Source organism: Capricornis sumatraensis, chromosome 15 (assembly GCF_032405125.1).
Source record: "Capricornis sumatraensis isolate serow.1 chromosome 15, serow.2, whole genome shotgun sequence".
In the NCBI taxonomy this organism is placed as follows: Eukaryota; Metazoa; Chordata; class Mammalia; order Artiodactyla; family Bovidae; genus Capricornis; species Capricornis sumatraensis.
Genome location: NC_091083.1, coordinates 50,446,339 through 50,590,517, shown reverse-complemented (window position 1 = coordinate 50,590,517; position 144,179 = coordinate 50,446,339). Strand labels below are relative to the sequence as shown.

Here is a 144,179-nt window from a genome sequence, read left to right as displayed (position 1 = left end):
TGAAACGTATATTACTATATGTAAAATAGATAGCTAATGAAAAGTTGCTGTATAACACCGGGAGCTCAGCATGGTACTCTGTGACAGCCTGGAGGGGTGGGCTGGGAGGGAGGGGACAAATATTTACTTATTGCTGATTCACATTGCTGTATGGCAGAAACCAACACAACATTGTAAAGCAATTATCCTCCAATTAAAAAGAAAATTTTAAAAATTTGATGCCATGAATTTTAAATTTGCTGAGATTGATTTTTGTGGGGAGAGCAAATTAGCCAAGATGGACTATCCAGGCTCCCTCGTCCCACGTTTTGTAAATAATGACTACGTAACAGCTAAGATTTATAGCACTGCACATGCACGTCATGAGGTACTCGCTCAGTCACGGGTTGTATGCTGTAGGGATACGCGAGCACCACTGAGCTGTGCCACAGCTGTGTCCATTGGGTCAGCCAAGGGAGGAGAGAATAAAGCGTGTCTGCTGCTGCAGCTGCTGCGTCAGCCAGAAGGGAATAAACCTGTCTCTAGTTCCTATGGCTCCTGAGTCTCCTTCCAGTCCCTTAGCTTGCACCTTGCCTACTCTGGGTTCAGTGAACAGTGTGAACAGTGAGACAATTGGCATCACAAGCAGGATGAAGAGTGATACAATTTTTACATATGATGCTTTTGTGTAACTATCACCTGATAAGTTGTAAGATATTTCCAGCATTCTAGAAAGCTCTCACATTGCCACTTCCCAGGACTCTCCTTCTTTGCCCAAGGATAGTACTATTTTAATATCTATAACCATAGAGTATTACTACCTTTCTTAAATGTCAAAAAAATATAATTATACAGCATGTGTTATTTTATGTATAAATCTTTCATTCATCCATAGATCTCGAGAAGATTTTTTAAAAGGTATAATATAAACCAAAAACAAAAAAAATGAAGACAGCGGGAGAGGAAATGACAGTCACCATATTTTGAAAGCGGGGTCATAGTAGGATGTGCGGTAATTGAGTTGGTAGATGTGAGAAAGTAGAGTCCAAAATCAGCAGTGAGAAAACACAAAATGCCATCTGCTTTGCTCAACAGAAGCCCAAAAAATTTCAGGATTGAGGGTGATGCTGAAAACAGAATGAAATTAAGAGAGTAGTCATGAGCAAATAAACATCCAGATTCTCCTTCTTGGTACCATCCAAAGACAGAAAGACTGTTTTTCCTGGAGAGAAAATAGTACAGACACCAGGCACAGGTGAGGGCAGGAAGTGTTATATTGGAAACTGGAAAATGGGCAAAATCTGCCTATATACTGAGTATTGACACTCCAACCCTATTTCTCTTCTAGTTACCTGAATTCTGGCAGCCAAGGTTATACTGCTAGAACTGGGCAGAGAAGTTTTCTCCTTTAAAGTCTGACCCAGTCCAAAGGGGAAAGACCTAAAGATATGACACAGAATTTTTCTAACAAAATGGCCCAGCCAGGTCACTCTACAAGACCCACAGGTCAACAAGGGTCACTCATGAGTACAGAAATCCCCATCAATATTAGTGACCTGCAATTCAATGTGAGCAGACAAGCAGACACCTGAGGGAATCCAATGATAAAGACAAAAATAATAACTAGAAGGAAGTAACTTAGAGGGAAAAAATACACACATATATACCTGTTATATATGATATACCAATATATAAATTTATTAAAATATGTAATTTATATATTTAATATGTAATATACCTCCAGGTCATCTGTAACTCTGATGTACTCCTTTTAATTACCGAACAATATTTCATGTGTGTGTTAGTCACTCAGTCATGCCAACTCTTCACAACCCCATTGACTGTAGCCCACCAGGCTCCTCTGTCCGTGGGATTTCCCAGGCAAGAATACTGGAGTGGGTTGCCATTTCCTTATCCAGGGGATCTTCCCAACCCAGGGACTGAACCTGGGGGTCTCTGGCATTGCAGGCAGATTCTTCACTGTTTGAGCCATCAGGGAAGCCCAAGAATACTGGAGTAGGTAGCCTATCCCTTCTCCAGCAGATCTTCCTGACCCAGGAATCGAACCAGGATCTCCTGCATTGAAGGCATATCCTTTACCAACTGAGCTATGAGGGAAGCCCAATAATAACCAAGCAATATCCCTAAGAGAGACTAATTACCCCAGTCATTTTATTTTTGTATTTATTAATTACTTTACAATAACATGATGGGTTTTGTCATACATCAACACAAATTGGCCATAGGCACACATGTGTCTCTTCTCTCCTGAACCCCTCTCCTACCTCCCTCTCCACCCCATCCCTCTAGGCTGTCACAGAGCACCAGCTTTTGGTGCCCTGCTTCATGCACCAACCTCCCACTGGCTATCTGTTTTATATATGGTAATGTATATGTTTCAGTGCTATTCTCTCAAATCATCCCACCCTCTTCTTCTCCCATAAATTCCATAGCTCAGAGCTTCAAGCACTCCAACCACTGATTTCAGTTTGTTCCTCCTATCTAGCACTAGACACAGTGATGATAATGCCTGAAATCATATGGTTCTTCTTCATCTTCAGTACATACTTTCAAAGAACTTTTGCCACCAGCATCTGCTTTTTATGGAACCAATGTCTTCCTTGCTTCTATCATTCTATCCCTCATAAAGAAGGAGATGAGGGTCTCCTCAATATACTGATTGACTTTTCCTTGGCATGTGTAAGTTTCTTATATTATGTCAGGTAGTATCTCTATTATAAGCCTTTTGTCTCTACCTGGAGAACAAACAACTTCACTTGCTGTTAGAGGAATTTTATGTCAGCATTTTTGAGGATATTTTTTGGAGGAGAGGACTTAACAAAGGAGAAGAGAGAAGTTGAAATCTAGTGGCCACATACAGCCCAGAGGAGAAAAAGTCTGAGGTTGTCCCACTTGTATTAATGAAAAATAAGCCCAGAGTATGGGATGCACATACTCATAGGAAGACTCAAGAAAGAGGTATGCACATCTACCTGCCTGTAACTTCTGAAAGGAAAAATAACTTGAAACTATGAAATATGATAACAAACTTACCAAAGTGTATTGCATATACCTTTTGTAGGCATATAAATTGAGAAACATAAGTTACATTTCTCTTCTACAATAAAATAGAAATTATAAATCTTCCATCAAGGTAGAAAAGAAAATGTAAGATCACTTTGCCGTAACTCAGCCACCTGCACTGTTCAAATCATGCTGTCTCTACATCCATGCCATCCATGTACCAACCTACTTCTTCGTGTGCAGTTCTCTTCACTTCATGCGCAGTACATGTTGCTTAGTTCACACATTTCATCTTTTCCTCAGTCACTAGACATTTTAGGTATGTTTGGCTATGATTTCTTTCTAACACTGTCTAGTACAGTAGCCACTAGTCACATGTGGCTATGTAAACAACTAAATTAAGCAAAATTTAAAATTCAATTCCTTAATTACACAAGCCGCATCTCAAGTGCACACACAGTGGCGACTGTGTCAGACAGCACAGCTACAGAGCATGTTCTTCTCTACTGTACCGTGTTTAGAAAAACATGAAAGTCATATTAGAACAAGAGTCTTTCTCTTTCCTCCCTGACACCTCTCCTTTCTCCTCCTTTTCTACAACAATCTCTTCTTATATCTGGTTCAGAATTCCTACAAGAGAATTTTGATAAGATTCTCCAAGGTTTGTGGGTGACGACCTAGAGGTATGAGATGGGAGGAGTGGGAGGGCTCACGGGGGACAGGGTATATATATATATAGATAGATAGATAGTTGTGACTGATTCGCATTGTTGTATGGCAGAAACCAACACAACATTCTAAGCAATTATCCTCCAATTAAAAAGAAAGAAATTAAAAATAAATCCCTGAATTCTACAGCAATGACCCCAAACTTCTTATAAAGCACCCCAACAATAAAAATACTTGAGTTGCAATCAAAGGAAAATTTAAAAGGATGAACTGCATATGAAATGAATATTTAATAAATAGTTCTATAAATTCATTCATTAATAGTTTTTTATAACAAATAGTTCTGATTAAGATAGCATTAAAATAAAATTCATGTACACCTGTGGCTGATTCATGTCAATGTATGGCAAAACCAATACAGTATTGTAAAGCAAAATAAAGTAAAAATAAAAATTAAATAAATAAATAAATAAAATAAAATATGCCTATTGTTAGTATTTTGAATTAAAACTAATTCAATCTACTTTTTTAAATGTTGATTTAACATTTTGTGATAATACAGGTCTATTTCTTTCAACACTTGCTTTTGATTATTGTCATAGCTGAAAAAACTTCTCATGAATAGTAAATGTAGTACTAACATCATTGGATGGGCTCTCCCAAATTGTGATACTCATTTTTCCATTAGTGTAGTTTCCACTAATTATGTAAAAATTCTTGTTGACACTTGGCAATTAAATCACCATATTCCCTGATGCGCTTGCAGACTAGCCAGAGGGTGCTGTATTCTTTTGTATTTAGCAAAGCAATTCAGTACAAAACCTACCAAAACTTCACTTTGAAGCTTTTAAATGACTCAATGGTTCTGTTCCCGTTTCCCCACCCCATTTTTATTGTGGTTAAAAAAAAAACACAAATAAAACATCATCTTAACCATTTTAAAATGTACATACAGTTCACTACTGTTATGTATATTCACATTGTTGTGAGTGTATATTCAGAACTTTTCATCTTATACGTTGAAACTCTATATCCATTAAACAACTCCTCTTTCCGCCTCTATCTTGCCCCTCATAATCACCATTCTATTTTCTATTTCTATGATTTTAACTACTTTAGATACCGCATGTAAGATCCTCAAGGTTTATCCATGTTGTAACATGTGATGAAATTTTCTTCTTTTCTAAAGCTGAATGATATTCTGTTGTCTATACACACCACATTTTGTTTACCCTTTCAACTATTGATGGACATTTGGGTTGTCTCGGTCTTTAAGTTACTGTGAATAGTGCTGCTTTGAACAAGAGTGTGCAAATATCTCTTTGAGATTCTGATCTCAATTCTTTTGAATATATATACTCAGAAGTGGAATTGCTGGATCATATGATAATTCTATTTTTAATTTTTTTTATTTCATTTTTCCATAGCAATTGAACCAGTTGCACCCGACAGCATACTAGAGTTCTAATTTTTCCACATCCTTACCAGCAATCATTATTTTCTGTTGTTTTCGTTTGCTTGTTTTTAATAGTTGGCATCCTAATGAGCATGAGGTAATATCACATTGTGGTTTTGATCTACATTTCTCTGATGGTCAGTGAGCATTTCCAATATGCTTTCCAGCCATTACTATACTATCTTTAGAAAAATATCTATTCAAGTCCTTTGTTCATTTTTAATTCATTTGAATTTTTGTTGTTGAGTTGTGAGAGTTCTTTATCTATGCTGTATATTAACCCTTTATCAGCTACATGATTTACAGATATTTTCTCCCAATCCATAGATTACTTTTTCAGTTTGTTGATTGTGCCCTTTGATTTGCAAAGTTCTTTTTTTAAGTTTGATGTAGTTTCCTTTGTCTGTTTTTTCTTTTGCTGCCTCTGTTTTGGTATCATATCCAAGAAATCTGTACCAAGTCTAATGTCATGAGTTTTCCTCTATGTTTCTGTCTAGGAGTTTAATAGTTTTAGGTGTTAGGTTTAAATCTTCAAGGATTTTGAGTTAATTTTTGTATATGGTATAAGATAAGGGCCTACCTTCACTATTTTGCATATGAATATTCAATTTTCCCAACACCATTTGTTGAAAAGGCTTTTCTTTCCCTGAGGTCTTGACTCCTTTGTAAACATCCTATGACTATGAACACAAGGGTTTATTTCTGGGCTCTCTAGTCTATGCCATTATTCTGCTTGTCTGTCTTTATGCCAGCACCACACTTTTTTGATTACTGTAGCTTTGTAATGTGTTTTTAAAATTTTTTGTTGAACAATGATTGATGTCATGTCAATGTTGTGCTAATTTCTGCTACATGACAAAGTGATTCAGTTATACATATAAATACATTTTTTTCACATTCTTTTCTACTATGGTTTATCACATGATATTGAATGTAATTCCCAGTCTTATACAGTAGGAGCCTGCTATTAATCCCTTATTTTTTAAATTTTTATTTTGTATGGGAGCCTAGTTGATTAGCAATGTTGTGTTAGTTTTAAGTGTACTTAGGTGCACAGCAAAGAGATTCAGTTACGCATATACATGTATCTATTCTTTTTCAAATTCTTTTCCCATTTAGGTTACTGAAGAATATTGAAGGACTTCCCTGGCAATCCCGTGGTTAAGATTCCTCACTTTCAATGCAGGGGGTGCAGTTTTGATTCCTGGTTGTGAAACTAAGCTCCCACATGCCACCCAATTTCATTGCAATACTATTTATGATAGCCAGGACATGGAAGCAATATAGATGTCCATCAACAGATGAATGGATAAAAAGATGTGCTACATACACACAACAGAATATTACTCTGCCATAAAAGAGAACGAATTTAAGCAAGTTCTAGTGAGGTGGATAAACCTAGAGCCTGTTACACAAAGTGAAGTAAGTCAGAAAGAGAAAAGCAAATATAGTGTATCTATCTATATATATATGGAATCTAGGAAAGTGGTATTGATGAACCTATTTGCAGGGAAGGAGTGGAGACACAGTGTAGAGAATGGAGACAATGGGGAGCGAGGGAGGGGATGAATGGAGAAAGCAGCATCAACATACATAACACACTATCCTGTGTAAAATGGATAGGTGGTGAGAAGCTGCTATATAACACAAGGAGCCCAGTTTGGCACTCTGTGATGGCCTTGGAGGGGGAATGGGAGAAAGAGAGAGAGGCTCAAGAGGGAGAGAATATATGTATAATTATGGCTGATTCATGTTGTTATATGGCAGAAACCAACACAACATTGCAAAGCTTAGACAACAAAAAATAATAAAAGAAAATGAAATTTGAGAAGATCCCACATGCTATGTAGTGCAGCAAATGAAAAAAATAATATTGAGCATTGTTTCCTGGGCTATACAGTAGGTCCTTGTTGGTCGTCTATTTTAAATATAGTAGTGTGCATGTGTCAATCCCAAACTCCCAGTCTGTACCTCCCAATAACCTGTCCCCTCTGATAACCATAAATTCATTTTCAAAGCCTATTTATGTTTTGTAAATAAGTGAATTTGTATCATTTCTTAGATTCCACATATAAGAAATATATGATATTTGTCTTTCTGTCTGACTTACTTCGCTTAGTATGATAATCTCCAGGTGCATCCATGTTGCTGTAAATGCCATTATTTCATTTTTTTTAATGGTAGAGTATATGTACTACATCTTCTTTATCCATTCATCTGCGGATGGACATTTAGGTTGCTTCCATGTCTTACCTATGGTAAATCACACTGTAATGAATATTGGAATGCATGTATCTTTTCAAACTATGTTTTTCTCTAGATATATGCCCAGGAGTGTGGGCATATGGTAGCTCTATTTTTAGTTTCTTAAGAAACCTCCATACTTTTCTTCATACTGGCTGTACCAATTTACATTCCTACCAACAGTGAAGGAGGGCTCTATTTTCTCCACACCCTCTCCAGCATTTATTGTTAGTAGATTTTTTTGATGATGGAAATTCTGACTGGTGTGAGGTGATATCCCATTGTAGTTTTTATTTGCATTTCTCTAATAACTAGATATTTTGAGCATCTTTTAATGAGCCTCTTAGTCATCTGTATATCTTTGGAGAATTGTTTGTTCAGGTCTTCTGCCTATTTTCTCATTGGGTTGATTTTTTTCTTTTCTGTGGAGTCTCATGAGCTGTTTGTAAATTTTTTAGACTAGTCCCTATTGGTCACATCATTTTCAAATATTTTCTCCCATTCTGTAAGTTGTCCTTTTTATTTTGTTTATGGTTTCCTTTGCCATGAAGAAGTTTAGTTTAATGAGGTCCCATTTGTTTTTGTTTTTATTTCCGTTCCTCTAGGAGATGGCTTGGAAAAGATACTGCTGTGATTTATGTCCAAGACTGCTCACCTATGTTTTTCTCTTAGAATTTTATAGTATCTGGTCTTACATCTAGGTCTTTAATCCACTTAGAGTTTATTTTTGTTTATAGTGTTAAATAATGTTCTAAGTTCATTTTTTTCTTCTTTTATTTTTTTTTAATTTTTATTTTTACTTTATTTTACTTTACAGTACTATATTGGTTTTGCCATACATTGACATGAATCCACCACGGGTGTACATGCGATCCCAAACATTAACCCCCCTCCCACCTCCCTCCCCACAACATCCCTCTGGGTCATCCCCGTGCACCAGCCCCAAGCATGCTGTTTATTTTTGTTTATAGTGTTAAATAGTGTTCTAAGTTCATTTTTCTACATGTTGTTTTCCAATTGTTAAGTTGTATCTGACTCCTTGCAATCCCGTGGACTGCAGCATGCCAGTCTTCCATGTCTTTCATTATTTCCCAAAGTTTTCTCAAACTCACTCCATTGAGTCAGTGATGCCATCCAATCATCTCATTCTCTGTTGCCTGCTTCTCCTCCTGCTCTCAATCTTTCTCAGCAACAGGATCTTTTTGAATGAGTCTGCTCTTCGTATCAGATGGCCAAAATATTGGAGTTTCAGCTTCAGCATCAGTCCTTCCAATGAATAGTCAGTGTTGATTTCCTTTAGAATTGACAGGTTTGATCTTCTTGCAGGCCAAGGGACTCCAGCACCGCAGCTCAAAAGCGTTAATTCTTCAACACTCAGGTGATGGACAGGGAAGTCTGGCGTGCTGCAGTCCATGGGGTTGCAAAGAGTCAGACATGACTGAGCTACTGGATTGAACTGAACAGCCTTCTTTATGGTCCAACTCTCACATCCATACATGACTACTGAAAAAAATCACAGTTTTGCCTATATGGACCTTTCTCAGCAAAGTAATGTTTCTGCTTTTTAATATGCTGTCTAGGTTTGTCATCGGAGAAGGCATGGCACCCCACTCAGTACTCTTGCCTGGAAAATCCCATGGACAGGGGAGCCTGGTAGGTGGCAGACCATAGGGTTGCTATGAGTTGGACATGACTAAGCGACTTCACTTTCACTTTTCACTTTCATGCATTGGAGAGGAAATGGCAACCCACTCCATGTTCTTGCCTGGAGAATCCCAGGGACAGGGAAGCCTGGTGGGCTGCCGTCTCTGGGGTCGCACAGAGTCGGACACGACTGAAGCGACTTAGCAGCAGCAGCAGCAGCAGCAGCAGCAGGTTTGCCATAGCTTTTCTTCCAAGGAGCAAGAGTCTTTTAATTTCATGGCTGCAGTCACAGTCCACAGTGATTTTGGAGCCCAAGAAAATAAAATCTGCCACTATTTTCATTGTTTCCCCATTTATTTGCCATGAAGTGATAAGACCAGATGCCAAGATCTTAGTTTTTTGAATGCTAAATTTTAAGCCAACTTTCTCACTCTCCTCTTTCACCTTCATCAAGAAGATCTTTACTTTCTGCCATAAGGGTGGTGTCATCTGCATATCTGAGGTTACTAATATTTTTCCCAGCAATCTTGATTCCAACTTGTGATTCATCCAGTCTGGCATTTTGCATGATGTACTCTGCATAGAAGTTAAATAAGCAGGGTGACAATATTGAACCAAGCCCTTGTTCCATGTACAGTTCTGTTACTTCTTGACCTGTTTTCTAGAAGGGAGGTAAGATAGTCTGTTACACCCATCTCTTCAAGAATTTTTCAGTTTGTTGTGATCTACACAGTCAAAGGCTTTAGTGTAGTCAATGAAGCAGAAGTAGATGTTTTTCTGGATTCCCTTGCTTTTTCTATGATCCAGTGAATGTTGGCAATTTGATCTCTGGTTCCTCTGCCTTTTTGAAGTCCAGCTTGTACATCTGGAATTTCTCGGTTCACATACTGTTGAAGTTTAGCTTGAAGGATTTTGAGCATTACCTTGCTAAAGTGTGAAATGAGTGCAATTTTGATGACCTTTTTTGGGCATTGCCCTTCAGTAGGATTGGGCTTCCCTGATAGCTCAGTTGGCAAAGAATCCACCTGCAATGCAGGAGACCCCAGTTCGACTCCTGGGTCAGGGAGATCCCCTGGAGAAGGGATAGGATACCCACTCCAGTATTCTTGGGCTTCCCTTATGGCTCAGCTGGCAAAGAATCCACCTGCAATGAGGAACACCTGAGTTCAATCCCTGGGTTGGGAAGATCCCCTGGAGAAGGGAAAGGCTACCCACTCCAGTATTCTGGCCTGGAGAATTCCATGGACTGTATAGCCCATGGGGTTGCAAAGAGTTGGACACGACTGAGTGACTTTCACTTTCACTTCTCTGGGATTGGAATGAAAATTGACCTCTTCCAGTCATGTGGCCATTGCTGAATTTTCCAAATTTGCTGGTATATTGAGTGCAGCACTTTAAGAGCATCATCTTTTAGGATTTGAAATAGCTCATGTAGAATTCCATCACTTCCACTAGCTTTGTTTATAATAATACTCCTTAAAGCCCACTTCACATTCCAGCATGTCTGGCTCTAGGTGAGAGACCACTAGCACCACCTGAGAAGCCCTTTTTACATGTAGCTGTCCAGTTTTCTCACTATTATTTATTGAAGAAATGGTCTTGCCTTCTTTGTTACAGATTGTTGTTATTCAGCCACTAAGTTATGTCCAACTCTTTAGGATGCCTTGCAGTCCAAGGGACTCTCAAGAGTATTCTCTAGCACCACAGTTCAAAAGCATCAGTTTTTCTGTGCTCAGCCTTCTTTATGGTCCAACTCTCACATCCGTACATGACTACTGGAAAAATCATAGCGTTGACTATATGGACCTTTGTTGGAAAAGTGATGTCAGATCACTTTGTTGTTACAGATTAATTGGCCATTGGTGCATAGACTTATTTCTAGTTTTCTGGAAATAAATTTTTTCCTGTTCCTTTGATCTATATATCTGTTTTAGTGTCAGTACCATACTGTTTTGATAACTGAAGCTTTGTAGTATAGTGTGAAATCAGGAAGCCTAATTCCTTCAGCTCCATTTTTCTTCCTCAATATTGCTTTGACTATTAAGGGTCTTTTTGTTTCTCATATAAATTGTAAGATTTTTTTCTATTTCTGTGAAAAATGCCATTGTTAATTTGACAGGGATTGCATTGAATCTATAGATTGCCTTGTGCAGTGTAGTACTTTGACAATGTTGATCTTCCAATCCAAGAACATGGTATATCTTTTCATCTGTTGGTGTCATCATTGATTTTGCTCAGCAGCGTCTTATAGTTTTTGCAGTACAAGTCTTTTGCCTCCTTAGGTAGGCTTTTTCCCAGGTTTTTTGTTCTTTTTGATATGATGGTAAATGAGATTGTTTTTCTTTCTGATCTTTTATTGTTAATGTATAGAAATCTAACATTAATTTTGTATCCTACAAATTTACCAAATTCATTGATGAAGTCTAATAGTGTTTTGGTAGCATCTTTGAGATTTTCTTTGTGTCATATTAATATGAAACCGGTTCCGATGTGGTATAGCCATGCAGTGTAGGCTGTACCCAAGCTCACAGGTCTTGTGAGGAGAAAAATTCACCGAGCCAGGTAGATAAAAGAGATGACTGAGTCTTGCAGCGAGGAAATAGAGTTTATTGAACGGAAACAGAAAAGGCTTCTGACATAGACATCAGAAGAGGGTAAAGGAGAATACCCCCTTCCTTAACTTGAGCAGAGCTTTATATACCTTCTAGTGGGCTACTAACAATAGGTTAAAGAAACATTTCAAGGCTGTAAAAGTTTTTCCAAAGCTCTTTCCCAGCGTATACATCTTGAGATAACATCAGCACAAGATTGACTAAAAGGTACAAGTTCCTGTGAGGGAGGAAAAAACATGCCTTTGGGCAAGATATATTGTTGCCATTTAATCATCAGTCAAGAGCAGCAAAACATGCTTTTGAGCAAAATATACTGTTGCTATTTGATCACAATCCTTACATGACATACTGCTACTGCTAAGTCACTTCAGTCATGTCCGACTGTGCGACCCCATAGATGGCAGCCCACCAGGCTCCTCCGTCCATGGGATTTTCCAGGCAAGAGTACTGGAGTGGGGTGCCATTGCCTTCTCCTACATGACATAAGGCCTAAGGAAAAACATGTCTGCGAGAAAGATGTATTATTGTCATTTAGTAATAGATGTGTTTTTGTTACTTAGTAATTATCATGGAGCCTATGTGACTAAGGCAAAGAGCGTATACCTCCTCCCTAAGGGCGCCTTATCAACCTGCCTGAAGTTAACTATATCACTGTAATCGGCAAATAGTGGCAGTTTTACTTCTTTTTAAATTTGGGTTTCTTTTATTTCTTTTTCTTCCTTGATTGCCATGAGTAGGACTTCTAAAACCATGTTAAACAAAAGTGATGAGTGTAGACTTCCCTGCCTTGTTCCTGATCTCAGAGGAAATGCTTTCAGTTTTTCACCATTGGGTACTCTGTTAGCTGTAAGTTTGTCATATATGGCCTTTATTATGTTGAGATATGTTCCCTCTATGCCTACTTTCTAGTGAGTTTTTAATCAGAAGTGGATGCTGATTTTGTCATAAGCTCTTTCTACATCTATTGAGATGATCATATGATTTTTATTCTCTTATTTGTTGGTGTAGTGTATCACAGTGATTGATCTGGGGATACTAAAAAACCTTTTCCACCCCTGGGATAAATCCCACTTGATCGTGGTGTATGACCCTTTTAATGTATTGTTGGGTTCAGTTTGCTAGCATTTTGTGGAGGATTTTTGCATCTATGTTCATCAGAGATATTGGCCAGTAATTTTCTTTTCTGTGGTATCTTTGTCTGTTTTTGGTATCAGTGTGAAGGTAGCGTCATAGAATGAGTTTAGGAGTATTCCTTCCACTGTGATTTATTGGAATAGTTTCAGGATAGGTGTTAACTCTTCTCTAAATTTTTGATGGAATTCTCTTGTGAAGCCATCTTGTCCTGTACTTTTGTTTGTTATATGTTTTTTAGTGTACAGAGGATGGGGGAGCTGGATGGCATCACCAATGCAATGGACGTGAACTTGGGCAAACTCCAGGAGATGGTGAGGGACCGAGAGCTATGACCATGGGGTTGCGAAGAGTTGAATACAACTAGGCAACTGAACAACATGTATTTTAATCACAGTTTCGATTTCAGAACTTGTGATTTTCTGTTCTTATTTTCTATTTCTTCTTGGTTCCTTCCTGGGAAATTTTGCCTCTAAGAATTTGTCCATTTCTTTCAGGTTGTCCATTTTATTGGCATATAGTTGATCATAGTCTTATGATCCTTTGTATCTGTGGAGCCATTGTAACTTTTTCATTTCTAATTCTATTGATTTTGAGTTCTCTCCCTTTTTTCTTGATGAGTCTGGCTGAAGGTTTATCTTTTCAAAGAAGCAGTTTTTCCTTTCATTGATCTTTTCTATTTTTTTCTTTTTTATTTCATTTATTTCTGCTATGATCTTTATGATTTCTTTCCTTCTACTAGCTTTGGGTTTCAGTTGCTCTTCTTCTCTAGCTACTTTATGTGTAAGCTTAGGTTGTTTATTTGTGATTTTTCTTCTTTCCTGAGATAAGATTGTATTACTATATATCTTCCTCTTAGAACTGTTTTTGCTGTATCCCATAGGTTTTGTATTGTAGTGTTTTTGTTTTCATTTGTCTGGGTACTTTTGGATTTCCTCTTTGATTTCTTCAGTAATCTATTGGTTTCTTAGTAGCATATTGTTTAGCCTCTATGTGTTTGTGTTTTTTACAGGTTTTTTTTTTTTTCTTTTAGTTGACTTCTAATTCATAGCATTGTGGTCAGGAAGGATGTCTGAAATAATTTCAATTTTCTTAAATTTACTCCAGCTTGCTTTATAGGCCAGTATGTGATCAATTCTAGTGAATGTTAGATGTGACTTGAGAAGAATGTGTATTCTGCTGCTTTTGGATGGAATATTCTATAAATATCAACTAAGTCCATCTGGTCTAATGTTTCATTTAAGGCCTGTGTTTCCTTATTTATCTTCTGTCTGGATGATCAGACATTGATGAAAGTGGGGTGTCTTTTTATGTTAGTGGTGGAACAGGGAAGAGCTGCATCCTCCAGAGTGGTAAACCAACACCTCTTTTTGTTTGTTTGTTTTGCCTTAGTTCCACCACTCCAAACACACCCATCAAGGATTCTGAATCTGTCCACCCTGGGCAAAACAAGACCTTCCAGCTAGGTCCCCTGGATTTTGGCCAACTTTGCACCTCCAGACAATCTTAGCAAGATGTCTTATCTTACTTAAGCAATTACCTTATGCAGTCATTGCACTGAGTCTGACTGGCCACTCCTCAGAAACAGCAGTAGGAGAGGAAAACGTTCAGTCAGGCGCAGCTAGATTCACTGGAAGCACTGTTTGCTAAGACTCAATACCCACATATCTTCATGCAGGAGGAGTTGGTGCTGAAAATCAACTTGCCTAAGTCCAGGGTACAGGTATGGATTAAGAACTGAAGAACAATGTGCCACCAACAGCAGCAGCAATGACAGAATGGAGGTCTAAACAAAGTAACACCTGACATAGACATCTGCCCTGGAAGTGAGTTCAGACAGTGTAACAAGTGGCCTATTCACTCCCCACCTCTGGCACCTTGGTCCCAGCCGTTCCCAGCATCAGTGCTCCTGGGTCCATCTGGAGCCCAGCTTGCATATCTCCACTTTCAGATCCCTTGTCTACTTCCTCTTCTTGCATGCAGAGGTCCTATCCCATGACCTATACTCAGGCTTCAGGTTGTATAGTCAAGGATATGCTGGCTCAACTTCCTACTCTGAGAGCAAGGACTGTGGATTGACTCTCATGCATCACCAGCTTTCTGGACCAGCAACCACACTCAATCCCATGGATAACAATGCAGCCACCAGGCATCTCAATCGGTTCCCAGCTTCTCTTTCCACCCAAGGATATGGTGCTTCAAGCTTGGATTTTAACTCAACCACTGATTGCTTGGATTGTAAGTACTGTCTCCTAGAAGCTTAACTTCAGTGCTGACTGCTTAGATTATAAAGATCAGACATCTTCATGGAAATTCCAGGTTTGGTGAAGACCTATAAAACCTCCTCTATGGATGAATTTTAAATATACTGGGCTGGACATTCTAGTCTTAGCCAGGCATTGGTTAAAAGAGTTAAATGGTATGATACTCAGACTCATCTTCTGATTAATGTCTTGGGAGGCAGTGAAGGAAAATGAAAGGCCTTAAAGTGGCCTACCAACCAGTTACCTGAAATGGACAAACCAACCTACTTAATACTTAACATCATGTCCCAATTTTAGATCATCAGTTTTCCTGATTCACAAAGTGATTGAAAGCAATCTAGCCATGTGCAAACAAATACCACCAAAAATAAACAAAAATAAATTGTGAGGAGAAGGATATAGCCTTCTTAAGCAGAGGTATTCCAGTGTTTCAGCCAATCCTTGGTTGAATCTTATGAATGGACAGTGTCTCACACTCATTTACGTTTCATAACCGATCCATAGTTGGTACTGAAAAACTTCTCAGGGCTATGTGAATTGTGTCTTATTTAACTTATATGCAGAGTACATCATGAGAAACGCTGGACTGGAAGAAACACAAGCTGGAATCAAGATCGCCGGGAGAAATATCAATCACCTCAGATATGCAGATGACACCACCCTAATGGCAGAAAGAGAAGAGGAACTAAAAAGCCTCTTGATGAAAGTGAAAGAGGAGAGTGAAAAAGTTGGCTTAAAGCTCAACATTCAGAAAAAAAAGATCATGGCATCCGGTCCTATCACTTCTTGGGAAATAGATGGGGAAACAGTAGAAACAGTTGTCAGACTTTATTTTTTGGGGGGGCTCCAAAATCACTGCAGATGGTGACTGCAGCCATGAAGTTAAAACACGCTTACTCCTTGGAAGAAAAGTTATGACCAACCTAGATAGCATATTCAAAAGCAGAGACATTACTTTGCCGACTAAGGTCCATCTAGTCAAGGCTATGGTTTTTCCAGTGGTCATGTATGGATGTGAGAGTTGGACTGTGAAGAAGGCTGAGTGCCAAAGAATTGATGCTTTTGAGCTGTGGTGTTGGAGAAGACTCTTGAGAGTCCCTTGGACTTCAAGGAGATCCAACCAGTCCATTCTGAAGGAGATCAGCCCTGGGATTTCTTTGGAAGGAATGATGCTAAAGCTGAAACTCCAATACTTTGGCCACCTCATGCGAAGAGTTGACTCATTGGAAAAGACTTTGATGCTGGGAGGGATTGGGGGCAGGAGGAGAAGGGGAAGACTGAGGATGAGATGGCTGGATGGCATCACCAACTCGATGGACGTGAATCTGAGTGAACTCCGGGAGTTGGTGATGGACAGGGAGGCCTGGCATGCTGCGATTCATGGGGTCGCAGAGTCGGACGTGACTGAGCAACTGAACTGAACTGAACTATGGTTTTTAATATGGAAGAGCCTGGTAGGCTGCAGTCCATGGGGTCGCTAAGAGTAGGACACAACTGAGCAACTTCACTTTCACTTTTCACTTTCATGCATTGGAGAAGGAAATGGCAACCCACTCCAGTGTTCTTTCCTGGAGAATCCCAGGGATGGGAGAGCCTGGTGGGCTGCCATCTATGGTGTCACACAGAGTCGGACATGACTAAAGTGACTTAGCAGCAGCAGCAACAGCAGACTTCAAAACTGTGATCTTCCGTTATTTATGCAACCTTGAACTCCACCTCTGCAGAGGTTTTTCTGTGATTAAATAGGTTATAAGTAGAGTCAGAGGAACTGAGTGCTTATCTAAAAAGATTACCTTCAGTTGGAGGTGAGTTGAACTGAAACTTTACAATAAAATGTCTCTGGACAAGGAGAGTGAGAGAAGAGAAACAAAAGGACCCTATTTCATCTGTAATTTACTGTTGGTAAGCCTATCAATAAAGAGACATTTGTCGGTTTCTCTGACCCTGATGAATTTATAAGCTGAGATCATTGTTATTGATGCTTGCAGATGTTAACTGGAAAAGTTATATATGCATAAACCGTTCTTTCTGATTTGGCAGATATGTATAATTATATTAAAATGGATCTAGCACACACACAAAAAGAAAGTAGGGTGTTAAAGAACCCCCGTATTGTTGGGTTCCTGTAGATTTCTCCTTTTGTGGTTGTTAGTGTTTCCCTTATATATTGGGGTACACTTATATTGGATGCATGTATACTTACAATTGTTATATCTTCTTAGAATGATGACTTGATCATTATGCAGTGTCCATTATTTGTCTCTTATAGCAGTCTTTATTTTAAAGTGTATTTTATCAAATTTATTTAACTGCTTATTTAGCTTAATTGCAGAATACATCATGTGAAATGCTGGGCTGGATGAAGCACAAGCTGGAATCAAGATTGCCAAGAGAAATATCAATAACCTTGGATATACAGATGACACCACCCTAATGGCAGAAAGTGAAGAGGAACTAAAAAGCCCCTTGAAGAAAGTGAAAGAGGAGAGTGAAAAATCTTGCTTAGAGCTCAACATTCAAAAATTAAGATCATGGCATCCGGTCCCATCACTTCATGGCAAATAGATGGGGAAACAATGGAAACAGCGACAGACTTGATTTTCTTGGGCTCCCAAAGCACTGTAGATGGTGCCTGTAGCCATGAAATTAAAAGACGCTTGCTCCTTGGAAGAAAAGCTGTGACCAATATAGACAGCATATTAAAAAGCAGAGACATTACTTTGCTGACAAAGGTCCATCTAATCAAAGCTATAGTTTTTCCTGTGGTCATGTATGGATGTGAGAGTTGGACCATAAAGAAAGCTGAGTGCCAAAGAATTGATGCTTTTGAACTGGTGGTGTTGGAAAAGACTCTTGAGAGTCCCTGGGACTGCAAAGACATCCAACCAGTCCATCCTAAAGGAAATCAGTCCTGAATATTCATTGGAAGGACTGATGCTGAAGCTGAAGCTTCAATACTTTGGCCACCTGATGTGAAGAACTGACTCACTGGAAAAGACCATGATGCTGGGAAAGATTGAGGGCAGGAGGAGAAAGGGATGACAGGATGAGATGGTTGGATGGCATCACTGACTCAATGGACATGAGTCTGAGCAAGCTCCAGGAGTTGGTGACAGACAGGGAAGCCTGGCGTGCTGCAGTCTATGGGGTCACAAAGAGTTGGACATGACTGAGCAATTGAACTGATTTTGTCTAATATGAGTTTTGTTACTCCAGCTTTCTTTTGATTTCTATTTTCATGGAACACCTTTTCCCATCCCCTTTCTTTCAGTCTGTATGTGTCCCTAATCTGAAATGGGTCTCTTGTAGACAGCATATATGGTTTTTGTTTTTGTATCCATTCAACCAGTCTATGTCTTTTGACTGGAGCATTTAATCAATTAACATTTATGGTAATTATCAATATGCATGTTCCTGTTGCCATTTTCTTATTTGTTTTAGATTTGTTTTTGTAAGTCTTTTTTCTTCCCTTCCTATTTGTTTCTGTTCTTTTGTGATTTGATGACGAACTTTAGTGTTGTGTTTGGATTCTTTTTTCCTTTCTTGTGTGTATCCATTGTAGATTTTCAGTTTGTGATTACCATGAAGTTTTGATATAGCAAAAAAAATTGTTTTAAGTTGCTGGTCTTTTCATTTCAAATCCATTTATAATATGCATTTGTGCTCTCCTCTTCTCACAGTTATTGACTTTGATATCTTATTTGTGTGCTGGTAATTTCCTACCTTTTGTGTTTGCTTTTTGTGCTTGCTGTGGGCTCAGTTGTGTTCGACTCTTTGTAACCCCATGGGCTATAGCCCACCAGACCCTTCTGTCCATGGAGTTTCCCAGGCAAAAATACTGAGTGGGTTGCCATTTCCTCTTCCACAAGATCTTCCCAACCAGGGATCAAACTATGTTTCCTGTGTCTTCTGAATTGGCAGGTGGATTCTTTACCTCTGTGCCACTGGAGAAAGCTGTGCTTGCCTTTACCAGTGAGCTTTTCCATTTGCAATTTTCTTGTTTATAGTAGTGATCATTTCTTTTCCACTTAAAAAAGCTGTTAGCATTTGTTGCAAGGCAGGTCTGGTGTCACTGAGTTATCTTAACTTGCTTGTTTGCAAAGCTTTTGATTTCTCTGTTGAATCTGAATGAGAGCTTTTCTGGGTAGAAGATTCTTGGTTGTAGGTTCTTTTCTTCCATCACTTTAAATACATTATGCCATTCCCTTCTGGCCTGCAGAGTTTTTGCTGAAAAATCAGGTGATAATCTTAGGGGAGTTTCTTTGTATGTTATTTGTTGCTTTTTCCCTTGTTGCCTTTAATATTTTTTCTTTGCCTTTAATTTTTATCATTTTGTTTACTGTGGATCTCAGAATGTTCTTCCTTGGGTTTATCCTGCCTAGCACTTTGCACTACCTGGGTTTGGGTGACTGTTTCCTTTCCCATGTTAGAAAAGTTTTCATTTATTATGTTTTCAAATATTTTCTTAGGTCCATTCTCTTTCTCTTCTGTTTCTGGGACCCCTATAATGCAAAAGTTTCATGTATTTAATGTTGTCCCAGAGGTCTCTTAGACTGTCTTCTTTTCATGTTTTTTCCTTTATTCTTTTCCATGGCAATGATTTACATCATTTTGTCTTCCAGCTCACTTATGCATTCCTCTCTCTCAGTCACTCTGCTATTGATTTCTTCTAGTGTATTTTTCATTTCAATTATTGTGTAATTCATCTCTTCTTTTTTTTTGGTTCTTCTAGAACTTTGTTAAACATTTCTTGCATGTTCTCAATCTCTGCCTCCATTCTTTTCTTTTTCTGAGATATTGGGTCATCTTCACTATCATTTCTCTGAATTCTTTTTCTGGTAGATTGCCTATCTCTACCTTATTTACTTGTTCTGGGGTTTTATCTTGTTCCTTCATCTGCCACCTCATTCTGTCTGACTTTCTGCAATTGCGGTTTCCATTTCACAGGCTATAGCATTGTAGCTGTTCTTGCTTCTTCTGTCTGCCCTCTGGTGGATGAGGCTATCTAAGAGATTTGCAGGCTTCCTGGTGGGAAAGTCTGAATTCTGTTTCCTTGTGGGTGGAGCTGGGCTTTGGCCCTTTGGTGAACACGGCCTTGCTCAGGAAGAATTCAGGCTCCCTGTCTGCTGATGGGTGGGCCTGTGCTCCCACTTTGTTGGTGTTGTTTGACCTGAGGCATCACAGACAGCGTTGAAGTCTACAGGCTGTTCAGCGGGGCTAGGTCTTGGGGAGGAATGGCAGCCTCTCAGGGTGGAGCCCACAAGAAAGAGTACTCACGAGAGCTTTCACTGCTAGTGAATCTGTCACCACCGTGTGACAGTCACCCCTGCCTCCACAGGAGACCTTCCAATACGGGCATGTAGATCTGGCTCAGTCTCTTATAAGGTCACTATTTTTTTCACCAGGTCCTGGTATGCACAGGACCTTGTGTGTGCCTCCCAAGACTGGAGTTCCTACTTCCCCTAGCCTGTGGAATTCCTGCTATCAAACCCTGCTGGGCTTCAAAGCCAGATTCTCTGGGGGCTTCTCCCATTGCCAGACCCCCAAGCTGGGAACCTGATGTTGGGCTCAGGACTTTGACTCCTGTGGGACAACTTCTGTGGTATAATTATTTTCCAGTTTGTGGGTCCCCTACCTAGTAGGTATGGATTTTATTATGATTGCACCCCTCCTACATTGTGGCTTCTTTGTCTTTGGATGTAGGGTACTTTTTTGGTAGGTCCAACATTTTTTTTGCCAATGGTTGTTCAACAGTTAGTTGTCATTTTGACATTTTTGTAAAAAGGGGTAAGGTCACATTCTTTTTATTCTGCCATCTTGCTGGGCAATATTCAATTAGACTCCATTTTAGTCTAATTTAATTCAAATTAGACTCCAATCTAAATTTCAGGGTATTAGGCTGTCTATTAGCTTAACAAGGTAATGCTCAGTGCACCAAGATAGGCTTCAACAGTATGTGAACCGAGAGTTCCAGATGTATAAGCCGGATTTAGAAAAGGCAGAGGAAACAGAGATCAAACTCCAACATCCATTGGATCATAGAAAAAGCAAGAGAATTCCAGAAAAAAAAAAAAACTACTTCTATTTCATTGACTATGCTAAAGCCTTTGATTGTGGGGATCACAACAAACTGTGAAAAATTCTTAAAGAGATGGGAATGCCAGACCACCTTAACTCCATCCTGAGAAACCTGTATGCAGGTCTAACAAAGTAGACATGGAACAATAAACTGGTTCCAAAAGAACCAGGAAAAGAGTACGTTAAGGCTGTATATTGTCACCCTGCTTATTTAATTTCTATGCAGAGTACATCATGCAAAATACTGGGCTTGATGAAACACAAGATGGAATCAAGATTGCTGGGAGAAATATCAGTAACCTCAAGTATGCACATGACATCACCCTAATGGCAGAAGGTGAAGAGAAACTAAAGAGCCTCTTGATGAAAGAGGAGAGTGAAAAAGCTGGCTAAAAACTCAACATTCAAAACACTAAGATCATGGCATCTTAGTCATAGTCTTGGATCTTGGATCATAGTCATGATGTCATAGTTAGTCATAACTTAGTCATAGTTATGATCATGGCATCTTAGTCAGAGTCCCACCACTTTATGGCAAATAATAGATGGGGAAACAATGGAAACAGTGAGAGACTTTATTTTCTTGGGGTCCAAAATCACTGGCTATGGTCTTTTCAGCAGTCACATATGATTGTGAGAGCTGGACCATAAAGAAGGCAGAGCACTCTAGAATTGATGCTTTCAAACTGTGGTGTTAGAGAAGACTCTTGAGAGTCCCTTGGACAGCAAGACCAAACCAGTCAATGTTAAAGGAAATCAACCTTGAATACTCATTAGAAGGACTGATGCCGAACCTGAAACTCCAATACTTTGGCCACCTGATGTGAACAGCTGACTCATTTGAAAAGACCCTGATGCTGGGAAAGATTGAAGGTGAAAGGCGAAGAGGGTGACAGAGAATGAAGATGGTTGGATGGCATCACTGATGCAATGGACATGAACTTGGGCAAACTCCAGGAGACGGTGAGGAACAGGGAGGCCTAGCATGCTGCAGTCTATGGAGTCCCGAAGAGTCAAACACAATTGGCAACTGAACAACATTAGTGTCAATATTCATGGGAATAGGAGGAAAGACAATATTATTTTTCTTGATATATTTTTCTACTTACAAAAAGAATATGTAAAATACTGTAAGAACACACAAATAGCATATTTCCCCCAAAATAGGGAGGTTTTTTTTTTTTTTGGTCATTCAGTGATCAAGACTCCCCTCTTCCACTGCACAGGGCATGGGTTCCATTGCGGTGAGGGACTAAGATTCTACATCCTACATGGTATAGCAAAAAAATAAAATAAATAGAGTTTAAAAAATATATATGTATATATTTAAATAAACAAATGTATGATTTATAAATACATTACACAGTATAAATTGTATATTGCAAGCATGTGTCATGTGTGTGGAGTAATTTATAAGTGCATTTATAATTTATATCTGCCTATAAAATCGAACAAAATCAGGACACCTGAACAGTCTGCTGTGCAGTCTGCAATCTATTGTGAATATTTCCCCTGTAAGTCAATACTCTTAAGCAATCATATTGTCACACCTTGATCATATAGCTTGATCCCAGGGCTGGATGTTTAGGTGCATAGACTTGCAGTTACTTGAGTTTGGGGATTTCCCTCCCTTATCTTTGAGGCAAAGAGTTGGTCTGGGGTGGCTGAATGAAGATGAGGACCAAGAGGAAGGCAAAAATCTCTGTGGCTGTGCCTTCCTCCTCAAACCTTCTTCTCCCTCGAGCACTCACAGGGGCCCATGTTCTTGTGATTGTGGAAGATTATATCTCTCAAGTCTCCATGGAACATGAGGTTGCATGGGATTGTACCTTGTCTCTAGGCACACAATTCAGCATTTCCACAGTCTGTCTGTGCTGTGGGATTAATTAGAACATGGAGACTAATATTCGTATGCTATTCAAGGAAAATTATAAATGCAAGTTTATGCTCGAGGCTGATTGGCAGTTAGAGGCTATATGACAATTTTTTAAACAATAAGAGTGAGAGTCCTCATTCTTCCTCTTTTAGAAAAATTCCAGGAAGAAGGAACATCAGGTTTTTTGTACAATTTGCCTGTATCTCTGCTTGGCATCATTCATATGGCCAATATTTTGTGTGTCTTACCCCAGATGCTCTGAAGAATCAATAGCACTTTCTAGCTATGACTTTAAGACTTAGTACACCTGGAGCTCACTTTTGCTCATTGTGTCAGAGGAAAGTACATTTTTAAACTGCTTGCAGTTTGGGCAACAACTCAAATTCAGAAAACTAAGCAAACTGTGCAGGGTGAGATCTATTTTGTTTAACTAGGTGTCTTGATAGGTGAAGTTGGTAGAGAGGGTAAAGATCCCTGAGGGCACAACTTAAGTGAGAGAGGTGAGGATAAAGAACAGCTAAATCACTCTACATAATAATTTTAAGAGTTGCATACTGGGGTCTGAGGGAAAAAATGAATGGAGATTGTGAGAGGGTGGGGTCAGTACTGCAATCAATCCCAGAGAAAGAGGGACCTGTGGATGAAATTCATAAGGGACTCAGTTCCCCGGAGGTCACAGGCATAATGAGTGACTGACCAGGAGACAGGGAGCAGCATCTTAGGTGGGTCCTTCAGAACCTGATACTGAAACAAGAATCTGAGTGCAAGCAAATAAACTAGATTTACCACTGTGATAATTCTGTAATATATACAAATAGTTATTCTATGTTGTACTCCTAAAACTAATATGCCAATTACAATTCAATTTTTTTTATAAAAGAAAATCTTTGGGCATAAAGGCACAAGAACTTGCAGTAGAATACAGTCAGCATGTCTTGAGATGGTGAGTGCCAAGTAGGGCTGGTCACTGATGGTGTCTGCTACAAGCAGCTGAGCCTGGGACTCACCAAAGGAATTCAGTTATTAATTACCCTGATAAAATAGTCTCGCTGAAGACTGGTCACATGAAAACAAAAATGGAAAGAGAAAAAAAAATACATTAAGATTTAGGAGATTAGGATTTAAAAGCCCCAGATCATCCAGTTCAAAAACCAGGATTTCATAGGAAACCACAACCCAGAGGCTTTCATGACATCTTTTGTCCATATAGCCAGATTATTATGTATACAATAAGAGACTGGAAGGGAAAATCAAAATAGCTCACCTTCCATGCACCAGGAAATCCATAAGGGAAGTAATTTCAGTGACCATTTGGGATGATTGCTGATAAATTCATAGAATGAGCCCCACTGGGTTCCCATTCTTCATATTTAATCTGTAGTTTCAGGGCTCTTTTTATGGCCCAGGCACTGCTCTAGGTGATGAGGACACAACAGTGAGCAAAGCAGGCAAAACCCTTGCTCTCAGTAATCTTAGCTTCCACAGGGAGAGATGGACAATAAACTAAGAATTAAGTAAAATTTGTAGTGTGTTAGACAGTGACAAGAACTAAGGAAGAATTTAATCAGGTGCGCACACTGTTGGATGGGCAGCTTGATGAAACACTGTAAGCAGACATCTGAATAAAGACCGAAAGGAGGTGAGAGAGTGAGTCATGTGGATACAGGGGTAAGGGCAATCCAAGCAGAGGGAACAGCGAACGCAGACCTTGAGGTGGGATGTGCCCAGCATAGCATGCTATTCCAGGGGCCAGCGTAGTGGGCACACGGTGAATGAAGGGAATGTGAAAAGGAAATGCAGCCAGGTCACACAAGCATTATAAGGACTCTGGCACTTACTGAGTGAAAAGAGAGTCCCTGTAGAGCTCTGAGAAGAAGAGAGACAGGAACTGGGTCACTGTCAGCTATGTCAATAATAGAGTGAAGACCGGGACAGAGAAGGGACACCAGTTAGGAGAGTGGCTAATCTGGATATGAGACAAGAGGAGCATATTCCAAAGTAATACCAAGAGACAAGAAGAGATCAGATGAAAAATACAACATTTTTAAGAGAAAGTGCAAGTAAAGTGTGCATTTGTGCCAGAAGTGATATTTTAGACGTGTGAAAGTCTCTCAGTCATGCCTGACTCTTTGCGACCCCATGGACTGTAGCCCGCCAGGGTCCTCTGTCCACAGAATTCTCCAGGCCAGAATACTGGAGTGCATAGCCGTTCCCTTCTCCAGGGGATCTTCCCAACCCAGGGATGGAACCCATGTCTCTCACATTGCAGGCGGATTCTTTACTGTCTGAGCCACCAGGGAAGCTGGGTATTCTAGATATTCATACCATAATAACGTAATTGGCAAAAAGAGAGCCAGACATGGACACTGCCTGTGTGTGAGGGAGGAAAGGAACAGGCCGAGCTGACTCCATCTTGAAAAAGAAGGAAACTCGATCTTGCACTTTCAGTGACCTTTGACTATGCGCCTGGTAGCAACGGGCATAACATACCTACGGCCAAATTGGCCTGCTGGACTGATAAATACCAGATTCCATACCAAGATTTCCCATCGCCAAAAAGAATGTAATAATCCTCTATGTAGTCAGTCACCTTTGTAATCTTTATGGCACCCACTGGTGTAGGCTAAAATGTATAACCAGCTGACCCTTCTGATTATGAATCATGGCTGTAATCTGATTGTATCTCCCTTCAATAGTCTCCAGGCTAGGTTTAAGGAATCTGGGGATGTGGGCTTGAGCAATACACTTAAGATATACAGTTAGTTCAGTTCAGTCGCTCAGTCGTGTCCGACTCTTTGTGACCCCATGAATCGCAGCATGCCAGGCCTCCCTGTCCATCACCATCTCCCGGAGTTCACTCAAACTCACGTCCATCGAGTCGGTGATGCCATCCAGCCATCTCATCCTCTGTCGTCCCCTTCTCCTCCTGCCCCCAATCCCTCCCAGCATCAGAGTCTTTTCCAATGAGTCAACTCTTCGCATGAGGTGGCCAAAGTACTGGAGTTTCAGCTTTACCATCAGTCCTTCCAAAGAACACCCAGGACTGATCTCCTTTAGAATGGACTGGTTGGATCTCCTTGCAGTCAAAAGGACTCTCAAGAGTCTTCTCCAACACCACAGTTCAAAAGCATCAGTTCTTCGGCGCTCAGCCTTCTTCACAGTCCAACTCTCACATCCATACATGACCACAGGAGAAACCATAGCCTTGACTAGACGGACTTTTGTTGGCAAAGTAATGTCTCTGCTTTTCAATATGCTGTCTAGGTTTGGTCATAACTTTTCTTCCAAGGAGTAAGTGTCTTTTAGTTTCATGGCTACAATCACCATCTGCAGTGATTTTGGAGCCCCCCCAAATAGTCTGACACTGTTTCCACTGTTTCCCCATCTATTTCCCATGAAGTGATGGGACCAGATGCCATGATCTTCGTTTGCTGAATGTTGAGCTTTAAGCCAACTTTTTCACTCTCCTCTTTCACTTTCATCAAGAGGCTTTTGAGTTCCTCTTCACTTTCTGCCATAAGGGTGGTGTCATCTGCATATCTGGGGTTATTGATATTTCTCCCGGCAATCTTGATTCCAGCTCGTGCTTCTTCCAGTCCAGCATTTCTCATGATGTACTCTGCATAGAAGTTAAATAAGCAGGGTGACAATATACAGCCTTGACGTACTCCTTTTCCTATTTGGAACCAGTCTGTTGTTCCATGTCCAGTTCTAACTGTTGCTTCCTGACCTGCATACAGGTTTCTCGAGAGGCAGGTCAGGTGGTCTGGTATTCCCATCTCTTTCAGAATTTTCCACAGTTTATTGTGATCCACCCAAAGGCTTTGGCATAGTCAATAAAGCAGAAATAGATGTTTTTCTGGAACTCTCCTGCTTTTTCCATGATCCAGCAGATGTTGGCAATTTGATCTCTGGTTCCTCTGCCTTTTCTAAAACCAGCTTGAACATCTGGAAGTTCACGGTTCAGGTATTGCTGAAGCCTGGCTTGGAGAATTTTGAGCATTACTCTACTAGTGTGTGAGATGAGTGCAATTGTGCAGTAGCTTGAGCATTCTTTGGCATTGCCTTTCTTTGGGTTTGAAATGAAAACTGACTTTTCCAGTCCTGTGGCCACTGCTGAGTTTTCCAAATTTGCTGGCATATTGAGTGCGGCACTTTCACAGCATCATCTTTCAGGATTTGAAACAGCTCAACTGGTATTCCATCACCTCCACTAGCTTTGTTCGTAGTGATGTTTTCTAAGGTTTCCACAAAAGTCGGTTGGGGTCCTTGGCTGAGAGGAAACTCTACCTTGGGCTCGCTGGTGTAATAAACTGCACTCCACTATCTGCATTGTCCTTCTGAGTGAGTTTGTTTCCCGGAACACATGGCTACAACATGTGAAGTGTGGGCTTGGAGAGACGAGGAGTAGTGTCGGTTCTTTCCTACTAGTTCCTTTTCTCACTGTAAAGACCCTAATGGATTTTCACTATTTTCTCCATGAAGGGTCCATTCCTTTAAGGTGCCCAAATTTGGAGTTCAGATTGCAACTTTCCTATTGCACTATTTCAGGCGACCAATTCATTCATGTCACAGGATATTGAATTGCAAGGGGCTTGGTGTTAGCATGATCTTAATGCTTTCACACACCTTCTGAAGCTGGACAGATTTTCTAGAACGCTCCTGTGTTTCCTTCTGCTTTTATTTCTAGAATGGGGTGACTGGTTATTTAGTACCTGATATTATGTGTTGAAGTAGAAGGTATTCTTTAAGGCAACTGACATGACTTTCCACTTACTCCCTCCCAAGTTAACAGCTAAATATTCTCAAAAGGTCAGGATGTATTTGGACTGATATGGGAAGAAATATGGCAGCTCCTAGAACTAATTATGACTCAGCTTCATGTCCACACTGAACACTAATGCTATGTCTTTATTATTCAATATATGCAACAGTTGCCCTAAAGACATACCATGGTTATAAGTGATTGCTTTCTAAACTCACTTTTCCTATTTGGTGCTTCTGAAGGAGGAAACAGACCGAGCTGGACTCCATCTTAGGCCTGTTCATGCTGATCATGCTCGGCCACCTCTCCAATGGACTCAGAACTCTGTGCTTAGTGCCTACGGAAATTACAATAGAAGGACAAGATTCCTCCTCTGGGAATCTTGAAGATCACATCCAGGTTCTTCATCGCTTAAGAGAAAACATACTCTAATCACCCCTGCCTCCAGACAGGTCATAAATTCTTTCTGTATCTATCAGAATGTAACCACAGGCTTATTGATTATTAACTGCTTGAACGCATAACACATGAATGATGGGGTTATTGTGATTGTATTTACCCTTCCTTTGTTTAATGTAAGTCTCAAGGAAATTGGGGTGGTGGGTTCAGACACATACACGTGGGGTATAAAAGATTTTCACAAATACTGGTCAGGGTCCTTGGCTAAGAGGAGACTCTGCCTTGGGCCCGCCAGGAGACTCTTGCCTTGGGCCCGCCGGTGTAATAAACTGCACTCCACTATCTGCATTGTCCTTCTGAGTGAGTTTGTTTCCTGGAACGCGTGGCTATAACACTTCCATTAACTGATATGGCAACTTGATGCAAATTAGGAAAAGATACATCCTTCAGACTGGCTATAGACTCCTTGCAAACAGATGTACCCAGATTGGCTACATCTCCTTGCTGAATGTAGGACAAGGTGCTTCAAGCTGTTCTGCGTGTTGGGCCCCATCACCCTGCAGTCCCTGTGATGTTGACTGGAGAAAGAAACACACACAACCTAAAAGTTGAGAATTATGTTTTATTTGGCAGACAAAACTGAGGATTTAAGCCTGGGTCACAGCCTCTTAGCTCTGAAAGACTGCTTCAAAGAAGTAAAGGAGGAGCCTTTATATATCCTAAAATAGATATACAAGAGTTTTTGCAACAAAAGCCAGGCAGTTGGAATTTGAAAAGATTACTATTAAAGAAAATCAGATATCTCAAGTTAAGGAACTTAGCACTTTTCTATGCATGGGAAGAAGCAAGTCTGGGCTCATTGAAATCATCCCTTTGATGTGCATCTTGACTATATTGGGCCAGCATTTGTTTCTGTTACCTTCTCTCCATCCTGAATTCCCTTGGGGTGCACAGTTGAGGGTGACTGCAGTGGCTGAGAGCTTGGCAGTGGGCAGCCCCTGTCTCCATCCTGAGTTTCCTCCAGAGCTCACTGTCTGGGATGGCTGTAGTGACTTGAGAGTTACAATACCCTTTGTTCACTGATAGGGCAGGCAACATTTTTCATTTCACAGTAGTTTGCAATCTGCTCCATACCCAGCAAACCGAGCCCAAATGAGCAGGTATTGGAACTGTGTCCCACAGGATTAACAGAAGCTGGTGACTAACAGAATCCTTTGAGTTTATCTCACAGAAAAGCAGATAAGGGAACAGCTTGTTTTAAAACAAAAAAAAACAACAAAAGCCTCTGCTCGTAACCTGTCTTTACTGATTAAGCTCACTTTAGGTTTTCTAGGGGGGTATGGGTTTGGGGGTGTTTTGTTTTTGTTTTTTTCCCTTTAACTAAATAACTGCATACACTCCAAGCTTCACATAGTTTAGGTGATACATCACAAAACTCCTCAACCACCCATAAAGACAATACCTTTGATGTATGGGTTACTTTAGTAACAAAGAGCGTAAGTTGTTTCCCAGAACTTGGAGTCAGTTCCTAATCAGCTCAAGCCAGCTAAGACTGATTGGGCCCATTGACCCTAAAACTGGGCCTGCCCAGGTATCCAATGAATGACCTTTCGATATCAGAGGGCCAAAAACTCCAACCTTAGATCATGTTAAGTGCCTCAATTATTGAATATGCATCCCATGAAGAAGCATGTAGCCCAGATAAGCCTGTGTAGAGCACAGATTATCTTACCTCTTCTCTACCTTCAACCACCTTTTCCCACCCTAAGACCACCCTGCTTATCCCATGAATGCTCCAACTCTCTCACTATCAAAGAGGTGAAGCTGAGACTTCTCCAGGCTTGGCTGCCTTACTCTGCTGCAGATCTCAGGATCTAAGTGTTTGCCTTGCTGCGCATCATGAAAAACAACCTGGTTCAGCAACAGTATCAATAAATTAAAGCCAGTCAATTATCCTGATAACTTATACAATGAACTCCTGGAAAAGACCTGCCACCTCCAGCCCATATCTTCTGCAGATCTTGCATGGGCTAGGTACAAACTGACCATTTAAAAGGACAGAAGAGTTGGATGAAATATCAGGAATTAATGGAATATTTTGGAGATGGAATTATCATGGAAATTATTTTGCTAGTTTATAAGTTGTTGTGTGGATCTCAGACCATGAAACTACCACAGGTGATAGTGACATCCTTCATGTCATGCTCGGAAATCTCATCTGCATGCCCTCCCATGCCTTGGGTCCAGCAACCCATTATCTTTCCTAAAAGCTATTGTAGCAGGTGATGTCTTTTCACCACTCATCTCTCCCTGGCCCTCACCTTTCCTATGCATACAATGGCTTTCCCGAGTGAGCAATTGTGACTCCTTGCCTGAGAGCTACCTCTGGCTTCAGGAATGTTCACAGCCCACTAGCACAGCTGGTAGGATGTGATGGAAGATTTGTGCTCTCAGAAGCTCTCCTCAGCCAGTGACAAAGCAGGCTGGAGGAACTCCCTCACCTCTTAGTAGTAACAACTCTGATGAATATGCTTTCCATAATCTCCTAAATTTCTGCAGCGGGATTAAACACTAGTAGCCCCCAGCAGCAATCTGCTCATTAATACACACTTTTCTGTCTCACTTCACTATGCCACTAGAGGTTTGTCCTGAGCTCACTTCCAAAAAACTCGTCTCAGGGTCTGCTTCTGGAGAAAACCCAACCTAAAGCAGCAGCTTAGTGGATTGGTTTAATTGATTCTTCCTTTAAGTCTTCAAGTCTAGTTCTTCAGACTCCAAGGCAGACAGGAAGTAATTTTCACAGAAGAACTTAACATCCATAAATGACATTCATATCAATCCCACTCAGTGGGCGGAATAAGTAGTAGTTATTTCGGCAAAACTAATTATGTTGACACCCACCTAATGCCAGAAAAAGAGATGCCATCAAAACAAAGGTAACAGAAACAAATGCTGCAAAGCAATCAGTCCTGGCTAGTGTAAGCAACTTCCAGAAGAGGAAGAGGAGTTCTGATTTCCAAAGTGGGGAGAGGGAAAGCGAGAGCTGTTTCAGATGTCTGCACTCTGGAACATCCTCTACCACCTTCACCCAGTTATGGTCTCACTCCCTCAAATTTCTCTCCATCTCCATAACAACCTCTGTCCTAAACTAAATAGTGAGATTCTTACAGAGAAATGATGACACCCTGACCATCTATTATTGGGTCTCACAGCTAAGACTCATTCCTTATTCCTCTTTCCCTCACCAGCTTGCATCCAACTTGTCAGCAAACCCCACTAGTCCTACCTCGAAAATCTATAGCAAGGGTCCCATGCCTCTCACTATCCAGCCCTACCACCCAAGTCCAGGTTGCCATCTGCACTCCCACTTGGATTACTGCATTAGCCTCTTGCCTGGCCGTGTCTGCCTCAGGAGTCAGTTTTGGTATTTTTTGTCTTTCTAGGAATTTTTCCACTTTATTTATTTAATTTGCTAGCATAAAGTTATTTATAATTTCCTCTTATAGTCCTTTTTATTTCTATTAAGTTGATAGTTATATTTGCTCTTCATTCCTGATTTTAGTAATCTGGGTCTTCTTTTTCTTGGTCAGCCAAGATAAAAATTTGTCAGTTTTGTTAATTTGAGTTTATTTTCTCCATTGTTCTTTTATTCTCTGTTTCACTCATTTCCTCTCTAATCTTTATTATTTCCTTCCTTTTATCCATTTTAGCTTTAGTTGCTCTTCTTTTTCTAGTATCTTAAGGTGGAATCCTTTTTAAATGTAGGCATTTACAATTATAAATTTTCCTCTTTGTTGTTGTTGTTCTAGTTGGCAAGTCGTATCCAATTCTTTGCAACCCCATGGACTACAGCATGCCAGGTTTCCCTGTCCCTCACCATTTCCCGAAGTCTGCCTAAGTTCATGTCCATTGAATTGGTGATGCCATCCTGTCCTAGCTCACTCTGCTTACCACAAGATAAGTCAATGAATTCAAGATGAGGCATTGGGATCAGGAAGAGACTTTATTCGGGAGCCAGCTGACCAAGAAGATGGCAGGCTAGTGCCTCAAAATAACCATCTTGTTGGGGCCTGGATGTCAGATTCTTTCACAGATCCGAGATGGGGGGAGGTGAGGAAACAAAGTAAAAAAGACCATTTAATTCCTGCAAATATCTCCTAGAATAGCAAGCCTCAGGTAGGGGAAAGTGTTAGTTTCACAGCTTTACAGTCATTTCGTGTGTGGTGAGAAATGGAATGCTGCTGCTGCTTAGTTGCTTCAGTCATGTTCAACCGTATGGACTGTAGCCTGCCAGGCTCCTCTGTTCATGGGTTTCTCCAGGCAAGAGTACTGGAGTGGGTTGCCATGCCCTCCTCCAAGGGATATTCCTGACTCAGGGATTGAACCTGGGTCTCCTGCATTGCAGGTGGCTTCTCTACCACTGGGCCACCAGGGAAGCCCATGAAATGCAATCTCTCCTGTCATATCAACAAACAAAGATGTCACATCTATCTGTAATTCCAGCCTCCCCAAATGTGAATTTCTGGGCCACCTGGTAGAAGAACTAGGGTGCTGGGTGCTGTGGCATTTGCCACACAAAGAATTACAATCCTTCACAGGTGGTCAGGGTCAAGTAACCTCCCTGAAGCAGGCCAATGTGTGTGTTTATAACAACAAAAAGTGTTAAGGTCACAGAAGCAGACCCAGTGTAAATTTAAATTTAACCCTTTCCGGTTATAATCCAACCATCTCATCCTCTGTCATCCCCTTCTTCTGCCTTCAATCTTTCCCAGCATCAGGGTCATTTCCAAAGAGTCCATTGTTTGCATCAGGTGGCCAAAGTATTGGAGCTTCAGCATCAGTCCTTCCATGAGAATTCAGAGTTGATTTCCTTTAGGACTGACTGGTTTGATCTCCTTGCTGTCCAGGGGACTCTCAAGTCTTTTCCAGCACCACAGTTCAAAAGCATCAACTCTGGCACTCTGCCTTCTTCATGGTCCAGCTCTCACAACCATATGTGACTGCCGAAAAGACCATAGCCTGATTATATGGACCTTTGTTGGCAAAGTGATGCCTTTGCTTTTTAACACACTGTCTAGGCTTGTCATAGCTTTTCTTCCAAGGAGCAAGTGTCTTCTAATTTCATGGCTACCGTCACCATCCACAGTGATTTTGGAGCCCAAGAAGAGGAAATCTGTCACTGCTTCTACCTTTTTCCCTTCTATTTGCCAAGAAGTGATGGGACCAGATACCATGGTCTTAGTTTTTTTAATATTGAGTTTTAAGCTGGCTTCTTCTCTCTCCTCTTTCATCCTCATCTAGAGGCTCTTTAGCTCTAAGTACTGCTTTGCTGCTGCTGCTGCTAAGTCGCTTCAGTCATGTCCTACTCTGTGCGACCCCATAGACGGCAGCCCACCAGGCTCCCTCGTCCCTGGGATTCTCCAGGCAAGAACACTGGAGTGGGTTGCCATTTCCTTCTCCAATGCATGAAAGTGAAAAGGGAAAGTGAAGTCGCTCAGTCGTGTCTGACTAGTAGCGACCCCATGGACTGCAGCCTACCAGGCTCCTCTGTCCATGGGATTTTCCAGGCAAGAGTACTGGAGTGGGGTGCCATTGCCTAGCTTCCCTCAGTATATTTTGATATGCTATGTTTTCATTTTCATTCATCTCAAACTATTTCTTAGTTTCCTTTGTGATTTCATTTCTAAATAATGCACTGGTTATTTAGGAGTGGTTGTTTAATTTCCACATATTTGTGAACTTCCTAAATTTCCACTATATTGTAGTAGTGAAACTGAGCAGGACCTTGTGGGTCTCATGAGCACAAAAGCCTTTCTGTGTCCTCCATTTATTGTTTGCAGGAAATAGGCATCAGCCTCCATGACCTTCCCTGAGTTTCAAAAGGGTAATTCAAACATTTCCTAATTAGGGAAATGAGAGGATGTGAAGAAAGGAGCAGTCAAAAAACAGCAGTGCAGCCTTGGGGTAGGGTCCTGGGTCCTGCTCAAGGGATATACATAACAATATCTTTGAGCTGTTTTCCAAATACTAAAATCCCTACTAGGAGGAAGAAGTTTAACTCTATGATGCCCACAAGCACATGGACCCCAGACTGGTTGGAACCAGAAGGTTGATGGTGCTGTCTCCCAATTATTACCAACCAGTCAGAAGAATGTCGACAAGTTGATCATGCCCTCCTCTTTGATAAAACTTCTCACTACCCTCTTCAGGTTGGGACAGACAGTTTGAGGGAATTAATTTATTGTGGCCCCTTTTGCCTGGCAAAGCAATACACCTTTTCTTTTCCACTTCACCCAAAACTGTCTCTAAGAATCAGTTCAGTACTGGTGTGTAAGAGGATGAATTTCAACTACAGTTGGATAACATACTTTGTATGATTTCAGTTGTTTTACATCTATTGAGGCTTGTTTTATCCCTAGTATATAGTCAGTCCTGGAGCATGTTCCATATGTGCTTGAAAGGAGGGTGTATTCTGCTGTTGCTGGGTGGATTACAGATGTCTGTTCAGTCTAGTTGGTTTACAGTGTTGCTCAAGTCTTCAATTTCTTTCTTGATCTTCTGTCTAGTTATATCTGTTGCAGAGAAGCCAGTTCTTACCCTGCTGCAGAGAAGAAGTCAATTCTGACTCCATATTAGAAACTGTTTTTCTAATGCATTGGTTATTTAGGAGTGGTTGTTTAACTTCCACATATTTGTGAACTTCCTAAATTTCCACTATATTGAAGTTGTGAAACTGAGCAGGAACTTGTGGGTCTCATGAGCATCATACATAATGGCTTGCCTCAAAGGACCCTGCCCCTCTGCCTGACTGTAAACTAAAGTGACTTTGTTCAGCTCATAGAAAGATGATCTGACCCTGCCTACTTTAATAGATGAGATTAACACATCCCTTCCAAAGGCTGGCCTTTCCCTTGTTTTGCGAGACTGAAGACACTTTCACTTTACTTCCCCATTGCCTCTACCACTCTGTTCTGCCTTTCGACTTTAGTTTCTCATTGCTTCTTTTTCTCTGACTACACAAAGAACCTGGCATCCAGATCCTGACAAGATGGTTACTCTGAAACACTAGTCTGCCATCTTTTGGGTAGCCAGCTTTCCAAATAAAGTTGTATCCCTTGCTTCAACATCTCATCTCTTGGATTCACTGGCCTGTCATGCATGAGAGTGGGCTTGGACTTGGTCGGTCAGTCAGTTCAGTCACTCAGTCGTATCTCACTCTTTGAGACCCCATGGACTGCAGCACGCCAGGCTTCCCTGTCCATCACCAACTCTCTAGGCTTGCTCAAACTCATGCCCATCGAGTCAGTGGATGCCATCCAGCCATCTCATCCTCTGTCATCCCCTTCTCCTCCCGCTTTCAATCTTTCCCAGCATCAGGGTCTTTTCCGTGAGTCAGTTCTTCACGTAAGGTGGCCAAAGTATTGAAGCTTCAGTTTCAACATCAGTCCTTCCAATGAATATTCAGGACTGACTTCCTTTAGGGTTGACTGGTCGGATCTCCTTGCTGTCCAAGGAGCTCTCAAGAATCTTCTCCAACATCACAGTTCAAAAGCATCAATTCTTTGGCACTCAGATTTCCTTATGGTCCAACCCTCACATCCATACTTGACCATTGGAAAAACCATAACTTTGACTATATGGACCTTTGTTGGCAAAGAAATGTCTCTGCTTTTTAATATGCTACCTAGGTTTCTCATAGATTTTCTTCGAAGGAGCAAGCAACTTGTCATTTCATGGCTGCAGTTACCATCAGTAGTGATTTTAGAGCCCAAGAAAATGAAGTCTCTCACTGTTTCCACTGTTTCCCCATCTATTTGCCATGAAATGATGGGACAAAGGCCATGATCTTCCTTTGAATGTTGAGTTTTAAGCCAGCTTTTTCATGCTTCTCTTTCACTTTTATCAATAGGCTCATTAGTTCCTCTTCACTTTCTGCCATTAGGGTGGTGTTATCTGCATATCTGAGGTTATTGATATTTCTCCCTCCAATCTTGATTCCAGCTTGTGCTTCATCCAACCTGGCATTTCTCATGAAGTACTCTGCACAGAAGTTAAATAAGCAAGGTGACAGTATACAGCCTTGATGTACTATTCCTTTCACAATTTGGAACCAGTCTATTGTTCTAGTTCTAGTTCTAACTGCTGCTTCTAGACCTGTTTACAGATTTCTCAGGAGGCAGGTAAGGTGGTCTGGTATTCCCATCTCTTTCAGAATTTTCCACAATTTGTGGTGATCCATACAGTCAAAGGCTTTATCATAATCAATAAAGCAGATGTTTTTCTGGAATTCTCTTGCTTTTTCTATGATCCAATGGATGTCCGGAATTTGATCCCTGGTTCCTTTGCCTTTTCTATATCCAGCTTGAACATCTGGAAGTTCTCAGTTCATATGCTGTTGAAGCCTAGCTTGGAGAATTTGCAGCATTACTTTGCTAGTGTGTGAGATGAGTGCAGTTGTCCAGTAGCTTGAACATTCTTTGGCATTGCCTTTCTTTGGGACTAGAATGAAAACTGACCTTTTCCAGTCCTGTGGCCACTGCTGAGTTTTCAAAATTTGCTGGCATATTGAGTGCAGCACTTTTACAGCATCATCTTTTAGCACTTGAAATAGCTCCACTGGAATTCCATCACCTCCACTAACTTTGTTTGTAGTGATGCTTCCTAAGGCCCACTTGACTTCACACCCCAGGATGTGTGGCTCTAGGTGAGTGATCACACCATTGTGGTTATCTAGGTCATGAAGATCTTCTTTGTATAGTTCTTGTGTACTCCTATGTGCACGTCAGGAAGCAACAGTTAGAACTGGACATGGAACAACAGACTGGTTCCAAATAGGAAAAGGAGTACGTCAAGGCTGTATATTGTCACCCTGCTTATTTAACTTCTATGCAGAGTACATCATGAGAAACGCTGGGCTGGAAGAAGCACAAGCTGGAATCAAGATTGCCAAGAGAAATATCAATAACCCCAGATATGCAGATGATACCACCCTTATGGCAGAAAGTGAAGAGGAACTAAAAAGCCTCTTGATGAAAGTGAAAGAGGAGAGTGAAAAAGTTGGCTTAAAGCTCAACATTCAGAAAATGAAGATCATTGCATCTGGTCCCATCACTTCATGGGAAATAATGAGGAAACAGTGGAAACAGTGTCAGACTTTATTTTTTGGAGCTCCAAAATCACTGCAGATAGTGACTGCAGCCATGAAATTAAAAGACGCTTACTCCTTGGAAGGAAAGTTATGACCAACCTAGATAGCATATTCAAAAGCAGAGACATTACTTTGCCAACAAAAGTCCGTCTAGTCAAGGCTATGGTTTTTCCTGTGGTCATGTATGGATGTGAGAGTTGGACTGTGAAGAAGGCTGAGCGCCAAAGAATTGATGCGTTTGAACTGTGGTGTTGAAGACTCTTGAGTGTCCTTTTGACTGCAAGGAGATCCAACCAGTCCATTCTGAAGGAGATCAGCCCTGGGATTTCTTTGGAAGAAATGATGCTGAAGCTGAAACTCCAGTACTTTGGCCACCTCATGCGAAGAATTGACTCATTGGAAAAGACTCTGATGCTGGGAGGGATTGAGGGCAGGAGGAGAAGGGGACGACCGAGGATGAGATGGCTGGATTGCATCACTGATGACAGTTTGAGTGAACTCCAGGAATTGGTAATGGACAGGGAGGCCTGGCGTGCTGCGATTCATGGAGTTGCAAAGAGTTGGACATGACTGAGCGACTGAACTGAACTGAACTGAATGGAACTGTGTATTCTTGCCACCTTTTCTTAATATCTTCTGTTTCTGTTAGGTCCATACTGTTTCTGTCCTTTATTGTGACCATCTTTGCATGAAATGTTCATTTGGAATCTCTAATTTTCTTGAGATCTCTAGCCTTTCCCATTCTATTGTTTTCCTCTTTTTTTGCATTGATCACTTAGGAAAGCTATCTTATCTCTCTTTCTTGGAACTCTGCATTCAGATGGATATATCTTTCCTTTTCTCCTTTGCCTTTCACTTCTCTTCTTTTCTCAGTTATTTGCAAGGCCTCCTCAGGCAACCATTTTGCCTTTTTTGTATTTCTTCTTCTTGGGGATGGTTTTGATCATCACCTCTTGTACAGTGTTATGAACCTCCATCCATAGTTCTTCAGGCATTCTATCAGATCTAATCTCTTGAATCTATTTCTCACTTCCACTGTGTAATCATAAGGGATTTGATTTAGATCATACCTGAGTGGTCTAGTGGTTTTCCCTACTTTCTTCAATTTAAGCCTGAATTTTGCAATATGGAGTTCATGATCTGAGCCACAGACAGCTCCCGCTCTTGTTTTTCCTGACTGTATAGAGCTTCTCCATGTTTGGCTGCAAAGAATATAATCAACCTGATTTCAGTATTGACCATCTGGTGATGTCCATGTGTAGAGTCATCTCTTGTGGTCTTGAACTTAACATATCCATTACTGAAAGTGGAGCACTGACATCTTAAAATATTATTGTTCAATTATTTATTTCTCTCTTCAATTTTAAATGTTTTGCTTCATGTATTTCAGGGCTCTGTTGTTAGGTAAATATGTATTATTGACTTAAAAAATAGTCACAGCCAGCAGTGTGCTCAGTGGTCCCTCAGATTGCTTCAACAGGGCTTGGGTGAAACAGACCTAGGGACGCCCCTTGCTCCAGGCTCCAACCACCCTCCAACACTTATTCTACTTTCAACCTTCAGAATCAGCCACTCACCTGTCTGTGATCACCAGGATCATCCACAATTTTTTTAGCTTAACTCATTACCAACCAATCATGCGCTCCCATATTTGTCAGAATTATTCCATCAAGACGGAGGCCTCCATCAACCAGCTGGTCCATGCATCTGAGGGCCTCCGACACTTACCTCTCTCTTGGCTTCTATTTCAACCATGATGTTGTGGCGATGGATGGTGTGGGCCACTTTTTGCAAGAACTGGCCAAGAAGTGCAAGGGCATGGAGCATCTCTTGAAAATGCAAAACCAGCATGGTGGCCACACCCTCTTCCTGGATGTGCTGAAGCCATCTTGAGTGGGGTAAAACCCAGGAAGCTATGGAAGCCACCCTTCTCATGGAGAACCTGAACCAGGCCCTTTTGGATCTGCATGGCCTGGGTTCTGCCCACGCAATACCCACATCTGTGATGCTAGTCTTTTAGCTCATGCCTTGCCTACCCTGGGTTCAGCGAACAGTGCGCACAGTGAAATACAGCTAGACAGTTGGTGGTGTTAGCAGGATCAGCAAGACAGCTGGCTGGCTCCAAATAGAGAAAACTTAACAGTTATCTTTCTTCAGTGGTCTGAGCCACAACTGTTGCACCTGCTGAGAGGTGGACTGGTGTGTCCTCCCCCCAGTGTTTTAATGGTCCATTTTAAGTGTCTACCTCTCATACTAACAAAGGCAGAGAATTATTTACTTGCCTTCACATTTTTTTGGTGGATAAATAAAAGGATAATTCCAAGCAACTCCATTTTCTGACTCCTTTAAGTACTAGAGGTCCAGAGCCCACAGGATAAAAAAAGGAAAGGGAGAGGAGGGAGATGAAGAAAAGGAACTATCTCTGAGTCCAGTGAATGATCAGCTCTCGGAGGCTCTGTACAGCAAATTCCATTTCCCTAAATGCCTCTGGTTATATTCTGAAAGCTACCACACCTGCCCTCACAGCGTCTTATCACAATCTTCATTATCACCAATTGCCAATTTCACAATCTGAACCCTTTGACAACAGAAATCAGCTGTCAGTGATGCAGAGGAGACCTGTTTTCCTCTCCAATCCTATCCCTCAACCACCACACCACCTCTCCAAATCCAGGTGACATAGGCAAGACAAAGGAAAAATATCGCTCAGTGAGGAGACAGGCTTTCTGGGAACACGTAGCCGGGCAGATGAGGGAGGTAGCCCACCACACAGGAAGAGCTTGACACAGAGAGAGAGAAAGGAAGGAAGGAAGGAAGGAAATGAAGAAAAAGAAAGGAAAAAGGGAAGGAGGAAGAAAGAAAGGAGGGAGGGAAGAGAAACAGAAAGGAAGAGAAAGGGAAGAGGGAGGGAGAAAGAAGGGAAGGAAGGAAAAAGGGAGAAAGAAAGGAAAAGGGAAAGAAAGTAGGGAGAGAGGAAAGAAATGGAGAAAGAAAGGAAGAAAGAAAAAACTATGGACGGGCTTAATCATAAACGTTAGGACTAGAACCAGGTCTTGCTGTCATTGCCTCCCTCTAGGTACCTAACACAGTAGTCTGTTAGTCCTTCTTTTTTTTCTTTTATAGTTAGCCCTTTCATATTCTGTTCAAGAAATCTTTTCCTCTCCAAGTCATGAGGCTGTCTCCTATGTTTTCCTCAACAGCTTTATTATTTTACCTTCACATTTAGACTTACAACCCATATGGAACTGATCTACAACCCAACTTGAACAGTGTAATGTGAGGTAATTTTTTCACATGGATATCCAATTGATGCAGCCTATTTATTGAAAAACCACCCTTTTCCCACTGTAACTTTGTCATAAATAAAGTGACCATATATGTGTGTCTATTTCCCAGATTTTAATTCTTTAATTCACCAATTTAAAAATTGCTACCTATGTTGCTAGTTGTTTCATCTTTATGCTGCAGGTCCTTGATACCAGTGGTATGGTTTAGTTTTAAAAGGCAGGGTAAATGCTTGGTTTTTCCTCTTTGTTTACTATTCTTAGAAATAGATTGGGCTTATTAGCGTCATTCCTCGGAGAAGGCAATGGCAACCCACTCCAGTACTCTTGCCTGGACTCCCATGGATGGAGGAGCCTGGTAGGCTGCAGTCCATGGGGTCGTGAAGAGTCGGACATGACTGAGCAACTTCACTTTCACTTTTCACTTTCATGCATTGGAGAAGGAAATAGCAATCCACTCCAGTGTTCTTGCCCGGAGAATCCCAGGGACGGGGGAGCCTGGTGGGCTGCTGTCTATGGGGTCGCAGAGAGTCAGACACGACTGAAGTGACGTAGCAGCAGCAGCAACAGCAGCAGCATCATTCAGTGTGATAAGCTGAATTTTTAAAGTATTGTTATGAATTTATATATTTAAAATGTAATTAATGTTTCAATCAACTGTGGTTATCCTCATTGATGTTCAAAATGTCCCATCTTTGGGAGTATCTTTTTGTTGGCTCTGAGGCATTTTGATATGACCCTGTGGTGGGGGATTTGTTTTTTGTTTTGACCATGCAGTGGGGTCTTATGGGGACCAGGGATTGAACCTGGGCCACAGTACTGAAAGCCCAGAATTTTAATCACTAGACCACCAGGGAACTCCCAGACCTGTTCTTTTTCAATAGCTCCCTCGCTCTCTGGTATGTTTGTGGCAATAGATAATGGACAGGTAGTGACCCTTTGGGTGGGTGAAAATTCTACGAGGTAGACTGGTGGCCTTGGAGAGTTCAGTGTGAGCAGCTGCTTGTGTATAACAGATGTGCTCAGAGCAGGTAGCTCCAGGCCTAGAGTAATGTCCCACCCACAATAGAACCATCTCAGGAGTGATCAGGAAGAGGGAGGGAACACTGAAATAGTAACTAATACTTATGAAAATGTACTGTTTACCAGAAGCTAATCTTAACTCTCTAGAAGTGCTAACACATTTTATCCTCATAATCCATGGGGTGGGAAGTACCATTATCCCCACATTACAGATGAGGAAACTAAAGTTAAGAAAATAATTTGCCCAGAGCCACAACATCAAACAAGTAAATGATAGTCACAAGCCGAACTTGGGTGCTCTCCCAGTCAAGACAGCAAACAAGAAAAACCATTCCTCCTTCATAAGATTTGGTAAGGATGGCTGTGAGGGACAGTTCCAGCAACAGGAGAGTCTGGACAATGCCATGAAATGTTTAGACAGAGTTCATTTTCATTCCAACTGGCCTTAGGGTACTGAGGTCAGTAGACCGTTCCTTCCCCTTCCTTCCCAATAGGGTTCCTTTCCCTGTGCCCCTGCCTTCACTGGAGTGTTTGTGGCAGTTTCTTCCCCTGCATCCCCCAGAAATTCATTTACCAAGGTAGCAATTTACAAATAAAAGTTTCTGATGAGTGATTAGTATGTGCTGGGTGCTGGTCAAGTGCTTTGTATATTTTCTCAATTATCTCCATTATATAAAACTAGACAGCATATTAAAACGCAGAGACATTACTTTACCGACAAAGGTCCATATAGTCAAAGTTATGGTTTTTCCAATAGTCATGTATGGATGTGAGAGTTGGACCATAAAGAAAGCTGAGCACCAAAGAATTGATCCTTTTGAACTGGGATGGAGAATCTCTCCTGTTGTACTGCAAGAAGGTCAAACCAGTGAATCCTAAAGGAAATCAGTCCTGAATACTCATTGGAAGGACTGATGCTGAAGCTGAAACTCCAATACTCTGGCCACCTGATGCAAAGAACTGGTTCATTGGAAGAGACTCTGATGCTGGGAAAGATCGAAGGCAGGAGGTGAAGAGGATGACAGAGAATGAGATGGTTGGATGGCATCACCAACTCAATGGACATGAGTTTGAGCAAGCTCCGGAAGTTGGTGATGGACAGGAAAGTCTGGCATGCTACAGTCCGTGAGGTTGCAAAGAGTCAGACATGACTGAGCGACTGAACTAAACTGATAGAGAGGAGCAGGCTGAGTGGTTGAGTGCTTTGTTCAAGGTCACAGTCAGTGACACCTGAGCCAGGATTCCACCCAAATGTGTCTTACTCCAAAGCCTTGTGCCTCTTGTGACCCACTGCTGCCCTCTGCTTGGCCCAGGACAGCACTGCCCTGCTGGGCTGGGTACCAAGTTTTAACTACAGCACACAGCATGCTGAGCAGGTTCCATCTAATGAAGGGCACACTGGCGGTGGCGAGGGGGGAAGCAGCCACTACAGAGCCCCTCAAATTGCATCAGCCTAAACTGTATGTATTATTTTGATACGAAGAACACTATTAGGATAACTGGTAAAATTTGAATAAGCTATGTGTTCTTATTCATTCAGTCATGTCTGACTCTTTGTGACCCCACGGACTGTAATCTGCCAGACTCTTTTGTTCATGGGATTCTCTAGGCAAGAATACTGAAATAAGTAGCCATTCCCTTCTCCGAGGGATCTTCCCAACCCAGGAATCAAACCCAGTCTCCTGCATTGCAGGAGAATTTTTTTACTGTTTGAGCCACCAGAAAGCCCTTGAATAAGGTTGAAGTGAAGTGAAGTCGCTCAGTCGTGTCCGACTCTTTGCGACCCCATGGACTGTAGCTTACCAGGCTCCTCTGTCCATGGGATTTTCCAGGCAACAGTACTGGAGTGGATTGCTATAAGGTTACATAATAGTAAAGGCACATGATGTCTGCAACTTTTGATTTTTAAAAGTGCCTGCATGGGTGTGCATGGAGAGAGAAAAGAGACTAATTAAGCAGACATAGTAAAATGTTAATATTTGGCAAATTTGGGGGAAATATATATGGATTTCTTTATACTGTCTTATAACATTTCTGTGTATGAAATTACTTCAAATAAAAAGATAAATAATTGTACCTTCAGGAAGCCACCCACCATAGCGCCCTAGGTTCCTAGAACTTTCTCTTATAACTGATATAGTCCATGAAAGTGAAGGTCGCTCAGTCATGTCTTGTGATCCCATGGACTATACAGTCCATGAAATTCTCCAGGCCGGAATACTGGAGTGGGTAGCCTTTCCCTTCTCCAGGGGATCTTCCCAACCCAGGGATCGAACCTAGGTCTCCCGCACTGCAGGTGGATTCTTTACTAGCTGCGCCACAAGGGAAACCCTATAGTCCACAGGAGATTGCAAATTTATTATCCACAGGGCTCCCTCCCTGGTTCCTCTGCAGGATGACAATCATGACCTTGGTAGGTAGGGGAAACTAGAGACAGAAGCCCACACATCAGCCCACAATCATTCTCTGGGGCTTTCCACCCAACTGCCTATCCCCTGAATAACCAAATACAGAAGTCACTCTTGCTTTCCCCCCCTCAACCTCCCCTGCAAGAAATCAAAAAGATGATATACTTCCTCCTCTACAACCGCAGCCTCCTTCCCCAGGAGGCTGCAGGTCTGCTGTCAGATGGGATTGGAGCCACCTGAAGACAAGCTTCACCCAGGTCCATATCCTGGCCTGAGAGCTGGATTGGAGTTTCTGAGGAAAGAAAATCTCTGTAAAGAGATGGAGGGAGTGGCCCTAGCTGCAAAGAATTGGATCCTCAAGTTAAGAAAAGGTGGCAGGGGGTTGGGGGCTCAGCTGTGGACCTCAACTCTTCGATGATTTCATCCAGTATCCCGGCCCTTACAGAATAATATCCACAGTGACCACGCCCCTGGCCTGGACATCCTCAAGTGGGTATTTCACTACTGCATCCAAAACCAAAATACTGATCTTCCCTCTGGTCCACCTCACACCCCAATTCTGTCTTCCCACCACAGCCTTCTTCAGCTCAGAAAAACAGTAATTCTGTTCCTTAAGTTGCCAAGGTCGACAATGTCAAAGCCATCCTTGACTCCCCCTCTACTCTCCCCAGCCACGCAGAATCCTTCAGCACATTGTGAGGATCTGACAATTTTGCACAGCATCACCGGAGCTCGGCACCATCCTCTTGCCCGGACTGCTGCTGCTCCCTCCTCCCGCCCTTGCCCCTCTGAAATCCAGTCTGAGCACGGTAGCCAAGTGACCCTTCGAAAACAAACATCAGATCAAGTCATTCCTTGGCTCTAACTCTCCAACAGCTTTTCATGTTGCTCAGAGTACAAGCCAGTGGCCTTGGCCCCGCGTAATTACGCACACTCATTCCTTGCCACCACTCTCTCCCCACTCACCCTGTTTCATCCACCCCTGCTGCTCCTGAGGGCAAGCGTGTCTGCATTTGTTCTGCACCTGCCTGAGACACCCTCCCCTCCACCCCCCACCCCCACCCGAGGCATGTGTCCATTTGCCCAAACATCACCGTGGTACAGCAAGGCCCTTCCTGAGGGCCCTGTTTACAACTGCAGCCTCTTCTCAGCAGCATTTCCTGGTCCCTTCTCCCAGCTAGTTTCTCCATCTACATGCCTTTTTCCCATGCTTGCCACCTTCTCCAAAAGGAGCCCCATGAGAGCAGTGATTGTGTCAGCTTTATTTTTTGCTGTTTCCCCAAGATCCAGCCAGGGTCTAGCACAGGGAAGGCACCCCACAAATGTTTGCGTGGAGGGCATCAAGATCTGGCTGTGGGGGCCCTCAGGAGGCAGGGTACCAGATGCAGACAGTTACAAAGGTGCCCTGGGAGGTGGAGGCTGACAGCACTGACTCAGGACTGAGTAGGCGGACCTCACAGGCCTGGGCGAGCCGAACCTTCAGTCAATGGACTGAAGACCAGGGACCTCCTTGGCTCAAGCACCACAAGAGCCCATGAGAGCAAGGTAGTAAAGGAAGACTGCTAACGCCGGGGATCTCATCATGGAAACTGGTGGCTTGGAGTCAGCTTTAGTTGAATTTAGGAAAGTAAACGCAGTATCTTTTAAACCTTGAGTGTTGGGAAGCAATTCATTGCAGAAATCCCACCATTTAGGGCCCCTATAGGTGAGAAAGACAGAGGTCCCTGTCCAAAAGGCAAGCAACCCTGTCCTACTGGCCCAAGGCATTAGTCCCAGAACTAAAGACCCAGGGCAGCCCTTACCCTCCCACCAGGGCCAGCACCACCAGGAAAGCTGTCCTGGGGTGGGGAGCACACAGACCTCCCAGGTCAGGTGCTGCTGCTGACGGGACAGTAAGATGGGCAGGAGTCAGGCAGCCAAGGGGAGCCAGGGAGGGAGAGATGAGGAATCAGGCAGGGGAATCATCATGCGCAAAGGCTAGGAGACAGAGCAACTGGGACAAAGGGGACAGCAGGAGCATGGCTGTGAGAGGTGAGACCTGAGCATGGGTTCAGATGGGGTGGGGGCGGACTCAGCAGCAAGCCTCTGCTAAGGTCACAGGAAGGCACCCAACAGATAAATCTCACCCCACTGTTGTGTAAGGATGGAGCAATGTCTTTCTCACCTATAGGGACCCTAAATGGTGGGATTTCTGCTATGAATTTCTTCCCAACACTCAAGGTTTAAAGGAGCAAAGGCGACTAGGCAGTAGGGAGCCAGCTGGCAGTCAGGATGAATCTGAAGAATACTTAGAAGGCAGAATGGGCAGGCCTTGGTCACTGACAAGATCACTCCCAGAACAGAAGTGATGGTGGTCAAGCAATACTGGACTGGGGCAGGTCCTAGGTTTGGCCATGCAAAGTCCACATGAAGAGACCTCACAGATCCATGAGGTTAGGAGTGTAGACTTGGGAACCACAGGACTGTGATGACTAGAGCCCTGAGAGTGGGCAACACTCAGGAGAGCATTCAGTGGGGGCGGGGAGAGAGTCTCTGGCAGAATCTACCATCTCAGGGCAGGACTGGTGGGAGGAGAGATGCCCAGAAAAGCAACTGAGGAGGAGCAGCCAAGGCAGGAGGAGGAAAGGCGGAAAGCTGCAGTGCAAGTGGTGAAGGTCAAGGGCAGAGGATGTCTCTAGAAGCAGGGATTGGTTGGCAGCATTCTGGAAAGTGACACTGGTTCCATACAAACCCCCATATCTCACAGCAAGTCAGCACTCCCCCCATCAGATACCACAAACGATCTAGAATTTAACAGGTGTTTATTTGTGTAATAGGAAGATCCAGATGTATAAATACAAATACTTTCCAAGGTACAGTTTATCATGATCTGACACTGCACTGAAAGAGAATCAGTTCAATACTGATCAGACAGTGCACAGAGAAAGGTCAGCTGTGACAAAAAAAACACAGATTTAGTGAAATGCCAGAGGCAGGGCCAGGACAAAAAAAAGTGAAAGTGTTCGTCACTCAGTCGGACCCAACTCTACGCGACCCCATGGACTGTAGCCCACAGGTTCCTCTGTCCATGGAATTCTCCAGGCAAGAATACTGGAGTGGGTAACCATTCCCTTCTCCAGGGGATCTTCTTGACCTAGGGATTGAACCCAGGTCTCATAGACTGCAGGTGGATTCTTTACTGTCTGAGACACTGCAGTGGGCTTCATTTGACTATAAGGCACTTCCCAGTGGGGCCAGGGAGATCATTTCTATGTTTAGGGAAACCTCATTAAACAGACCTTCAGGGTGAACAGAACTGAGAAAGTGCCTGACTCACCCAACACCACTAGGCTTCCCAACAATCTTCAATAGAGGGGCCTCTTCTCTCTAACACTTTTGTCTTCCCCTCCTGTTTTTAGAAAGTATTAAACATCAATAAAAATTAAAACTTGGTATCATCATCAACTCCAGAAGAGAATCCACAATCCATGAGCACTGAGTCTCCATGGATGGCCTTCTGAGCTCAGTTGCTGGTCCCCACAACCCCAAGACACATAGGGCTGGCCTCTCTGCTACCCACGCTTTTCTTGCTACCACCCCTGGGGCTTCTCAACAGTGCTCTGGCTGGACTACAAACCACTGTACCCTGCCCCTGCCTTTTTTTCTCTTGGCTCCAAGTCCTTTGATTATACTGGCCCTGATGCCTGCTCAGCTCTTTCCCTTTGTAATCAGCTCCCAGATACCCAGCCATTGTGACATGCCTGATACCTGGGAGACCACAGCAGAAGCAACTTTAGCCCAAGGCTCAGAGGGTCCCTGTCCCCAGTTTGGAGCCATTTTTTTCTCTACAGATAAAAAGCTGCCTGGGTCTACTAGGTTTAATAACGAGTGAGGAAGTGCCAGTGCCAGGCCTTGCAAGCACGCATCCAGAAGAGTGGGAGGGCAGGCCCAGAATAAGTCCATCACAGCAGCTGCTTACCATCCCTCCACAACCATGTTCCTGCTTCCTGTCATAATCATTACTTCATCAATTAACTGAAAGGGAGAGACTATCACTTAAACACAATGGACCCTTGGGACTGGTCTTCATTCCACACTAACACTCAGGAAACAGTCCAGTCAAACCAGTGGGTCTAGGTCATTATTATTCTATCGGCTCAAGAACTTCATGGATCCCTCCTGTCAATGCCATTTCTTCAATGCAGAATGGTCTTCAGTTCAGTTCAGTTGCTCAGTCGTGTCCAACTCTTTGCGATCCCATGAATCGCAGCACGCCAGGCCTACTTCACACATATCCTCCCCCACTCCTCTCTGCGTGCAGAAAACTAAAAAGAAATAGTTTTCATTCAATATAGTGCATAGTCTCCATTCATGAATCACCCCTGTGATCCTTTGCTAACCTAGAATCCAAGAGAAACAACCTCCATCATTTATCCCCAAGTGGCCACCTGCCATCTACTCTGTTATCACTCTAAAGAAAATAAGAAACACAAAACCCCTGACTTGTTATATGTAAGGACTTAAGTGAAAACTTTTAGGCCTTCCTTCTGTACTGTCATCTGCTACAGAGGTCTCTCTCCCACTCTTCTTGGCCCCGAGCACGTCCACTTGCCCAGAGGAGTGCTGCAGGTTCCTGAGCTGTGTGCAGAGCCAAGGGGAACACTGAGTCAAGTCACAGGGAGGGCGGCACCACTGGCCAAGAGGAAAGGGCCTCCTTCCCCACAGAAATCAGACCAGGGGCAGCAGGAGGTGAGCAAGAGCTCAGGCAAACCATTCCTACTAGGAAGGGAGAATTCAGGAACATGTCTACATCCTCGTTTCGTCAGGCTGGCTTTCTAAATGAAGTGGGAAGCGCTCAGCTGCTGCAGGCAGGTGTTAAGGTTGGACTGCTTCTCTCTGAAGGAGAATGTGGTCACTGTCTAGACTTTGAACAGTCAGGCTATGTACAGGGTAGGGGTAGTGTAATGCCTGAGAACCAGTCTCCAGAGTTACACAACTCTGGGTTCAAGTTACCAGCAGGATTCAATAAAACCTATGTGCCAGGTACTGTGCTAAATGCTTACATGCATTATCTCAAAATCCTCGCATCAATCCCGAAAGGGAGGTGCTATGATCAGAGCCAAGTGAGTTGGAATTGTACCTAGTAACCTGCCCAAACCCAGGGCTATTTGAGCCCAAAGTCTATCTTTATAACCACTGCACTTAGCCTGTCATGATGCCTCATTTTCCTCTTGTATAAAATGGAGATAATACCTGATCAAAGGTGTTTTCTGGATTAAAAGAGAATGTATCATTAGCACTGTGCCTGGGACTTTTAAGCACTATTACTGCAATTATTAATAAACACACTGCCAGTAACTTAATGACTCAAGTAAAAAGGAGCTTCAACAGATAGGCATTTGGTAAGAGGGGAAGCGGAGGCAGGGTTTTCAAGAGCCAATGGATGTGAAAGCCACTGGCCATGGAATTCTAGACTTCACCTATTCTGGCATTCTATTCTCATAAATTATCTATATGTCCTAAAACACCAACACTTCAGCACCCAAAGTAGACCTTCCAAGCCACCCTCCCAGCTAACATCTCTTTACCTTGAAAATGTGCTGACACATGTGGATAGGTGAAAGCCTCACTCTGCCCAGAGGCAGTCACAGGCAAGAAGAGCAGCCTGTAGCCCAGCTGAGCGGCCAGGTGAGTAAGGCCACTGCTGGTCAGCCTGAAACGGTTAAGGGACAGTGCTGGGAGGAACAGAAAGATGGAACCACCTTCAGATAGAAATAGGCAGAAAGCAGCTGGGACTACACTCCTTGCCGAGAATGGGCCCATCTTCTGCAGGGAATGTGGGTAAGCAGGGTCCAGAACCAAGAGGAGTTAGGCCTGGATGAGCCCTTAAATTAGGCTCATTATCCCCACTTGGTCCAAGTTCAGCACCCTGTGTAGGTTGTGCCACAAGGTCCCCATCCAACAAGGGGAAACAAGTCAGGAGGTGGGAGTGGGTAATCTCTTTAATAAGCAAAAGCTGGGTAACTGCATGGAGAGTGATCAAGGGAAAAGGAAGTTTGTTTTGACAAAGACAAGGGCAGAATAGTGTCCAAGAGTCAAACTCTCTCTTCAGAGCTGATGGCTTTTTCCAGACACTCTTTCAGAGGCCCCGCTGCAGAGAAGCAGAGTAGGTTGGCCCATGGTTTGTTGTCTTGTGATGTGTGTACAAGTCACCTAGACATCCTCCTCGTAGCCTTTTCTTCCCACCTTGACTGTGGAAGAATAGGAACCCTGGGCCTAAAGTAAACTATCCCCTCCACACTCCCCCCTTTCCTCAGCACACAATCACAATGCACAAGAAAGGTGGGCACAACTTGAGTAACTCCCAAAACAAAAGGCAATGGTGCCTAGGGCATCAGTGACCCAAGAAGAAGTTTCAGCTGTGCCACATCTATTAGAATGATGCAAATCGACTTCCTTGGAAACCAACCTTGGGCAGGCTTCTTAGGGAGCAAGGCCACTGTTTTCCAGTTTTCTAACAATGACGTTCTTTGCCCTGAGACATTCACACACCCCTGACCCCCGGCAATGTCAGGGATGCTCCTGAGCCTGGTAGGGTCTCACTGACAGTCTGACGATCTGAACTTACGGATCTATTCAAATCGGTCTCCAGCTAACTCAGCAACTAGTTCACTCAAATCAAAGGGTCTGTTTAGTCTCTATTCAAGTGTATTTTTGGAATCTCCTTATACAATATAAGTTACAGGATAAAAAGCCCAGTGGGGTAAAAATAAAAGACCATAAATTGTTTCCAAGTCTACCTGTGTAAGGTTAAAAATTACATTTTGCCCCTTCTGAAAGAGACATTAGATTTCAAACCTACTGATTTCAAGTTCCCCCCAAGCCTTCAGCTTCCTCATCGGCAAAGGTCTCATGCCTTTCACCTGAGATAACACAGAAAGCTATTGTGAGAATGCATTGAATTCAAATTGGAAAACAAAACAAAAGTCTCTAAATAAGGGCTGCACAAAATCAAGTGGGAAACATAAAACCATACAGGGAAGAAACTGAATTCATGACAAGAGAGGGCATACAATTTGTCACATTTTATTTCTCACACACACAAAAAAATGGATCTAGAGCAAGTTATGCCACTCATTAAGATGTGCACAGCTGTGTGTTACAACAGTCTCTGGAAGCTTGTCTGTTCAGTGAAAGATTTTCAATAAATGGGAGAAAGAAAATCAGTGTGCTATATAGACACAAAGGTGGTGTCTGTCTCCTGGCTACTTCCTACGAAATTCCCCTATTTCACCAGAAAGCATGTGGGAAACCAGAAGGAAACAAAATCCTAGCTGACCCTCAGGCTCTCTGGATGGCAGCTCTGTTGAGCTTCCAGCTGCCATTTCCTGGAACCCTCATCAGCAGCCATGTCCACAGGTATGTGCCAGGCTCCCTGATCCCAAAGGTGGCTCTCTGCTGCCAGGTCCCAGCTGAGATTTCCTGTCCCCAAGGACCCACCTATCTGCCCACAGTGGGGCACCATGAGACAAATGAAGCGCCATTCTATCTTTGGTTTGGGGAACCAAGTTCACTCTTCATTCCGAAAACTAGATTCATTACTCCACTCTAAGATTTATTGCTGAGGACAAGCATTTTAAGGAAAAGTATTTAGAAAAGGCCTGTAAGCACTTAATTTTTGCGTGCCCAGGACATGACTCAACACCTGCAAGCAGCCTCTGCAAGTACGTATACTTGCTCAGCCAGAATCATGGAATATGGGAACTAGAAGACAGCTCACAAAATGAGAACCCACAGTGATGTGTCCTGCCCAGTGCCACATGGCCAGCACTGAACACACATTCTGTTTTTAAGGGGCCTTAGACTTAGAAAAGCCATTTACTGAAACAGAAATAAAAGTTCAGAAGAAAGAAGCTGCTGCACGTAGAAGGTCACACAGTGACTGTGAACACAGACATCAAGAGGGGTCTGGCCTGTGCTGGACACCTCAGTGATTTGGGCTGGCTGCGAGCGTCCACAGATACAGTAAGGTTGAGCTAAACACAAAGGAAGAAAAGCAGCACCAGCCCAAGGTGCTGAAACAAGCTGTTACACCCCCGTTTGGCAATGAGAACCACCATGGCACAGAATAATGAAACACATTTGGGCACCAATGTCTCTCCCCTCTACCCCCTTGCTTATTATCCTGACAAAGAATGTATATTCCAAAAGTCAACCTCACTCTTCTAATTAAAAGAAAAAAATAAATAAATCACAATTTAAAAAGAAAAAGGTCCCGCTGTAAAATACAAACTACATTTAAACTGGTCACATTATACAAGTGCGCATTGAATCTTCAGAAGCTTCAAACCTCTGGGTTGGGTTATGCAGAGTTGTAAGCAGGACTTTGTGGTTTCAGTGAAGAAGTCATGGTAATTGAAATCACTGTAAGAAATAAGTGATTTTTAAAGCACACACACAGATATACACTTGCCTTAAGAGTTATATATATATATATATATATTAATATACACAACACAGCAGCTACATGGGTGGTCAGCCAGGTCAAGGGCATGGGTGTGTGAACAAGAAGCCCTCTGCTCCCTGCCTAATGAGGAAGCCCCCAGGAAGGATTCAGCAGCAACAAGTCTATAGCACAAATGTGAACAGCATCATCCCTGAAAAGACCCAGTTAGCCAACTGCCCTATAGGAGCCACTTGAGCCTAAACCCTGTGGGAAAAGACCTAGTTACAGCATCCTACTGCATACACTTGAAATAGAACAGTGTGGCTTTTTTCCAGACTATTATAATTTTTCATGCCTTTTGAAAAAAATTAAAACTGAAACCTTCTTCAGTCTGTGATGAAGTGAGGTGAATCCATATCAAAAAGCAAAGCTCACAGTCCACAGGATTTCATGAACAGAATGCTTATCTGATTAATAAGCCTTCATCCTTCTTCCCTCAGAAGGCAATTCTCCTGTAGCTCCAAGGCAGGGATTATTGAGAAGCCCAGGAAAAGCACTCCAGTAGTAAAGACATCCAAGCTGTGTAACTCTTCCCTGCTGGGGGTCAGCTACAAAGACAGTCGGTGAGGGGGGGCCTAAACTAGACAAACACAGATGAATGAGTGTCCACTCTGATCAGGCCCAGAAATGGAAGCTCCAGCTTAGGAGCTAGAAGCACCAAGCAGGCACTCCAGAGCTGGGCAACACTGTCTTCCAGGATGTTAAAAGCTTTGGTTTTAAAAACAAAAATTGACTTCTTTCCAACTCAAAGCTATAGGTTACTCACAACCCAAATCATAAGCATATGGACTGTATACACAGATTTTCTTTTTCAATCCACAAATAGAAACACTGGTTTAAAAAAAAAAAAAAAGTGAGTTGAAGCTTGTCTTTGTCCAGCTAGGCTTGCCTGGGAGCCCTGCCCCTCACTCAGCCCTGTTTCGGCTCTCCCGGCCCTGGGTGGCCCCTACTTGTCCTCTGTGGCAGCTGTCAGCATCCCCTTGTCGGTCAGGTGAGACTTGAGCGTGTTGAAGATATGGAGTTGCTGATCTGGCCTCAAGGTCAGGAACTGCTGAACCAGCTTACTTGGGTTTGGGCCCCTGCAAGAGGATGAACAAACAACACTGAGCAAAGCAGGAGCCAAGCACTTCAAGGGCCTGATTATTTTAGTGGCTGCCCCCTTCCTGGATTCTCTACTAATGGAGGGTAGGAGGGGACCTCAGAGAATCCATAACTAATAGCAACTGAAAACTTCATTCATATTTGGGATTTTTTCACTCAAACTGAGAAGTAGATGAAATTCTAAAATCCGCCAACTTGGTTCAGATAGAAAGGTACTATACCTGATAAAACTAGCAATATACACATTGACAAAGGTGGCCATCAGATACTGGCAGTCAAAGCGATCCATGATGCCTCCATGGCCAGGAATGGTATTGGCGAAGTCCTGTTAGAGGAAGGAAAGGACTGGTGAGCCTGGCTTCATCCAAGTCAAAGCCTTGTCTATGGTCACACCTCAGTGTCCACCTACTGCACTCTATAGCTGAGGGCAACAGAAAGTGAAAAGTATTGATTCAGGCGCTGAAGCTATAGTATACAATCTTATTAAATTATAAAACATCTCTTTTGAAGAAAGATTAACATAAAAAATTATCCTAAAACTGAAATCCAACCACAGAATTTTCTTAGAAACAAGGTATCTTCCTTTATCTTACTTAAATTCCATGCATGGGTGAAGAGTACGTATTAACAGTCAGGGTTCACAGTCTGGTATTCTGAAGGGGGTGGTAGTTGATGAGGTGAGACAGAAGGAGGAAGGCAGAGACAGTGAAAAGGGGCCTGGCTGGGAGACAATGAGAGGAACAAAAAGGGTTTTCCTACTTTGATCTTAAAGGCTCGTTTGAATCCACTAGCGAAGAACCCTCCGAAGGGGCCGATGAGCGAGGCAAAAGTAGAGAGGGCAATGCTGTGAATCTGGAAGGGGTACATCCGCACTGTTTTCTAAAAAGAACAAATGAAATCAGTTCAGATGCCTGCAAGCCCAGGCTTATTACTTGTTACCATAAAAAAAAAAAAAGACAAAAAACCACATCTTTATGAAACTATATCTCCCCCCAAAATTAGAAAAAAGACTGGTTTAGGAGTTCTGTTTCTGCTAAATCTCTAATATACTGCTTAACAGAGGACATTAACATATTATGCGTTCAGTCTACAGCAATATGTTTTGTTTGAAGTATATGAAGAAAATCCAGTCCTACAAGGATACATCATTGAAAAAAAAAGATTATTTTAGCACTGTCTTTTCAGATAATTACAGGGATTCTTTTCTGATACTACACCAAAACTTGACAAGTGATAGGTTTCTAAAAAGTTGGTGCAATGTGGAATCTGAAATCCTATCAATAATTTTTTTGTACTCTCTCATTAAAATCCACTGGTCTATACTGCACTTTGAATAGATCATTTTGTCCATGTATGACTGTAACACCATGCACTGGCCATTTCAAAAATACTGGTTTAATGAGTTACATAAATCTGCCACATGTAAACACATTTTGCCATACAATGTCAAAATGTCATATGTTAAAATCACCACAGATCCCATCAGAAAAGTCTTTAAGTATTTAAGTAGTTATCAAACTTCCGTGGCAGGTATATACTTTCCAAAATTCTAATTTTCACTTGAAAACCAAATTTCATCATTGGTAACAATTATTGTCAGTTGTTTTCTGGAAGTGACAAATCTCACTTCATTTCTTTTTTAAGAAAAATGCCTGCCAAAAACCTATATGAAAACCTATAGTTTCTCATTTCTTTTCAATTAAAATTTATGTCCCCATAAAAAAGCCGCCAGTACAGCTCAGAATTCAAACAGGGGCACACAAACTCTTCCTTTAGGTAAGCACTGTCCTGCAGCAGTCAGCAGAAGCATTTTATGTATACTTTCCATTTTGGCACCAGAGTATTAGGAGATGTATAGTCAAGGATCAAGATTTAATAAAATTAATAATTTTACTATTTCATCAAAGACACTGTTAAGATAAGCTGGATAGGTCTTCTTGTGAGTGTGTGGCACACTGAATCCGACGACAGTCCAGTTTGGTGCCACTGCCTCCACTCATGCTAAGGTGTCAGCAGGCTTACCCACCACTGCTTTTGCACCACCATGGCAAATGATGACAAAATGAAAAAGCCAATGATGTCATTATGTTATGAAGAAAACAACTGTGATCTCACAGATACCCTCAAAGCATCTCAGGGTGCCCCAGGACCCAAAAGAACACTTTCAGAACTCTGGTCTTAATAGTTTGAGGTAGGAGGAAACATCTCCTGTCCTCTCCCTGAATTGACTTAAGCAATTCTCTTCCATCCTGGGGTTTACAGCTTTGGGGAGGGAAGAAGCTAGGTTTTTTGAGGGAAGGCAGTGGTGGAGAGGGGGCTCTCTCTTTGTAGTCACTAACCAGCCAAGGATCATTCGTCCCATGTGAGTGGCACATACCCAGCCAATGATCGATTGGATCACCCCAGGAATGTTGTACTCCTGCAGCCGAAACAGGCCCGAGGGCTCACAGTCCACAGTGAAGCTGTTGGTATCATTGTTGTACTCCACAGGGCAGACAAAACATCTGTACCCAGACATCACATAGGACAGCTGAGGATGAGAACAGACAGACAAAGGAGACAAGTTCCAGCCATCTTGCCTGGGCAGTAGCCACCTGGTTAGGCCATGCTCCTCACAGTACCTAGCACCCTAATTGCAAGCTATGCACTAAATCAGAGGTTCATGTTTCACCACTGGTGTTATTTTACCTGAATTCTGGAAAAAAATGAAGAGACTTACAGCCTACTGAGGCCTCACATGTACTTGCTCAAACAACCAGGTCCTGAATAAATCCAGGAAAGACCTAAAGGAATCTGGGCAAGAACTATAAGAAGTTTTGTCCTATTTGAAGAACCTATGGTTCATTTTTCTCAGGATCTCTTAATTCGAAATGACAAGTGGCAAGGGGAGCAGTATAGTGAGAGGGCGACAACCAGGAGGAAAGAAGTAGACACCCTCTAGAAAGGGGTGGTAAGTCACTCCCCTCCAGGCAAGGCACACGCCGGAGAAAATCTGGGTTAGAATGGCATGTCCCACCTCACCTCTTACTCTTAGGGAAAGTGACAAAAGCCTGACTGTGAACACCATCTCCTGAGTGTCACCAGGCCTTGCCAGCGTTAGAGGAGTACAAGCTGTGCATGGCCTCCGCTCCTCTACTGCCAAGACGCTGCCTGAAGCCTGGCAGACAAAGGGCAGATGCTGCTGCCCTGCCATGTTCACGCCCTGCTACAGGGCAAGGCTGCCATTCAGCAGGACAGAGTCCTTGGCCTTGGGAGACGGGCTCTGAAGGTGGGCGGGAGGCCTCTACCCAACCCTCACCCAGCTGGGAGCCACTACCTACCAGAAGGCCAAAGACCACAGTAGCAAAGAAGCCCCCAATGAAGCCTTCCCAGGTCTTCTTCGGGGACAGCTGTGGACAGAGAGCAAGTTCTTAACAAAATGCATTTCGATAACCCTGGCTTTGGGAACAATGACTGTTTAAAGTCTTTCTACTATTAAAAAACCTCATTCAATTAACCACTTCACTTTCTAAAATACCCCATACTTGGTTTCCTTGTATAGCCTGAGAGCCCTCAGTGTCCTTTCTGTTTCAATTGGTCAAATAATTTAATTATGAAACAGTAAACTAATTAAATGACAACATTCTAATTCAGATCAAAGCCCCAAAAGTGTACCTACACAGTCTAAAATATTTTCTCTATCAGCTCTTTATTTTTTTCCACAGAAGTAATTGTTAAGTCTTCCTTTGGCTTTTCTCTTGAATCTAATTTATTACTAGCCTTTCTCCAGGATGACATGAAGATGTACACGCCATGCACATCTCTTCTGTCTCCCAAGCTGATCTACTTGAAAGCACTACCCTCACCTCACGGTAATGGTCCATGTTAGGGTGATCCGTTTACCTTGATGAGTGGGGTCCGACCAAAGAAGAAGCCAAACATATAGGCCATGATGTCATTACAGATCACACAAGAAATGGGGACAATGAACCTGGGAAATTAAACCAAAGTAAGAATCAACTCTACCAAGACGATACCTCCAAAGTCCACAAAACAATGCTACTCGTAAATTTCAGTACCAAAATAACCACATAGTACTTATTACCCATTAAGGAATAAGTTTAAAAGAAAAAAAAAAAAAAAGCCACCAAGTATCTATATAAAATGTCATGTTCTTGTTTCATTGCAAAGTAATATAAAATTAAGTATACAGAAAAGAAAAAATTAAAAGTTATCCTTCTTTCTCCTATTCCTATCTCCATTCTCCAAAATAACTACTTTTAATCATTTCTGACTCTTCTTCTTCTAGTAGTTACTTCCATTATTCTGTTACATTTATTATCTATTTCATAATTGACTTTTCTTTTTTTTTTTTTTACTGTTTATTACTAGCTCTAATAAGCCAAACTTTCCCCCAGGACTACACAGACAGCAAGACCAAGATTTAGCCAGATTTATCCTCTGCCTCCTTCTGCTAGTGGTCTGATCATCCCTACCACAAAAAAAGGGGAGGATAGTTTCCACACTTGTACCGTCTCTCTCTTCTCACTCTCTATTCTCTGACAGTCACTTAAAAAATTTTTTTTAATTTCCTCTATAGTTGAACATAATATACATAAATCCTAGCCCCTCATCTAGGAGAAGGCAATGGGACCCCACTCCAGTACTCTTGCCTGGAAAATCCCATGGACCGAGGAGCCTGGAAGGCTGCAGTCCATTGGGTCACTAAGGGTCGGACATGACTGAGCGACTTCACTTTCACGCATTGGAGAAGGAAATGGCAACTCACTCCAGTGTTCTTGCCTGGAGAATCCCAGGGACAGGGGAGCCTGGTGGGCTGCCATCTATGGGGTCGCACAGAGTCGGACACAACTGAAGTGACTTAGCAGCAGCCCCTCAACTACAGGCTTTATTTTTCTGACTCACTGTTTGTTAAGGGAGAGATTTAAAGCACCTATATCCACCCAACCACCCATATTATTTACTTTGTTGAGGCTTCCAGCACATACTCTCTGCTCTACAACTGTAATCAAGTCTTGAAGGTTCCATCTAAAAACCAATAATTAGAGATTTTAATATGATTCACTCTAGAACAAAGTGGTATGTCTAGCCCTAAAGATGAGAACTTAGCATGAGCCTCTCTTTGGAATTACTTAACAGCACTCTGAAAGAGAGGAAGAGTATGCCTTCCCATTGTTTAAAACGTAATAATGCCCTCACAGTATGCCATTATCATTGTTTTAAGCACGATAATGCCCTAAGGCTCTAAAGAACATCTTGATGAGGGTGAAGGAGGAGAGTGAAAAAACCAGCTTAAAACTCAATACTAACATTTAGATGAGCTAGTCTTTACATGTTCTAAGCTCTTTATATATTTTTACTAATTTATTCCTCAGGCAGTAGGTATTACAGCATCTTCATTCTGAGAACGGGAAACAAAGGCATGGTCTGGAATCTTAACCACAGTACTTTAGTATCTCTGTTGCTGTTGTTCAATGGCTAAGTCATGACCAACTCTTTGCGACTGCAACATGCTAAGCTTCCCTGTCCTTTACTATCTCCTGGAGTTTGCTCAAACTCATGTCCATTGAGTCGGTGATGCCATCCAACCATTTCATTCTCTGTCACCCCCTTCTCCTCCTGTCCTCAATCTATCCCAGCATCAGGGTCTTTTCTAATGAGTTGGCTCTTTGCATCAAGTGGCTTCAGCATCAAGCTTCAGCTTCAGCATCATCCTTCCAATGAATACTCAGAGTTAATTTCCTTTAAGAAATCTGGTTTGATCTCCTTGCTGTCCAAGGGACTCTCAAGAGTCTTCTCTAGAACCACAGTTCAAAAGTTACTGAATGTGGTCCAACTCTCACATCCATACATGACTACTGGAAAAACTATAGCTTTGACTAGACAGACCTTTGTTGGCAAAGTGATATCTCTGCTTTTTAATATGCTGTCTAGGTTTGTCATAGCTTTTCTTCCAAGAAACAAGTGTCTTTTAATTTCATGGCTGCAGTCACAGTCTACAGTGATTTTGGAGCCCCCAAAATAAAGTCTGTCATTGTTTCCATTTTTTTTCTCCATCTATTTGCCATGAAGTGATGAGACTGGATGCCATGATCTTAGTTTTTTGAATACTGAGTTTTAAGCCAGCTCTTTCACCATCCTCTTTTACCCTCATCAAGAGGCTCTACACACTAGGATATGTCTTCACATTTTCACTAAAAGCATAGTTTCTTCGGTCAACCTATGGATTTCTATCAATGGTGATAGATTTCTTGCTGAAATCATCGCATTTGCAGAATAAAATCTACTAAGTATATTATTCTTTTGACACATTGCCAGATTCTATTTGCTATAGTTTATTTAGAATGGTATAGCTATAATCATGAAAAAAATATCAGTTTATCATTCTTATTTCTCCCTGTGTTTTTATCAGCTTTAATACTAAGGGTTAGATAAGACTCGCCAAAACTAGAGAAAGCCTGTGTGCAGTCATTAAGTAAATAAATAAATACTCAGCTGCTGTCACTGGTCACTTTTTCCAGGTGTGGATTCTTATGGAATTTTCAAAGCTCTTTTATAATTATTGATCTGTTCAAGTTTTCTTCTTTGTGACTTTTACTCGGTATCCTCTTGCCAGAAAATGATTTTTTTCTTCTAGATTTTCATATTTGTTGCCGTACAGTTGCACTGTCCTGGACTCTTTAAATATCCCTATACCTGTTGGTTTAGAACAGTGGTTCTCAAAGTGTAGGTCCTGACCAGCAGCATCAGCATCACCTGGGAATGTACTAGAAATGGAGTTCTCAGGCTTCACTCCATGGCTACTGAGGCAGAAAATCAAAAGTAGGGCCCAGCAATCTGTGTTGTAACTAGGCCTGCAGGGGCTGCTGATATGCTCAGGTGAGAACTGCCAACTTAGCAATTGGGGTTTCTCAGTCCTCCTATACATAAGAACACCCACAAAATAATAGGAAAAATGCCCCTCACTAACATCACTCACCAGATCATTCCTTCAAATAGGTTGTGGATAACAAGATGTGACTGTGTTACAACAATCAGTAATGTTACATGGGTCCAGCCAAACTGCAAAAGAAGATAAAGGATAAACTTTACCTGTCAGTGTACCTTGAAAGGAACTTCAAATAATAGCTAATACCAAACAGAAAATTGTTGAGAAACAGGTAGGAAACATATCTGCTTCTGTATCTGTCTTACTGGAAATGAAAAGCTACAGAACAGGCCTTGAGAAGAACTATGTTTCCCAGCTACAGTTCCCAACAAAAGGAGGGTGCATGTGGCCCACCAGTTAGTCCTTTTATGCTCCAAAAGCCTGGGTACCTCTTGTTTTCTTAGTAAGTCTTTACTGAGAGATTAGGACACTCAGAGAGGGGGTGTTTTTAAGTTGAGGGAGCAATATAGCAGGTAGGATATCTATGGTCAATGTCTAAAGCTTTACCTAGAGCCTTACCTAGAGGCCATACTCAGATCCAGACGGGAGAGACTGCTTAGGGTATATAACAGTGATTAGGTCTAGGTGGATAAGAAGCCACCAAACTTCACAGAGGATGCCTCTTTCACCCTCCAGGTTTCAGATGCACAAGAAGAGACTACATTCCAAAGTTCTGAGTTATCACAGAAAGCATGAAAGGCCTGTGGAGTTTCTGCAGAATTTCACTTATATCAAGAGTTTTGACACTGACCCATTTTGACACTACCCTTACCATGTAGAACTGCAATCGATAATGCTTCTTGACCAGACTCAGCACAAACATGCAGAATCCTAGTTTGAGAAGGAAGGAAGAGAAAGGGCAAAATGAATCACATTCTGCATTTATCTTTGTCCTAGTCATTTCCTTTAGCTGTGTCATATGGTCCTTTGCTAATTTCCTGGCAACAGCTAACCAGGGCACAAATCCACTGCCCAAGGGAATAAAATCAGTTATTCAGATGGGCAGTCAGAAGGGAAAAATGGCTACTTCAAGACAATCAAAGGAAGACAATATTTTAAAATTTTACAGATTACACTCAACTTAGGATACTGTTCACCAGATAGAAATGTTTTGATTCTAGAACAGGGGCTGATAGTGGTCAGGCCGGCTGCCAGTATTTTGTTGTTGTTGTTAAACTCCCTGGCACCAAAGCAGGGCAACACTGCCCTAGCTGGTAGCTCAGTTAGTAGCATGGCAACTCATCATCGGGGTTAGCTGCCTGTTTTTATAAACAAACTTTTATGAGAACACAGCCATAACTATTTGTTTACATGTTATCCAGGGTTTCTTTTTGTGCTACAATAGCAGAACTAAGCAGCTGCAGTAGAGACTCCACAGCCCCCAAAACCTGTAATATTATTATCTGGACCTTAAGAAACCAATCTCTATCCTAAAGAATAGGTCTGGCAGAATGGGGATCCACATGGTATAAGGCCAAGGTCATCCTTGCATCTCTCTCCTACTGACGCACATGACTAAAACCTCTAGGAAGAAAATGGATTTTACCCACAAGTGTGCTGGGTCCCTCAAAAGCAGCCCTGCCCAGAAGAGAGCCTATCACTGTTCTAGACCTCTGGCCTCCCTTTGTGGGGCTGCTTCCAGGCTCTGAGGCATGCTCTCTGACTATCTTCAACACATCAGACCTCTCAGCAGTAGACTTCATATTCAGTAGCCAGGTGTCATTCAGAGAGCCAAGTATCACTATCAAGTTGATGAAAAAATAGGTCAGATTGAAATTTAGGTCAGAGTTAGAACAAATTTCCCATATGCCTCAAACTGGTTTTCAGGGTAACCATGAAGAACATTAGCATTATCTGAACTCATGTATAGTCTCAACTGAGTTTAGATTGATGGAGCAATATACCGTTTGTCAAATTTCTATATAGCTTATCAAATCCTCATAGTAACTCTGCCATTTTAACTCTAGGTTACAGGAGAGCTCAAAGAGTAAGCTCCTGGCTCTTCTGAAGTCACAGGTCTTTTAAAACCCAAATCAATAAGATTTCTATTGCACTATAGTGTCCCTTTTCTAAAATTAATTTAATTGGAATATAATTGATTTACAACATTGTGTTAGTTTCAGGTGTCTGGCAACGTGAATCAGTTATATATATATATATATATACACATATGTCCACCTTTTAGATCCTTTTCCCATATAGGTCATTACAGAGTTCCCTGTGCTATACAGTAAGTTCTCATTAGTTATCTATTTTATATACAATAGTGTGTATATGTCAATGAAAAGTCCTTTTTTAAATACAAGTTTCTGGATGATTTTGTTCTGTCACACTGCACAATCTCTGCCAATAAGAGTCAGGACACAACAATGCTATGGGGTCCTTCAACAGAGGCTGAAACACACAGACAGGTGGCACAAACCACAGCCCCCACAACCACACAAGCCCCTCGGCCTCATTTCTCTTAGTAAAGAGCTACTACAGCTCATGTAAGGCAGAATCTTTAGTTCTGCTTCCCTGTGTGGTCAAAGTTAAGTCATCAAAACTTTACATGAACCAAGAAATGCCCCAACTCCAACTCAGCAGATATGCAAAAACAAGACATATGCAACAACTGGCAAGCCGCTTAACACATACCTGTTAGATAGAGAGTAAAGGAAATGAATCGGTGGTATTTACTGAGAATCCGCAGAGGCTCCTCTCTCTGGACCAGAGTGAAGAAATAATCCGTCACTGTTTCACCATAGAAGAAATAATTTACACACAGCAGAAAGTACCTGTTAAAGAAGACAGATCACTGCCAAAGGGAGCACATATGGCCGCTCCCTTACAGCAAGGATGTTAGGACCAGAGCAGCAGTCCACTCAACCCCTAAGAACCCCCCAGGCAGCTCACAGCAGGACGAGCAGACCACAGATCCCTGTCCTCTGGTGACCCTGTAGGTGAGATATTTATCTAGAAATTTGTGGCTTTCATTCCCTCTCCATTTATCACAAACTTGGGACCCAGTTTCTGCCCCTTCTATAGCATTGCCAGGTCTAACAACACTCAATCTGTAAGACAACCCCCAGAAAGGTACCTCATCCTGACTCCTTGGCCTTACTTCCACTCTTCCTGATAGGAACTCTGCATGCCTATTAAAACGAAATTTCTCTGGCTTTCTGTCTGTCTGTTTGGTTCCTCTCTTCTCCCTGCCTGGAACATCCTCCTCACTTACCCACTTTATCACTCATTGCTCAAATACCATTGTCTTCATAAAACCCTGCATGATCGAATGTGGTATCTGCCTCCCCTGCCTTTATTTCTATAGTGTGAAATACTTGTTCTTTTCACTAAGCAATTAATTATGCTTCATGTCAGACTGTCTTCCTCTCTGATGCCCGGCTCTGACACACAAATCTTTCACTAGCATTAATTCTTCACTTGTTTATAACCTCTCTCCTCAACAAGGAGGGAGAAGCCATGGTCCATATACTTGTGCGGCTTCACTAGTGTTTCCGAGTATGAGAATGAGCAACCCAACTCTAAACACTCAATAAATGTCCAGACATCAAAGAAAGGGGAGAGCTTCTCTTATCTCTTCCATTTAAAAAAAAAAAAACTGTGGAAGTTCAAGAACTACCAAACAAGCTTTGTTTTCTGATACTTGAAAAACACTTCCTTTGAACAGTGACCACAGTCAGGGGTCAAACATCCTGAATATGTTAATAAAATTCATAACATTGCTTGCCAGCTATAGGAGACCCACAAGAGAAACCTAGGGGGCAGGCCGGGGGCAGGCAATGGCCCTGTGGCGACTGCAAGGCAGCTTATGCTGCTGGGTGACAAGGAAGCATCTCTGAGAAGGATGTGTCCAGCCCAAATATGAGCATGTCAGCTCCCTTGGCATAACCAAGTTGCTGGGGCCCAAAACACTACTCTCTGGCCTGGTAAGTTATGAAATCAATGCCCAAGACCCAGCACAGCATAGTGAGAGGAGTCTGTATCTGCCCTAAGTCTTCTTAGTACTACACAATGCTCTGTTCACACAGCACCACCTCGGAAGAGTGTGGTCAATACACCAAAAGGGTTTCAGATCAGGAAGGTGTCTTGGACATCATCTGCCCTACAGGTTTTGTTCTGGCTTCAAGACAGACAAGCACAGAATTCTTTGGCAAGCCAATGGTTAGGACTTGCTCTCACTGGCCAGGCCCAGGTTCAATTCCTAGGCAGGAAACTAAGATCCTACATGCCACATAACAAAGCCAAAAAAAACAAAAACAAAAAACCTAAGGACATCCAAGCCCTTTCTTAGGAGGAGAAAGCAGAGCTCCTCTGAGGAGCCCAGATCCCCTGCATTCAGTCTCACTCCTGTCCACTGGCACCCAAGGAACCTCAAAGGAACTAGGACTCCAAAACCACAGGTTGAAAGCACTGACTAGGTCTCTACTATCTTAAGGATGAGGAAGCCAAGTTCCAGAAACAATGTAACACCAGCGTGAACAACTCCCAGATGACTGTTGTTGGATGCTGGGATACCAGAGCATGAAAAATGTACTGATCTAGAAAATGGGGGCCATTGTGCAGTCTAAGGAATCCAAATATTGATGCAAATATGGTCACAGATGCAGCTGGTCTGGATTCTTCTAAGAAAGAACCACTCCTTCCAAGCCAGCCATTCAGTCTGACCTAGGCAATACTTTGGTCTCAAAGGTGCTGTGAAGGTCCATGGCCATCAACCCCTCCCTCCAACCACGACTGTAACTACCTACCACAAAACGTTTGTCCAAACCTGTTAAAGGTCTCTGTGGGGCTAGAGAGCTTACCAGCTGAGGGTTCTGAACCAGGGCAGGTCATAGGAGTGGTACACATTGTAGCCAATAGTAATAATCTCATGGAAACACTTGATCTGAACACACATCACCTGCAGGACACAAAAGAATTAAAACACTTGCTGTCTCCTCAGTTCTTACGATCTGCGGAAACAGAAACCAACAGGTCATAGGTCTTCAAGAAAAACCACTATATTTAAGAACAATGTCAGCCCTCCAGTGATTCTGCTCCCCTCCTTTCTCTCACATCACTCACCAGGGTTGGGAGGCCCTTTATGTCACACAGAGCAGATCCAACTTCTCACGATAAATATATGCTTCTGAAACTCTTATTAACTTTTTATTGTAGAATCCCCCGCCTCAATCTCTCCCACTTTTGTCTCTGAATAAAAATACATACTTGAAAAGTCCCAAACTGCTCTGCTCAGTCGTCAGTTGTATAGTCATTTGATGCTGTCTATGACAATGGGAAGACTCAGAGCAAAGTACTGTGGACTGGAATTTTATATCAAAAGTCCTAAGCTTATGAGGGAGGCCCCAGGAAAACAAGAAACAAAATCAAGAGTCACACAGAATCATAGCCAGGTTCCCAGTTTGACCAAAGAGCTGAAGTACTAAAATCAAATTTTAAAGTGATCTTTAATCACCTACAACTGGCCCGTGCCAATGGCCCTCCAGTTGGCTGCTGGAAGGTGAGAAATCATAGTTATTCTAAGGCGGATGTGGTCTGAGCAGCCAGGACCTCAAGTGATTCCCAAAACCAACCCAACACCTGGCACCTAAAATGACTATACACATGCAGGGAAAACTGAAGGTAAAACTAAAATAGCAAGCAAATGGCACTTACAATCATCATCAAAACCATTGGTCCCAAGTAAATGATAATGAAGAAAAATGCAATCATCGCCAAAGTCAGGATGCCTCTCACCCACCAGTTCTTCCATCTAAGTTAGAGAGGAAGGGAAGGAGAAAACATGTTAGGAGCCCAAAAGAACTGAAGCACAAACTCAAGGCGGATGGTTCTTTCTGGGATAAGAGCGCTCTGAGGTCAATGCTTTCCAGGAGTATGTCTTTCACCTTGACAGAGGCAGTAGCTATATGCTGGAAGAAGCAGGTCACCTCACCTCATCAGAGCCATCACCTCATCTACACTAAACTCAGCAAGTGCTCAAGGCTTGCATAAAAATACACCCAACTTGTTTTTTAATGAAGGAATCAGGCAAAAATCCCAAGGGAAAGGTAATGTCCGCCTGCCCCCCTCCCTTATGTATCTATTTAGATGGCTTCTATGGGCGTCTCTGAGAAAAAACTATTAACATTTTTCCTGCAGGAGAATCCTACATTTCTCTGCTCCTGCATCACTACGCTAATAACAGTATCAAACACAGTGGTAATAACGGCTACCACACCTGGCACATATGCACCTGGCACTTCTACAAGGACTCATGTGTATTAACTGTTTCAACCCTCCATACTACTAGCTTTTACAGATGAGGAAGTGGATGTACAGATGATACCCTGTGGCGTGCTTAAGCTGGGAACTGAATCCTGGGAACCAATGTGGCTCCAGAACCCGTGATCTTAATCACTGCACAAAACAGCCTTTCAAAAGGACAAGTGTGTGGGAGGCATGCCCAGGCACACTTTTATATAATGTTTTGGGGTCTTATAGTTTGTCTGCCCACACAGCTGGTATCAGAAGGCCCAGAATCTCAAGGGACCAAAATTTTAACCCTGAATTCACCAAAGTTGAGATGTTTCTTAATTCCTACAGGAGAATTGAAGGACTGTCCAAAACAGACGTGTGGGGGAGAAGGAAAACTGAACTCTGAACTAGAAATTTAGGCTCCTCAGTGGAAAGCAGCCTGCCCATTAGTCACAAACCCCAAGGACCATTTATCTCCATGTGCTATCAGTGACCACTCCTATGTCCAGGTACTCCTGCTCTTTGGACAGTACCTCCCAGCCAGCCTAGGGTACCCTTCAAGGGTCAGATCCACTCAGGCTGTGCTTGTAGTCACTGGTAAGCACTCAATGACACTTAATGGAGCCTTAAGCAGAGGCAGGGGAGACTATAACCAATGAAAGTGGGCAAGTCTGGGCCTCACACTTTAACAGATGTGGGCTCCTGCTACAAGACTGTGGGCCCTCTAAGCGCTTCAGGTCTTCCATGACACTTGGAGACCCAGAGCCCTCAGCAAGCACTTGCATGATTAAGCCAAGCTACCTTGAAGACAAGTTGGAAAGGGCCCTGTTGAGAACCTCTGGGGTATCATCTGCAGAGGGTGGTAGGGTGGCAGCTTCCACTCGGCTTTCACTGTCTGATGCAGTCTCTCCATCTGCCTTTGCTTCTGACTCTGACTCCTGCAGAGAAGAAAAACAGAAGAGGGAAAGATCAAAAGCACTGAGTAGGATACTGGGTGTCGACATCCAAAAGGACCCATCTACCTTTGAAAAGACCTCTCCACCAACACTAAGTCACACAGGGAATAGCCCCTGCTCTGCCACAATACCACAATAAGCTGTGGACTCTTGGAGCCACGGACAACTAGTGGCTCTGGACAGGCTCTCGGGGGAAGCTGGGTGTGCAGGCTACTGCCCCTTGCAACAGAGCTCCTGAAAACCCATGGTGTTACTTCCAGGCTTCACAAGACCACCACGTGAGGAGGCCAGCCCCAGTCAGGTGCGGAAGCCCTAAGGCACCACTAACTCTAGTCAACACTTCACCAGGACTGGTGTGTGCCACTGCCCTCTCCCTGAGTTGCCCACCAGGTCACAGTCACGTAAGGAAATGCCTGCAGGAACTCAGCCTGCTCCCCAGCCTGCATGAAGGGACCAGAGCATGCCAGCAACAGGTCCTCCATCCAAAGTACCAAGCTTTTATTTCTTAGAGGAATTTAGAATAGATCCTGTGAGAAGAGGTGTAGGAGAAATCAAATCACTTGGAATCAAAATCATGATACTACACTGCATTTGAGTAGCCCTTCAGAATTTTGAGAGTATTTCCCGTACCTGTGAACATTTGAGCAGTCATGGAAGGAAAGAAAGGCAAACAGCAAGATCACTATTTATAAATGAAGAAACAGGGGCTCTGAAAAATTCAATAGTTGGCCCCAAATCTCCTATAACAGGTCTCTGACTTTAATGTGTTCATTCCACTACATTTTCTTTTATTTAAGCATCTCAGAATCCATTTAATTCTTCAGTTAAGTGATTCAGAACAAAGTAAACTGGTAATGGCAATAGGATGTTTCACCAAATCAAAGATTTCATTACATACACAAACAGACAAAAAGCTGTATCTTTTTTTCAAACTGAACAATTTGAATTTCCTTAGCGACTTAGTAGCAGCAGCAATGACTAATAAATGTATGAAACTGAGCACCATTTCACACATTTCTTGGCCATTTTGATGTCTTCTTTGGTGAAGTGCCTTGTCAAGTCACTGGTCAGTTTTCTACTGGGCTTCCTTGCTTTTTTTATGTGAAGGAGTTTTTTTAATATGTTCCAAATTTAAGTACTTTGTATCACTAACATGTTCCCCCAGTCTCCTCTAAACCCTAACAACCCACCTCAGTCCTTCTCTCACCTACATTCTCTCACCTACAATCAGACCTTTTCCCTCTCACTCAGTACTGGCCACAATGGGGAGCTGGTGGGAGATTTTGTAATTGTCTGCTGCCCCAACTGACCATAAGGCCCCTAAAGACAAGATAGTCTCATGCCTGACACACAGATGCTGACAAATACACGGAAGATGGTGGAGAAAGAGAGGAATTCTTTCCAGCTATGGTAAAGCAGCCCCGCTCTCTCTAAATTAACTTACAACTGAGATAACACCACAAAACAGAAGGCTTAACTGCTACAGGATTGCTGATTCAGAAATTGGTAAAGAACTTAGGGAGTCACTCTGCTGTACAGCAGAAATTAACATAACACTGTAAATCAACTATACTTCAATTAAAAACAAAACAAAACAAAAAAACAACCTCATGGAGGTGTCCTCATCAGTAGCTCCTGAGGGAAAGAGCTACAGCTGCCGCTGATGCAGTCAATGCTCCTTCCTCCACCAGGCTGAGCCAGTGGACAAGTCACCCAAGTGCTGTACTCCACTTCCTCACCTAACAAAAGGACAGCAGAAAGGACCCTCCTTATCTGTATAAGGGTTCTCCAGAAAGACATAACCAGACACACACCCAGAGCTGTGTCCTATTCCACTGCCCCACAAGGTTCTGAAATGCAGCAATGCCCGTTAAGTGTAACTGGGATTCTCTCTCTCCAGTCACACTTAGTGAAGACGCAGGCATTCAGAACAGATTTCCATTTTGTAGGCTAACATTATCATCCTTTTCCCATCAGCAACCATCACGGATATGAGGTAACGATGCTGTGGGATTATCTAGATGTGACCCCTAAACCAAGGGATTGCAAAATGCAAGTACCAGGGCCCCACCAAGGCCTCCCGCAGATGTTCTCCAGGAGTATGCAGAAGCCACAGGGACTGAGATGACAACAGCAGGCGGGAGGGTATGTATGTAGGTGCATATGCCTGCGAGCGCATGCCCATGCGCGCGCACACACACACACAGAAGCTCTAGCACCAGCTATTTTTAACTTGTCCATCTTGTTGTCAAGGAAACTCAGAAAGGCTGCTCGTTCCCCAAGCTAGGAAGGGCAGTTAGAAACCCGGGCAGAGCCCCTGCAGGGGAGGGGCAAGGAGCTCTGGCTCGGAACTAAGTCTCTGGACCTTGCAGACCCTTTTACAAACGTCAGCCCAAATAACTCTGTATCTGACTCCTCTCCTTCCTTACTAGGAAGAGTCACAGTGAAGAGAGGTATCCTGAAGCAGAAAGCAGTAAGAGGACAGAGAAGTGTCACAAAGACACAGTGACTGTTGTTATGTCAAGACATCAGGAGGCCTGCGGTGAACAACTAAGAAATGAAATAAACTAAAGAAATAAGCCTGAAGGAGATTAACTTTCCAGTTGTCACCTGCCTTTAAACAAGTAAGGGCTTCCCTGGTGGCTCAGATGGTAAAGTGTCTATCTACAACGCAGGAGACCCAGGTTCAATCCCTGAGTTGGGAAGATCCCCTGGAGAAGGAAATGGCAACCCACTCCAGTACCCTTGCCAGGAAAATCCCATGGACAGAGGAGTCTGGTAGGCTACAGTCCATGGGGTCGCAAAGAGTCGGACACGACTGAGCGACTTCATTTTTAAAAGCTAGTAAGTAACGCCAGGGTCCTGGGCCTCAGCCCAGGCCACTGAATAAGCATCCTCAGAGCCCTTAACTGGAGGTCTCCTTGGAGAAGGAGACGAACACCTACACAGATACCCTCTCCCATAAGCTGAAACAGAGTCGAAAAAGGCAGAAGGGCAAATCCCTGTGCCAGAGGAAAGGGCACAACCTGGGAAGATATGGATCAGGGTGAGGTAAGTCAGCCAACTCTCGGGGCTCCAGGTGTGGCTGCCAAGAGAGCAGACGAAGGAAGAGAAACCTTGGAGAACCTGGAAACCCTGCGCTGTTCTGGCTACTCCCTGTGTGGGGCAGGGCCTTCCACTTGGGCTTCTTAGGCCTCAGTGAGGAGGTGAATGCTGGCAGCAGCTTCTGTCGTGGACCCAGGAGGAGTCAAAAACCTGGAGGCCAAGCTTGTGCCCAAGAGAAAGTGGCACACGTGAGGACCAAGAATCGGAGATGTCAAGCGTTTCACTGGTTTGCTCCTCCAGGGGATGGAAAGACGTTCTGCAGGAGGCAGAGGCAGCCAGTTAATTCCCAGCTCTGGTATTCATTACCCTCAACACAGGCCTCCCGTCCCTGGTCTTCCCCCTGGGGAAAGCGCCCCCTACATCACATGGTTGCTGGAATGATCAAATGCAACACCAGTGAAAGTCTATTAAAACTATAAAGGGACTGAAGAGCAATAGGGACCTGCTGAATTTCATCCTACCCCCATTCTCCAGTAGGCTAACCATGGCACACAGGACAGGGGCCCAAGAACCTTAAACACCCATCCCAGGCAACCTGGGCATCCTTCCCAGGGAGGGTGGAGTGGAGAAAGAACAGTGCTTATCAGGTCTTGCTGGGGCCCGTGTGCTAATCAGTTCTGTGAACTCAGCATCTGCCTGCCTTGCTTCCTCTTTCCTGTCTTCCATTCCAACAGGTGGCCTCAACTCAAAAATGATCCACCTCTCAAAGCTCCCATAAAGGTGAAGTCTGAAACACAGGCAGCAGTACCTACCAACACTTCCTGACATGGGATGTGTACAGCACAGTTCACTGAGGTGTGGAAGGAAACATTAGAACTTACTTCTATTTACCTCGTTCATCTTTTCTTTCCTGTGCCTGCTTTATGATGAACCTATCAAAACATGAATATAACTGAGGCTGTGCCAGCTGGGGAACATGGTAAAAACATCACATACATGTCAGACACAGTGCTGGGTCAGTGACCCTGGGATTCTTGATTCCCACCACACTAAGCACTGCCTGGAACACAGTACGAACCCAAAGATTTATTGGACTAATAAGCTAATTAATTCTTCTTGACCTACCATGGACCACGGTGTCTGGACTGCATCGAGCATATGACAAAATCAGCTCAGATTTCCAGCTCGTGTGCCAGGTCTGACAGGCACCTGCCTCAGCAGCAACCCTTGTAACAGAGCCAGACTAATGCCCACTCTCATCCCCTCTCTCTGCTAGCTGAGGGTCTAAGGATCCAGCTCAGGAGCTCTGGGACCCAGCACACAGTAGGGGGAAAGGCTGCCTTGCTGCTGCAAGATCAGCTCAGCTCCCAGGCAGCCCCTCCTCCTCCCTTTCTTTCCAACCAAGGACCCAGATCAGAGGTTGAATAGAGCAGACCCTATCTCTCAGCTTCTATCTCAATCACCGCCCATCCTCCCACAGTCCTGCAGCCATTTCCCAAGTGGGCTGTGGCGCTGGTGTAAACAGGAAACAAGAACATTGCTTTAAAAGGAGAAGAAAAAACAGTTACCTCTGAGGCCTCCTTCCTTCTGGTTCACTTAGACTCTAAGGTAAAAACACTTAGGTGATATGATAGACACATGGAGAGCCTTGGGTACCAAGGGTTCAGATAAGACCTGTCAACATTTTTAGAGGAACTCATGAATAAAAAGCTTCCCCTACCAGCCTTCCAGGTCCCCTCTACCTCCCACAACTGCCCAGACACCAATGAACCAGGGCTCAGATAGAACAGAAGTCTTTCTTCAAAAGCAGCATGAGATAGCATGAGGGCGGGCCAGGGAGCAGTAATAAGGGGAGGCGGGAGGTCCCTGTGCCCAAGGTCAGGCTTCCTGGCCTGAGAAGGGACCTGGCTTGGCCCAGTAAAGCATCTGTAGGACTCATTTTCACTGCTATAATCTAGATAGGAAACCCAAGAGAGAACCCTAGCAGTTTAGAGCATACTAAGCTGCATTAAAATTTGTAAGTTTCATTTACTGAGTGTCTTCACACCTTACATAAACTATTTTCCCCACTGCTTTAGATGGAAATAATAAATCTCGTGTTGGAGGAAAATCATCAGGCTGAGCCTAATCTTTCTATTAAGTATCATGCCAGCCATCTTTTTTGTTTTTTCGGATATGCTGGGTCTCCACTGTAGTGCACAGGGGCTTCTCAGGTTGCAGCACACCAGCTTAGTTGCTCCACAGCCTGTGGGATCTCAGCTCCCCAACCAGCGGCTGAACCTGCATCCGTTGCACTGAACTACTGGACCTCCAGGGATGTCCCACCTGCCATCTTCCTAACCAAGCCGTGTGGCCAGATATCAGGGCAATCAACTCCCCCACTTACACACACACCTCCAGGAAAGAAATTACCAGAGACAGGTTTATCCCTAATGAGTGTAGGAGACCTCTGTGTCCTTGTCACTGAAAAAAAGCCAAGTAAGCCTTCATCTGAGTTCCTATTGCAGGGGGAAAAAAATGTGTGTGTGTGTGTGTGTGTGTGTGTGTGTGCGCGCGCGCGCATGGTGTTTGGAACAGCAAAGAAAATATCTCTAGCTTTTTCTAATGCTCACCTCATCTGACAAATTCAGTTGTCTGAACAAAGGAACAAAGGGGAGGAGCCTGGCTCTGAAAGTTTAGAATCATCCCCCAAATGTCCACACCCTGCCTTCAAAAGCCTCATATCAATAATGTGATCCACAGAAAATGCAGTCAATTACTCCAGATGGACTGCCCCCTTAAAGTACCTCCATGGGTAGCTGTTATCCACACCAAAGAGCTCCAGAGAGAGGACGTGGAAAGATGCACGTGCAGAAGGTGCGGCTTTTAAAACCTAACTCTGCCTCTGAGCCATTTTACCTCCAGACAATACTATTTCCAAGGAGCCACAGGGCTCTTTGTAGAGAACCTACCACTGCCAGTCTTGGGCCCAGAGAGGGTTCCCGTGGGAAGACAACTGTTCCCAGGAGAGCCACACCGGGCGCAGCCCACATGCTGCCGTCCCTCATCCTGCCCCTCCTCAGCACCTTGCTCCATTGATCTCCCCTCCCTCCCCTGTCCTCCAGCCTCCCCTCACCCCAGGCCCTCGTATTACACCGCTTAAGCAGGCTCATCCAAAGAAAGCACTTTTTTCTCCACTTCACAGGTGAACCTTTGCGAAGAGTTTTGAACGCTCCATCCCTTTCCCTTGACTGACCTTCCCCTTGGCTGACCTCAAGCCACACCAAGCCACCTTCATTCCTGGGCATTCCCAGTCCTCTGCTGCCAGCACAGCCTTGCAGCAATTTTTGATGTGCAAACTTTGATGTTATTATCAAGAAATATTCTTCCCTGGGCTTCCAAGTAGCACATCCTCCTGGTTTCCCACCTGCCTATCTAGCCAGGCCTTCTTTAGCCAGTTTCTCCTCAGCAGCTTCCTCTCCTGCAGCTTGACCTTTAATTGAGGGGCTCCGAGAGGTTCAGTGCTGGGGCCTCCTTCTGTTCTACTACACACTCTCCCTGAGTCTCATTCACTCAGTCTCCCATTCACTCTGATGCCTCTAACAGCCTCTTCTTGAACTTCAGACCCACATATCCAATCATACTTGATGTCCCCCCTTGGATGTCCCACAGATACCTAATATCCTCTAGGCGCTCAAAACCAAATTCATTCCCTTTCCCCTGAATAGTGAAAAGGTGGCCAATCACCCTTCGTGCTTCCTCCCTGTGGGGGAGCTGGAAGGCTTTGAGCAAATACTGAGAATGTATTTGCTCCACTCATGACGAAGGTTGGAAGCTGGGACGAGCATAACAAAGGGTTATGAGCATTCACCGAGTGCCCAAGGCTGGGAACAGATAATGAAGGGTTATACGCCCGGCCTTGAGGCATTCGAAGGCTTCCTTCTGACCACCTGTTTCTGAGAGCAAGGACTGTTGTTTCATGATAAGACTCCCTTTAGAGTTTCGCCAAAGCTCTGTTATGGCTTGGGTGGCGGGAACTGTATTTTATGCTTGAATGCTTTAATGTTTATCTGGAATGGCTAAATGCAAGTCAGCCTTATGCTCTATTCCCTGAAAATTATACAACTACACAACTGGATGATAAACTTTGTCAGTCCACTAGAGGCTGTCCCTGAGTGTCCTTTTCCGAGTGCGGTTCTCCGAGCCTTACACTCCCTCAGCTCCTATCACCTAGTCTGTGACCACTACCTCTGAAACAGACTCTTAAGAGTCCCTTGGACTGCAAGGAGATCCAACCAGTCCATCCTAAAGGAAGTCAGTCCTGAATATTCACTGGAAGGACTGATGCTGAAGCTAAAACTCCAATACTCTGGCCACATGATGCAAAGAACTGATTCACTTGAAAATACCTTAATGCTGGGCAAGACTGAAGGCAGGAGGAGAAGGGGACGACAGAGGATGAGATGGTTGGATGGCATCACTGACTCAATGGACATGAATTTGAGTAACCTCTGGGAGTTGGTAATGGACAGGGAGGCCTGGCATGCTGCAGTCCATGGGGTCGCAAAGAGTCAGACACGACTGAACAAGTGAACTGAACTGAGGCCATTTCCACTGCCTCTGGAACTCCTAGGCCAACACTGTCCCCTCCAGGTAACTGCAACAGCCCAACTGGCCGCCTTATCTCCAGCCCTGAGTCTATTCCTACCTCCACTCTAGACTTCACACTGCACCAGAAAGGTCTTTCTGGAAAGAAAACCTGACCGCATCACTCCTTGTCCAGTACTCCTCCTGGAGCTCCCTAGGCTAAACAGAGGTGATTCTTCTTCCTCTTGCCATCTAAAGGCTAGATCTCAACATTTCAAATGATCTACAAGCCCCTTTGGGATCAGAGTCTCATCTACCCTTCCAGCCTACTGTCTCTCAGCCTTTCTGACCTACAGTCAGTTCCTAGAACAGGCTGTACTTTCTTACCTTAGGCATGGTGGGTACAGAGAAGACACTAAGTCTCATCACATGTGCCTAAGTAGCCACAGTCAATCATTCAGAGAGAATCCTGGGTTTACTGGATTTGCAGAGCTGGGCAACATGTAGCAATTCAACATCTTTCACACTCTTAAAAGCACCATATGAGGCATTATAGGGTTACAGTCCATGGTCCCACTGTTGAGCTCCTCTTCTTTCTTAGAACAGAAGCCCTGACTTTTATCTGGGCTTAGAACCAAGAGTACATTTTCCAGTTCTGGTCAATGAGATATTAGCAGAAGTGTTGTGAGCAATTATACCTTTTTTCCTCCATGCCGATTCAATTATGGAAAGGCCAGTTGGAGCTCCAGCAACCATCTTGGCCTATGAGGTGAAAACCATCTATTACCAATGTCTAAGCAACAAGATAAAAGGTGGAGACCATCAGGAAAAACTACCTACAGAGGACAACTATGTAGCAAGAACAAGGTTGTACAGATCCTGGACTGCTTATTACATGAGAAGTAAGGGCAATTCTATCTTGGTAAACTACTGTTTACCAAAAAAACACAGGTATGTCTGAGAAAGAGGTCAGAAAAGTAAGCAGCAGCCTGCCTGAATACAAGGCTTTCTAATCCAGATGGACACTGTTGGTTTAGGTCCCAACCTCCTCAAAACTGTTATTCCCATACATTCAACCAAGAGTCTGGACGCCACAGAACGAACAGGTATTATCCTTTCTTCACCTTCCCCATTAAAGCCTCCCTCTGGAGTAAACACATCTGTCTACTAAAAGAACAAGCATACAACTCTAATCTAGTGCCAGCCATCATCAGAAGACATTATTTAATTCAGGACAGACTCCCAGAGCTCGAAAAATCACCTGTTTCTTGGGAGGCTCTGCCCACAGTTCTGTTCTAATGATACCACTTGTTTTCCCCTGTCCTCCAGAGTCAGACACCAAAAATCAGAAGCCCTGCAGGTCCTCTTATCATCAGTTACCTAGTCAAGCATCTTTATTAGTATTAAAAAAAAGAAAAAAAAAAGAGTCCATCCTTACTGGGGGAGAAAGTAATTTTAAGTTTCTTCATTATTAGAACAAGGCTCATGCAAAGGAGAAAGTTTATCAAATATTACCAAGAGTTAATAAGATGGGAAATAAGTTAATAAAAAATAATAAGAGTTAAGTAAGAAATAAAAAGAGTTAAAAAGAGGAGAAATATATTTGCAATCTCAAAACTGGGCTCAACTGTACTCCATAGACCTTAGGAGGGCTTCCCTTGTGGCTTGCTGGTAAAAAATCCGCCCACAATGCAGGGTTCGATCCCTGGGTTGGGAAGATCCCCTGGAGAAGGGAAAGGCTACCCACTCCAGTATTCTGGCCTGGAGAATTCCATGGACTCTATAGTCCATGGGGTCGCAAAGAGTCGGACCTTAGGAAGAAAATGGAACCAGGATGAGCTACTGGATTCCTCATCTGAGGAACCACTAAACCATAAATCATAGTACTTGCCTCAGTGTCACACATCTCCAGCAGTTCCTACTACAGAGATTACTAGACAAAGTAAGTGGTTAAGAATCTGCTTTTGTAATGCAGGGATCACGGATTCCATCCCTGGTCAGGGAACTAAGTTCCCACGTCTTGGGGCAACTAAGCCCGTGCGCCACAACCAGGGAGTCTGTGCACCACAATGAAAGATTCTACATGACACAATTAAGACCCAACAGACAAACAGATAAATATTTTTTTAAAAAAAGGAAAAGTGTGTTTTTCACACCCCTTGTGGCTCAGCTGGTAAAGAATGTGCCTATAATGCGGGAGACCTGGGTTCAATCCCTGGGTTGGGACGATCCCCTGGAGAAGGGAAAGGCTACCCACTCCAGTATTCTGGCCTGGAGAATTCCATGGACTCTATTGTCCATGGGGTTGCAAAGAGTCGAACACAACTGAGCGACTTTCACTTTCTGTACAATGGGTACAAAGAAACTGACTAAACTATTCTTTTTTGTGTTTGAAAAGTTCCGTTAATACAAAGGTTTAAAAACAAAAAAAAAGAGTGCCTGGTCAGCTGAACTGCAAGTGACTTTCAGATACCCCAAACCCCAGCAGAGAAAAACCACTGTGGCCTCAGTGTGATGCCCCAGGCTCTGAGCCCAAAAATGAATTTAAAATCTTTTAACATGAAGTAAACAAAACAGCCTTGAAGACACAAAACCAAATGAACATTCCAGTCTTCATCTTATGGTACCTCTTGGCAATATTAGGTCTAGTTGAACACATCCTTCCTGAAACACTGTTCTCTTGGCTTGCATAATATATACTTTCCAGGTTCTCATTCTACCTGATTGACTGCTCTTAGTTCCTGTGTTACCTTCCCTCTACCTGTCCTCTAAATGTTGGATTGGCTTTAGGCTCAATTCTGGACCCACGACACTCACTCCCTTAAGTATTACCATCCAGCACCTTGGCTTTAATTACCAATTCCATGCCAATGACTCTGATGATTATATCACCAACCCCAACCTCTCCTCCAGCTCCAGACCCAACTGCTGTATTTCCAACTACTTACTGACGTTCCACCAGAAAGTTCTTGCAGACATCTCAAACATATCTGAACAGAACTACTGACATTGCCCACAAAACTCTCGATCCTCAAGTGCCGAGCCAGCCAGTTGATGGCACCACAGTGTGTATCCAGCATAAGCCAGAAACCTGGGTGCTTTGTGTGCTCAGGTGCTTCAGTCATGTCTAGCTCTCTGCAACCCTATGGACCATAGCCTACCAGGCTCCTCTGCCCAGGAGATTTTCCAGGCAAGAATACTGGAGTGGGTTGTCATCCCTCCTCCAGGGGATCTTCCTGACCCAGGCATCGAACTTGCATCTCTTATATCTCCTGCATTGGCAGGCAGGTTCTTTACCACTAGCACCACCCAGGAAACCCAGGAGTCACGCTTAATTTGCTTAATGCCTCTCTCATCTTTCCCCAGTTACTGGACACGCAGCTGACTCCCTTCTAAAATCCACTCCCCTCCCCTTGCATGTTGTGTAGTAGCCTGTGCAAAGTAATTATTTTAATCCCATACCCTTTGCCACAATAACAAGTTCATGAACAGGCATTTTAACCCCAGTATAACTCAATGTGTGTGTGTGGCGGGGGCGGGGCATAACTGTTCTGGAGTAAGCACTTGGCCTAAGATGGTACAATCAAACTAGAAATTCTAGAATCAAATTATATGACTGTGGGACAAGACACTTGAGCTCTACTTCCCCCCACAAGCCTGAGGAGAAAGGGAATAGGTAGAGAGGCAGAGAGCCCCAGATGCTAAGGCACTGGCCTGCATCTTCATGGGAGTCTTCAGATGATGCCAACACCTGAAAGGCGCAGCAGTGTGAGGACAGAAGATGGTTTTAAAGCCAATGAACTGCATGAATTCATTCATTCATACAAAATGAATTTGCAGTAAATTTACTTTGATTTGCAGTAAATCAAACTGCAAATGATTCAGTCAAAAAACAACTCAAGTTTTGTCGGTTCTATGCCCAAAAATATATCTTAAATCTATCCTTTTATCCTCACAGTCACTCGGCTCATAGCGGCTTCCCAGGTGGCGCAGTGGTAAAGAAGCTGCCTGCCAAAGCAGGAGATGTGGGTTCGATTCCCGGCTTGGGAAGATCCCCTGGAGGATGAAACGGTAACCAGCTCCAATATTCTTGCCTGGGAAGTCCCACGGACAGAGGAGCCTGGCGAGCTACAGTCCATAGGGCCACAAAGAGCTGGACACAACTGAGCACACAAGCATGCACGCTCGCAGGCGCATCCCAGCCCCCGTCATCTCTCACCTGCAGCGGTCTCCTAATTGCTCCTTTCACCATCCATTCTCCTCACAAATAACCAGTGGTATTCCTAATATGTATCAGTGCATTCAACTCCCCATTAAAACCCTTTAATGACCTCTCACTACCTTAGCTTAACTTCCTAGCCTACATCCCATATCTCTTTCCTATACCAGTGATTTCCAGGGAGGACAAACTCACAGCCTTTCTGCTGTCCCTCCATACACTGAACTAATTCCTGACTCAGAGGCTTCACATTAACTCTGGAATGTTCTCATTGCTCAATCAGCCCACCTTACTCAATCTTCATTTAATCTCCCCGAAGAAGGCTTCCCTGACCACCCTACTTAAAAAATGGCCCACCTCCATCTCCATCTCCATCATTCTCTATCTCCTTAGAATGCTTTCTTTTAAAATATATATTTTTTTTTTATTTTTATTTTGGTCACATGGCATGCAGGATCCTAGTTTCTGGACCAGGGATCAAACCTGTAGCCCCTGCAGTGGAAGCACAGAGTTTTAACCACTGGACTGCCAAGAAGACCCAGAACGCTTTCTTTTCTTTATAGCACTTACTAACGCCTGAAATTTATATCAACATCAACTTTGCAGGCACTAGGGATATGTACCACTTCAACCCTTAATAAAACATTTTTCCTGAAGTAATATATATTCCTTAAAGATAATTGGGATACACACCTTTAGAATGCCCAGATTATCAAAATGCTGTGATATATTTCACACTAGTCTTTTTCTATAAATACATGTATTATGGGGGGATAATAGCTGTAATCACACTGAACACCCAATTTGTTTTGCTTCCTAGTCACCTCTGTCATTAATGACTTAAGTAAAACCACTGATGGTAGACTGATAAAACAGGCAAGTGACAAAAAGCTCAGAAAGACAGATAAACACTTAAAAATATCAATGTGGGACTTCCCTGGTAGTCCAGTGGTTAAGAATCCACTTGCCAATGCAAGGGACACAACTATCAACTGATCCGTGGTCCGGAAAGAACCCATGTGCCAAGAGGCAACTAAAGCCCATGCCCCACAACTCCTGAGCCCGAGTGCTCTAGAGCCCATGCTTCGCAACAAGAGACACTGCTGCAACGAGAAGCCCAGGCACCACAACCAGAGAGTAGCTCCTGCCTGCCGCAACTACAGAAAACTGCACGTGGCACTGAAGTGCCCAGGAACTGCAATGAAGACTCAGTGCAAACAAAAGTAAATTAACTATTAAAAATAAAAAAGTCAATGTGCTAGAAAGATGAGCTAAGGATACAAACGCAAAATTAGCAGTTAACACAAGAGTTTAACCACTAGTCTCTCTTCTGTGGACCTACCTTCCATAACACTAGTTATACCCTCTCTCCCTAGCTACAGCTCTACATTTCAACCTGCCAACAAGATACCTCCATGTCCAACCAGCATTTCAAAATTCAGTATGTCCAAAATGAATCAACTCCTTTACCACCCACACCAGCTCTTCTGTTTTCCAACAAGATCCTAATCTACCGGAGATGTGCTCCATAGGGAACACTGATGTCATTACCATCTCCAAAAACCCCTCATCAGTACTCAAACTGTACTAACATTCCAGGGTCTCTCCTTATTCCATTCTCACCCCTGGTATACTTGCTAATGTCTGCATGTCAACACTTCTCTACTATACTGGCCTCCAAATTGATTTCTCCACTAATTTCTCCCTTTTCAAACACACTCCCCAGATTAATCTTCTGGGAAAGACTAACCTTCATAAAGCACTCCCAGATTAATCTTCATAAAGCACAGCTCTGATTATACCCCTCTTTCACTCATTTTCACCTAGTCTATTAATGACAAATAGCCTCCCACTTCACATCCGCCAACATTTGTCCTCTACACCCTGCACAAACCTCATGCTCCAACCAAGCATAGCTACTCACTGACCCTGATGACCTAACCCCTTGCTCTCTTCTCCTACTTTGCTCCCAGCCATTTTTCCTTCCTGCTCATTCATCAAGTCCCAACTTAGGAGCACTAAGACTCCTTAAGGAATGTTGTCTCTGATTTCCATCTACAGTAAACAGGAAAAAAAAAAAAACACGCCTCCTCAAAATAAACTGACTTCCTAGAAATCTGTGAATATTACATGGCAAAAGAGTAAATATTATCTTATATGGCAAAAGATGTGTTAAGGATCTTGAAAGGAGGTGTTTATCCTGATTATCCAGTTAGGCCCTAAGTGGAATCACACGTACCTATAGGAGAAAGGCAGGGACTTCCCCGGTGGTCCAGTGGCTAAGACTCAAGTTCCCAATGCAGGGGGCCTGGGTTCAGCTCCTTAGATTCCACATGCCGCAAATAAGACCCAGCACAGCCAAACAAAATAAACATTTTTTAAAAAAATAAGAGAGAAACAGAGGGAGATATGATGCAGAAACAAAGAGAAGACAACGTAAAGACAGGCTAGAGAGAGAAATGTGGCCACAAGCTGGGAAGGGGCCTAGAATGGATTCTCCCCTGGAGAAATGTGGCCACAGGCCAAGAGGTACCAGGAGTCCCCCGGACGCTGGGAAGGGGCCTAGAATGGATCCTCCCCTGGAGAAATGTGGCCACAGGCCAAGGGGTGCCAGGAGTCCCCCGGACGCTGGGAAGGGGCCTAGAATGGATTCTCCCCTGGAGAAATGTGGCCACAAACTGGGAAGGGGCCTAGAATGGATTCTCCCCTGGAGCCTCTGAAAGGAATGGTCCTCTGAATGGTATGGTCCTGCCAATACCTTGATTTCAGCCTTCCAGTCTCCAAAAGCTGTGCGAGAATAACTTCCTATCGTTTTAAGCCTCTGGGTTTATGGCAATTTTTTAGAAGAGTTCCAGGAAACTAACACCCCACACTTCTCACCGGTTTTCTCTTCCAATAAAGTTCCCACAGCACATTATGCATCCCTCCTCCTACTCTTCACTGCACTTTGTAGTTATGTTAAGAGGCACTTTCCATAATCTAATTTAGATTTCAAGCTCATCAAAAGTAAGGACTGCCCTATTCATCTTTACCTTGAGTGCTCCTTGCCTAGAATCTGGTAAAAGCTCAATAAGTGTTTTTAAAATCACTAAATTTTAATCAAATTCATCAACCTTTATCTACAAAACTGAGAATAATGGCTACCACCATTGGGGTAGGAAAGATAACTCTAGAACTATAGTTACACAATTGTAACTAATGACAAAAAAGGACTACATTTTCAGCCCTTCCCAAAGATTAAAATTATTTGGTGAGGGACACCGATAAACCTCAAGTGATAATAAGCCATATTCTGGACAGCAACTAATGTGTTGCCAAGGAATAAAGAATAAGTTGGCAAAGCGAAACCTTTTAAACTCAAAATGGTTCAATGCTGCCCCAAAGAATGTATAAGTCTGTGTACATTTCCACTCATTTCCCTTGAATAACAGGAACTATTCCAGGCAGAATCAGAACACATCTATCCTTTAAGCCAACCAGACTGCATACAGGAAGGTCACTTTGAATGCTCAAACTCTGAAATGCTACTTTATATTAAGAAACACCTGTTTTATTCTTCTTTGTAAAATCACTACCACCTGAAATTATTATACATTTGTCTGTCTCCTCCACTAAAACATGAACTCCATGTGGAAGGGACTTTGTTTATTTACTGCTACATCCCCTTGGTCTACAATACTGCCTGGTAGAAGGTCCTCTATAAATGTCTCTGTTCAGAGGTACGAAGGGAAGAAAAAAGACAGTTTAAGGAATGACTAAGAAATTATCCACTTCTATAGGTTAAAACAACAAGCATAAATATCACACTGCAATAGCCAACCACTTTGCACAAAATATCCCCATCTCATCGTTTTACATAGACTTGCAGACTCTATGTGGAAGGAATGTGAAATTCTTGAGACTCACATAAGGATGAGCTATCAAACAAGAGAACGGAGCTCTGTAGTAGAACCGAGAAGGCAATTTTAAGCAGCTGCTTACTGTTTTTCCCTCCATGTATTCTTGCAAAAAGAAATAACCTGCCTCCTGCAGCTTGGGCTTCCAGAAGTTGAACTCTCCAAGCTAGTTTCTGCTCTAAGCACAGACAGACAGGTGCATCAACCGAAAAAGAAATTACTCACCACCGTAACAACACAGGCAATAGTGTTGGCCACTCAGTCTTCGCACTTAACAGTCTGGCTGTCACCTCTACCCAACTCCATCTCAGCTGAGGATTGAGGTTGATGAACGGAATAAACTAACATTTCTGTTACCTGGTATTAAGGAAAAATCCGCTAGTCCACAGTGAAATTTCTAGATAACAAAATATACCCGTTTCATCAATTTAAAAAAATAGCTTTCTTTTAAAGCCATTTAAAAGCAAATCTACCCACAAATGATTACGCACCTCACAACACAGATGCTTAACCTGATAATTATTCTACATTTCCCTTATTAAAAAAAAAAACTAAATTATACTTCAAAGATCTTTTGGGGTTTCAATCATGATCAAGCAACATCTAACCTAGCAGAAAGAAATGAGTTTCCAGGAGTTGCACAAAATGAAAGACTTTGATATGCAGAAAGGAGTGGGAACAAGGAAATTATACTAGCAAAAAAGTAGACTGGGAGATTGCCCTGGCAGTCCAGCAGTTAGGACTCCGCACTTCTACTGTAGGAGGCACAGGTTCAATCCCTGTTCCAGAACTAAGACCCTGCATGCTACACGCCAAAAAAAAAAAAAAGTAGATTGGTTATTGAAATATTACTTTCCTTCAGGGAATGGCAGGAGTCAATCAGGCAGATTACCCTAAATAGTGCTGATTAAGTAACTCCTGAGTGAGTGCTCTAAGATTCAGTTTCTGGAATGGAAGAATAAGTCTTGGTTTGGTGATGTGGAGCTTAGAAAAAGTGACTCCATTTGGGATCTGTTGTCTTGTTTTTAACACCTTGAATCTCCACTGCTCTTCCACCTGTGCAGACCTCAGGAGCTAATGAATGAAGAGAGGCTATCTTCCCCAAAATACAGACCCTGTGCTTTTATGCTCAGGTTAATGTGGTCCACTGGAGAAGGCAATGGCAAACCACTTCAGTATTCTTACCTTGAGAACCCCATGAACAGTATGAACAGGCAAAAATATAGGACACTGAAAGATGAACTCTGCAGGTCGGTAGGTACCCAATATGCTACTGGAGAACAGTGAAGAAATAACTCCAGATAGAATGAAGAGAGGGAGCCAAAGCAAAAACAATACCCAGCTGTGGATGTGACTGGTGATAGAAGTAAAGTCCAATGCTGTAAAGAGCAATATTGCATAGGAACCTGGAATGTCAGGTCCATGAATCAAGGCAAATTGGAAGTGGTCAAACAGGAGATGGCAAGAGTGAATGTCGACATTTTAGGAAACAGCAAACTATAATGGATTGGAATGGGTGAATTTAACTCAGATGACCATCATATCTATTACTGTGGGCAAGAATCCCTTAGAAGAAATGGAGTAGCAAGGATGCAATATTTGGATGCAATCTCGAAAACGACACAGTCTCCAAGGCAAACCATTCAATATCACAGTAACCCAAGTCTATGCCCTGATCAGTAACACTGGAGAAGCTGAAGACGAACAGTTCTATGAAGACCTACAAGATCTTTTAGAACTAACATCCAAAAATGATGTCCTTTCATTACAGGGGACTGGAATGCACAAGTAGGAAGTCAAGAAACACATGGAGTAACAGGCAAATTTGGCCTTGGAATACAGAATGAAGCAGGGCAAAGGCAAAAGAGAATGCACTGGTCATAGCAAACACCCTCTTCCAACAACACAACAGATGACTCTACACATGGACATCACCAGATGGTCAACACTGAAATGAGATTGACTATATCCTTTGCAACCAAAGATGGAGAAGCTCTATACAGTCAGCAAAAATAAGACCAGGAGCGGACCGTGGCTCAGATCATGAACTCCTTACTACCAAATTCAGACTCAAATTGAAGGAAATAGGGAAAACCGCTAGACCATTCAGGTATGACCTAAATCAAATCCCTTATGATTATACAGTGGAAGTGAGAAATAGATTTAAGGGCCTAGATCTGATAGATAGAGTGCCTGATGAACTATGGAATGAGGTTCGTGACATTGTACAGGAGACAGGGATCAAGACCATCCCCATGGAAAAGAAATGCAAAAAAGAAAAATGGCTGTCTCGGGAGGCCTTACAAATAGCTGTGAAAAGAAGAGAGGTGAAAAGCAAAGGAGAAAAGGAAAGATATAAGCATCTGAATGCAGAGTTCCAAAGAATACCAAGAAGAGATAAGAAAGCCTTCTTCAGGGATCAGTGCAGAGAAATAGAGGAAAACAACAGAATGGGAAAGACTAGAGATCTCTTCAAGAAAATTAGAGATACCAAGGGAACATTTCATGCAAAGATGGGCTCGATAAAGGACAGCAATTGTTTGGACCTAACAGAAGCAGAAGATATTAAGAAGAGGTGGCAAGAATACACGAAAGAACTGTACAAAAAAGATCTTCACGACCCAGATAATCAGGATGATGTGATCACTAATCTAGAGCCAGACATCAATGAAGAGGCATCCGGTCCCATCACTTCATGGGAAATAGATGGGGAAACAGTAGAAACAGTGTCAGACTTTATTTTGGGGGGCTCCAAAATCACTGCAGATGGTGACTGCAGCAATGAAATTAAAAGATGCTTACTACTTGGAAGAAAAGTTATGACCACCCTAGAAATCATATTAAAAAGCAGAGACATTACTTTGCCAACAAAGGTCTCTCTAGTCAAGGCTATGGTTTTTCCAGTAGTCATGTATGGATGTGAGAGTTGGACTATAAAGAAAGCTGAGCACTGAAGAATTGATGCTTTTGAAGTGTGGTGTTGGAGAAGACTCTTGAGAGTCCCTTGGACTGCAAGGAGATCCAACCAGTCCATCCTAAAGGAAATCAGTCCTGAATATTCATTGGAAGGACTGATGCTGAAGCTGAAACTCCAATACTTTGGCCACCTGATTCGAAGAAACGACTCATTTGAAAAGACCCTGATGCTGGGAAAGATTGAGAGCAGGAAGAGAAGGGGATGACAGAGGATGAGATGGTCGGATGGCATTACTGACTCAATGGACATGAGTTTGGGTAGGCTCTGGGAATTGGTGTTGGACAGGGAGGCCTGGCATGCTGCGGTTCACAGGGTGGCAAAGAGTCAGACACAACTGAGCGACTGAACTGGACTGATTCAGCACAGGAACTATATGACATATCTTGTAATAACCTATAATGGAAAAGAGTAAAAGTAAGATTATATATATATAAAGTAAATTATATATATATATATATAAAACTGAATCACTCCTGTACACCTAAAATGGACACAACATTATAAATGAACTACGTGCATGATAAGTCGCTTCAGTTGTGTCTGACTCTGTGCGACCCTATGGACTGCAAGAGACTGGCAAGTTCCTGTCCATAGAATTCTCCAGGCAAGAACACTGGAGTAGGTTGCCACACCCTCCTTCAGGGGATCTTCCCAACTCAACTACATTTGAATTAAAAAATAAAAAGGCAAGCTACCAGACCATGCGTGGTAGCATTACAGCCACATGTAGCAATATGCACAGGAGGAAAAGGCATTTGAACAATGGTTGCTTTCCTGAACGATGAGATTATAGGTGGATTTCATCCTCATTTGCATACATTCCTGTGATTTCTATAATACGTACATGCCTGATGAAGTATTGAGATGTTGTTGTTCAGTCACTTAGTCATGTTCAACTCTTTGTGACCCCATGGACTGCAGCATGCCTGGCTTCCCTGTCCTTCACTATCTCCTGCAGTTTGCTCAAACTCATGTCCATTGAGTCAGTGATGCCATCCAACCATCTCATTCTCTGTCATCCCCTTCGCCTCCTGCTTTCAATCTTTCCCAGCAGCAGAGTCTTTTCCAATGAGTTAGCACTTTGCAACAGGTGGCCAAAGTGTTAGAGCTTCACCTTTAGCATCAGTCCTTCCAATAAACATTCAATGTTGATTTTCTTTAGGACTGACTCGTTTGATATCCTTTAGGACTGACTGGTTTGGTTTGCTGTCCATGGGACTCTCAAGAGTCTTCTCCAACACCACAGTTTGACAGCATCAATTCTTCAGCACTCAGCCTTTTTTACTGTCCAGCTCTCACATCCGTACATTACTGGAAAAATCATAGCTTTGACTATTCGAACGTTTGTGGGCAAAGTATGCATGCATGCATGCTAAGTCGCTTCAGTCGTGTCTAACTCTTTGCAACCCCATGGACTGTAGCCCTCCAGGCTCCTCTGTCCACGGGATTCTCCAGGAAAGAATAGTGGAGTGGGTTGGTATTTCCTTCTCCATGTCGGCAAAGTAATGTCCCTGCTTTTTAATATGCTGTCTAGCTTTGTCACTGATTTTCTTCCACGGAACGTCTTTTAATTTCATGGCTGCAGTCACCATCCATAGTGATTTTGGAGCCCAAGGAAATAAAGTCTGTCACTGTTTCCACTGTTTCCCCATCTACTAATCATGAAGTGATGGGACCAGATGCCATGATCTTAGTTTTTTGGAAGTTGAGTTTTCAGCCAGCTTTCTCACTCTCCTCTTTCACTTTCATCAAGAGGCTCTTTAATTTCTCTTCGCTTTCTGCCATAAGGGTGGTGTCATCTATACATATGCGGTTACTGATATTTCTCCCAGCCATCTTGATTCCAACCTGTGGTTCATCCAGCCTGACATTTCATATGATGTACACTGCATAGAAGTTAAATAAGCAGGGTGATAATATAGAGCCTTGATGTACTCCTTTCCCAATTTTGAACCAGTCAGTTGTTCCATGTTCAGTTCTAACTGTTGCTTCTTGACCTGCATACAGGTTTCACAGGACGCAGGTAAGGTGGTCTGGTATTCCCATCTCTTTAAGAATTCTTCAGTTTGTTGTGGTCTACATAGTCAAAGGCTTTAGCATAGTCAATGAAGCAGAAGCAGAGGTTTTTCTGGAATTCTCTAGCTTTTGCTATGATTCAACCCATGCTGGCAATTTAATCTGTTTCCTCTGCATCTTCTAAATCCAGCTAGTACATCCAGAAGTTCTTGGTTCACATACTGTTGAAGCCTAGTTTGAGAAACAAAAGTGAAAGGCAAAGGAGAAAAGGAAAGACAAACCGTTATGAATGCAGTTCCAGAGACTAGCAAGGAGCATATTGAGATAAGGGAAGATCTTAAATGGATTTTGAGAAAACAGGACTTCAATAGGCAGAGATGGAAAGAGGGGTGACAGAAAACAAGCATATTTCCTATGGTTGGAAATATCAAGAGGCAAGATGCATGTCACAGAGGCCCCAAGCAGGAAGGGGGTTGGTTAAGAGACAGGGTCATAAAGGACCAAATTTAAGAGATCTGAAAAGAGGGTCAGAATTTTTTTCTTCCCTTCTGTAACTCACAGAGTAGTTTCCGAGCTGTTCAAAGGTCAGGAGGACTAGAAGAGGCTGAGAGTAAATCCTGAAGGAAGGTAACTCAATTAGAAGGATTTACAACTAGTTCAGGCATCCTGAACTATCTTAAATATGCAAAAGCAACAGATAAGGAATCCAGGTGTCATCTGATGTGAACATCTGGCCTGGACTAGATGAGGGAGCAGAGACACAGGGACTAATGGATTCCCAACTGAAGCAGAGCAGACAGGAGCAGGAAGGTCCATGTCTAAAAGGAGAAAATTAGATTTCAGACAAAGCAAGTTTGTGCTGCCTGAGGTATACATATACCTAGGGATTTCTTGCAGATCACTAAACTCACAGGACTGGCAGGACAGAGACTGTGGGTAAAGGCTTTGAGAGCCACCCACTGAGGGATTCAGGTCAGCGACACACATCCTCTCAATGTCAGAGACCCACGAGCAGACAATGCAGCCAGTAAATCTCAAATCACAAGGGCTCTTTCCAAAATGCAGCCAAGTCTTCACAGAGAAGTTCCAGGCTGGTCCTGGGGTGACTTTAATACAAAAGAGCTGCTGCCAAAGAGCAAAAAATTCAAAGGACAGTTCGGGTCTTTCCATGCCAGCAGCAAGTGCTCATGAGCACTACTTCCGGCAGGCGTAGGCTGCTGCCGGGGAGGAGAATCAGGGAGGCAGGAGGGAGATGTTCACAGTGCTACACCATCACCTTTCAGTTCTGATACATGCACACACTGTCTAGTCAAAATAACATAAAGTTTAACCTTCCTTAAATGGTCACTCTAAATAAATAATAAAAGGTCACTCAACTGAGTGGGCCCTATGCCATCCCCACTGCTGAAGCAAACTTGAGCAGAAGAACAAAGACCAGGCAGTGGCAGGGTGAACTGCCTAATGTGGGCCATGTCTGCCCTGGCTGGCGCCGCACCACCACCCCAACCAGGCAGCTACTGCACAGCAAGGCTTGGAAGGCAGGAACTCAACCCAACCCCAGGAACAAATCAGTATTCCTCAAAGGAGAGCCTGGCAAAATTAACAGTCAAGAGTCTCTTTTCCAAACCAGACACAGTCTGCTGAGTGAAAAGCTGTGTTTTATTAACCCCCCCAGCCTCCAGCACCAGGCAGGAAGGCTGGGGAGACTGGCACTGCACAGGGAGCACGTTAAAAAACTTGGTGTGCAGGAGAGTTACTTGGCAAGCCCTCTGCAACACTAACAAGTTCAATACACTCCATCTATGTGGATCTTAGAAAAGATAGCAGAGTGCTCAAATCACAAAAAATGATGCACTACTTTTTTCAAACAGTTTAAAGGGTGATTATGTGCACTGTGAAATTAGGAGAGTCATTTCAAAAGCTTCCCAGATACATTCAAAATTATGATTTCTTGAAATCAGTAGAGAAAGAATGGATTATTTGGAGCCAAAAGTGATATAAAATCCTGGACGTTTTCCCCATGAGCACAGACACCAGCCCTCTCTCAGAGCTAGTGGGACTGTATACAGCAGACTTGGGTTCAGTGAACATTCTAAAAGAAAATGTATAAATACTGAATGACATTGTTTCAGGACAAATAGTTCTAATACTAAGAGCCATCAACCAGAAAGCATTTATTCTGAGTAGCTTCCCATGAAGCTCAGAGTGAGGAGCTGACAACTTGCTAGGAGTTCTCTTCAAGGATGCCCGAGTGGCTGCTCCTAGGGGTGAACTTAAAATTTTTAAATCACCACTTTTCCAATAACCAGGAAAATAGGACCTAATCAACTTTTTCTACAAAAAAAAGAAAAAAAGTTTTCTCAGAGTTGCAACGTTCACTCAGGAACACACACACACGTTTATATACATATATATATTTGGCATTTTGAAGATTTTGCTATTTTTGTGAAAAAATAGGAGATATTGGGGCTTTTTTTAAATCAAAGTCAACCAACTCAGAAACTTTTAAAGTCTGTAAATTAAGTCTGTATCCTAAAAGGCAACATTATGCAACATAATGAGTAAAAAGGAATCAGAAAACCTTCATACTATTAACAACTCTGCATCTAACCAGCTGTGTGACATTGAGCAAGTAACAAGCTCTCTGGGCTACTCTGCTATAAAATAACTAGCCCTAAAATCCCTTCTAGTTCTAACATCTGATAAGAGCAATTTAATATTTTTTAAAATGTTAAAGGCTAATGAAATATCACATAAATTTACACAAAACATTTTAAACAAAATATTTTTTTGAAAAAAACTAATTTTAAGTAGCCATAAGTTGGAAAATAACTGAGTTTTTAAAATAAAATTATACTGTTTGATCAGCAACTAAAAATACTGGGTCATATGACAAACTAATCTTTCATCTTCTCTTTCTATTGAAGTCTGGGAGCCATAGTTAAGGTTTACTGATTATTCAAAACCTAAATTATTTCTCAATGTAAAAAAAAAAAAGATTGAAAGAATAAAGCATTTCTCCTGCATCTGAAGTAGTCAGAGCTCTGAAAATAAGATTTTATTATTTCAGTAGCACTTTTAAAGTCTAACAGAAAACTATGTTTAATTATTTACCACTATTCTAAAATATGCTATGAAAATATGCTTTCAGTCATGTCTGACTCTTTGCAACCCCATGGACTATACAGTCCATGAAATTCTCCAGGCCAGAATACTGGAATGGGTAGCCTTTCCCTTCTCCAAGAGATATTCCCAACCCAGGGATCGAACCCAGGTCTCCCAAATTGCAGGCAGATTCTTTACCAGCTTAGAATGAGGGAGGTCTGAAAAGGCTATTAGGGAAAGACAATTGCATGTAGCAATATTCCTTCTACAGCTGAAGTTTGACTGTGATTCGGAGCGCTGAAAAATTCAGTAAGAAGATAAACTGAAAAGGTGGGTCATAGAAGGCCAAGCTCTGTCTATAAAATTTTCTTTAAAAGGTGATAAATAGGAAAAGACTACTCTGAACACTTATAACTTGAAGATTTAATCATCTTCCAAGAGTAGAAGGTGAATATTAGCTTTTTCCTGTAAAACTATATTTCAACCAGAAACAATAGCTTAACACAGTACAATGTGACAATTTCTGCTCTACATATGTAACATACATACTCACTTAATCCATATGAATATCCTCTGAAGCACATGCTACTTTTTTATCACCCCTCAATGGACAAGCTGAGGCTTTTATGCAAGTTAAGTGACTTCCTCAAAGTTACACAGCATGTATGGAGTAGGAAAATGGCAACCCACTTCAGTATTCTTGCCTGGAAAATTCCATGGACAGAGGAGCCTCACAGGCTACAGTCCATGGGGTGGCAAAGAGTTGGACACGTCCAAGCGACATGGACTGACTGACATCACACACACACACACACACACACACACACACAGCTGGTAAGCGGCACTGTCCAGGCTAATGATAGCTCTAGCTGTTATGCCCCTGCTCTTAAAACCACCATCTTCAGTTAAAATCTAAACTCCCCTTTCTAAATGATGCCTTTATTTGATCTTTATACTGGTTTCATTGATCTAGAAAGAAAGCCTTGAAAGAGTAAAGCTCTACTTTAAACAGCACTCTAGCACTTAAGGACGATAGAAAAGGACTCCACATCCTTCCTTCTAACCTCCAAAACAAAGTCTCCTGAAATGCCAACCCAATCATAAATTTTAAGATGCCAATGTTTTGGCCCAAGTTCCATTCTCTCCTTTCCTAAGCTCCAATGGAAAAACATGGAATGATGGGAGGAAGATCATTTCCAAACCTTAAACTCCAAGTTTCTTGGTTTGGCAACAATACTGTGCTTTGGGACTTTAAAATTATAAGCACGGTTCCCAGAGGAAAAATTTCCTTTATTAGCAACTGGCTTGACAATTCAATTCTAGGATGCTAAATATAATACATTCTGACTTTTATAATAATAAACACATTCCCCAGATTATTTTGAAATGACTGTTTATTTAAATTTTGTCATACCAGTTAGGCAACTGTAGCATTTTTTCCTAAATCTTTCAAATTTGTTTCAGTTCTTTTAATGAATTGACCTGACACTGTTTTCTGAATTCTACTATGAAATAAGAAAGCTGGTTATTTTGCCATTTGTTTCCCTTAAAAGATGCCCTTGTTTTACTATTTTTTATTTTCTTAAATTTTAACCCAAGAATATCAGCAAAGTCAGAAACATGGAAGTAAGTTTCACGAACTATGAAATAAAATAAACCTAATTTTAATACTTTATATACATTCATGTGATGGCTCAGATGGCGGTGAATCCACCTGCAAGGCGGGAGACCTCGGTTTGATCCCTGGGTTTAAAGATCCCCTGGAGGAGGGCATGGCAACCCACTCCAGTATTCTTGCCTGCAGAATCCCCATGGATAGTAGAGTCTGGCAGGCTACAGTCCATGGGGTTGCAAAGAGTCAGACACGACTGAGTGACTAAGCACAGCATACATTCATCAAAGACAAATAAAGTATTTCACAGTTTTTAAAAGGAATCTTTATTATTAAAAATCCCATGCATGGTAATCCAGAAATATTGGCAATGGTGCAACTGCCTTGTTCTGAGCTAATGGACTAAGTGTTTGTGGAGCAACAAGCATTCAGTGAACCTCAAATGGATCCAAGTAGTTGGATGGGGAGGGTAGAAATTTTATTTTACCTCATAACCTCATGGTTTTGGGGGTATGTGGGTTTGCCTGTTTTTACCATTAACTCTAATTCTTACAAGTAGCTTTTTAACATACAGCCCACTAGGTATCACGCTTTCTTTTTTGACTGCTCTTTTCACACCTAAAACCACAAAGTCCCATTAACATCAAGACTGATCTCTCATCCTATACAGGGCTATACAGCCTCAAAACATCTGGTAACTTCCCAACAGGCAAATGCATGGTGGCAACAGAGCTCTTCCAGGCCAAACTAAGGTATTTAATGGGAAGATTAGAAACTTCAAAGTACCTTGTCTCTGTAAGCGACTCCTCAACTTGCAACCAAATTTTTCTCCAAAACATATTCTAGAAATCAAATTCCATTATCTTTCACCCTTCTAGTATAACTGCTGTTGACACCTTGACACCAAATCTTGGCTTTCTTCCTTCCTGATATCTCCCCAACGTTCCTTTCCTCCGGTTTTCTAAAATGGAAAGCTACATAAGTGGGTATTGAGGGCCTGGTGTAGGGGGAATAGGGATTGGTGGGAGCAGCTGTTCCTCAGTTCCAGCCAAACATTAATCAGCTGGGAATATGATGGCAAATCTTCCAATGATCCAAAATAGGCAATAAATTCAAGAGGCTGGGAGAAATATTCTGGTTTTTTAAAGCAACACAGGGACCAAAGAAAGCAACTGCAGGTCACCAGCTGGCAACCCGCGAGTCAGACACTCTTTCATTCTGGTCCAGGCTCCCTCAGTCCAGTTTACACATCACTGTCATCAATCCACCAAATAACACTGCTCCTGACCACGACAAACTCCAGGCTTGAAATATTACCACCAAGTTTGTGCTGTCATTTAGCGTCCACAGTAACAAGGCCACTCCTCACCTTCCCTGCATAGACCTTTCACTTCAACCCAAGAAGTCTTCTCACCTCATCCCTCACCCCCGCAAGATGGCCTCTGTTCTACCCTCCTCTACCCCAACAAAGCCCACATCTGAAGCAGGAAACAAGCCCATCTTTGGGGAATATACCTTTCAACACCTAATGACTGCATGACTTCTCTGCTTAAAGCCAACAGATTTAACTTTCGAGAAGGGGTTTAAATCTCCTAACAGGTAAATCTCATGGCCTTGTCTTGATACACCATCACCCCTCAAAAAATAACGGGAGATCGGAGAGGCTAAATCACGCTCTGAGGAATCTTTGCGGGGTCTCGACGTCTTCACACCAGGGAACGCCTGGGCAGTGGACTAGAATGGAACCCGTCCCCCCCCTCCCCCCGGCCCCAATCAGCCCTGCGAGACAGGCAGACGTGCGCAACCTCCCGCGCTTTCCTTCCTGCGCCGCGGAGATACCAACCCCAACCGGACCCCAGAGCTGTGTCCTCGGGACCTCGACCTGCTGAACCCTACCGCGAGCTCCGCTGGACCCCGCACCCAAGGACCCTCCGCCCTACTGAGGCCCGATGCTTCCGGCGGCAGAGCCAGAGTCAAAAGGCGAGACGACCCCTCTCTGCGCGCCCCCCACGGACTTATGGGGGACGCCGCTTCCGCAGCCGCGCCCACCCGGTGCCGCCGCTACCTTGTCCTCGGGCGGAGCTTCCGGCTCGCGGGCCACCCTCTGCCTCAGCTCCGTCATGCTGGAAACACCAGCGCTTAGTCGCCGCTGCCGCGTAGCGCAGACGCCGGGGCCGGCGCGCGGACTCTGCTCGGCCAGCCCCGAGTCGCCAAAGCAGCGCGCAGCTACGCAGCGCCTCGCTAGCCCCACCGCAGCCCAGCCGCCAGCCCTGGAACTCGGCCCCTCCCGGCTCAGCCGCCGCCCTTTCACCCGGGCGGAGCTTGACCAGCCTTCTCCAGCCTCTGCCTGCTTGCTCCTTTTCTGGTAAAGGCCCGGAGGGAGGGCGCAGGCGCACCACCGCCATCACGGCCTGGGAGATCCACCAATGGCGCGAACCCGTTAGGGAGGCGGGGCGAAGGCGGGGCAAGTGAAACGTAGTGGAGAGGCGTGCGTTATTAGATAGTAGCATGAAGGGGCGGGAAAAGGCGTGTTTCAGAAGGAGACTAGCCAATGGGAACTCGAGCACTGGCGCCCACGGTCTTAGAGGTTAACAACTTGCTGGGGATAATGGCAACCCACTCCAGTATTCTTGCCTGCAAAATCCCATGGACTTAGGAGCCTGGTAGGCTACAGTCCATGGGGTCGCTAAGAGTCGGACACGACTGAACGACTTCACTTTCTTTCACTTTCCCCAGTCTCCAGCCTGCCTAGTCAGTACTTTCCCTCACACAGATAAGTATCCGCTTATTAGGCCCTGAGCAGAAAGGCCTGGGGAGCCCACCTGTGTAAAAGGAGATTACTGATAAGGAAGTGAAATTCAAACTTCAGTCTATATCGTCTGCTTTATGTGCTGGGCACTGAACTATGTAATCTATCTCATTTAAACTGCACAACACTTGGAAGTGGATATGATTTTCATTTTACAGTTAGGGTTTTCCACGGTTATTCAGATTTCTTTTCTGCCTTCTGAACTACTGAAAGACCTTTTAGGTGGGGAGGAATGTTGCCTACTTTGTTCACAGCCGGATCCCCTCTGTACCTGACACATCCCAAGTCCCTAATGAATGAGGTTTCTCCTAAAAGAAAATTATTTAGCCAAGGTCTCACGGCTAAAAAGTGCCCACTAAGAATTAGAACATAAGTCTGTTTGCCACCAACGCCCGCTCTAACATACTCCCGGCCTTCTTAAATTTATTGTTAATATCTGTGTTACTCAGCATTGCTTTCAGCAGTTCCTGTTCACTGCCTTGTAAGTGATGTAAAACAAGTATAAAGTGGGGCCCCTTCCCTTAGCATCTTGTAATTTAACAAGGAGAGAAATTTGCACGCATAGGAGATGCAGTTTTGTGTTAGCAATTTTGACCTGAACTGTGAGGTTTGGGGAAAATAGAATTCTGAACCGGATGTTTTATTTTCTTGATTTCTGTGAAACTAGATCCCAAAATGCCTGTAACACTGCTTACAGTCTACAGTAAAGTAAACGTGAGATCCGTGTTAAGTCGCTTCAGTCGTATGCAACTCTTTGTGACCCAATGGACTGTAGCCCGCCAGGCTCCTCTGTCCACGGGATTCTCCAAACAAGAACACTGGAGTGGGTTGCCATGCCCTCCTCCAGGGGATCTTCCTGACCCAGGGATAGAACCCATGTCTCCCTCCTGCATTGCAGGCAGATTCTTTACCGATGAGCCACCAGGAAAGCCCAAAATCGGTGTGGAGGATCAATGATTTCAGGGTATACTTTGTTCTCTATTAACAACATTGTACAAATACTTGATTTTGTTTTTTGACAGAAACAGACCACTCCATTCAGGCCATTATTTATTTAGAGAAAGCCTTGCTTTTGTGTTTTGTCTTAATCTTATTTATAAAAGTAAATAACATGCTGATTGTAATTTTTAAACTCTTAATCTGTTGGGGACTGTGTGACCACTGTTTTGGCTGTTAGTGATCACCTCTTGAACTGAAGACTAAGACACTTCTTGGATAAATTATACAAGGTTTATTAGCTATAGGATGTAAAAGGATGTCAACAGAGAGAGCCACAAGTTCATCCTTAAGACAAGTGGAAGTGTTAGTAACTAGATTCTCACCTTTGGGGAACATGTGAAAGGTCACATCCAAGTAAGCATTACATCAGTCCTCCTGGAAGCTCGGCTGTTTGCTTTGAAACCCAGCCTAACTGGAGAACCAGTGCACACCGCTTCAGAATGCAAACCATTTTTTCATACATTTACTAAGACTGGACCTTAGACACTGAAAGCCAGAGACCTTTGGTTTTTGTTTAGATACATTGAATTGGATTTCTCTATTGTGGAAACTTCAAATATATTAACAGACACAAGTTTTTAGGCATATGGAAGTTTTAAAACTTACATAGTCATTCCTTATGTTTTATGGGGTGTTTTTTCCTTTTATGTTTAGAAGTCCACAGCAAGATCTCTTAAATATTTACCAATATATTTTTCCATTTCTTGAGTTTGCATGTATTTGAATTTTAATTAATCTGTCGAATTTATTTCAGTAAACAATTAGGAAGAGTCTATAGCTTTATTCTTCCCTCAGTTCAGTTCAGTCGCTCAGTTGTGTCTGGCTCTTTGCAACCCCATGAATCGCAGCACACTAGGCCTCCCTGTCCATCACCAACTCCCAGAGTCCACTCAAACTCATGTCCATCAAGTCAGTGATGCCATCCAGCCATCTCATCCTCTGTCGTCCCCTTCTCAAGCCCCCAATCCCTCCCAGCATCCTAGAAGTTTAATGAATTACCATAATTTAATTCATTTTTCTGTTTGGAATAGCACCTTTACTAGATGTTTAAGTAATCCTCTTAAAAGAGAAGTCTCATGTCAAACCTTCCTTTGATAACTTTCTTTTTCACTTATAGGCCTCCAAAGTGCTGTAAGATCTCAGCCCTGCCTCTCTTTGCAACTTCTCTCCCCTTTGTTCAGTGTGTTCCAGACATATCAATCTTTGAGTTCTATTATGTCAATTGTTGTTGTTCAGTCCCTAAATCGTGTCCAAACCTTTGCGACCCCATGAACCACAGTCCAGCAGGATCCTCTGTGGGCTTTTACACAGATATTTTTCTATGAGATTTTTCCTGGTGAGAATACTGGAGTGGGTGCCATTTCCTTCTCCAGGGGATCTTCCCAGACCAGGGATCAAACTCCTATCTCCTGCACTGGCAGGCTGATTCTTTACCACTGAGCCACTAGGGAAGCCTATATGTCAATTACATCTCAATAAAACTGGAGGAAAATATTTATTAAAAAGCTTTGAATTTTTCAGATTTACTTACTTATTTTTGGCTGCACTGGGTCGTCGTTGCTTTTCTTGGGCTTTCTCTAGTTGCAGCAAGCAGGGGCCACTGTCCATTGCAGGGCATAGGCTTTCATTGTGGTGACTTCTCTTGCAGTGTACAGGCTTCTCAATGCGGTGGCTTCCCTTATTGCCCAGCGCAGGCTCTAGGCGCAGTGGTTGCAGCTCATGGGCCTCTAGAGTGTGGGCCCAGTAGTTGTGGCATATGGGCTTAGTTGCTCATGGCACATGATCTTCCTTCCTGAACCACCTTCCTGATCAAACCCTAGTCCCCTGCATTGGCAGGCGAATTCTTATCCACTGTGCCACTAGGGAAGTCCAAAAAGCTTTGAATTTTAAAACAAACTACTATCTGAACACCTTCTAAGCATGCTGTCCTTTTAAATGTTATTTTTTCAGCCAAGAATACTCTTTCTCCCACTCTCCAAACAGCTAGTTTCTCTGGTAAAATGCTAACTACTCAGAAAGGCCATATCTGACCACAGTTCATAGCCATTCTTAAATCATGAGTGGAGTTTAATTGCCATTTAAAATACCTTCAAATTAATAACACTTTGATTTGGCATTAAAATGCCAAAATGCTATTATGTAAGCAGAAAGCACAGAAACAGAGTAACAGAGTATACATGTTATTAGTGAAGCAAATATTTCTCACTGGAAGAATACATGCATTCCACATTTTGCAAAGGAACTCAGACACCAAAATGACCTAGAAGGAAAATACCCACAAAAGATGAAACTGTTGTGTTTTGATATAAAAATACATGCAAAAGGGTAGTTGATCATACATAATTGAAGTTAGTGCTAGCATCAAAATTTACAAATGCATGGCTGAGTCTTGGAATAAATTCCAGAAACAACAGAGTAGCACTCTTTTTAAAATAATTTTATTTATTTTTGGCTGTGCCAGACCTTTGTTACTTTGTGCAAACTTTATCTAGGTGCAGCTAGTAGGGGCTACTCTTGGTTTCAATTTAAGTGCACTGGCTTCTCATTGTGATAGCTTCTCTTGTTTTGGGCCATGGGCTATAGGGCAGTCAGGCTTCAGTAGTTGCGGTTCCCTGGCTCTAGAGCACAGGCTCAATAGTTGTAGTGCATAGACCCTGTTCCAAGGCATGTGGGATCTTCCAGGATTAGGATCGAACCCCGAGGTCCTACACCAGTAGGTGACTCTGCATCACTGAGCCACCAGGGAAGCCCAGTATCACTCTTAAGAATGCTGCACCATTCACAGCCTTGACAACAGTGATATATGGAAAAAACAGCAGTTATCAGCAACTGACTGAGAAACTGAATGTTAAGACATATTACGAGTGCTTTTATATATGTGTGTGCTTTTACATATTTATTACAGGATAGGTGCATATTTTATTTTCTTGTGCTAATAAAATAATGGAGTATCTTACAATTGAAGGTATTTTAAAGTAAATTAAAGACACATCTAATAGAAATACTAGAGGGAGAGCATTGAGTAGGGAAAGGGAATTTTTGAAACCATAATGGTTGACAATATTCTAGATTTGATGAAATGCATCAATCTTTCGGCCGAGGAATACAAAAATTCCATGAACAGGATAAATAAAACCACATCCACACTATACATGATAGAAAGACTAAAGAATTCTACAGACCAAGGTAAAACATTAGAAGTAACTAAAAAGAAATGCTGTAAACAAAGGAAAAAAGAAACAAAGGGAGAATATTCATAATAGGGAGATGGTTAATATATGAAATGCTTTTAATCAATCAGAAAAAAGTTTAATAGAAAAAATATAAACATGCAATGGTCAAGAACTGTATGAAAGATATCCAATTTGCACCAGTCTTTTAATATGCAAATTGAAATTTCCACACAAACGAGCACAGATTTAAAAATTAGATTGCCAGTAACAGAAAAATTAGAGGCAAGGAGCATGCTCATAGTCTTGGCTGGAGTGTAAATTACAATCTTTTAGAAGTCAACTTAGTTAACATTTATCCAAAATTTAATGCGTATGCTCCTCTATTCAACAATACTACTTCAAGGAGTTGCCCGAATTACAAGAGATTGGCAATTAGGTTAGGTTACATTTGTAGGATATGATGCCATCTTTTTAAGAGGTGCTGATAAGCAAAACATGAACCTGGCATAAAATTAAACATACTTTAGTAAGCACTTTGCTGAATTCTTTATGGCATGAACTCATTTTTGTTTTTTAAAAGATATATACTTGTAGAGGAAAAAAAAACTTAGAAAGTTACATGAATAAATGATATCAATTTGTGTGTAGGTGGCGGAGGAGCTTTAAGAGCTGGTAGTAGGGAGATAACTTTTCTTGTTTTTTTAAATCATAACTGTACCTCCCTTCAAACAGCTAAAGAAAAGGTGGCTTTTCTTCCTAAAGAGTCAGACAAACCGATGCGACTGAGCACAGAGCCTGGATTTACGTTTCACTCAGGGCTATAAATTTTCTACCCCTCAAGCGGGAGGCTGATGAGGCAGCACAGCGTGGCAGCTCATCGACCATTCCCGCCCAGCCTAGGACTGATTTTCACACTCACAAGGACTCCTCTTACGGGTGCCGGAACATGACAAAACGGCCAAGACCCCTGCGCACGCCGATCTGCTGGGCCCCTGAAGCGCTGCGCCCCTGCCCCGCCCCCATACCTGCATCCTCCAATGGATGCTCGGGGTGGGGCGGCTTTCGTGCAGTGCAGGGACAGGATTGGCTTTACAGTCTCTCCGCCCAGGCAGCGGGAGGGCAGCGTGATGACGTATCAACAAGGGGCACGGAGACGTAGCGCGCGCTAGCAGACGCGGCAGTATTAAACGGCTGCAGGCGCGGCTAGCTGTTAGAGGCTTCCTTCGTCTCAGGCGTTCGTAATCGTGTTTCGCCTCTCGCTCTCATCCTCTGAAGCCTAAGCCGGTTACACATTCCTCACTCCTTCTACCTGTAGCCGTGTCATTGCGACTCCGCCACCATGTTCGAGGCGCGCCTGGTCCAGGGCTCCATCTTGAAGAAAGTGCTGGAGGCGCTTAAGGATCTCATCAATGAGGCCTGCTGGGACATCAGCTCAAGTGGCGTGAACCTACAGAGCATGGACTCGTCTCATGTCTCCTTGGTGCAGCTAACCCTTCGCTCCGAGGGCTTCGACACTTACCGCTGCGACCGTAACTTGGCCATGGGTGTGAACCTCACCAGGTGAGCTCCAAAGCCTCGGACATCCGGGCCATGGTCCGCTCCTACCTCTGGCTCGTGGCGCGAGCTCCTACGAGCCGGGCCCTCATTGGCTGGCGTGGGTCATCTGCGTCTTCTCATTGGCCTGCTGCGGAGTAGGGCGGGTGGCGGGACCCAGCAGAGCGCGCGGTTTGCAAAGCCCGCGCTGGCTGCAGCGCGAACAGCGAACCGGCTGTTTTCCGCGCCAAAGTCACAAAGCGTGTGGTGGCGGGAAAATGATGGACTTTGCGGTTTCAGGAAAAGACTGTTGCAGAACGCTTTGGTCGTTAAGTGCAAGCAACTTGGATGAGAAACCTTGGTCCTGGTTGACTTAAAGTGCTTTATAGTGTATCCTAGTTCTGTCACACTATCTAGGGACCAGAGTATTTCTTTTATTACTGCAAAGTTGCGGTGAGCACCCTAAGATCCTGGACTTGAAAATTTTCTCCAGGGCAATGGCGTTCAACTTTTGAACTACACACGTTTAAATCTTAAAGCTTATGATAAATACCCATAGTACATGCCGTGTACTTTAATAGGTTTATTAGATCATTTTTAAAGATAGTTGGCCCGATAATTTACTTCACCCACTCGAAATTCATAAAATGTTGTTCTTTTATTTATATCCAGAAGTGAAATTGCTTTTGGTATGTTGTGGGCCTTTTGGGTTTATACTGCCAGATTGCATTCCAAAGTGTCTGGACCGGCTTGCATATCCCCCGTGCAGTACGTTTTCCTAACTCACCAATCTGACAGATGGCGTACTGGTTAAGGGTTTCCCTGGTGGCTCACTGGTAAAGCATCACTTTGCCAATGCAGGAGATGAGGGTTCGATCCCTGGGTGGAAAAGATCCCCTGGAGAAAGAAATGGCAACCCACTCCAGTATTCTTGCCTGGGAAATCTCATGGACAGAGGACCCTGATAGGCTGCAGTCCAGGAGACACCACTTAGGCTCTAAACAACTGCAGCTAATGGTTAAAAGTGGTAACTCCTGATTTTAATTCCATTAGAAAACTAACGATCTTGAGAAGATGGTGTTTTAAAACCCTTTGTCTTCTCTGTTCTAGCATGTCCAAAATACTAAAATGTGCTGGCAATGAAGACATCATTACCTTAAGGGCTGAAGATAATGCGGACACCTTGGCACTAGTATTTGAAGCTCCAAGTAAGTCCACCCTTCTACTGAGTTATGGCAGAGGAAACTAAAATGCAGTGTCAGTATTTCCCAAGTCTGATGACTGTAAAATATACCTCTTAGTTGTAAACTTACATGTTTTTCTTCAAATTTGCTTTCTTTTGGTAGATCAGGAAAAGGTTTCAGACTATGAAATGAAGTTAATGGATTTAGATGTTGAACAGCTTGGAATTCCAGTGAGTATCAAAAGTTTCTGATTGAGCATGCTGTACACGGTCATGATAGTTACATAACATATATTTATATAATAATTTAAAGCTTACTTCCTAATAGAACTTTTCTGAATATCTGCTCATGTATATTCCAGAGTAGGGTATTTAGACTGACATATTTGTCATTTTATTAAATTATGGTGTTCTGCAGTGGCTCATTGGTTTGAATTCATTGCTGCCAAGGACATATTTGCATTAACCTCTGCATCTTTTAAAAAAATTATTATTCCTAGAGTGCTTGATTTTTATTGAGATTTTAAAGCTATTTTAGCAGAAATTCATTATGGTTAGGTTTTATCAACATCAAAAGAAGATGTGTTCAGATGTTTACAATGCCTAACACGCTCTTGTTTTGGAAAGCAAACCTATTTGTGCTGTTACCATTTGTATGCCATATACTAATGTCTTCTTGATTTAGACCTCCTATAGAGTGATTAGCTGGAGGCTCTTGTTCCCTGGATAGTGCATTTACTTTTAAAAGTTTAAGTTCTAATTGGTTTCTTAGTATGATGATGATGATTATTTTTTATATCTGCATTTTTTTTTAGTAGAATGTTAAGAAATTGCACAATGAGTGATATTTCAGAGTAATCAGAAAATCTTGAATTGTGAGTTCTTGTTTAGATGTTGAATCTTCAGGAAGTGAGGGTGCCAAATCTTTCATTTCCATGACCTTTACATTTCTTTGTTTAATAGGAACAAGAGTATAGCTGTGTAGTAAAGATGCCTTCTGGTGAATTTGCACGTATATGCCGGGATCTCAGTCATATTGGAGATGCTGTTGTAATTTCCTGTGCTAAAGATGGAGTGAAATTTTCTGCAAGTGGAGAACTTGGAAATGGAAATATTAAATTGTCACAGACGAGTAATGTTGATAAAGAGGAAGAAGCTGTAAGTAGTTTTCAAGTAAACAAAATACTTTGAAGAATTACACTATGTTATGTCCTAGTTTGGTAAGGCTACTGTTTCAAAGTACCATAGACTGGGTCAGATTTGGTGTCTGACGAGGGCAAGACAGCAGCCTCTTTAACCTGGTGAAAGGGGTAGGAGAGTTCTCTGGGGTCTCTAAAAGGCACTAATCCCATTCGTGAGGAGTCTGCCTTCCTAACGTAAGCACCTCCCAAAGACCCTTCCAATACCATCATTTTGGAAATTTGGTTTTAATGTGAATTTGATGGGGGGGTGGACACATTCAGTCCATAGCAAGGTAATTACTAAGATTAAAGAAAGCTCTAAAGAAAAGCAATTTGTATTTTCAAGTAACTGATTTGTGAGAATTGAAAGACACTTTTGAAATCTGCAACTGATTTATAAATGCCATATAACTTAAATTTGTGAGAAGGGAACACAAATTCAGTGCAACCTTTATAGAACTACAGAACAATGAGTTTGTGTATCAGTCCCACACATAATCTTAAGAATATGATTGGGAGGCTACCCTTGGCTTTCTGGAGGTATTTACTATGTTTTTACCGAATAATTAAGCAACTCAATAAAAGGATCTGGTTGGGGGGGAAATCTAGCTCTTACGTAATCCTTATATATTAACTTTTAAATAAAGAGTCTAAATATATATATGTAATAAATATATATTAGTAACAAAACTCCAGGAGCTAATTTCTTTTATTCTAAATTACATCTCATTTCCTTGTCAATCTTGAGTTTTGTTTTTTCTCTCAGTAGTTCAGTAGTTAGGACTCCATGCTTTCACTGATGAGTGTATGTGTTCAATCCCTGGTCTGGGAACTAAGATCTTGCAAGCTGTGAGGCACAGCCAGAAGTTTTAAAAGTTCATACATGAATATCTTACTGTTATTATAGCATAAACATTTTATGACATCTAAGAAAATTTATGTTAAGGAATTTTTCAGTGTTCTGCTTCCCTTGTTATTTCAGTTTATTTGAATCAAGATTTTTAATAAGGTCCATATATTACAGTTCATTGGGATGTGCTTCTTAGGTTTCTTTTAGTCCATTGTTTCTCCGGTTTCAGTTTCCTTCTCTCCATTACAATTTCATTGGTTGAAGAAACTAAGTCATTTGTTATCAAATTTCCCAAAGTCTGGATTTTGCCCACTGAGTTCCTTATGTCAGTTAATATGTTCTTCAGATCCATTTTCTGATAGATACAGCTCTAGGGGCTTGATGATTTTCAAGGTGTTTTGTTTGGAGATGGGAGGAGAATATTTTATAGATAATGGTGTGTCCCTCTGTAGGAGACATGAGGTATTTGGGTATCTTTGTGATTTTTATAAGCCATAATAAAGTTTGTCTATAATCATTAAGTCCTTAGGGTTTGCAGAATTGTAATATATTAATATATTTTATTCCTTTATTTAGTAGCTGACTATTTTTTAATGTATACTATCAATGAATGGATTGCCGTTTTCTTAATGTTGTTCAGTATAATGACTCTTGTTTTCTCCCTAAGGTTACCATAGAGATGAATGAACCAGTTCAGCTAACTTTTGCACTGAGGTACCTGAACTTCTTTACAAAAGCCACTCCACTGTCTCCTACAGTAACACTCAGTATGTCTGCAGATGTACCCCTTGGTAAGATAATAAACTTGTTGAATGTTGGTTTTGTAGGTAGTGTATGTGGTACTTCTCAATAATTAACTATGTTCTCCTGTTTTCTTTCAGTTGTAGAGTATAAAATTGCTGATATGGGACATTTAAAATACTATTTGGCTCCCAAGATCGAGGATGAAGAAGGATCTTAGACATTCTTAAAATTCAAAGAAATAAAACTAAGTTCTTTGAGAACTGCTTCTGAGATGCCAGCACACACTTAAGTCTTTGTGTTTGTACCTCTGAGTACATATGTAGATACTGTTTTCTGTAAATAACTATTTTTTCTCCATTCTTTACAACTTGTTTAAAGAAAAGTGCAAATCAAATCTGGTCTTGTTAACTGAGTAATACTTCTGCCTTACCTAGGAATAATCCTTATAGTTTTTATAAACAAGAGTTTTGACTCTGAATGTGTTTTAAGTATCATTTTCAATTTAAATAAAAGTCATTTGAATTTAAGCATCATAGGACAGTGCCTTCATTTGGACTACAATGATTGCAAGTATCCTAAACAAGTTATAATTCAACCAGCTCTTTCATGTAACTGCTGTATTTTTTCAGTCTAAAGTTTTGCAAATACAGTGAGTATTTTGGGGTGATTCATTTGCCAAACTTTGGTATTCTGACTTGAGCTCAAGAAATGAAAAGAGAGTAGAACACATATAATATTTTGTATTAGCAGAAACTAACACTTTACAGAAGCTTAATGTTTGCAAAGTTCAATGGCCTTTATAAGGTCACTTACAGGACTGTTGTAGGGCAGTGTTTTTTTTTTAGCCTAGGGAGCCTTGTACAGGAGTCTCGAAAATGTTAGTAGGTCTGTGATAGGTCCCAAGAAGTATGTGCAAAAATAGTTTTTCTAGTGTAAGTAGACTTTTGGGAGGGGCAGGGGGGACTTATTCCCTTAAAGGATGAAAATGGTTTCCATGGGTGTCAGGAGTCAACCAAGAAAGTGAAAAAGGCCCAGCAATAATTGTGCTGCAAAGTCACATATTAAATTCTAGTTATCCAATGGTAGAAGTCACTGTATCCAGTAGATAAATTACCTTCCAGGTGTGTTGGGGAAGGAGACTTGACAGCAGAGGGGCCTGCTGGAAGTTTTTGGAGTGAAAAAAATGTTTTATCTACACTGTGGTGATGTCTCCACTGCATTTGTCAAAAAAACTAACCCAGTTGTACTTCAGTATATGTAAATTATACTTTAATAAAGCTTGGCATTTTAAAGAGCTTTATGAATTGCAAAATGTACCTTGTGTGCAGCCCTCTTAATAGGGCCTGGCCTGAAGATGTGCAGGAAACTGAAGCACGGGAATGTAGGTTGCTACTCCAGAGTAGTGAGTGAGGTAGACGGTGGCAGAGACCGCTGCGCAGACCCCGGGGAAGGCAGCCTTCCTTGGTCACACGGAGACCTCCAACTTTCTGGAGCTTTGTCAGCTCAGCTTGTGCGTTTCGCAGCGCCACTGAGCTCCCTACCCTGCCCGGGGGGCCGGAAAGAAACACGTGGCCGGGTAGCCCTGGGCCTGACTGTGATCCAGGCGGCGCCGCTGCCTAGGAACCCACCGGCCCCGGCGGGAATGGTGGACAGCCAGCCCGGACTGCAGAGCCTTAGAAAACCCCACGGGGCCGCTCCGCTTGCGCAGCAGTAAGACCCGACGACTTGTGCGGGCCGCTGGAAAAAAAGCGGGCTTGAAACCGAAGAAACTAGAATGAGAAGGCGTCGCCCCCGTTGACGCCACTTCCGGCCCGCAGCCTCCAAAACACACGCCATTTCCGGCGTGTAGCCGGTCCGAGGCGGGGTGGCAGTTGGGGGAGGCCTCGGGCGCTCCAGCTGCCAACCGTGAGCAAGCTGGCCGCGCTCGGGCCCCGGATAAGGCGTGTGTGCTCCCTGAGCGGGAGCGGAAGCGGAAGCGCTCGCCTCACGCTTTCGGCGCGGCCCAGACTGCGCTCTCCGCCGGTGAAGGCTGGAGTCCTCGGTGTGGAGCATTCACCCTCCCGGGGGACGGCTGGCCGCTTTCCTGAAAGCAGATTTTTCCATCTAAATTCACGTCAGTTCTTATTTCTCTTGCTGGCTGGGTCTGGAAGCGGACAGGGAAGTATTGTGGAGAGGCGCGTAGTGCGAAGCTGTGTGCTAAGTGCTATGCTTAAAAAATTCTTGCAGCATTCAAGTGCTGAAGAAATTTGGGGATTCCGGTGAGGCTGGTAAAAAAGCCTGTTGGGCAGGTACTCAGTAAACATTGCTTTACATTTTTCCTTTTCCCTCTTTTAGAATTGTTACTCTGCTACCAATAAGCAGTCGTCTGGTGTTCCTTACGCCATGCCTATTTTTATGTTTTGATGCAGTGTATGAATAGTTAATGACAGTATGTAAACTTTTAAAGACTGATACAAATCACAGGTGATTAAATGCTCTCAAAACCCCCCATTTATTGGTAGTTTGAACTTAAAGTTTATAGAATTAAATTTAGATTATCGTGTAATCAGGATCACAACACTTAAAAACAATTTTTGACATAATTTGATCTAACCATTTTTGAAAAGCATATAAGAAAGCAAACTTTTATTTTTTCAGTACTTAATTTCTGTATCATTACAAAATTACTAAAAAGGAGCAGGAGCGGTTAGCACCAGTTCCTTTATAATGCTAATTAGGTTGTCTGCAGGCCACTTAAAACAGCTCATTAATATTCAGAATTAAGTATATACAACCCACTCCAGTGTTCTTGCCTGGAGAATCCCAGGGACGGGGGAGCCTGGTTGGCTGCCGCCTATGGAGTCGTACAGTCGGACACGACTGAAGCGACTTAGCAGCAGCAAAGCGCATAGATATGTTTCACTTTTAGAAATCAAGTAACTTGATCAAAATAGGTTTACTTGTTTCATTCACATAACTTTGTGATTTTATGGAGGAAAAGTACACGAATTACAAATGTTTTTCAGTTTTATCTACTGTCTTTTAAGCTGGTGACGTAATAGCCACGATTTCATTATAGGAGTCAACTTTGACTAGTTTGAACAAAAACCAAGCATTTATTCAGAGTTTTTTTGTTTTGTTTTTGATGTAGCTGAAGAAGGACCTGGAAAGTGAAATTGCTGCTTTCAGTGCTTGGGCTGAAGCAGTGCGTGCATGCTGTCACTCCAGTTGTGCTGGACTCTCTGCGACCCCAGGGACTGTAGCCCGCCAGGCTCCTCTGTCCATGAGATTCTCTAGGCAAGAATACTGGAGTGGGTTGCCATGCCCTCTTCCAGGGGAACCTTACCAACCCGGGGACTGAGCTTGGGTCTCCTCCTTTGGACTCTACCCCTGAGCCAAGGAGGAAGCCCTCTGGGGTGGAGCAGAGAGACAGGCAAATCAGAGGACACTGGTATAATACTGGTAGCCAATAGCTTATCCAAATTTACAAGAACTTTTACAGATCTTTTGTGTTAAACGGATGATATCCATCAGAGGGAAACAGGCAAAATACTGATGTGAATGTATTTCATTTCTCACCCTCTCTCCTCTGTCCTAGTCAAATTAGAGAATCACTTGTGTATATGCTCCCCTTTTTCTGAAAGCAGGGATAGGGGGACAGGCAGTACTGTAGCAAAATGGTTGAAATGTCAGATGGATTTAAGTGACCACTGTTTCACCTACTCTCTTGTGACTTTGAAAAAATGAGGAGGCAGAGAAACATTAATGGCAAAATAAATAAGAAGTCTGGTTCTTGGCAAATGTCTTGACTCTTATTCTACTAGGAGAAACTAGAGTAGAGGCATAATGAGAATGTTTTCATGTCAAAGGAATATCAGGCTCTAAGAGCAATGGAGCTTAAATCGCCAAATGCTAGTATAACACGGCAGCCCAGAACTCCAGTATGTATAGCAAACACATTGTAGTAGCCTGCAGACAATAATACTTTTCTTTGTTTTCATACTGTAGCTGTGTCAGCGTGTTATGATGCCGTCTCGTACCAACCTGGCTACTGGAATTCCCAGTAGCAAAGTGAAATACTCAAGACTCTCTAGTACAGATGATGGCTACATTGACCTTCAGGTAAATGCAGAAAGGACCTGATGAGATTAGCTGGCTCTGTTGATGCTGAGTTAGCAGGGAGACCTTCCAGGTTTTGCTGATTGTTCCTAGGGATTAGAGGGAGCAGAAAAGAAACTGCTGAGTCTCTTTCAGCCATAGCCTGCAGAAAGAGGGACCTTGGCAGTTTCAGACCAATATAAATATTGTCCATTTCTGAGAAATTTTAGTTGTGATGCCAGAGTCTAATAGTTGCCAATTTTATTTAGTTTATCTGGAAATAATCAGATTATCTTGTTAAGCAGAATTTTTTAAAGACTGTGTTACCAGTTTGTTTACACTTCAGTCAAAACCAGTTCATTTTTTAAGGGAGAAACTCACTGCTAAAGCCAGCAGATTGTGGGAATCTTCCTTCTTTCCTGATGTCATGAGATCCAATTTATTAAAGGTATTCTTTGTGGCAAACAGTAAGTAAAACAGAGAATATTTTTTAAATGTGTGTCCTTCCTGATCATTGTTTATAAAGTACTTAAGGGTGTAGCATCTCCTTTTGCCCACTTCCCTTTAGACTAGACTATTTTAGGTGGAACTAGGATCAAAGAAGTAGCAGGAACCCCATCCTTTTAAATAAGTATCAGTATAAAGAAATCAATTATTCTTTGTACTTTTGGGACCCACACTTGAAGGAGAGAGTTTTTTTTTTTAAAGCAGGTTGGAAAAGCTTCCAGTCAGTTTGGTCACACACAAACATGAGCCAAACCTTAGAAGTTTGTCTTTGAGTGTTTTAACCTTAAATTGAACTTGTTAATAAGGCAGGTTACTTGCTCGGTGGATCAGGCAACTAATGCTTCAGAAAAAGTTGTTTTTAAAACCCTTGACCAGATGCCAACTTAACTTTGAATGCCAGAAATCATTTTTCTCTTTCTTACTTTTCCAGAGCTTGATGTTCACTCTTAATCCCTATAGATTAGTACATTCTTCCATGTGCAAAGGCATGTTTATTAAAAACGTGTAACATGAAGTGTCTTGTTTTTGTAAGAAAATGATTTTTTCAACAGTATAATGAGTGGTCTGTGAAATGAGACTAGAACTAGAAAAAATAACATTCTGCTGAGATTTCCTTACTCGAGTTATTGTTAGAGCAATAACTGGAGCTTCCTCTCCTGCAGTCCTTTTCCTTTCTCTCCCAGAGATGCAGTGGGTGGTAGGACTTACTTCAAGACACCCTAAGATTGATTTTTCTTATCCTCCCTGCTTTAAAGTATCTGAGTCCTGTATATTCATAATGCTCTTCTTTGTCTTTTTTTGTTTGTTTCTCTTCCAGTTTAAGAAAAGCCCTCCTAAGATCCCATATAAGGCCATTGCGCTTGCTACAGTGCTGTTTTTGATTGGCGCCTTTCTCATTATCATAGGCTCCCTCCTGCTGGCAGGCTATATCAGCAAAGGGGTAAGCTGAGGGGCTTGTGGGATTTCCAGAAGATGTTTAAAATGTCAGCCACTCTGTTGTCTTATATCTAGTACAGCATATTTTAGCAGAAAGAAGAAAAGGTGGTTTCTGGTTTTTTTTTTTAAGATTTTGTTCTCAGACAACAAGATGTTTCTTCCTTTGAGCCTCAACAAACTTCTCTCACAGTTCCTATGAGGTGGGTATGGCAGGTGGGCAAATTTTCCCTCTGAGATGTGGGCGATTTTTCTACCATCATAGTTTGGAACAGCACAGCTGAGTCTAGCACTGAGGTTCCTGAGTGATAAAGTTTATAACTGGAGTGGGATGCTATTGTTGTAACTTTGCAATGCCACAGACATACAACTGTAGTTAGTGTTTGGGCAAAAGCAGTGAGGCTTGTATAGGCTGGGACCACTGACCAAGCCAAGACTTTTGGCTCATGGACCAGATTTGGTTCTTAAAGTGGATTTGGTTGAAGTTCCTATTGAGCTTCAGTATACCTTAGAAACCTAAAGTGGTTTTTGGTGGTTCTTTCTCTTGGATTGTAAAGTAGTGGCAGTTAGTCTCTCAGTCTCTCTGTTAGCCTCTCAGTCATGTCCAACTCTTTGTGAACCCATGGACCGTAGCCCACCAGGCTGTTCTGTCTGTGGATTTCTCCAGGCAAGAATACTGGAGGATATTCTTCTCCAGGTGATTTTCCCAACCCAGAGATTGAACTGGGGTCTCCTTCATTGTAGGCAGATTCTCTACCATCTGAACCACCAGGGAAGCCCAATACAGATGCTTATACACAGCATCTAAGCTAATATTGACCATAGTTCACATCTGATCTTTAACACACACCAGACCAGGGGCTGATGGTCACATTGCTTTATATAGGGAACACAGCAAAGAGCTAAAACTGGGCATTATCCTTGGGAATTAGGAATAGTAGACTGTCCCACTAAAATGGCTGCACATGGCTTTTGAGATATATATAAATTTGCTTTAGCTGTGTAGCAATTTGTCTTTAGCTATTTTAAAAGTATCATGTGGCTACCAGAGGCTGGCTTAGTGCTGTCTAAATCTGAACATTGAACTTCAGGACTGTGCCTTCAGTTAACTTTATTAATGATGTAAAAATTGAGAGTGGAGGTGAGATCACAAATAACACTTCACCTTGTGTAATTTATAAAAGACTATTTTATAAGTAAGGATAAAGGTGTTAACTAAGAAAATCACTTATTAGATTGTTTTGGTTTTTGGTTTGGTTTGGGGTTTTTTCACTTCTTATTGCAGACATTTCAAACAAAACAGAAGTAGATGAAATAACATAATGAACCCCCAGTATATATCCACAGCTGAACATCAACAGTTAGTGACCTTTTGTTTCATCTATACCCCCAACTTTTTTTCCTATATATACTAAAGCAAATACCAGATTTACAGTTGCTGGTAAATTATTATTAAGTGTGCATCTTCAGTATGCCTCTCTAACAGTTTTTACATAGATCTAGGGGTATTGTCTTAGTACAATTTACCTTGTTTTTCTATTCCCCTCTTTCTTGTGTACTGATAGATTTAGGAACTTGCTTAGATTTAGATCCACTTTAGTTTTCTTTTAAAAAGAATATTTCATAGGGATGCTGTGTGTTTGCTATTACACGTGGGTTCTCAAAGCCTTTAATAGTTTTTCTTGCTTTCTGGCTCAGCATGTTATCCCAGGCCCATCTGTATATTCCCTGTCCCCCAACTTTTAAACAGCCATTTCACTAAGGAGCTCTGGTTTCTTTATGGGAAGTAGATTTAGAGCTCACAAACTGGGCATTAATGATGCCATTACTATTGGTTTTCATTTTTTCTAGGCTTTCTCAGAGACAGAATTAGGAAATAAGTATCCTTTAGAAAACAGGGAAATATTGTATAGACATTGACCTGACCGAGAAGTTCTTCTGGGTTTTTCCAAAACATCTTACCAAAAAACCTAAATGAACTTTTTGGCCAATCTAATACGTCATAATAGCTGTAGTATTAGATATTTCCCAGGCAAGTTTAAGATTACAGTTTGAACTTAATTTCTGAAAGTAATTGGAGAAGGAAATGGCAACCCACTCCAGTATTCTTGCCTGGAGAATCCCAGGGACAGAGGAGCCTGGTGGGCTGCCATCTCTGGGGTCGCACAGAGTCGGACACTACTGATGCGACTTAGCAGCAGCAGCAGCAGCAACAGTTTAAAAGTAACAGTAGTATTAATGCTAAGTAAAAGAAGGCTGAACGCACTGTAAGTTTTCTTAGCAACTCTTTTAATCCTTAGGATATATCTCCTTAGGGATGTACAGTCGAAATCCTGAAAAAAATAAACAGAAAAGTAGAAAATGTAAAATAAGATAATAGAAATAGCACCAACTGTGTCAATTGTGAAAGTTTTAGACCATCAATTTTAATGTTCAAATAATCCCCTTCAGAAGTTCTCTCCCTTTGATTTTAAGCTTGCATTTATCGTCATTGTGTGCCAGCTGGGGCTCCTTCCTTCACATGTATCAATCCCCTCATTTAATTTCCACCATAACCATATGAGGTAAATAATCCTATTTCAGTTTTGAATGAAACAGCCTGTCAGTATCTGTTAAAAGCAGATCTTTACAGATTGTGTTGTGGTGGTTTAGTCACTCAGTCGTGTCCAACTATTGTGACCCCATGGCAGTAGCCTGCCAGAAACCATGGGATTCTCCAGGCAAGAATACTGGAGTGGGTTGCCATTTCCTTCTCCAGGGGATCTTCCCAACCCAGGAATCAAACCCAGGTCTCCTGCATTGCAGGCAGATTCTTTATCAACTGAGCTACGAGGAAAACCCAGATTGTGTTATAATAAGGGACGAAAAACAAGGCTCAGAGTTTGGTATATTCACAACTAAAAACTTTAAAGGAGTAAAAGCCAAAATATCTGTGGATGAACATGAATAATTTCTTTATAATTTTAGTACTTTGCAGTTTTTCTGCAATTGTTAAAGAGACGAAGAGATGTAAACCTTTTCTCTTGGTAGTGTACTTCCCAAAGCTCTGAAAAGTATATGATAACTGATTTATGAATTGGACCCATGACTTTATTTTACAATTTAATAACTTGCGTGGTAGTAATGTTTGCTTCCTTCTGCCACCAGGGGGCAGACCGGGCCGTTCCTGTCCTGATCATTGGCATCCTGGTGTTCCTGCCAGGATTTTACCACCTGCGCATCGCCTACTATGCATCCAAAGGCTACCGGGGATACTCCTATGATGACATTCCAGACTTTGATGACTAGCACCCACCCCAGCCCTGAAGAAAAGTCACAGATGGAACTGAGCCCAGCTTTAAGACATTGAGCAGAAACTATGACTAAGGGCTAAGGAGTTCTTCAGTTTGCAGATGTTTAACAAAACAGTGGCCAGATTTTATAGGTCCATCCTGAAAGATGTTAACTAAGCTCACAAGTAACTGTCATTCGGGCATTCTCTTATTTTTCATTTTCTGGCCCTGGCAAAAAGCTCCTGACAAAGTTCCGAATGAATATGCATCATGGGAGAATAGCAATTAATTGTATGGGAAAGTGGGAGGTTATTTTATAGTGGAAAGTGTTCTGCCACACCCTTTTTAGAGCTGAGCATTCTTTTAATTAGTCCTCATGGTCAGAATGTTCTTAGGGAAAATGGAAGAATGTGATATGTCAGATTTCTTATTACTAAGTAATTTATTTTGAAAATAAGTGTCTTCTCCCCATACTCTTTAACTCTGTGTTCCAGGGGAAGACCTTGGCACAATCAAATATCAGTGTGGTGCATCTATAATATTTTTTACTTGCTTTCTTATTAACAACAACTAGGAATTAGCAAGTTTTCAAAATGTAAACACTTTTCTCTGTACACCAATCCTTGGCCAGCTCTGATTTGGCTCACTGATAGGTTGGCCAGCATATAATTTGGATCATTCTGTCCTATGTAGATCAAAATGTTCTTATACTATACCTTTATGGACTAGACTTTTGGCTGCTTCCTAAGGAAAAAATGTAGACTAATGGTTATTATTTAGAGTTTATAATCCTGTTGTTAGCACCTTGTATTAATGTCATTCTGCTGAAGATTTTAAGAATTGGCCTGGATCTCTAGAGGACTGGACTGGCTTGATCTGCCTCCTAGCCTGCAAAAAGTGACTTGTATTCAAAAGAAATTAAAATGTCAAAATCTAAATCCTAGACTTAAAATTAATTTTAACCTATTTTAGAAAACAGTTTAATGATTATATGGCTTTGATCTCAATCCCCAGGACAACCTTCAGTTTTAGTTAACTAGCATTGTGCTTAGACTGCTTTCTAGTCATTGTTTTATTCTGAAGTCAGAGCTGTAGTTTTTCCAGTAGTCATGTATGCATATGAGAGTTGAACTATGAAGAAAGCTGAGTGCCGAAGAATTGATGCTTTTGAGCTGTGGTGTTGAAGAAGACTCTTGAGAATCCCTTGGACTGCAAGGAGATCCAACCAGTCAATCTTAAAGGAAATCAGTCCTGAATATTCATTGGAGGGACTGATGCTGAAGTTGAAACTCCAATACTTTGGCCACGTGATGCAAAGAACCAACTCATTGGAAAAGACCCTGATGCTGGGAAAGATTGAAGGTGGGAGGAGAAGGGGATGACAGAGGATGAGTTGGTTGGATGGCATAACTGATGCAATGGAGTTTGAGTAGGCTCCAGGAGTTGGTGATGGACAAGGTGGCCTGGCAAGCTACAGTCCATGGGGTCGCAGAGAGTTGGACATGACTGAACTGAATGAATGGATTTGGATGATTATAAGGCTAGAAGTGCCATTGGCTGAGATTTGAAGGGCTGTAGGTAAAGTGTTATTGGGGAAGATGAGTTCAGCTTCAGATGTATTAAATTTAGATGTCTACTTGACATCCAGGTGGAAATACTGAGTAGGTAATTGTAATATGCAGTTTGGAGTTTGGGAAGGGAGTCAAAACTATAGTTAAAATTTGGGAGTCAGTGTTGGGGTGGTATCTAAGAGCTGTTAAACCCTCACAGTGGGCACAAATGGGGGGAAAAAATCTAGTTTAAGACTCAAGAAATGAGGGACAGTGAGAGGGTGACCTGAAGCAGCCACCAAGGTTAGGTGCGTTTGGTAATGGGAGAGTAGGCTGGGGAGCACAGTAGTCTAAAATTCTGGGGCTGTGACAGTGAAAATATGAGGAGATATATAAAGATTAGTATCCTTGGTAATGTTTGCAAAGCTAAGAACCAGAAGGTTTTGGCCAAACTAAATTATTTGGCCATTTTTTAAGGGTAATGATAGTGCTAATAAGGGGGGGAAAATTAAAATGGAATGGTGGGGGGAGTAAACAGCCAGTTCCCAAGGTTGTCTAGGTAAGTTTCTTGTATGCCATTCTAGAAATGTTCTAAGTACTATCTGTATCTGTTTTTCAAAAAAAACTGACTCCCATTCTATAGTTCTATAATTTTTTTCCCTACATACTCAGTTTTGTGTTCTTTCTATATCCCAGAGATGAGCCACATTTCTTTCTAATGCACATCATATGTATAGTTTTCCAAGTTGTGCATGTAGTCGTAGGGTGCTAAGAACAGAGACCATGAAAGTCAGATTCCTGGAGTGGTAGTCATATCTTCAATGCCCTGAGGAGTGGTCTTTGCTATTGTATGTGAACATTCAGGTTCATAATCTCATGCTGTAGTTGGAATTGTTACAGAAGTACTTTTTATTAAACCAAACTCAGACTTCATGAACTATGCAATGACAGTAAGGGTATATTCTTGTGCTTTATAGAAAATGTATAAACCTCCATAATAATGGTCAGTGTTTCTTGACTGCTTTGCCAAATGTTGTGCCAGGCAATTTCATTACATGTTTCTGCTTTACTTTAATATTTAGGAAAACCCTGAATTGAGAAAGATTCTTAGATAAAAAGTTGATATTTGGGACTCACATTTAAGCAAAGTGTGCCCTAGATTTATAAAGATTTTCTTATTTGCAACAGCAGTTATGCCTCTCATTAGTCATTTCCAAGGCTAAAAATCCTCCCCAGTTGTATCAGCTGTTCTATTAATACATATGATGGCAGTTTTAGGCCCATTCTCTCTGGATAAGCTTTACCTGGTCAGTGTGCCAGAAGCATATTGGTTCTTCCTTTCTGCCAAGAATTTTTAGGTGCTGAGTATTATAGGAAAAGATAAGGCTTGGTCAGTGAGGAGCAGAAGTTGGCCAGAATTGTTTTAAAAATGGAAAAGTTCAGCTGAACTTGATTTGGGGCTTTTCTTGGGGAAAAAAAAATCAATAGATTTTTCTTGCCCAGAGGCAACCAATGGGAGCAAAATAGTAAGTGAAGCAGCTTTGGGCAGAATTGTCCAATTCACTGCAGTCCCCACCATTGCTTGGTTTTTTTTGTATCAAACCTGTTAGTTTTCTTCATTAAGGGCAAAGAGTGTATCCTACAGTTCCACAAAGTCTAATACAGTGCTTGTGGGCATTTAGGTTTATTGAATGACGAACCAGCGCATTTCTGCACCAGGATGCAGTGTTTTGAGGTGCAAACAGATGGGCTGGTATTGTTTCATTCAGTTTCCTAAATGACTCTCTTCAGCTGCCAGGGAGGCCAGCTACTCTGTAGACAGATTTGATACTACCTGGTGAGTCAAGTCTGCTTGGCACCCTCTGCTCAGGCCAGTGAGCCCAGTTCACAACCACCTCCAAGTCCCCTCTTCCAGGTTGTGCCCAGAGGAGCCTCCACTACTGTGTACAGTGAGGGAGGCAGTTAAAGGGACAAGAATAGCTTTGACTCTGCTGACCTTCACAGGGCCATTAACCAAGTCAGTTCACCTTATTTGCTTTGCTCTGTCATCTAAATTCCTATCCTAAGGCTTCTTTCCTGGATTCAGTCCCACAGGCTCCTAGCCTCACAGTGTGTAGTTCAATTATGGTTTAATGCCAGCATGGGATGGGTATAGACTGTGTCTCATTTGCCACAAGGTATTGCCCAAATTTCTTCTAGACCCTCAGTTTCCTTATAACATAGGGATAAACCAGTTCCCCATAAACCAGTTCCTTATAACGTGGGGATAAACCAGCTCTATAGGGTTCCTACCCCATAGGGTAATTGTGTTGCTGTTGAGTTGCTCAGTCCTGGCCACCTCTTTTGTGACCCCGTGTACAGTAGCCTGCCAGGCTCTTCTGTCCATGGGATTTCCCAGACAATACTGGAGTGGGTTGCCATTTCCTACTCCATGGGATCTTCCCAACCCAGGGATTAAACCCATGTCTCCTGCATTGGCAGGTGGATTCTTTGTCACTGAACCATCAGAGAAGCCCAGGGTAATTGTGAGGATTAAATAAAACAATGTGGGAGGGTGTTTCACATAGAGCCTGGCACCCAGTAAGTGGAAGCTGCTGTTTGAGAGTGAAGATGTTCACTCCTTTGGCTACAGGGAGTAGTGCTGGGAATGAAACGGAGAGGAGAGAGCCTATCTTATCCCTGAGGCGAACCTGGGAAAACTGTTTCATGGTGGACTGAACCCAGAGCCAGGGTGCAGAGCCAGCGTGGCAGTCCTGCCCCCTTCCCTGACAGCTGCCTGTGGGAGGGGGTGAGGAGGTCTCCAGCCCCCACCCTTCTCCAGCATATAGTTGCTCTGGTCCTGCTCTGGTTGAACACAAGGGGAAGGAAAGGTATCCCACTGTAACCAACACACGGACCGCCAGAGGCCCTGCAAGGAAGGCTGTGCAGATGAGGTGATGCAGCTGGAGAGCACCATTGAACCACCTCTCCCTAGAGCCTGTGACCTCTTCCATGGTCCCTGTTGGACCTCTTTTCTTCCTGCACTTTCACTTCTCAGTCTTGCCCCCTTGTTTTTCAAAGTGTGCTCTGTGGACCACCAGCATCAGCAGTGTCCTAGAGCTTGTTGGGTATAAAGACTCTTGGGCCTGCCTCAGACTTCTAAATCAGAACCTGCATTCCAACAAGACCTCCTGGGAGTCATTGCCTTGTCAGTGCCTGAAGAGCACTGATCTGGGGTGTCCCATGCCTCAGTCCATCCCCTGCCTTTAGGACTGGACCTCCTCTGGTAGTGCCAATAGTTAGGGATAGAGGGTACCCAAAGGGTAGCGCATCCTCCATCCACCGTTATTCTCTAGCTAAATAGTAACCCCCTGGGTCTTGGGAAAGCTTCACACAAGTGGCACAGAAACAGTGCAGGAAAGCTTTGTGAAGATTCGTTTTTGTGAGCAGTGAGAAATCGAAACGGGAAATTTCCCACAGATGGGGAGGGTCCATGGCAGGAGTGGAAGCACACTTTGGTGCTCTGAAGGCCAGGAGAAGGGACAACATATACTTTATGATCTAATTAGAGACAGGATGTTTTGTGTTGATCTCTGGGGGAAGCCAACCTGGTGGTTAAGAAATTTACTCTGAGCACTGAGTTGCTGACTTTCCTCCCTGTCTCAATAGGTCTCTGATGCCTCCAGTCTTTCATTGCTGTCACTAACTTGGAAAGAGCCAACTAGAAAATGCTCCAGTCTGGGAGATAAAAGTTCTTGGCCAAGATGCTAATTCTTCAGAAGGGTTTTCTCTCAGATTGATGTCCACTGAGTTTGCTCTAAGATCACCACCCAGGACCACTATCCCAAACAACTGAAAAGATGGCAGCAGCAAACTCACCATCAGCCTAGGAGGGTTTATGGCCTGGCCGAGTTGAGACAATAACTCATCCTGGCTGGGAGGGATGACCTTGTGGAGCTGGTGGTTAGTTAGATCTCTCTGGACATAGTTCCCTGCTCCTGCCCCTGGACCATGATCTGAACATTTTAGCTGAGAGCTCTAAGTTTCTGCTTGTTAGGGATGTCAGAAAATGACAAGTATTTTCCCTACCTAAGGGAGAGTGAAACCACAGTGAAACCAAAAGAGCCGTGGAATGATGCTGGCCCTAGGTCAAGCTCATTCTGAATACTGACTCAAAGTGGTATTCCATTGTGTTGCTCTCCCAGGTGTTTGCATCCTGCCTCCAACAAGGAGCCAGGGAGTCTCCTCTCTCCTCCAGTCTCATCTCATTAATTGGCAATAAGGAAGTTAACTCCTCAAAATACAGAGATACAGATTTTGCAATCTAGAAAAACAAGGCAGGCACAAGGTCTATGAAAGTCACATACAATGTTGGCAGAGTGAAACCACATTTACTAAGTAAGGCTCAGGTCACCAAAACTTGAAACCTAAGAGTACTTTGGAGGCAAAATGTGTCATTACTAAAACAACTTGAACATTAGCCAGAAAAGTAGACCACAAGCTTTGAAAACAAATCTATCCTTTTTTTTTTTCTTGGCTGTACCGTGCAACTTACAGGATCTTCGTTCCCCAACCAGAGATTGAACCTGGGCCATGGAAGTAAAAGCACTGAGTCTTAACTACTGGACCTACAGGGAATACCCAAGTCCATCTTGATACAATTAGGTCTTCCATGAGTCTTATTGGTCTTACCCAAGTAAGATGGTAGGTGTTGCAAGAGGGCATCAGAGGACAGACACACTGAAACCATACTCACAGAAAACTAGTCAATCTAATCACACTAGGACCACAGCCTTGTCTAACTCAATGAAACCAAGCCATGCCTGCAGGGCAACTCAAGACGGGTGGGTCATGGTGGAGAGATCTGACGGAATGTGGTCCACTGGAGAAGGGAATGGCAAGCCACTTCAGTATTCTTGCCTTGAGAACCCCATGAACAGTATGAAAAAGCAAAATGATAGGATACCAAAAGAGGAACTCCCCAGGTCATTAGGTGCCCAATATGCTACTAAAGATCAGTGGAGAAATAACTCCAGACAGAATGAAGGGATGGAGCCAAAGCAAAAACAATACCCAGTTGTGGATGTGACTGGTGATAGAAGCAAGATCCGATGCTGTAAAGAGCAATATTGCATAGGAACCTGGAATGTCAGATCCATGAATCAAGGCAAATTGGAAGTGGTCAAACAAGAGATGGCAAGAGTGAACGTCGACATTCTAGGAATCAGTGAACTAAAATGGACTGGAATGGGTGAATTTAACTCAGATGACCATTATATCTACTACTGCAGGCAAGAATCCCTCAGAAGAAATGGAGTAGCCATCATGGTCAACAAAAGAGTCCGAAATGCAGTACTTGGATGCAATCTCAAAAACGACAGAATGGTCTCTGTTCGTCTCCAAGGCAAACCATTCAATATCACAGTAATCCAAGTCTATGTCCCAACCAGTAATGCTGAAGAAGCTGAAGTTGAACAGTTTTATGAAGACCTACAAGACCTTTTAGAACTAACAGCCAAAAAGGATGTTCTTTTCATTATAGGGGACTGGAATGCAAAAGTAGGAAGTCAAGAAACATCTGAAGTAACAGGCAAATTTGGCCTTGGAATGCGGAATGAAGCAGGGCAAAGACTAATAAGAGTTTTGCCAAGAAAATGCACTGGTCATAGCAAACACCCTCTTCCAACAACAAAAGAGAAGACTCTACACATGGACATCACCAGATGGTCAACACCGAAATCAGATTGATTATATTCTTTGCAGCCAAAGATGGAGAAGCTCTATAGAGTCAACAAAAATAAGACCAGGAGCTGACTGTGGCTCAGATCATGAACTCCTTATTACCAAATTCAGACTCAAATTGAAGGAAATAGGGAAAACCGCTAGACCATTCAGGTATGACCTAAATCAAATCCCTTATGATTATACAGTGGAAGTGAGAAATAGATTTAAGGGCCTAGATCTGATAGATAGAGTGCCTGATGAACTATGGACGGAGGTTCGTGACATTGTACAGGAGACAGGGATCAAGACCATCCCCATGGAAAAGAAATGCAAAAAAGAAAAATGGTTGTCTGGGGAGGCCTTAAAAATAGCTGTGAAAAGAAGAGAGGTGAAAAGCAAAGGAGAAAAGGAAAGATATAAGCATTTGAATGCCGAGTTCCAAAGAATAGCAAGAAGATATAAGAAAGCCTTCTTCAGCGATCAATGCAAAGAAATTGAGGAAAACAACAGAATGGGAAAGACTAGAGATCTCTTCAAGAAAATGAGAGATACCAAGGGAACATTTCATGCAAAGATGGGCTCGATAAAGGACAGAAATGGTCTGGACCTAACAGAAACAGAAGATATTGAGAAGAGGTGGCAAGAATACATGGAAGAACTGTACAAAAAAGATCTTCACGACCCAGATAATCAGGATGATGTGATCACTAATCTAGAGCCAGACATCTTGGAATGTGAAGTCAGTGGGCCTTAGAAAGCATCACTATGAACAAACCTAGTGGAGGTGATGGCATTCCAGTTGAGCTGTTTCAAATCCTGAAAGATGATGCTGTGAAAGTGCTGCACTCAATATGCCAGCAAATTTGGAAAACTCAGCAGTGGCCACAGGACTGGAAAAGGTCATTTTCATTCCAATTCCAAAGAAAAGGCAATGCAAAAGAATGCTCAAACTACCACACAATTGCACTCATCTCACGTGCTAGTAAAGTAATGCTCAAAATTCTCCAAGCCAGGCTTCAGCAATACGTAAACCGTGAACTCCCTGATGTTCAGACTGGTTGTAGAAAAGGCAGAGGAACCAGAGATCAAATTGCCAACATCTGCTGGATCATGGAAAAAGCAGGAGAGTTCCAGAAAAACATCTATTTCTGCTTTATTGACTATGCCAAAGCCTTTGACTGTGTGGATCACAATCAACTGTGGAAAATTCTGAAAGAGATGGGAATACCAGATCACCTGACCTGCCTCTTGAGAAACCTGTATGCAGGTCAGGAAGCAACAGTTAGAACTGGACATGGAACAACAGACTGGTTCCAAATAGGAAAAGGAGTACGTCAAGGCTGTATATTGTCACCCTGCTTATTTAACTTCTATGCAGAGTACATCATGAGAAACGCTGGACTGGAAGAAACACAAGCTGGAATCAAGATTGCCGGGAGATATCAATAACCTCAGATATGCAGATGACACCACCCTTATGGCAGAAAGTGAAGAGGAACTCAAAAGCCTCTTGATGAAAGTGAAAGAGGAGAGTGAAAATGTTGGCTTAAAGCTCAACATTCAGAAAACGAAGATCATGGCATCCAGTCCCATCACTTCATGGGAAATAGATGGGGAAACAGTAGAAATAGTGTCAGACTTTATTTTTGGGGGCTCCAAAATCACTGCAGATGGTGACTGCAGCCATGAAATTAAAAGACGCTTACTGCTTGGAAGGAAAGTTATGACCAACCTAGATAGTATATTCAAAAGCAGAGACATTACTTTGCCGACTAAGGTCCATCTAGTCAAGGCTATGGTTTTTCCTGTGGTCTTGTATGGATGTGAGAGTTGGACTGTGAAGAAGGCTGAGCGCTGAAGAATTGCTGCTTTTGAGCTGTGGTGTTGGAGAAGACTCTTGAGAGTCCCTTGGACTGCAAGGAGATCCAACCAGTCCATTCTGAAGGAGATCAGCCCTGGGATTTCTTTGGAAGGAATGATGCTGAAGCTGAAGCTCCAGTACTTTGGCCACCTCATGCGAAGAGTTGACTCATTGGAAAAGACTCTGATGCTGGGAGGGATTTGGGGCAGGAGGAGAAAGGGACGACCGAGGATGAGATGGCTGGATGGCATCACTGACTTGATGGAAGTGAATCTGAGTGAACTCCGGGAGATGGTGATGGACAAGGAGGCCTGGAGTGCTGCGATTCATGGTGTTGCAAACTGTCGGACACGACTGAGCAACTGAACTGAACTGAACTGAACTGAACCTTCAGTTTATCTCGACTTTGATTTAAATTTGCCTATTATTCACCATGAATTTTAATTTTAAGTTTATCCATGAAATATTTGGGGACATCTATTATTAACATTTGCCTAGACATCAAATAGGTATGTCCACTTCCTCCAGAAGTTTTCAGCTTACTGAGAGAGAAAGAGATCCATGCTTGAACTGGCTAAATGCAGTAAGTGCTACTAGTGAGTAATTTAGAAAATTTTTGCTCTTCTAAGTAGATCGGAGAAGAAAGGAGGCTTAACAGTCTCTGAAGAATGTCTGACTGAGACAAGGTTCAAGGGCGGTGGAAGGGAAATTTAGGCTGGTCCCAAACTGATGATGGGTACTATGGTCTGGGTGCCCAGAATGGGCATTGGAAGAGTTGGGGATTAAGGTTGCCAGAGTGACACAGAACTAGGTTGTGACCAGCTAAGGAATGAGGAACTTTGATAATTTTCTTTTTAAATTTTGTTTTCTTTTTCTCAAGATTACCAGTGCATATATCTGACCAAGTCATGTGGTCCCATCAGGCTGGTCATGAAAATCAGTAGACTTCTGCAAGGGAAGAGAAGCCCTTTTCCCTTGCTCCCCCAGAAATACTCACCTTCAATTCTTTCAGCTGAAACCTTTTGTACTGACTTCGATATCACCACATGAAATATTTATATTACCATTTAACAGTGTTTCAGTATTAGGCCAAGTCAGTTGATTTTCTCCAGTGGAAGATGGAGATTTTGCTCTGTTCCCTCACCATCCCTTGTGATACATACTTCCAGGCCCTCCATTTTCTCCTTAAAATTGTGTCACTGTGATTGGATCAATATTAAATGTTGACATTACCAAGAATATATAAGCCCTATTTTACAGATAAACCAGGACAGATATTTATGACTTTGCCTTTAAAAAGAAACAACTTGAGTTTTTCCTGGAATTAACAATCTTGTTTTGTTTGTTTGCATAATTTTCCATATCAGTTAGGTTCAGTTCAGCCACTCAATCATGTCCAACTCTTTGCAACCCTATGGACTGCAGTCCTCCAGGCGCCCCTGTCCATCACCAACTCCCGGAGCTTAATCAAACTCATGTCCATCGTGATATCCATGGTGATGTCATCCAACCATCTCATCCTCTGTCGTCCCCTTCTCCTCCTGCCTTCAATCTTGCCCAGCATCAGGGTCTTTCCCAGTAAGTCAGCTCTTTGCATCAAGTGGCCAAAGTATCGGAGTTTCAGCTTGAGAATCATTTCTTCCAATGAATATTCAGGACTGATTTCCTTTAAGATGGACTGGTTGGAGTTCCTTGCAGTCCAAGGGACTCTCAAGAGTCTTCTCCAACACCACAGTTCAAAAACATCAATTCTTGGGTGCTCAGCTTTCTTTATAGTCCAACTCTAACATGTATATGTGACTACTGGAAAAACCATAACTTTGACTAGATGGACCTTTGTTGGCAGAGTAATGTCTCTGCCTTTGAATATGTACTCTAGGTTAGTCATAACTTTTCTTCCAAGGAGCAAGCATCTTTTAATTTCATGGCTGAAGTCATCATCTGCAGTGATTTTGGAGGCCCCCAAAATAAAGTCTCTCATGATTTCCATTGTTTCTCCATCTATTTGCCATGAAGTGATGGAACCAGATGCCATAATCTCAGTCTTCTGAATACTGAGCTCTTCTCTTTCACCTTCATCAAGAGGCTCTTTCATTTTTCTTCACTTTCTGCCATAACAGTGGTGTCATCTGCATATCTGAGATTATTGATATTTCTCCCTGCAATCTTGATTCCAGCTTCTGCTTCATCCAACCCAGCTTTTGTCATGATTTACTCTGCATATAAATTAAATAAGCAGAGTGACAATATACAGCCTTGACGTACTCCTTTCCCGATTTGGAACCAGTCTGTTGTTCCGTGTCCAGTTCTAACTTTTGCTTCTTCTTCTTTTTTAAATTAATTTATCTTTTTATTGGAGGATAATTGCTTTATAGAATTTTGCTGTTTTCTGTCAAACCTCAACATGAATCAGCCATAGGTATACATATATCCCCTCCCTTTTGAAACTCCCTCCCATCTCCCTCCCCATCCCATCCCTCTAGGTTGATACAGAACCCCTGTTTGAATTTCTTGAGCCATACAGCAAATTCCCATTGGCTATCTATTTTACATATGGTAATATAAATTTCCATGTTACTCTTTCATATATTTCACCCTCTCCTCCCCCTCCCCATGTCCATAAGTCTATTCTCTATGTCTGTTTCTCCATGCTGCCCTCTAAATAAATTCTTCAGTACCATTTTTCTAGATTCCATATATATGTGTTAGAATATGATATTTATCTTTCTCTTTCTGATTCACTTCACTCTGTATAATAGGTTCTAGGTTCATCCACCTCATCAAAACTGACTCAAATGCGTTCCTTTTAATGGCTGGGTAATATTCCATTGTGTATATATACCACACTTCTTTATCCATTCATCTGTCGATGGACATCTAGGTTGCTTCCATGTTCTAGCAGTTGTAAATAGTGCTACAATGAACAATGGGATAGATGTGTCTCTTTCAATTTTGGTTTCCTCAGGATATATGTATAGGAGTGGGATTGCTGGGTCATATAGTGGTTTTATTCCTAGTTTTTTAATGAATCTCCATACCATCTTCCATAGTGGCTATATCAATTTACATGCCCACCAACAGAGCAAGAGTGTTCCCTTTTCTCCAAACCCTTTCCAGCATTTATTGTCTCTGACTTTTTCATGAGGGCCATTCTGACTGGTGTGAGGTGATATCTTATTGTGATTTTGATTTGCATTGCTCTATTAATGAGCGATGTTGAGCATCTTTTCATGTGTGTGTTAGCCTTCTCTATGTCTTCTTTGGAGAAATGTCTGTTTAGGTCTTTTTCCCACTTTTTGATTGGGTTGTTTGTTTTTCTGGCATTGAGTTGTATGTGCTGCTTTTATATTTTGGGAATTAATCCTTCGTCAGTTGTTTCATTTGATATTATTTTCTCTCATTCTGAGGGTTGTCTTTTCACCTTGCTTATACTTCCCTTTGCTGTGCAAAAGCTTTTAAGTTCAATCAGGTCCCACTTGTTTATTTTTGTTTTTATTTCCATTACTCTAGGAGGTGGGTCATAGAGGATCTTGCTTTGATTTATATCATTGAGTGTTCTGCCTATGTTTTCCTCTAAGAGTTTTATAGTCTCTGGTGTTACATTTAGGTCTTTAATCCATTTTAAGTTTATCTTTGTATGGTGTTAGGAAGTGTTCTAATTTCATTCTTTTACATGTAGATGTCCAGTTTCCCAGCACCATTTATTGAAGAGGCTGTCTTTGCTCATTGTATATTCTTTCCTCCTTCGTGAAAAATAAGGTACCCATAGGTGCATGGGTCTATTTCTGGGCTTTCTATCTTGTTCCATTGGTCTATATTTCTGTTTTTGTGCCAGTACCATACTGTCTTGATGACTGTAGCTTTGTAGTGTAATCTGAAGTCAGGGAGCTTGATTCCTCCAGTTCCATTCTACTTTCTCAAAACTGCTTTGGCTATTCAGGGTCTTTTTTATTTCCATATGAATTGTGAAATTTTTTGTTCTAGTTCTGTGAAAAATACCATTGGTAATTTGATAGGGATTGCATTAAATCTGTAGATTGCTTTTGATAGTATAGTCATTTTCACAATATTGATTCTTCCTACTCAGGAACATGGAATATCTTTCCATCTGTTTATGTCATCCTTGATTTCTTTCATTAGTGTCTTATAATTTTCTGTGTACAATTCTTTTGTCTCCTTAGGTAAGTTTATTCCTAGATATTTAATTCTTTTTGTTGAAGTGGTGAATAGGATTGATTCCTTAATTGCTCTTTCTGATTTTTTATTGTTAGTATATTGAAATGCAAGTGATTTCTGTGTATTGATTTGTATCCTACAACTTTGCTAAATTCACTGATTAGCTCTAGTAATTTTCTGATACTATCTTTAGGGTTTTCTATGTACAGTATCATGTCATCTGCAAACAGTGAGAGCTTTACTTCTTCCTTTCCTTTTATTTCTTTTTCTTCTCGGATTGCTGTCGCTAGGACTTCCAGAACTATAGTGAATAATAGTGGTGAAAGTGGGCACCCTTGTCTTGTTCCTGATCTTAGGGGGGATGCTTTCAGTTTTTCACCACTGAGAATAATATTTGCTGTAGGCTTATCATATATGGCCTTTACTATGTTGAAGTAGGTTCCTTCTATGCCCATATTTTGAAGAGTTTTAATAATAAATAGGTGTTGAATTTTGTCAAAGGCTTTTTTTGCATCTATTGAGATGATCATATGGTTTTAATCTTTCAATTTGTTAATATAGTGTATCACATTGACTGATTTCTGTATATTGAAGAATCCTTCTATCCCTCAAATAAACCCAACTTGATCATGGTGTATGAGCTTTTTGATGTGTTGTTGAATTCTGTTTCTGAAAATTTTGTTGAGGATTTTTGCATCTATGTTCATCAGTGATATTGGCCTGTAGTTTTCTACCACCATGGACCAGTGACAAACAACTCATGGATCAGCTGTGGTCCAGAGGCCATCTTGATTACTCACTACTTACTTGATTATTCATCACTTCCACATCTGTTCTTCTAAATCTGGTAGACATTTCAAATTGCAAGCTCCAAGAATTTGACCTCCTTTCCCTATGTATTCTGCTGTGTCATCCCATTCCCTAGGCCCATAAGTGCAGAACACATTAACTGCTAGAGAGAAATGGTAGAAGAAGTAGCAACTAGGTCACAGAAAACAGTAGAAATAAAACTGCATTGGTTAACTCTCCAAGTTTCACTCTTGATGCAGAAATGAGAAGTATAAAATTGGCTTTTAAAAAAGGAAGAGAACGAGACTAATCATAATTTGTAAATAAATGACAATCTACAGAAAAAAAAGGTTTTTTTTTAATAGTTCAGTAGGATGGATTATTACAAACTAGTAAAATCAAGAACACTTCTACTATACTAGACTAATGATTAGAAACCATAATAAGGGTTCCACTCACACCAACTATGAAACAAAATACCTAGAAATCAAATTAATAGGAAGTCACTGAATATATTTGAAGAAAATAATAAAAGCTTGCTGAGATACTTGAGAGATTAGTTTAGTCGCCAAGTTGTGTCCAACTCTTCGCAACCCCATGGACTACAGCACGCCAGGCCTCCCTGTCTTTCACCATCTCTCAGAGTTTGCCCAAGGTTATGTCCAAATTAGTAAGTTTATATTGTAAAGAGTTATACATTTTTCTACAAATATAATTCCATTCTAATCAAAATCATGTAGAAGGGGTAAGGAGGACTTGACAAAGTGATTCTTAAATCTATCTAAAAATTAAAGGGATGATACTAACCAGAAAAAGATTTCAAGAGAGAAACTTGAGGGGGTACTTATTATCCTTTTTGATATTGTATGACATTGTAAAGCTACAGAAATTAAAACAGAATAATTCTCCACACGCATGAAAAGAGAAGTAAGTGGAACAGAAAGATTATTCAAAAAGAGGCCTAAATATCAATAAAAAATTTAGTATATGACAAATGCACAATGAAAATCATGAAAGGAAGGATGAGTTATTTTAAAAATGGTGTTAGAACAATTGGTTAACAAATGTGCCCATTCCTGGACTCCTCTTTGTACTTCCTTGTTCCTTCAGGCTGGGTGTTCTCATGTGACTTGTATTGGCCAATGAAATGTGAGTTTGAGTCATGCGTGTCACTTCTGATAAGCTGTAAGAGCCGGTGCACAGTAGCCCTTGTTTCCACTTCCTCTAGTGAGTCCTGAGTAAGGATGATGCACAGAAGAGCTCCTAAGTGACTCATAATAAATGTGTAGTGTGAGAGGGAAATAAACCTTTGTTTAAAGCCACTGGAATAGAGTTTCTGTTATGCATCATAACCCAGCCTACCCTGACTGATATAGTTTCTATCTCACACTTCAAACTTATCATGAGGCAGGAGGCAAATGAGTCACCCCAGAGTAAAGCAACTGGAGATTCATTCTCTATTGATGGAGATTCATTCTCTATTGATGGGATTCATTCTCTATTGATGGAAATTCCAAGACAAGAATAGCAGGACAATTAAGGGAGGAGGCTAGATCCTGCACAGACCACATATTTCCCATTCCCAAAGTCAGGAGATCTCCCTGACCATACAAACACAGAAAAGGCTCCTAGGAGGCCAAAGGGGAGTCATGTCAAGGGGTATTCTACCCAGCTGACTTTTCAGTAGGATCCATCTTAGCTAAGAGATGTATGCACACACAAGAAAGGATCCTGAGATATACCAAATATGGAAAGTGAGCCAGGTGAATCATAATGATTGGCCAAAGGAAACCCAGAAGAAATGCCTCATATAAGTGATTTTAAATGTTATGTGGGTGCAACTCAAGCACTCTCCCTCTGCCTGTGTGTCTGTCCACACGTACTATACTCTTTTCTCTCCTACTAAATACTTTACTTACTTCACTACTTTCCGACTTTGTGGAAATTCTTTTCTGCAAAGTCAAAGAGCCAGGGCCCTTGTCACTGACCACTGGTCTAATGGCTAGGATCTGGTGTTTTCACTGCTGCAACCTAGCCTTAATCGCTGGTTGGGAATCCAAGCCATGCTCCAAGCTATTGCAGGCCACCCAAGATCAGTTAGAAGAAAAACAATTCACACCAATATTTTAGAGATGCCAATCATTAATATTCAGAGTATTAATGTTTTGTAGTACTTGTGGTTTTGAGGGGAGTGTTAGGGAGAAGGCATTCAATTCAGTTCAGTTCAGTTCAGTTGCTCAGTCATGTCTGACTCTTTGTGACCCCATGGACTGCAGCACGCCAGGCCTCCCTGTCCCTCACCAACTCCCGGAGGTTACTCAGACTCATGCCCGTTGAGCCAGTGATGCCATCCAGCCATCTCATCCTCTGTCATCCCCTTCTCCTCCTGCCTTCCATCTTTCCCAGCATCAGGGTCTTTTCTAATGAGTCAGTTCTTCGCATCAGGTGGCAAGATTATTGGAGTTTCAGCTTCAAAGGCATTGCTGAACCCCCAAAATAAAGTGCTATATGCAGGGCCAGCTACATAATAAAGCACAAAATGAAAATGCAGGGTCGCTTGTTTTAAAATGTATATAATTTCAAGATGGTGACCACAGAGCATAAACTATGCATTGGGTGCTTCTCAGAGTGGGTCTCTGTAAAATTTCATAGACTACACATCTGTGAAGCTGGCCCTGGCTGTGTACAACTGATGTGGCTGCACCCTGCCTTTTCTCCTGGCACAATTTCCTCACTATGCTGCCTCAGATTATACTTCCACAAGGCAGTGAGGTTGGTGTTCGTGTTTCATTCATGAAATCTTTACTCCAATGTTGCCTTCTCATTTAGGCTAACCTCTGTCCTCCATATTCCTTATTTATTTTTCTCCTGTAATACTTTTCACTATCCATCATGGTATACATTTATACATTTATCTTATTTGTGTGTTTCTCCCCTACTAGAATGTAATCCATGAGGGCACATATTTTTGTCTGTTTTGGTCATTATCATATCCTTAACACCTAGAACAGTGCCTATCATATAGTGATTACTCAGTAAATATCTATCGAAAGAGTGAATAAATTAATTTAAAGAATATCAATAAGAATATCTAACAGGCATCCACACATTATTGGTCCACCTGCTCAACAGTAGTTAATGATTTTGTTTCAAGTCACAGAATCACGTTATCCCCTCTGAATAGGGTAACAACTGCACCACAGCATTCCCTGTCCAATAACAAAATTGGGTCCTTGGCCCATTGCTGGAAATCTTGACAGTAATTGTGAAATTGCTCATGACACAGGATATCATGAGGTTGGGATATCATATCTATAGAGGCTGGGACTCTATAGAACAGAGGGTCCCTGCCACCCACGCCTGTTAGGAATTGGGCTGCACAGAAGGAGGTGAGCAGTGGCAAGCAAGCAAAGCTGCATCTGTATTTACAGCTGCTTCCTATCACCATCTGAGCTCTGCCTCCTGTCAGATCAGCAGCAGCATTAGATTCTCTTAAAAGCACAAACCCTACTGTGAACTGCACATTCCAGGGATATACATTGTGTGCTCCTCATGAGAATCATCCCACCCCTGCCCTTATCCCCAGTCCGTGGAAAAAATCACCTTCCATGAAATTGGTTCCTGGTGTGAAAAAGGTTAGGGACTGCTGCTACAGGGAAAGAATCTTTTTTAAAAAAAATAATTTTACTAGGTTGTAATTTACCATAAAATGCACTCATTTGAATGGTATGGCTTGATGCACTTAGATATATGTATATACTTACATTCTATGTTGTTTTATTTGGTAAAAACACACAAAATTAAGTTTACCATAATAACTATTTAAATGTACATTTCAGTAATGTTAAGTATATCTGCATTGTTGTACAACAAAGAGTCTCTAAATCTTTTTATCTTGCAAAATTAAAACTGTATACCCACTGAACATGAATTCCTCCTCCCCACGGGAAAAGTTTCATTTTAATTCATCCTTATAATGAAACATTCAGAATACATAAAGAACTCCTTAAAGTAATCTCAAAATCAGACTACTTCCAGAAAGAGTCAAGGAATCATTTAGTACTCCTAAGTGTACAAATAAAAGAAAAACTATCCAACTCAAATCAACTAATAAATTAATAAAAAGGAATTCAGAGGCTCCTGGTGGGAGCAGCACCAGCCAACCCTTTCTTCCTGGGCCTTGTGAGGAGGCTCTTCCTTCCCGGCAATCCAAACAGACAACTCCTCAGTCTAATGGTAAGATGACTTCCCATTAGATCAGTCTGGTTTCCTGCCCAAGATGGAACTAATCTCTGTGGGCAGAGGAATGGAGTCTATTGATCATCTTAAACCAATTAGGATCCATGTGGGAGCTTGGGTAGGAGTCTACCTTCCATGCACTGACTGGCTGAGAATGTGAGAGTGATGATTTTAATTAAGAAAATTGAGTTCAGGTAATAAGGGGGAATGCCTGCTGGGGCAACATCAGAATGCCATCATTGCTATGTACTTTATCAGTCAATTACTTAGTATTCAGTGAGTTCCAGTTACAAAATGAGCACCTTGATGAACTTTGGAGTTGTGGATCAGGTTGTACCTGAATTTTCATTTAGGGTTTATGAAAGAAGTGTTTCCAGGAGAAACCTGTAAGGTGGTGAGGTGGGGGAAGCAGGACAGGGAAGGAGAGGAAGCCTAGCAAGAATGTCAGGCCTGGCCTGATCATTCCAGAGCCGAGAGTAAATTACACACCCAGGCAAAGGAACTGGGCTATTGTACTCCCACACCAATGTTTGTCTACTGGCCATGGAGAAGGGGGGAAATTCCTGGTACTTCCAGCCCTCCAAGTAATCACGGAGGCATCTATACCCAGGGGCACTCTTCTGAAGGTTTCTAGTGGTAGCCATTGACAATGAAACTGACCAGAGATAGGTGCACAGAGCTGGTCAAAAGTGCGCTTTCAACAGAAACCACTGCAGAACAGATGTGACCATGATCTTCTGTGAAAGCTCCTGCCGGATGAGCAGGCTCAGGGGCCCAACATCAGGGCAGAGGTCAAGCATTCTACCTTGAGAGGAGTTGTTACCAAAAGTGCCACACAAAGGAGCAAGGTGCAAGGATGGCACTGGGAACAGCCACCATGGGCCTAGAAGAATGTAGTTGTGGAACAAAGAAGAGTGAAATGCAGGTGTCAAGAGGAACAGTCAAGTGGGTAGGGGGCTTCCCTAGTGGTCTAATGGTTAAGAATCCACCTGCCAATGCAAGGGGCACAGTTTTGATCCCAGGTCTGGCAAGATTCCACATTCGTTGTTGTTCAGTCACTCAGTTGCATGTGATTCTTTGCAGCCCCATGAACTGCAGCATGCTGGGCTTTCCTGTCCTTTACCATCTCCCAGAGTTTGCTCAAATTCATATACATTGAGTCAGTAATATCATCCAACCATCTCATCCTCTGTCACCCCCTTCTCCTCCTGCCTTCAATCTTTCCCAGCCTCAGGGTCTTATCCAGTGAGTCACCTCTTTGCATCAGATGGCCAAAGTATTGGAGTTTTATCTTCAGCATTAGCCCTTCCAATGAATATTCAGGGTTGACTTCCTTCAGGATTGACAGGTTTGATCTCCTTGCTGTCCAAGGGACTCTCAAGCATCTTTTCCAGCACCACAGTTCAAAAGCATCAGTTCTTCAATGCTCGGCCATTTTTTATTTTCCAGCTCTTACATCTGAGAGTCCAACTTTGAAGGTCAGCAGGATTTAATTACAGAAGTTCTACAAGACTGGGGAAACAGAGACTCTTGGAGGGTACAAGCAAAACCTTGTGCACACCAGGACCCAGAAGAAAGTAGCAGTAACCTCACAAAAGACTGAGCCAGACTTGGCTATGTGTGCTTGGGAGTCTGGTGGAGGTGTGGGTCAACTCAGCCTACCACAGGGTCAGGGGCACTGACTACAACAATCCTGAGAGGCCCAGCATGCTGGCGTAAGTCCCTTTGAAGGAGGTCACCATTGCCCCTACCATTGCCTCAGGTCAAACTACAGGGAGGGAACACAGCCCCACCCATTAGCAGAAAATTGGATTAAAGACTTAGTGAGCATGGCCTTGCCCACCAGAACAAGACGCAGTTTTCCTCATGGCCAGTCCCTCCCATCAGGAAGCTTGCACAAGATTCCACATGCCTTGAAGCAAATAAGCCTGTGTGCCACAACTACTGAGCCTGTGCCCTAGAGCCTAGGAGCCACAGTAAGAGAAGAAAAAAGTGAAAAGTGAAAGTGTTAGTCGCTCAGTTGTGTCTGACTCTTTGCAACCCCGTGGGCTGTAGCCTGCCAGGCTCCTCTGTCCATGGGCAAGAAGAGAAACCCCATCAATGAGAAGTCCATACACCACAATGAAGAGTAGCCTCCACTCACCCCAGCTAGAGAAAGCCCACATTCAGCAACGAAGACCCAGCTGAGCCAAATAACTATAAATAAATAAATTAAGCAAATAAATCTTTCAAACAAATTTCCCTACTTCTTAACAACATAAAAAAAAATGTGAGAAGGACAAGATAGCTCTTTTCCTATTTTCTCACCTTGCACCATCAACACTCACCAACCCAAACCTCAGATTGGCCTTGGGCTCACCCATCCCAGAGCTTGTCTGGGCTTGGCAAACTGCTCTTCACCTGGGCTCCAGAGATGCGCTCCCAGTGGTGTCACTGGTGCAAGGCCTCAGTCTGAATCTTCAGCTCTGTCCCTCCAGCAGTGCCCTGACAACACCCAAGCCCTCCAAGCTCGCTCCAGCAGTTAACTTTCCAGATAGTAACTTTGGCTGTGCAGCAGTTACTATCAGTGCAGCATCCAGATCCTCTGGCAGTCCTTTCACTGGTTATGTGTGCCCAGCCCTGGGGTTTCTGTTCTTTTTCAGGTCTGTGACTTTCATGGGAGGATGGTTTTGGAGTTCTTAGAGCTCTCCTATAAGCTCTAGGATTCTACATTCCCTGCGTGCTAAGGCATCTCAATTGTGTCTGAATCTTTGTGACTCTATAGACTATTGCCAACCAGACTCCTCTGTCCATGAGATTCTCCAGGCAAGAATACTGGAGTGGGTTGCCATGCCCTCCTCCAATGGATCTTCCTGACTTAAAGATCAAACCCATGTCTCTTATGTCTCTTGCATTGGCAGGCAGGTTCTTTATCTCTAGTGTCACCTACATTTCCTGGGACAGCCCTTAATCAATGAGTGATAGCATAGGAGAAGGAAAAGTCCAGTTCTCTTGCCTGAGGGCAAGGTAACTCAAGAGCTCAGGTGAGGCTGGACTGCACCTGAAATGCTGCCCTAAATCAGGTTTTCTTCCCCGTCTTCTCCCATCTCATTTCCCCTAAGAAGCCCTTCCTCAGGAATCTGTTGCACATAACTCTTTTCAAAGTCTGTTTCCAGGGAATAAGACCTAAGTTACTATGCTGGTTGGCTCCAATTACTTGGGCCATCAGTCTCCATAAGAAGGCTGGAACTGAAATTGTACAACTTGGATTGGGACTTGAACTCATGGTCTTTTAATTGAGATCACACACGTGGTCTCAGGACTCTATGAAACTCAGGTTCTTAATGTCTCATTGCAGAAAGAATTCAGTGAGAGACAAAGTGTTGGGTAAGAAGTGGATTTATTTAGAGAGGAACACAGTCCACAAACAGAGTGTAAGCCACCTCAGAGGGTGAGAGTGGCACTAGAGTACAGTACAACCCTGTGGTTGTCAGTTTTTATAGGGGTGGCTAATTGCACGGGCTAATAAGTGGGAGTATTTCAGCTATTTAGGGGAAGTGGTGGGGAGTTCCAAGAATCAGGCTATGACCCACTTTTGACCTCTTATGGTTGGCCTTGGAACTGTCATGGTGCCTATGGGTGTGTCATTTAGCATACTGATGTGTTACAATTAGTGTATGCTGAGGCTCAAAGTCTAATGGAAGTCTTGCCTTCCATCTTGGACCTAGTTGTTTCTAACCATTTATGTCATGGCCTGTGGCTATGGCATCCTTTAAAGTTTGTGCCCTGTCCCCTTCCCTTCTATTTCAGAACTAGATCCTTAGGAAGCTTCAGTTCATGCTCTGATAGCCTCATAACTGGTAAGGAGCCAGCTTCAGGTAGAAAAATCCCAGAAAGCGTTCTGTTTGGCTAGAGTGGATCCTGTGTCCATTCCTACAACCATTACAATGGACAGGAAAATGGGACTCTGCAGACTCCCCAAGAACTACATTGTTAGAAAGTAGGAAAGCATTCCCTAAGTGATAGGGACACTGTTCTGGTTAGACAGAGGAATAAATGGTAACCACATTTGTGAGAATATAGGCTTGCTGCAAGTGACAGAGATAGAAAATAATACCACCCGAAGAAGATAGAAATGGGCTTTTCAATTGCCCTAGTGGTAAGGAATTCGCTTGTCAATGCAGAAGATGCAAGAGACACAGTTTCGATCCCTGGGTCAGGAAGATCTCCTGGAGTAGGAAATGACATTCCACACCAGCATTCTTGACTGAAAAATTCCATGGACAAAGAAGCCTGGAAGGCTAAATTTCATGGGGCTGCTAAAAGTTGGACATGACTGAGCAACTGAGCACAAACAGATAGAAATAGATTTTCTCTCACAAAAATGTCCAAGGTGGTATAGCATCTTGACTTTATTCTTGGAAGCCATGTGCCCAAATAAAATTTGTTGTTCTGGAAAAAGGGGAGAAGAAATATTGGGAGACAACTGGTTTCTCAAGACTCTTTCCAAATATTTATATTTATGGGCATTTAGGGAAAAGACTCCAGTGAGGTGAAGTTGCTCAGTCGTGTCCAACTCTTTGCGACCCCGTGGACTGTAACCTACTAGGCTTCTCCATCCATGGGATTCTCCAGGCAAGAATACTGGAGTGGACTGCCATTTCCTTCTCCAGGGGATCTTCCCGACCCAGGGATCAAACCCGGGTCTCCCATATTGGAGGCAGACGCTTTAACCTCTGAGCCACCAGGGAAGCCGAGGGAAAAGACTACTGGGATTCAAAAATCCCAGTGAAAAAGGACCAACTTAAAGTAATATTTCTCAGTCATATCCTATAAAATGCTTCTTCTAAGGGATTCTAATAGGTGTGACAGTAAATCAGAGTTCCATAATCAAATACATTTGGGAAATTCTGGGCTAAATGCTAGGGTTTTTTTTCTTTAATCACATGACTTCCATCATGCCCTTATGGACACTGTGACACTCCCAGGAGGACACAGATTGCAATGACATGTACTGATATCTCCAGGAGGAGTGTTTTTAGGAAACTGTTTGGAAAATATTTTCTTCAAAAATGGTCATCTTCTCCTCCAACTCTCTCATTGGCATTTTTCCATTGTAACTCCTACATTCACAAAGATAACTACCATACACATGGTCATTTTTCAGTTCATTTCTACTGAAACTTTTGTTATATGCCCCAAGCTGGTTCAGTTTTGGAGAGGTGGAGAGACCTGTGCACACACAGTCCCAAAGGTAGGGAGGAACAAGCAAGTATCTCAATGGGATGCTGACTAGGTTGATTTGACCGAAGTCAAGTACCTGTAGGGGCTCAGCCAATGAAGAATCTACCTGCAATGCAGAAGACCTGGGTTCAATCCCTGGGTCAGGAAGATCCCCTGGAGAAGGGAATGGAAACCCACTCCAGCATTCTTGCCTGGAGAATCCCATGGACAGAGGAGCCTGGAGGGCTACAGTCCATGGGGTCTTAAAGAGTTGGACATGACTGAGTGACTAACACTTTCACTTTCTTTCACGTATCTGCAGAGTTGGTTAATGTCAAATGATGACAGACTAGGGAAAAAGCAGGCACTGAGGAGGCAGGCACTGAGGAGTCCTTGAAGGTTTTCGTTTATAAGGGAAGCAATACACTCAAATTTGTATTTTAGCAGGATTATTTCTTGGATGGCATTACCGATTCAATGAACATGAACTTGGGCAAACTCCAGGATACAGTAAGGGATGGGGAGGCCTGGCGTACTGCAGCCCATGGATTTGCAAAGAGCTGGACATGACTTCGTGACTGGACAACAAGTAGGTGTGACAAGCTGGGGATGAGAAGAGGACATACAAAGTCAATGAAAGTCATTTTTGGAACCATCCAAGTTCATGTGGTACCAGGCGCAAACGTTTCTCTGTTCCATCTCCCAGTTTTGCAGATTAGGAGGGACTTTGAAGACAGGGCAGTGCAACTCAGCAGGCAGAGCCGCAGCCCTTTAGGAATGTCCTCAGAAAATAAGCTTCTATTTTCTGGAATTAAGGTGGACCCCAGGTCTGCAATTTGACCCATCTTGGTACTTGTTCTTCCACTGTTTCTTAGCCTTAGCTCCATTCAGAGCTTTGTCTCTGTGGATATCCCTAGATTATTAATATCCCTCGCCCTGATTCCTGGACCTTGGGAGAGGTTAAGTTGCCCTCAAGAGTATCACAAAAGTCCACGAGTTTCTGTTGTCCAAAGGCTATTCTGGGCATATAGATGGTCCCAATACAGACCATCTTGGAGAAGGAGGTGGCAATCCACTCCAGTACTATTGCCTGGAAAATCCTATGGACAGAGGAGCCTGGTAGGCTACAGTCCATGGGGTCACAAAGAGTTGGGCATGACTGAGCGACTCCACTAATACAGACCACAGAGGGCCAAAGTCTGTTGACTTTGTGCAGCCCAAATATTTACTTGTCAAGCCCCCTAAAATGAGGGAACAAGAGCAGAAATGAATCAGCGCATTGTTGTGTTTATTTTTTGACCTGGTTTGCTACAGAAGGACTCAGAAAACCTCAATGTGGCCACCATCTGCCCATCACCATGCTGAAGTTGCTCCAGTGAACTTAGAGGCCAAACTAAGTAAATTCTGGGTCTTGAGACACATCACAGCAGACCACTCCTCCTACTTGGGTGAGCCAGAATTATAAATTTCAGTGTTTAACTTCCTCTCTCCTTTCTCTCCTTTACTTTTTAACTGTTGTTATTGAAAATAATGCAACATTTTAAAATTGTACATAAAAATAATTACCCTCAGGGAATTCCCTGGTTGTCCAGTGGTTAGGACTCAGAACTTTCACTGACGATGACCTGGGTTCGATCCCTGGTCAGGGAACTAATATTCCACAAGCCTTGTGGTGTGGCCAAAAAAAAATTTTTTTTTTCACCCTCAGCCCTCTCCCTTAACACAATCCCACTTATTTCATGTTTGGTTCCAGTTTTTTTCATTTGAAGATATTTTTGTGTGTAATTGTATTCATAGCACACATGCTATTGTGTACCAATTTTAAAACTTGCTGTTGATTAATTCCTAGGTTGTTTGAAAATATAACCATAGTTTTTAAAGATAAGATTAGATTAGGTAGATTTTTACTACCTAATAGTAGTAAAAAAAATCAAAATTAGAAATACTCTTAGTATTACCAGCCCTCTTAACTTTCTATCCCAGTCTTGTCTCAAGAATTTATTTTCTAGAGTCAGTTAATTTGGGGCTCAAATTCTGGGTCTGCCACTTAATACTTTGTGTAAGGTTACAGAAATTACTTGACATCAGATGTAAAGTTGACATAAAGTTATGAGAGCTCAGCTGGTAAAGAATCGCCTGCAATGCAAGAGACTCTGGTTTGATTCCTGGGTCAGGAAGATCCACTGGAGAAGGGATAGGCTACCCACTCCCATATTCTTGGACTTCCCTTGTGGCTCAGCTGGTAAAGAATCCACCTAAAATGCAGGAGACCTGGGTTTGATCCCTGAGTTGGAAAGATCCCCTGGAGAAGGGAAAGCCTACCCACTCCAGTATTCTGGCCTGGAGAATTCCATGGACTGTATAGTCCATGGGGTCGCAAAGAGTTGGACACGACTATATGACTTTCACTATGGTTGTAGTGAAGAATAAATAAGAGAATGTACATGAACTATCTGGCACATTTTTGGTCATGGTAAGCTTTCAAGACATCTGAGTTCCTTTTCTTTGGTTTTACTATACCTATATACACACATATTTCTGTAGAGTTGAAGTTATTAAATACTTGTTAGTTTCCCATTGAAATTGTATTGTAACTAATTTCTGTTACTGCAGCTTTCAGAATTACTATTTAGAAGTGGTGGAGTTAGGATTTGAAGCTAAGAACTTCAAATCCTGCTGTCGTACTCTTGATTTATTTTTTTTCCATCAAATGATTTGGAAGCTGTATGTCTCATCTTTATTTTATGTGATTACCTTTGAAATTTAAAGACATCTGAACTTATATTTTTTAGTCAGATGTCATCAATGAAACAATCTATTGCTTTCATTTGGTAAGGTAATTTTAACGCAATTTTTCTTCTTTCCTCTTCTCTTGCCTCCTAGTTTCTATTTAAATCATTTAAACTTTTATTATTCATAGTGAAAATTTTTTTAATTCTTTTAATAACTATTTTTATATCAGTAATGTTTTTAACAGTAGCATAAACAAGAATTACTTAGACTTAGTTCAATGTTTTATTAGTTTCATTGTTCATCATTATTTATTTTATACAACTCTTCTTTCAAAAAACTGTGGTAAAGTACACATAACATAAACTTTGCCATCTTAACCATTTGGGGGCTTCCCTGGTGGCACTAGTGGTAAAGAACATGCCTACCAGTGCAGGTAGACGTAAGAGTCACAGGTTCAGTCCCTGGGTCAAGAAGATCCCCTGGAGGAGGGCATGGCAACCCACTCCGGTACTCTTGCCTGGAGAATTCCATGGATGGAAGAGCCTGGCACGTAGAGTCACAAAGAGTCGGACATGACTGAGTGACTTCACTTAGCAGCATTAAGTACATTCACATTCTTGTGCAACCACCAGCACCATCCATCTCAAGAATTCTTTTCTTTTTGCAAAAATATTCTGCACCTTTAGTGGGTGCACTAACTCCTCATTTTCCCTCTCGCCAGCACTGCCAACCACCATTCTAATTTCTGTTTCTTTTAATCTGGCTACCCTAGGTACCTCGTGTAAGTGGAATCATACATTTGTCCTTTTGTGAATGGCTTATTTCACTTAGTATAATGTCTTCAAGGTTTATCAGTTGTAGCATGTGTCAGAATTTCCTTTCTTTTTAAGGCTGAATAATATCCACTGTATGTGTGTAACACATTTTGTTTATCCATGGGTTTCCTTGTAGCTCAGCTGGTAAAGAATACATCTGCAATGTGGGAAACCTAGGCTTGATCCCTGGGTTGGGAAGATACCCTGGAGAAAGGAAAGGCTACCCACTCCAGTATTCTGGCCTGGAGATTCCACGGACTCTATAGTCCATGAGCAAAGAGTTTGATACAACTGAGTGACTTACACTCACTCATTTATCCATATTCAGCTCTTTCTTAAGTTCTTTTTTTTCTTTTTAAAGAAATTTATCTGCTGAACTAATAGCAAACACATTACTTAAAATTATTTTAATTATTTAGAACTTTAATATTACTTAACACTATTTTAATAATTTCTGTATGTGCTGAAAATAGCACTTTGAGTTATTTTTTCAAGTAGGGCATTTGATTCATCTCAAGTTGAATATTTCATGCCTGGCAGAATTCTAAAGATGGATTCCCTCCACCTCAGATTCTCATCCCCTGGATATCCAACAAACACTAGCCTAGGTACTGCTGGAAGGTGATGTTGCAATTACTAATTAAAGTTCCCAATCCAGAGGAACTTTAAAATACAGAGGTTATCTGGATAGTCCTGATCAACTTATGCAAGCCTTTTAAAAAGAAGTGGAAGGCAGAAGTAAAAAAAGATTCACAGAATAAGAATGACTTTACGTGTCATTCCTGGTTTGAAGACTGCAGGGATCACATGAAAAGGAATGTGACTGGCATTAAGGAACTGAGAGAGAAGTCCCCAGTCATCAGCCAGTGAAGAAAGAGCCCTCAGTTCTCTAAACTTCAAGGAACTGAATTCTGCCCACATCAGAAGGAGTCTGAAAGAACCACAGTAGAAACTCCGGAGAAGAATGTAGCCTACTCCCACCTCAGTTTTCAACCTTGTGAGACCCTGAGCAGAAAAACAAGCCAAACCTGCCCAGATACCTGAACTATAGAGAAGTGTAAGATAATAAAGAGGTGTGTTTCAATCTGGTAAGTTTATGGTGATTTTTACACAGAAACAGGCAACTAATACAATGCTTCACTGTCTTAGTTCTCCCACATGGTTAGTAATAACTTTTTCTTTTAGATTTATTTTTTACTTTATTTAATTTTTTGGCTGTGGTGGGTCTTCGTTGCTGCATGGGGGCTTTTCTCGAGTTGCCGCGTGCAGAGCTGCTCTCTGCTGTGGTGCTCCGGATTCTCTCGCTGCAGAGCACGGGCTCTAGAGCACTGGCTTAGTAATTGTGGTGCACAGGTTTAGTTGTTCCATGGCTTGTGGGCTCTTTCCAGACCAGGGATCAAACCAGTGTCCCTTCCATTGTAAGGCAGATTCTTAACCACTGGACCAGCAGGAAACGCTGGTTAATAATACAGCATGCTTGGGGCTGGTGCATGGGGATGACCCACAGAGATGTTATGGGGAGGGAGGTGGGAGGGGGTTTCATGTTTGGGAACACATGTAAGAATTAAAGATTTTAAAATTTAATAAAAAAAAAAAAGAGAGAGAAAAAAAATAATAATAACTTTGGATGCTTCATATAACAAATCCTTCCTCAGAGGATAAGAATCATTTACAATAAGATGAATCCATTTTATTATGGACCTATTTGGGTATTATCATTAATAAAAGAATGTGCTGCAGGTTCTGAAAGTAATGTGCATGTTAAAAAGCCTTTCTGGATCAGAAATACCCACAAATAAGCACTACTCTGTCCTGGAACAGCTTGGTTTAAAATTGGATATTTATCAAAGATGGTCATTTGTCGATAGTAACTATTTCACAGAAATAAAATATAGTCAGTTATATTATTAACTAATTGGGACCATGCGCATAGCTTTAAAGATTTCCCCTTTTTCCTGATGATGGAAGCCCTCTACTTGCCTCGATACCCTAACTAGATGTGAGATAACTGAATGTGTCTGTTAGTCTGAAGCATTTCCTACAAAATGCTTTACACTTTTTCTGTATCTTTAATTTTGTCTTTTCTTTTTTTTAAAAAAAAAAGGTTTTCTTTTGCACAAATGATACACAAGTTCATTTTAGGAAAACTACAATGTGTTTGATGAGCAAAAGGGGAAAACTTCTACTTGCACTATCATCATACGTGGGGAAATAAACTCTCATGTATAACACTTCTTTACACTTTTCTGTTTATACCTCTCTCTCTACATGCACTTATTGGTATCTATATTCACCTCTATACATATTGCTATAATTATAAATCTATACATCCTTATAAGTATATTCATGTCCTAGTCTTTCTCCAGCTCCCCATCTCCACACCTGTTTATTTATCTGTCCAGACAACCGTGTGTTCTTGACTTGCTCCTGCCCTGGATTAAGCCACACATAGTTTAGTGATCCATACTTTCTGAGCCGAGACATTCCCTAATGACTGGAGTCAAATATATTGCCACTCCCAGTTTTACCATCCAGGTTTTACAGGGCATCTAAGAATACGAACATTTGATTTTTGAGTACATCCTGACAACCACCCCTTTGTGGATCACAGCCTTGTCATGATCAAAGGGCTTGTATAACTCAGTAAAGCTATAAGCCATGCCATGCAGGGCCACCCAAGACAGATGGATCACAGTGAAGAGT

At 42.3% G+C, this 144,179-nt stretch overlaps 3 protein-coding genes, 1 non-coding gene and 1 pseudogene across 6 annotated transcripts; 3 read left to right on the top strand and 2 right to left on the bottom strand.

The window, feature by feature from the left end:
• The first annotated feature begins 14,326 nt into the window (after nt 1-14,326).
• LOC138091120 (homeobox protein OTX2 pseudogene) lies at nt 14,327-15,087 on the top strand (annotated as a pseudogene).
• Nucleotides 15,088-52,508: 37,421 nt separating this feature from the next.
• CDS2 (CDP-diacylglycerol synthase 2) lies at nt 52,509-95,378 on the bottom strand. The gene is made up of 13 exons (XM_068986985.1): nt 95,213-95,378; nt 67,557-67,693; nt 66,177-66,273; nt 65,324-65,421; nt 63,156-63,295; nt 61,291-61,349; nt 60,570-60,652; nt 57,473-57,560; nt 56,911-56,979; nt 55,968-56,120; nt 54,350-54,469; nt 53,812-53,915; nt 52,509-53,568 (listed from the first exon to the last, which is right to left on the bottom strand). The coding sequence occupies exons 1-13, from the start codon at nt 95,267-95,269 to the stop codon at nt 53,436-53,438; spliced, it is 1,338 nt and encodes a 445-aa protein (XP_068843086.1). The 5' UTR covers nt 95,270-95,378; the 3' UTR covers nt 52,509-53,435.
• LOC138091916 (small nucleolar RNA U6-53/MBII-28) lies at nt 61,661-61,769 on the bottom strand. The gene has a single exon (XR_011145948.1). It is a non-coding gene; the product is annotated as a small nucleolar RNA U6-53/MBII-28 (small nucleolar RNA).
• Nucleotides 95,379-101,339: 5,961 nt separating the features above from the next.
• Nucleotides 101,340-106,117, top strand: PCNA (proliferating cell nuclear antigen). The gene is made up of 6 exons (XM_068987442.1): nt 101,340-101,688; nt 102,772-102,869; nt 103,008-103,075; nt 103,808-104,002; nt 105,543-105,666; nt 105,757-106,117. Exons 1-6 carry the CDS (start codon nt 101,468-101,470, stop codon nt 105,834-105,836), a joined length of 786 nt encoding a protein of 261 aa, XP_068843543.1. The 5' UTR covers nt 101,340-101,467; the 3' UTR covers nt 105,837-106,117.
• Nucleotides 106,118-107,578: 1,461 nt separating this feature from the next.
• On the top strand, nt 107,579-116,445 carry TMEM230 (transmembrane protein 230). 3 transcript variants are annotated; one of them, XM_068987251.1, is made up of 5 exons: nt 107,718-107,732; nt 109,607-109,720; nt 110,066-110,144; nt 111,021-111,143; nt 114,284-116,445. In XM_068987251.1, exons 2-5 carry the CDS (start codon nt 109,698-109,700, stop codon nt 114,422-114,424), a joined length of 366 nt encoding a protein of 121 aa, XP_068843352.1. In that variant the 5' UTR covers nt 107,718-107,732; nt 109,607-109,697; the 3' UTR covers nt 114,425-116,445. The 3 variants fall into 3 exon arrangements, with proteins under 3 accessions (XP_068843353.1, XP_068843352.1, XP_068843354.1); XM_068987252.1 differs by lacking the exon at nt 110,066-110,144 and having other exon boundaries at nt 107,579-107,732; XM_068987253.1 differs by lacking the exons at nt 107,718-107,732; nt 110,066-110,144 and adding an exon at nt 107,792-107,907.
• The last annotated feature ends 27,734 nt before the right edge of the window (nt 116,446-144,179 follow it).

What these genes read in the sequence shown, in the direction of transcription:
- CDS2 (XM_068986985.1), bottom strand. Translation starts at nt 95,269, where the DNA reads ATGACGGAGCTGAGGCAGAGGGTGGCCCGCGAGCCGGAAGCTCCGCCC. An exon ending in CTTTCCAACTTGTCTTCAAG is followed by an intron (nt 66,274 to 67,556) that starts GTAGCTTGGCTT and finishes TCTCTAACTTAG; the next exon opens with ATGGAAGAACTGGTGGGTGA. An exon ending in CTTTACTCTCTATCTAACAG is followed by an intron (nt 61,350 to 63,155) that starts GTATGTGTTAAG and finishes TTCTCAAACTAG; the next exon opens with GATTCTGCATGTTTGTGCTG.
- PCNA (XM_068987442.1), top strand. Translation starts at nt 101,468, where the DNA reads ATGTTCGAGGCGCGCCTGGTCCAGGGCTCCATCTTGAAGAAAGTGCTG. An exon ending in ATGGGTGTGAACCTCACCAG is followed by an intron (nt 101,689 to 102,771) that starts GTGAGCTCCAAA and finishes TCTCTGTTCTAG; the next exon opens with CATGTCCAAAATACTAAAAT. An exon ending in ACTAGTATTTGAAGCTCCAA is followed by an intron (nt 102,870 to 103,007) that starts GTAAGTCCACCC and finishes TTCTTTTGGTAG; the next exon opens with ATCAGGAAAAGGTTTCAGAC.
- TMEM230 (XM_068987251.1), top strand. Translation starts at nt 109,698, where the DNA reads ATGATGGCTACATTGACCTTCAG. An exon ending in TGAGATCCAATTTATTAAAG is followed by an intron (nt 110,145 to 111,020) that starts GTATTCTTTGTG and finishes TTTCTCTTCCAG; the next exon opens with TTTAAGAAAAGCCCTCCTAA. An exon ending in CAGGCTATATCAGCAAAGGG is followed by an intron (nt 111,144 to 114,283) that starts GTAAGCTGAGGG and finishes TTCTGCCACCAG; the next exon opens with GGGGCAGACCGGGCCGTTCC.